This window comes from Vidua macroura, chromosome 22, assembly GCF_024509145.1.
Source record: "Vidua macroura isolate BioBank_ID:100142 chromosome 22, ASM2450914v1, whole genome shotgun sequence".
Taxonomy (NCBI): Eukaryota; Metazoa; Chordata; class Aves; order Passeriformes; family Viduidae; genus Vidua; species Vidua macroura.
In genome coordinates this window covers 3,371,945-3,512,044 of record NC_071592.1, presented here as the reverse complement: position 1 = coordinate 3,512,044, position 140,100 = coordinate 3,371,945, and the positions used below count along the sequence as shown (strand labels likewise).

Below are 140,100 nucleotides of genomic sequence, written 5' to 3'. Positions count from 1 at the left end.
AAGAAAAGCCCTCCGAAGAAACAGGTAAGGCAAAAATTCCGCTTGATTTCATTCCGCTACGGGGAAGTGAAGGGGGAGCATCACCAATAACTCGATCTTGTCGGGGCTGCACGGAGCAAACGGCGCTCCCAGCCAGAAAGAAAGGGATTTTCTACAGCTTGGAGAAGTGTCGGCAGCCTGATTCCTGCCCGGCTTCCAGGTGTGGATCCCGGATAATTCCCTTTTCCTCTGAAACAGCCCCGGAGCGGGTCCCGCGTTTGGCTCCTGCATCCCCCTCCCGCCTCCCCGCGCTCCGTGCCGCGCTCAGCTGGAGCAGCCCCGGCCGTGCTCGCTTTGCCTTTACCTTCCTGCCAGGGAAATGGGGTTCATTTCCAGGTAAATTCTGATTTTTTATGATTTAGTTTTGGTTTTGGGCCGAGCTGCTGGCTGGGAAATGCTCCGGGAGCGCGGCGGAGGCTCAGCGTCTCCGGAGAGGAGATGCTGGGATTGGGAATTTTCCCGGGAAAAGCCTGGAGCGGGGGCTGTGCTGGCTCAGATATTCCCTGCTGCAGCAGCACCACGGCGGCGTGGCGGTGTCTCGTTAGGTTATTTAATGTATTTCCTTATTTTTCGGTTTTTATCGGAAAGTTCATTTGATCGTCTGGCGTTCTTAGCACTTTCAGGGCATTTTGGATTTTGGGACATGTCGTTTTGTGAGGGAAAAACCTTTAATTTTCCCGTTTAATATATAAAATATAGATGACTGAAATGTGTATGTTGGCTTCCTTTTTTTCGTGAGTCTGCCTTTCCAGTTTTTTACTTGTAAAGTAAAGCTCACACACTGGGTGTAGAGGAAAACCCCCAACACCCATCCACCTACCCAGGAAAAACTGCTCGTCTTTAATAAATCCTTTCAGGACAATCATTTCCACCAACAAAATGCCACTCACCTCCCTAAAAATCAGGGTTCAGAAGGCAAAGCAACCGCTTTGCTCCTGAAAGCTCGGCGCGGTTTGAAGCAGAGCCGGCTGGAAATGCCGCCCCCGGCTCCGGGCTCTCCCCTTCTCCCAACTCCCGCGGGCAGGGAAGCGATGGGAACTGAAAAAACCTGGAAATTTCACACTTCTTCTGTGTACTTTGCTCTGTGATTATTGTCAGCATTCCCCCACCCCGCACGCGTTTCACTGGGAATTATGAAAATTAAGATCAGATCCGCATGATTGATATTGATGGGATCCACACGATATTGATGGGATCACCATGATATTTATAGGATCCACGTGATATTTATAGGATCCACATGATATTTATGGGATCCACACGATATTGATGGGATCCTCATGATATTTATAGGATCCACATGATATTTATAGGATCCACATGATATTTATGGGATATTTTTTTGGCCACGTCTGCCGCTGCTGTTCCAGGGTGGGGAATGGCTCGGGGCTGGCCTGGCTCTGCTCTGGGGTGCCAGATCTATGAGAAAAGGTCAAAATGCGACTCAAAACCCCTCGAGTCTCTGCTGTTGCTTCCCCTGCCACTCCAGGAACTCCCTTCCCAAAGCATTTCTGCCCATCAATAAAACAAACCCCACAACCGTCTTCACCTCTGGGCGGTTTTAGGCACCTTGGCTGGCAATTAAAGCTAAAAATCAGATTAAAAACCGATGCCACACAGGCAGAGTGTGAATATTCCCAGTCCAGGGATGTCCCCATCCCAGCTGGACATCAGAGCCTTGCAGGGAACAGGAAGATTTGGGAATCTGCTTATCCCACAAAGTTTGGTGCAAAAACCCCTGAAATTGAGACAGCTGAAGGAAACACTCACAGCCAGAGAAATCCCCTGGGTCACCAGCCAGCTCCTGGCCAGCTGGAGGTGGAAAAATGTCATTTCCAGAGAGTCTGGGCAACGTTTTGGGAACAGGTTTTTGGGGAATGGAGATGGTTCTGGGAAAAAGGAAGGGCTGGGCAGGCGGATTTTTGTTTCTAGCAGAGATTTTTTCACTTGGAATTAATGAAATGAGGTTTTATTCAGAGTTTTTTTTTCACCTGGAATAAATGAAAGGAGGTTTTATTCAGAGTTTTTTTTTTTCACTTGGAATAGATGAAATGAGGTTTTATTCAGGGATTTTTTCACTTGGAATAAATGAAATGAGGTTTTATTCTGGGATCCTGATTTATTCCGAGCAGCCGACTTTTCCCTGCTCTTCCCAAGAAGCTTGAGGAGTTGGGGAGAGATTTAAAGCTGCTCTCTCTCTTTAAAAAAAAAAAAAAAAAAAAAAAAAAAAAAAAAAAAAAAAAATTAATGTGTTCATTTGGGGAATGCTGGAGTGGAAGTGACTTGCAGGAAATAATTGCTGGAAACAGGAAATGTCAGTGGATTTCCTATTTTTCAAGAAGATTGATTTTTATCAAAATTCTTCAGTGAGTTTTCTGAAATGAAATTGTGTTCTGGTGATTCATTTAAGACACAAGTGGTTAATGCTTTTTTTTGTTGTTGTTTTCACTATAGAAAATCAAAACCCAATCTATAAAATCCTGCCATGAACCTTTGCTTTCTGTTTTGACTTTGAGCATTTTCCTGCATGCTGCCTTAAAGAATTTGAACTTTGATGGGTTTGGAAAGCACTTCCAACCCTGATTCTTTCATTCTATGGCCAGAGCGCCATAAAAGCAGATCAGATATAGGTTTTAAGGGCATTTATAGAGCAAATAATTTGAATTTCTTGCTGTTATACACACATGGAGGAAGTGGGGAAGGTGTAAATAACCCACGGCCAAGCCCAGCAATGACCTGGGCATGATGTAAAATTCTTTCTGTGATTCTCTCCTCATTTCTCATTTCTCATTTCTGCTGCCTGCTGGATTCAGAGCACTTTTTTATCACTGATGTCCTGAGGGGTGTGGGCCATGCTGAGGAATTTTTCCTCTCTTCTAGTCACAGCAACAACAATCAGCATCACCTCAATCAGCTGCGAACTCCTGCTTGGATGGTCCTGGCTTAAAAAGTGGCTGATTTTGGTCTTGGGTTTGTCTTGTTTCTAGATTTCTTGTTTCTTGGATTTATCTTGTTACCAGATTTCTTATTTCTTGGATTTATCTTGTTTCTAGATTTCTTGTTGCTAGGATTTTTTTTTTTGTTTGTTTCTAAATTTCTTATTTTTGGGGTTTATCTTGTTTCTAGATTTCTTGTTGCTTGGATTTATTTCTAGATTTCTTTTTTCTTGGATTGATCTTGTTTCTAAATTACTTGTTTCTTGGGTTTACCTTGTTTATAGATTTCTTGTTTCTTGGATTTGTTTCTAGAGGTCTGATTTCTTGGATTTCTTTCTAGATTCCCTGTTTCTTGGATTATCTTGTTTCTAGAGCTTGGAGAGCCACTGGTGGCTGCCCTGCAGGGGTGGGGACAGCTGCTCCAGCATTAATGCTTGGGAAGGCAGGAGGGTGGAAATGTGTGATCCTGATCCCACAGGTGGCTTTTCTCCCCGCATTTTTTTCAAGGAAGAAGTTGGTTTTAAGGTTTTAGCACCCAGCTTTGTGGTGGCAGGAGCGAAGGTGAGCTGCCCACACTTCAGCCATTCCTGAAACCACTGCAGGAAAACACAGCAGGAAGGCACTGAAACCATTCCTGAAACCATTCCTGAAACCATTCCTGAAACCATTCCTGAAACCACTGAAACCATTCCTGAAACCATTCCTGAAACCATTCCTGAAACCATTCCTGAAACCATTCCTGAAACCACTGAAACCATTCCTGAAACCACTGAAACCATTCCTGAAACCATTCCTGAAACCATTCCTGAAATCATTCCTGAAATCATTCCTGAAACCACTGAAACCATTCCTGAAACCATTCCTGAAACCACTGAAACCATTCCTGAAACCATTCCTGAAACCATTCCTGAAACCATTCCTGAAATCATTCCTGAAATTATTCCTGAAACCACTGAAACCATTCCTGAAACCACTCCTGAAGCCACTCCTGAAGCCACCGCAGGTGCTGCCCCAGACTGGGATCCTCTGGCGGTGTGCATCCTTGTGCTGGCTCTGCCGGGGCTGCAGGACAAACCCTGCGGTGCTCCCAGCACACAAAGCCAGCTCTGAGCAGCACCTGCAGCTCCCCGCTCTGCCCCTGGCATTGTGCAAAGCTGAGCATGCTCCAGGATTTTGGCTCAGCAGCACTTCTGACCCACCAGGATGTTCTCCCTGCCCTTACCCATCACTGGGTTCTGTGTCTCCGGCTTCTCCTCACACCAGAGCTGCTCCTTTCTCCACATTCCTGCTTTTTCTCACATGGAAAACTCTCAGGTTTGGGCATCAAGGACAAGATTGGATCCTTGGCAGGAGATAGCAGCAACCAGGTGCTTGGTTTGGGGACAGCAGAGCTCCTTGGTGGCTGTTTGAAGCACTCAGGGACTGCAGGACTTGGGCAAAACCTCACCTGGTTTCAGTCCTCATCTTATTTTCAGAGCTGGAATGTTTGCTGTGAGGTTTTGCCTTGTTTAATGTATTTGACTGATCAAATTAATGTTCTTGAGGGTGCCAGCAGCCTGCTCGTGCCTTTTGTGTGGTGCTGGGAAGCCAACTTTGGTTATTTTTGGAAGAAACACAATGGGGATTTAATTACAGTGACATTTTTTAGGTAGAACTGACACCAAGGCTTTGCCCACTGAAGGTGATCTCAGCTGCAACACTTCCAGAACCTCAAATATTGAGAAATGATGGCACTGGAAAGGTGTTGCCAAGAAAATGTTGGGAATTTCCATTGGGTGGTGCACACAGATTCCTCTCTGTGCTCAGTGACACCACTCAGCCCCTCCCTCAATAACTAATTCAACATTTGAGGCTGATTTTTATTTAAATATTTTGCCTTCCTAATCTGAAATACATTAAATTTTGGCCTTTGGCTTTAAGTAGCTGGATGCTCATTGGTCTCTTTTGTTGTGCCACCATATCTGTGAAGCGCAGGGAAAATCTGAATTTGTATTGAGGTAGGTTGAAAGATTTTCTTTCCATGTAAAAATGTCATTTTGTGGGATTTAAAACACCCAAAACACCAGGGCAAACAGAATTTCTAAATGGTTTGTGAGATGACCATCATCAGTATTTATTTAAAAAAAAAAAGTGGTTATTAAAATAATAATAAAATATATTAAAAATGTGCTCTTCAAGATGCAGCATCTTAACCAAGTTTTGCAGAGGTTTAATATTTAAATGTTTCCTAAATATTCATTGTTTTATTAAGAAAAAACCCAAATGAACAGATTTCTCCCCTAATTTCTGGGAGGAGGATGCCAGCTAGGGAGGAAGGCGATCAATTAAGACATTAAGCATTTTGCACCACATGGACACATCTGCATGGCAGCCAAATAATGCAGCCATCAGCTCATTTTCAGGGGGCTGTTGCCTACTTCAACTCAGCCCTCAGATCAAAGAGAAAATGTCTGCTTGCATTTTCTCATCAGAAAAGGGATGCTAATTTAGGTTCCTTAATGTATGGTGATAAGAGACTTCTTCAATTAAATGAATTCTATGGGCCAGAAAAGGAAAAAAAAGGAAAAAAAAAGGGATACAAAGGGAGTCAGGCTGGAAAGGCAGAAGTTCTCATTAAATCAAAGGTCCAATATTCATTACCTCCAGCATCTGGGGCTAAACACTGAACATGGAGCTCATCAAAGGGGGTTTAATGGGTTAAATTGAGAATATAATCTAATTAAAATATTAGATACGAGCAAATAGCTCTTTGATATTCATCTGAAGGTTTCATTAAAACAGGCACTTGAAGTTTGGATTAAGGGGGGATTATCACTTTTAAGCAGGAACAACAAGTTGAGGTGCCCTGAGCAGAAATGCTTCACAGTGTTACGGTTTGGTTGAAAAATAAAAGTAGGAAAGCAGAGCATGGAACCATTTCCCAGCCTGGCAGTGCCCAAAGGAGAGGGGAAAGAGGCTGAGGAGGAGGAAGGTTCCCTTCAGAAGCTGGAATTGGATGCTGTAAGCGACAAAAATGTCATGGAAAACATTCCCCCTGCAGCCTGACCCGTGTTCCCATGTTGGACAACGCTTCTTCCACCAAGGCTTCCCAAAATATTCTTAGTATTTCTCAATATTCCCAAAATGTCCTGAGCTTCCAGCTGTGAATCCAAGGGGATGATTGATCAGGTTCCTGCCCCTCAGGAGGGTTTGAAGCAAGGCCAGGTCCCTTCTCCACGAGGAAGGGCAGAATCGGGATTGCTTTGTCCAAAATTAAACTGGGAGCCCCCCATAAAAAAGAGACCAAATAAATGGGATAAAACAATTCCACATCATCACATGGTGGTTTGTCTCAATATTCCTAAAAATGTCCTGAGCTTCCAGCTGTGAGTCCATGGGCTGACTGAACAGGTTCCTGCTCCTCAGGAGGGTTTGAAGCAAGGCCAGGTCCCTTCTCCACAAGGAAGGGCAGAATTGAGATTGCTTTGTCCAAAATTAAACTGGAAGCTCCCCATAAAACAGACACCCAATAAATGGGATAAAACAATTCCACATCATCACAAGGTGGTTGGGTTTGTCTCAATATTCCTAAAAATGTCCTGAGCTTCCAGCTGTGAGTCCATGGGCTGACTGAACAGGTTCCTGCTCCTCTGGAGGGTTTGAAGCAAGGCCAGGTCCCTTCTCCACAAGGAAGGGCAGAATCAGGATCACTTCTCCCATATAAGTTGGGAGCCCCCCATAAAACAGACACCCAATAAATGGGATAAAAAATTCCACATCATCACAGAGTGGTTGGGTTTGTCTCAATATTCCTAAAAATGTCCTGAACTTTCATCCAAGGGGATGATTGATCAGGTTCCTGCCCCTCAGGAGGGTTTGAAGCAAGGCCAGGTCCCTTCTCCACGGGGAAGGATCACTTTTCCCCAAATTAAATTGGGAGCCTCCCATAAAAAAGAGACCAAATAAATGGGATAAAGCAATCCCACATCGTCACAAGCTGGTTGTGTTTATTTTTGCCTTTATCCTGCCTGTTTTCCAGGAGGTTTTAGCCCAAATTCCCTTGCTGTGTGCTCTAATCACATTTCATATGGTGACTTAATTCATAATTTGCTAAGTTAAAGAAATGGAAGCACCCTAAGAAACCCATCTGTTTGTTGTTATTTTTACAGCCTTAATCTGTTAAAAGCTGTTTCCTCTCAAACATGCAGCTCTCAATTATCCTCAGTTACCCAATATATTTTCCAACTGCTCCTGGCTAATCCCAGATTGTCTGCATGCTCAGCCAGGACTTGTTTGGAATTTTCTTGTCCCAAATGAAGCTTCAAAATTTTGATCTTTTTGTGGAAACTCTTCACTAAGAGATAACAGAGTAACAATTAAATAATTAGCATTTTGTCACTACCAGCTGCTGTGTTTGGAGCATATTTTTGTTTTTGTTTTTGTTTTTTTTTTTTAGGAGCAATGGATTATTTTTGCTTTTATTTCTGGCCAAAAGTCTCTTCTGCACTTCAGAAAGAGAATATTGCTGGTGGTAAGATCATCAGATGAAACAGAAGTTTATTTTTAATGTTTTGTAGATATGTCTGCCTGTTTATATGTCTAAAAATGATCCAGCTGCGACAAGCCAAGAGCTGATTGGTCTGGAAGATGCAACTGGCAGATCATTTATTTAAAAAAAAAAAAAAAGAATAGAGGACTATATTTAAAACACTATAAATGCAAATGGTCTATTTGTTAAACAAAAGAGATGCAATTCTAATATTTTAAAATAATTAAACCAGTTTAAATTTCAGTGGACTGGGAAATGAAGATGCGATGGTCACAGCTGAAAACAAACCAATTCAGGCACTTTAGCCTGGATCCCTGAGATTTCCCAAATGCCTATAAGATGTGAAGGGCTTCGAAAGCAGCCACAACTTCCTTCTCCTTCTCGTGCCTGCTCCACAAAGATTCCAGGGATGGGATTTTGGGTAAGCTGGTTCCAGCTGGAGCCTGGGGCAGAGCCTCCTTCACCTCTTGCTCTGATTGCCTCGCAATGAAAGTCTTTGGTCTTGGAATCTTCTTGGCATATTCCAGAGCCTAAAAGCAGGAAAACTGGGGGAACTGAGGGAGAGAAAACCTGGCCAATATTTCCAAAAGTATTTAGGTGGGTTAAGATATGTCTAAATTCCTGATCTTGTTTCTGACAGAATTCAATCCCAGATCCTTCAGTGGTGACTGCAACATAACCCAGCCCAAGATTTGCTTCCTGACACCACTGGAAGCCACCTTAGACACTGAAGAAGTGTTTTTATTTGAAAAAAGAAAGAGCAACACAAATCTATTACATTTATAAACATTTTTTCCCAGTCTCATTAGGCTCTTGCCCTCAGGCAGGGAGTTTTGCAGGTTAACAGGACAAGCTCAGTGCATAATGCACTTAACTATCAAAATTGAAAAGCAAAATAATGCCTGGAACGTGGAATTGGAGAGGGAATGGAAAGAGTTTTACAGAAATGCTGGAGCTGGCAGAGCCTGGTTTAACCTGGGATGGGTTTTGGTGCCTGTGTGTTGCAGGGATTTGGGAACACCTCATGTCTCCAGTGGGATTATCTCATGTTGCTGGTGAAGCCTCCTAAAAGAATCCAAACCCCTTTTTGCCACCCAAGCAATAAAGTTTTGTCTCTTAGTGGTTTATGTTTGGGAATAACTGCAAGGAATTCTGATATTATTGAATTCACAGCCCTGTCCTGGAGCCTGCAGTCCTCACCTGTCACCCCTCAGAATCAGCTGGGAAGGGACTCAGCTCTTACCTTCTGTCTGCACCCTGAAGACACCTGGGGTTTTGCAGGCAGAAACCTCTGAACCACAGTAATATTCTTCATGTTATATTCCTTAATTTGCCTGGAGTATTCCTTCTGCAGCTTTAGCTTTTCTTTCTGAGAAAAGCAGAAAAGGGGACTGGAATTCAATGGGGGATCCATCAATGAAAGCCTTTTCCCACCAATATTCCATTTCCACCTCTGCTGCTGTTCAACCTGGCTTTGCCATTGATCCCTCCTCAGCACACAACAGGAAGCCCTGATAAATGGCACAGCTTTTTTTAGTTGCTTTTCCCTTTTAAGAGCTTTTCCCTGGACTGAATAGAGGATGGAGCTCAGCAGAAATCTGACAGGTCCATCTTTATTCTGTCCTGAACAATCTGTCTCCATTTCACCAGAGTGCAGCCAAATATTTTCTCGCGTTTACACAACTTTTACTTCCTCTTTGAACATTTGGTGGATCTTTACACTGGGAATAACAACTCAGCCACTTGAGTTTGTCATTTCCTGATGTGCAGTCAGCCCTGATTAATTCCTATTTCTGGATTTTAAAAATTAGAGGGTTAAAATTATCCCCAGGAGAGCTGCCTTTGCTTTTATTTGAATTTTCCTGTAGAATCTCCAGCTAGCCAAGGATATAAAGTCCCAGATAATCATAGATTATGATTTCTCTGCCACTCTCCCCTGTCTAAATTCACTTTTGGTTTACTCACTTTCTCTTTGATTGTTTCATAGTCAGGTCCAAGGCCTCCAAGCTTCATACTCAGATTGAAGCAGAATTTGGAGCTACCCAGCTGAAAACCAAACAGCAAACAGATTTTCCTTGACATGATTTCACAGAGAGAATAATTCAAGGAAGTCTTGTAGTGGAAACCTCAGAATTTCATTTGCAATCTCAGTCCCACCCCAGGCAAGTCTCATTTTAAATAAGTGACCAACAGGAACGAGTTAATGGCGAAAGTTAAATGAGACAGAATTTCCTTTGGATCCAGGTGGGAATTGCCAATTATGCCAATCACAAAGTGATATTTTCTCAGTCAAAAATGACCTTTTGTGAGCTTTATTTGGAAACAGCTTGAAGCCACTCATTTGACTGTGATTAGAATGAGACTCCAAAGATATTTTTTGTAAGAGAAGCAGATAAATTACCTGACTTTGGTGGCAAAAATCAGGCAATTGATGTTAGTGAGAATAACCTTTCCTTGTTCTCAAAGTTGCCCACAAACAGCTGAAAAATCCATGTTTTGCTGCACAGCAAAGGCTTTACAAGAGCACAGTGAAGGCAGGAGTGGTGGGTGAAGCCATTCCAATATTTCAGGACATCACACAAAGACTCCAATGCCTCCATAATATTTCTATTTTCTTTCAAGGCCACATTTTTAGAAGGGAATTATGTTTTAAACACTTGTCAGTGAAGCTCATTATGATCATCTCCGTGATAATTTCAACCACAGAGTAATGCAGAACACCAATTTCTGTGTGCAAATAAAATGAAATAAAATAAAATAAAATAAAATGGGCATTTCTTCAAAACACAGGTTCAAGTTAAACTCAACTGCAGCTACATTAATTCTGTGCACTAAACTTCCTATTTGAGGTTTCTTTGTGTCAGCTATCCCTGTTCTTACTTGCTATAACTCACTAATTTTTAATTTGAGGTACAGTGAGGAGTTAATTTCGCTATGTCCCACAAAATCATTTTTTTTTTTTTTTTTCATCTAATGATTTTAAATATTTTTTCCAAAATCGGGTAGGAGTCGTACAAGAAGATTTTTTTCTTTTGCACCTTTCCCAATTTCTGAATGCTGGCTTTGAGAGAATTCTGTTCATCAAACAATGCATTGCACAAAACACAGCAATAAGCAAGCTGAACAAATGAGCCACCACGTACAGCCTTTAAAATCCCAAATATGACTTGAACAAGGAGGTTTTTCTGAAGATTCACAGGCACTGTGCAATTTGTCCTCCACGAGGTCAGACTGCCTAACCATCCTACATCAGCACAGCACACGTAAAGGTGGATGTTGTGCTTTGTAGTATTATAAAACACTTTCAAATAATAGTTGGGATGAAAAGACTAACAGAAAGTTGCAATGAGCACGAGTGCATTTGTTTATTAGGAAAAGCTGGATTTTCCTGGGAGCACAAGCAGTCTGATTCGCTGTGCATTCCTCACATGTGAAGCGTGAGAAAACTGCTGCAAGCATGGGACAAGAAACAATGGTTTGAACAGAAAGGGAAGGAGATCTGCCCTTCAGTTACCATCATAATCCTAATTCTTCTTAGGGGCACTCAGGCAGCAATACCCAAACTGCATGAAATCATTATTCCAGCTTAGTTTGTCTGCCCTGAGACCTGGAGCAAACTTCTCAAACATTTCATTTGTCACGGGCAGCCTTCTGCTGTGCTAAGTGGTGACACCAGGTCAAGTGGGCATGCAGAGGAGACAGAAATCCAAGTTTTAATAAGGACCATCAGGAGGTTTGGGATGATGTTTATGCTGTTAGCTTTACAAATCCTCCAAATTTGGGGTTGGAATCCCTTGGACAGCAGGAGATTTGAGCTGGACAATAAAGGAGTGTGAGCAGGATAATGGATGGCTCAGATCTGAGCCTGCCTGCTGCTCCACACTAACAGCCTGACCCCAAATAATTTCATCTGTGGATAAATGAGAGGACAAACACTGCTCTGTGTGTCCCTGGAGCTAAACCAGACTGATCCAAGTGGATCCCTTTGCTCTAAAATCATTTCAGTGTCTATTTCTACCTTTGTTCCATGATTTTTAATGCTCTGCTGCGTGTCCATGAGCTTTTACAACATTTCTCAGTCCCTTTTATAGGGTGTTTTTTAAAAAAAAACCCTTTGCTTTATTAAGAAGAAACATTAGAGGGGGAATGGAAATGTTTAACCACCCAACCCACATCTATTTTCTCACCTTCTTGCTGGCTTTGGGCTGGTTTTGCTTTTCCCTTTGCAGGAGAGATCCTTCTGAGCTGCTTCGTCTCATTTTCCTTGGGTTTCCTTCAGAGCTTCCTGAATCTCCCTGGGAGCCCCTCTGTCCCTGGGGCAGGGCAGGTGGGAACAAACCCCACAGCCACGTGCCAGCAATATCATCAAAATCAGAAATTCTTGGCTGCTGCTGCTTCTTCGTTTCTCTAAAATGGGAGATTCTACAAGCAGCTGTCGGTGAACTGTGAACAAAGCATGGAAAAGGCCTTCAAAAGTCAGGGGGAAAGAGTAAAAATCTGAATTTACACACAGCAGGGAGCTCAGCAAAGAACCTGAACATGAAGATGGGAGCAGGGAGATGGGATGATGAGGAATTCACAATAAATGACTTTGCTTGCACCCAAGTGTATGGAAAATAAATGGAAAAAAAACCCACAAATGGGGAAATTTCAGCCTCAAGCAAAAGTAGCTGAAGCCACTGAAAGGTTTTGGATCAGGCCTGCTGAGTACTGATAGAATTATTTGTTTATGTGAAATAAAACCTTCATTTTTTAAAATCAAGACAGGTGAAATTCTACATAATTGAGGATTTTCCTGCTCTCCCCTTTAGGGACAGACCTGACCCTGGATATCCACCCTGCAAAGCCAGTTTTGCTACAAACTCTTAAGTTATGCACAATGCCCTTTCCTAGCTATATTTTAAATTTTCCCACCCAGCCTCCTAAAAGGAAACTTTAAATTGTGGAAATTTCCATACCTGGAGGACAGAACTGTCCTTTTCCACTGCCACATTTAAAAATCAATAGCTATAATGAATCTTCAATTAGTGGTAAATTACAATGGCAGGTTTGTACCAAAATAACTTTCTACTTTGGACTTTAAAGCATTTTCTTGTCCATTTGTTTCTTTTCTGGGCATCACAGGGTTATGATAATATTATTTTATCACTTAAATCCTTATCACAAACTATTCTAATACCTGTTATCCTCATGAATATGATTTTTGAAATCTGGAAGCGGTGCTTGATCCTTCACCTTTTCTTGAAAAATTGCATTAAAATCAGATGAAATATTCCCCAGTTCTGGATGTGCCTGGCCACTGCTGCTGTTATTCCTGGAAAAATGCTGCCCAGGGATGGCATTGGCTGGGAATTGATGTGGAATTCCAGCTGGAGAGTCACGCTGGTATTTCTTGTCCTCCTTACTGACATACTCAGGATTTAAAACCTCTGCTGGGTAAAAATTCTGGAATACTGGGAGAAAATGATGGGCAGGTGTGGTAAGGATTGAATTTGGGAAATTATTAAAGCCACTTTGGGATTTTTCTGCTGGGCCAAGAGAAGAATTTGGATTTGGCGCAGAGCTGTGCTCCTGCCCCACTGCGGGGGGAGCAGCCTGAAATCCTGGGATTTGCTGCATCCAAGGCTTTGCTTCTGCTGCTCCTCCTGGGGCTTCCTGGCCATCACTCTTTGGGAAAGCTCTTCCACTGAGAGGCTGCTTGGATTCTGTTTGATTTCTCTGCAGGAACTGGTGCCGCTCCTGAAACGAGTTACCAACAGCTGGGTGAATTTCACAGAGGATATTTGAGATATTCACGCAGAAGCTTCAGCACTCACATCAAAATCCCTCTGAGCTGCTTGGATCTAACCCTGCTCACGGCTGGATTTAACCCAAAATTCAAATGTGAAGGAACCCTCAGTGCAGAACAGGAGCAGGGATGTTATTTAGGTGCTGCTCAACGGATAATTCTGCATCAAAACTTTGCTTGATGGCCTCAGACAAATTCTGCAGCTTTGGGCTATAAATTCAGGCCCTTGCAGATGCAAACCAGGTGTGGTAAATGTGGTAAATGCAGTTTTATCTGCATGAGGTACAAAAATGGTGCCCTAAAGTGCACAGATCTAACCCTGTGGATAAGTGATACCTCTCTGCCAACCACCTGGAAAAAATGCTCCAAAAATCAAATCAGTTCTTGCTTTTTATGTGCCAAATGTCAGGGGAAAATGGCTTTGCATACACTGTTAGACTGGCCCGTGGTAGAACAGCCTGATGCCAATTATATAAATAATATTATATAAATTATAAAAAAATTAGAGATTATATAAATAAATAAGTATAAATTATATAAATAACATTACAGTATATAAATGTATATACTGTATGATAAAACAACTATAAATTATAAATCATAGAAATAATCTTATATTATATAAATAATAAAAAATTATAAACTATAAATTATACAAATAATCTTATTCTAAACCAAGCACTCCTCCCTGCAAAACATAATCCAGAATTCAAGAATTGAAGCACACCAGGACTGCTATTTAGAGCCAAACTGCCACACTCTAAATCTGAAACTCATTTAAATCTATCACTTCCCAATTACAGCATCAGGTGTTGCCCACTTGGAGGAAAGACTTGGATTTCCTTCCAGGGAATCCACAAATCCATTCTCAACCCATTAAATCCCTGTAAGGGCTGAAATCCTCCACGCCACCCTCCCGGGTCTCCGGGGTTCTTTTGTGAGCAGGAAAAACGCTCAAAAACTGAATTAAAGCAGGTGTGAAACCCACCCAGCTCCAGGGTTTGGGAAAAGCTTCAGCCCTGGGAATCCTGACTCCTGGAGTTCCATGGCCTGGCACAAGGTGGAATTGTTTATCTGGGACTGCTCCCACTTTGGCTGCTGCCAGAATTGTGATCTGCTTAGGACATGATTTGATTGATAACTTAAAATTACAAATTAGTACATGGCTGTGTTTGATGGTTTGGAAGGATTCTGAGAATTTATTCAGGAGATGATTTGGTTGATAATCTAAAATTATAAATTAGTACATGGCTGTGTGTGATGGTTTGGGAGGATTGTGAGAATTTATTTAGGAGATGATTTGGTTGATAATCTAAAATTATAAATTAATACATGGCTGTGTTTGATGGTTTGGAAGGATTGTGAGACAGAATTTGTTTAGGAGATGATTTGGTTGATAATCTAAAATTATAAATTAGTACATGGCTGTGTGTGATGGTTTGGGAGGAAGGATTTTGAGAATTTATTCAGGAGATTATTCAGTTGTATTTTCTGGTTTATGGCAATTAATTCACTCCTCCTTAATTTTAGGGGACAAAGGCAGAAATGGTGAAGTTCTGGCTCAGAATTCTCCCAAACCATCAAACATGACCATGTACCAGTTTGTAATTTTAGATTATCAACCAAACAATCTCCTAAATAGACAATAATAGATTCTGTGAGCTCAGAATTTCTTGGCATTTTGCTTTAAATTTATCTAGTACATAAAGCACACATACATTAAATTACAGTGCTTATCTATTGACAAGTATTTAAGGATTTATTGTCAGTAATAATTACTTTAAAAGCCACATGATGACAGCTTTAAACATCCAAATTCAGTGCTTTTATAGACATATTTCAACTGAAAAGTCTAAATTTTTAAAATATAAAATTCTAAAATTATAAATGCTACTGAATTTCCATTATTAAATTCTCTCAGAAAGGAACCTTGAGCTGCTGTCCTTTTGGGTACCATTTGTCTTCAGGCTTCATTTTCCCAGTCTGGAATGCTGGGACATTCTGGAGTGGTTCTTCATCAACTGGTGTAGGATCCGTGACCTAAAAACCAGGAATGTTCATGGTCACAGCAATCAGGGGATGGGGAAATAAAGAGAAATCATTTGTGGCCTATGAAAATTAAAATTTGGCAGTATGGAATGGATGACAAGGAGAGAAATGGTTAAAGGAGAAAAAGAAGCAAAAGCCAATGAATGGGAGGGAGGATTCCTTCTACTTTAAAGAGGAATAAAAGAAAGGAAAATTGTGCAGCACAGAAACTCTCAAATGTCTGGGCTCCTCCATTTCCATGAGAGCCTCTGGATGCACCTAATAACAGAAAAACAGCCAGAAACCATCCCTGGCCAGCAATCACACACATCCCAGCCTCAGCGAGAGAGGCTGGCAGGAAAAGCTGGCAAAACACAATAATGGGGGTGAAAAGCACAGGAGGAGCTGCAGAAATGAAGTCTGGAATACACAGAGCCTGGCAAAACAAGGATAGCTCCACATAACCACGGCTGCAAATTTCTTTGGAGCAAGTTTTTTTTTGAGTTTGTGCAGTTATCACTGCACAAAGCCAAGTGAGATTCTTGTAAATATAACAATGTATTTTTTTTTTCTTGAAATAAACTTTTTTCCTAATCTATAAAATTGCAGGAAATCCGATTTTTAACATTTTTTTTAGTTTCTATTTTTTGTCCCAAACTATCCTGCTGAGTATTTTAGTGGAAGTGTGTTGGGCAGGGTCTCTGTGACAGGAATCTCTGCTCCACCCCAGAGTGGTCCCACAGGAGAACTGGCAGTGGGAAGATTTTTATGACCAAGAGAATTATCAACTGAAAATCATCAGTGGGAAGAAAATGTGGGAAGCTGAGCCTCTCACTCTGGGGGTAAGAGATTAGGGCAGCTAAGAAAAGGTGGGCAGGGTTTATTGCTGAATTTATGAGTGATCTCATGGCTCCACATTCAACGTAAATCCCTGGAAAAATTCCCAAGAAAATTAAAAAATACCACAGAGCTAGGTTTTCCTGAGCTGTGGACAGCCACAGATTTGCAGTGGATAAGATGTTTTTGGTGGAAGCAACTGACTGAGTGCATTGATGGAGTGCTGGGCAGGTAAAACATACTTCTACATTATCTCTTTGAAAGAGGAACAGGACACAACCTCTGCCAGCATTTTTTTTTTTTTTTTTTTGTGAACCATTCTATTAATACCAATCAAATTGAGAAAATGATCAAATGAAATTGCATTTTGAGAATCATAAGCTGTGTAATGCCTATTCTGTTAAATTGAGGCCCATAATTGCTTCTCCACTGAAAAGATACAACAAAGGCAGCAATCATGGCATGTCATTATCCCAGACTGGCAAACCAGCCTTTGCAGGGAGGACTTCAAAGCTTTGTGGTTCTCGAATTGCATTTGGCTGCTATTGTTGAAGCACAGGCAATCTTGATTAGGTGTTTACACCGAGGGAAGGCTCAGTGCACAGAGAGTCTGAGTGCCTTGCTCTAGAGCCATTAAAAAATTGTACATTATGTTCCTGGCTTTGAAGTAAGGGGCTTGGAGGTAGGAAAGCAACTCGGATTGAGCACAGCTGAGCTAGATTGGGCACTGCTTCTCCTTCTGCCTCTCTCTCTCTCTCTCAAAGAAACTCGTCATGGGGTTCTTTAGGAATCAGGCAACACTGCAAAGGACTTGATGCTGTATAAAATGCTATATGAATTAGTAAATATACAGATCAGCACGGTTTGTGGTGTGTTTTGGTACCTCCAGCACAGAGAAAATCTGTAATCTGTAAATTTAAATCTTGCAGAACCAGGCTGGAAGTATTTTAACTCAGTTGTGCACAAAGTCCTGCCCTCAAAGCAAACACTATTTCATTACCACAACCCCTGGCAGCCAGCAGTGAGCAGATCAATCAATTCAGCTTCAACCCCCTGCAAAGCTCAGAAAAATCATTTTAGGGAAGCAGAGTTTGATTGGTGACATGTGGCTCATTTGTTTCTTCACGTACTTGGTGGTTTTGCACTTTTGGATAGAGTTTTCCAGGTGGGGTGACCAAAGCTGGCTCCTGGACCACCACGATCCTCCCCTCAGGACTTTTTTCACCCCTTCCAATGAGACTGAGCCATGGATATCTTGGTTAGAAATCAGTAAATGAACTGTCAATTAACAGTAAATTAATCAGTAACTCCTGCCTGTCCTGCAGCAGATCCAGGGGTGGCTGACAGCAGGTGCTGATGCCACTCATGGAATCACAGAATTGTGGAATGCTTGGCTGGGAAGGGACCTTAAAGCCCATCTTGTCCCACCCTCTGCCATGGGCAGGGACACCTTCCACCATCCCAGGTCGCTCCAAGCCCTGTCCTGGAACACTTCCAGGGATGGCAAGTCCACAACCTCCCTGTAACTTGTCTAGGTCAGGAATACACTTTCCTTCAGCCCCTCTGCCTGCTGTGTCACCTCTCTGCTGTCCCCACGGCCACTTCAGCATGATAATCTTAGCTCATAACCCTGACTTCAACTGATTCCTTTGCCCATTCCATATTTTTGAACTGTGTCTGCACAATGAAGTCCTGATCCCTGGCTCCAACACTTAGACAGGAGCGATTTCCAGAATTCCCTGAATAGCAAACATAATCATATCAACATAGCTCTAATTAGCATCCATCCACACTCATTATTTTTACCATCATCCAAATTAGAACTGAAAAAAACAAGTGCTCTTAATAGCTCTACTAGAAAAAAATCCTGTCCATCATTCCTGCCACTGGAACGAAGTCAGAAAATTCCCTCTAATGTTGTGTCAACTCTTCATTAGCCTTGGCAGAGGTGTCACTTGAAGGACGACATCCCTGGAGTTTTCCAAGGTAAGAATTTTCTGTGTGGAGTGATTTATTGACTCCCCCTTTCTCATTATGCATAATAAGTAGCAAGGAAAAGCAATGAACTCGTTTCTAATGGTTCATTAGGAACTGTAATTACATTTCCTCTTGAATCTTGCCACAAGTTGGCTGAGGCTGTGCATAGTCAGAACTTCCAGACCCAAGTGCTGATGTCCAGCATCAAATTTGGTTTGGAATCCTGACAGGTTTGGGACATCAGCCCATGGAAACCTCATGGAGCTCGAGGCCAGAGGAAACCACGGAGCTGCTGCAGGGCTGGAGCCCCTCTGGAGCTGGGCTGGGAGAGCTGGGGGTGCTCCCCTGGAGAGGAGAAGGATCCAGGGAGAGCTGGGGGTGCTCCCCTGGAGAGGAGAAGGATCCAGGGAGAGCTGGGGGTGCTCCCCTGGAGAGGAGAAGGATCCAGGGAGAGCTGGGGGTGCTCCCCTGGAGAGGAGAAGGATCCAGGGAGGCTTCCAGTCCCTAAAGGGGCTCCAGGAGAGCTGGAGAGGGACTGGGGACACGGCCTGGAGGGACAGGACACAGGGAATGGCTCCCACTGCCAGAGGGCAGGGATGGATGGGAGATTGGGAATTAGGAATTGTGCCCTGAGGGTGGGCAGCCCTGGCACAGGGTGCCCAGAGCAGCTGTGGCTGCCCCTGGATCCCTGGCAGTGCCCAAGGCCAGGCTGGACAGGGCTGGGAGCACCTGGGACATGGGAAATGCTCATGGATGGGCTTCAAGATTCCTTCTAACCAACTTTGCGTTTGCTCCATGGAGAAAAATCTGGAATAAGGCATAGCAGAGAGAATAATTGTCAAACTCATGTTGGCCAAGCAGAAAAAATGAGAGGCAGCATAAAAAGAGCCACTGATAAGGGGCAGTGCAGATGCCAAGAAAGAAGACAGAATTTCCTTAGCATCAAGATTAAAAAGTAGTGTGACATCTGTGACACTTCCCTGGCCAGGAACAGGCAGCTGGAACGTGGCCACCACTGGGCTTGGGAGCAGTTGGAGATTTGTCAGTTATTCCATAAAGGGTGAACAAGATTTCCCTGGAATTCCAAAGCTGTCACTTACTTGCATGATGGATTTCAAATCTGCTGCTCCCCTCTGCAAAGCTGAGAGTTCAACACCGGACAGACCTAATCTACAGAAATGAGGGAATTTATAAATTTACCCACCTGCCCTTGAAGAACTTGCTGCTTTTTATTGTGCAGTTCAAGATAGGAATTAATCTTCTCTGACTGTAACCCCAAAGTCCGTTTATTTTTTTTCACAAAGTTTTTTTTTGCTCTTTGGGGTGGATCCTGTTGATGCTGGGGAGGAAAGGCATGGCCAGGATTATCTTTGGAATGAAATCCATCTGCAGGTTCCTTCCTTTTGGCTTGTGGCCCAACAGGGTTGTTGCTGGCCACATTTGCTCCATAAAAGCTGAATAATTCTGGACCAAACCCTGGGAGTGAATCCTGGGTCTTTGCCTCCTGCTGATTATTTTCTGAGGAGCCATCAGAATGGAGATAAAATGAATCCAGTGAAAAGTCCCCACTGCTTCCTCCAACAATTTGGGATGCTTTCTCTGCCTCAAAAAAATCCACTCCCTTTTTTGCACTCTTCCAATGAGGATTGTACCTCAGGCTGGAATATTTGTCCACAGGCAGTTTTTTCCTAATTAAAAAACAAACACCAAATTATTTCTGCATAAATTGTACAAATTCTGTATTATTTCAGTGTGCAAACAGATGTCCTGCCGTGGCCAAATGAATTATTTCAGTGCATTCAGTATGGGACCGGGATCAGAACAGTTTTAGCAAAGATTTTTTGGTAGAAAATTTAGGCAGGACTTCCTCTTCCTTTTTAATTTCCATCATCAGTGAATGATAAACTGGTCTAACAGATCACAGTGGAATACAATCATTATCATAAATTTGGCATAGAAATTTTTAATTCCTAGTAGAATCAGCTAAAAGGTGAAATGATAAATTGCATTGTTCTGTTGTCTCTTTAAAAATTTTATAGTCTACAAAAGCCAGTTTGTGTTGTTCCTTCTTCAAAGGCTCTGCTGAGTGAAATAAAAGTGAAATCCCTGGTAAAATCAGTTTTTTCAAGTGTCCTTTTGAGACTGTCCAAGCAAGAACAGCCTCCAGCTCTGTGTTCTTATTTTCTCTCCTCATTCCTGTGAAACATCATGATGCTTTGATTAAAAAACTCTTTCTAGAAAAGATGTAAAATCACTTTTTATTAAAAAACAGGCGGTGATTAGATAAGAGTAGAAAAACATAAATGAAAAGTCTGTGTGTTTGACAGATTTTTTTAACAAGTGGCCAAATTACTGTTCTGAGTTACATTTGTCATAAAGCAAAGCCAGATGCTCTGCCTTAAAAAATCCTCAGTTGATCCAATTTCTGATTTAAGACATGATCCAATGGGAGGAAAACCAACTGCAGGAGTCAAATCCATCTGAAGAGGCTTCCAGGAGATGTGCAGGCAGTGGCAGGAGGAAGGAATGGGGGAGAGAAAAACACTTTTAACACCATTTTTTCTTCCCTGGACCTGCAGGATAGCCCTGGTTTCTTGGTGACTCTGCCAGAGGACATTTACAGGCACTGAAACCTGGTTGATTCTTCAGCTCCTGTTAAAGATATCTGCTGGGTTCCCCAACCTGTGGCCTTGTTAATGATATTAAAATAAAGAAATCATTTATACATCCTTTCTCAAGGAGTTACATGCCTCTGCCTATATTTCAAGTGGCTCCAAATGACAAAACAATCATAACACAAATAACAATAATAATAACAAAGTAAGTTTGTCTTTGCTTTCCAGGTGAGCATGGCTGCCACGGTCTCCTGGAGCTGATTTCCACCAGGGAAAACATCATTACTCCCAGCTGGCAGAGGCTGCAGGTAAACAGCACGAGGTGAGGCTGTTCTGAAGTGAGTGCAGAAATATGTGAGCTAATTGCAATGATTGAAATGGCAGAGGATAATGCTAAAGAGTCCCTTTGTGCTGAAATGTGTGCACAGAACCCAACTGTGGGACTCAGCCCAGGTCACTGCGTGGGGACAAAATGAGTGTGAAGAGCTCCTTCATCCCTAATCATCCCCAGACAAAAAGGGCACCTTTTATTCCTGCCCCCAGCTCCGTGGGGAGGTTTGGATGGACTCTGTGCTCCTCAACAAAAGTGTGGTGAGCAGACAACAGCTGCAGCATTTCCTCTTCAAATTCCGAGGTTGGTAATGGATGTAGAGAGGGGGTTTCATATGTATGTGCTGTGATATTTGCTCTGCTTAATGGACTGCACTGGAGTACTTACTGGGCTGAGTTCAAACAAAATAAAATCAAATTTCCATTTAATGAAGAGCCTCACATTCAGCACAGTATTCAGTCCAAAAAAATTACTAAAAATTAGAGCATGTTTCTAGTACAATTAACATCATTTGCACTCACAATAAAATATTCAATAACTGGCCATTTTGCTTGTTGAGGAGGTGAATAAAAGCATGCTATTAATCATTTAGCCTTCATTTATTTGTCATTTTATTTTAAGTAGACTATTAAATTGAAACTGCACATTGTTATTACTTTGGGTTTAATGTAATCCCTTTAAACTCAAGAATTATTCCCAATTTATCCAGGGTTAAACCTCCCATGCATATGACAAGATATTCAATTTTATTTTATGTACCGAGTTAATGCTTTCTGAAGGATGTTTAAATGTGGCCTTGAGGAACATCAGGTTAAAAGTGTCAGAATTATTCTACTCCACTAAAGTTTTTGCCTTACCTTCCACTGCCATAAATCTTTGGTTTTCCTTTCTTTTTTGTGTCATACTCAGCTCCTGTCTCCTCAGAACTCATCTCCTCCAAGCTGTCCTGTTCCACGATGTCATCCTCCAGGATGTCACCAGCCTCCTGCCTTTCCAGCTCCTGATTTTCCAGGATCCTCTGCTGGAGTGCCAGCTGGTTCTGCCTCTCTTTTTCCAGGCTCTCAGAGTCAGAATCCTGGGAATCCTCCAGACTGGAGGCAGAGCTCCTTTCCCTTTCCCAGCTCGCAGGTTGGAAAACGGGAGGCACGAGGATTTTCGGAGGGACGTCGATGTTGTTGGTGGTGTAAGTGTGTGGGGAAGAGACTGAAATGTATTTCATGCTTGAAGGATTCATCCCCTGTTTTGCACCGATGGCTCACACCAGCCCTGCATTTGGAGAACACAAAGAACATTTTAATAATTTTTAAAAGCTGCATTTGGCTGCTACCATTGGCTTAGGCTCAGAATTTGACCTTCTATTGTTCAAACAATTCTCTATTCTCATCTGTCCCACTGATTTGCCTTTAAGCAATAATGTCAAGTTCTCTACATATCAAACACAGGATTTACTGCTATGAAATCTCAGCTATTGGTGGTAATAAATGATGCAAAACCAGCTTGTGACAAAGAAAACTAAGCTGAGGCAAAGCATCTGTTAACTTTGAGAGTTAAAATGAATTTTGTTTGTTCTCTTCATGCAACTTTATACCCCCTGGCCATGTAAAATCAGCAAGAAGGTGTGACAGGGAGCACAGGGAGAACTGGAGCTCTGTCTAAATTAGCATGAGAGTTTCTTTACACTCGGCTGAAGTGTTCAGAAGCCGTTTGCACTGCCAGATATTCCCGAGTTGAAGTGGGAGGGAGGAAAAGGAGTGCTCTGTGCTGAGATGTTCTGTGCTCAGATGTTCTGAGCTGGGATGTTCTGTGCTGAGATGCTCTGTGCTGAGATGCTCTGTGCTGAGATGTTCTGTGCTGAGCTGTTCTGTGCTGAGATGTTCTGTGCTCAGATGCTCTGTGCTGAGATGTTCTGTGCTGAGCTGTTCTGTGCTGAGATGTTCTGTGCTCAGATGCTCTGTGCTGAGATGTTCTGAGCTGAGATGTTCTGTGCTCAGATGCTCTGTGCTCAGATGCTCTGTGCTCAGATGTTCTGTGCTGAGATGTTCTGAGCTGAGATGTTCTGTGCTGAGATGCTCTGTGCTGAGATGTGCATCAGTGCCAGCACACCCTGGCACCAGCACGGTCAGAGCTGCACAGGCAGAGTCACTTCAGTACCTGGGGATAAAGAATTTTGGATATTTTACTCTGCTGCTCACAGCCGAGTTCACCCTGCAGGCAGCCCTGACACCTGGACAGTGCCCTGTGTGTCCTGTGCCCCCTGTGTGCCCCCTGTGTGCCCTGTGTGCCCTGTGTCCCCTGTGTGCCCTGTGTGCCCCCTGTGTGCCCTGTGCCCTCTCTGTGTCCCCTGTGTGTCCCCTGTGTGCCCCCTGTGCCCCCTGTGTGCCCCCTGTGCCCTCTGTGTGTCCCCTGTGCCCCCTGTGTGCCCTGTGCCCCCTGTGCGCCCTGTGTGCCCCCTGTGCGCCCTGTGTGTCCCCTGTGCTCCCTGTGCCCCCTGTGTGCCCTGTGTCCCCTGTGCCCCCTCTGTGCCCCCTCTGTGCCCCCTCTGTGTCCCCTGTGTCCCCTGTGTCCCCTGTGTGCCCTGTGTGCCCTGTGTGCCCTGTGTCCCCTGTGCCCCCTGTGTCCCCTGTGTGTCCCCTATGTCCCCTGTGTGTCCCCTGTGTCCCCTGCTCCCGTCAGTGACCACGGCAGCCCTGGGAGCAGGGCCTGGCATGGGCAGGGAAGGGGGAATCCCCTGGCCTGGAGCAGGACCTCAGTCCCAGAGGAAAGCCACTGTGTCCCCAAGGGCTCCCCTGTCCCCAGCTCCCTGTCCCTGCCCCATCCCAGCCCTGGTGCCCTGTCCCGTGTCCCTGTGCCTCTCACCGCCGTTCCCGTGTCCCGTGTCCCTGTTCCCGTGTCCCTGTGCCTCACACCGCCGTTCCCGTGTCCCTGTCCCGTGTCCCTGTCCCGGTCCCGTGTCCCTGTGCCTCTCACCGCCGTTCCCGTGTCCCTGTCCCGTGTCCCTGTCCCGGTCCCGTGTCCCTGTGCCTCTCACCGCCGTTCCCGTGTCCCGTGTCTATGTCCCTGTCCCGTGTCCCTGTCCCGTGTCCCTGTCCCTGTCCCGTGTCCCTGTCCCTCTCACCGCCGTTCCCGTGTCCCTGTCCCGTGTCCCTGTCCCGTGTCCCTGTCCCGTGTCCCTGTCCCTGTCCCGTGTCCCTGTGCCTCTCACCGCCGTTCCCGTGTCCCTGTCCCGTGTCCCTGTCCCGGTCCCGTGTCCCTGTGCCTCTCACCGCCGTTCCCGTGTCCCGTGTCCCTGTCCGTGTCCCGGTCCCCGCCGTTCGGGCCCGGGCCCGTTCCGGGCCGTGCCGCGCTGTTCCCGTTGCCACGGCAACCCCGGGGGACGCCGGCCGCACCCACCAGGCGCGGCCCGCGGGGGGAGCGCGGTTTCCCCCCTCCCGCGGGCGCTGTGGTAGCGCCCGGGAGCAGCCGCTCTCCACTGAAAAACGGAATTATTTCCATTGGAAAACGGAATTGTTTCCATTGGAAAACGGAATTATTTCCATTGGAAAATGGAATTGTTTCCATTGGAAAACGGAATTATTTCCATTGGAAAATGGAATTGTTTCCATTGGAAAACGGAATTATTTCCATTGGAAAATGGAATTGTTTCCATTGGAAAACGGAATTATTTCCATTGGAAAACGGAATTGTTTCCACTGGAAAATGGAATTGTTTCCGTTGGAAAACGGAATTGTTTCCATTAGAAAACAGAATACGGTGGGCCTTTTATCTCATTCGATATTCAAACCCCAGTTTCCATCATTTTTTTTTTTTTTTTTCGTATTTCCAGTGAGATATAATAGTCTGGAACGAGTTTTACTTTATGAGATTTACAGTGTCCCGTTCTGGGCTTCTCGGTGCAGGAACGACAGGAGGGAAGAGCTTCCCACGGAGGTGGCAGGGCCCTGTTCAGCCGCCCTGGGAGGTTTTTGGATTCTCCCTGTCCGGAGCCATCCCAGCCCCACCTGGATGTGTCCCCGTGTCCCTGCTCCAGGTGACCCTGCCTGGGCAGGGGGTTGGACTGGGGGATCTCCAGAGCTCCATTCCCATCCCAACTATTCTGTGATTCCACAAAGGACAAAAATTCACATTTCCTTTGTTGCAGGGATTGGCTTTTACCCTTCCGGATCAGGAAGGGCTCCTGTGAAGCCCCGGAGAAATCCCGGCTCTCCTGCTGCCCTCATCCCAGCATTTGGGCAGCCCCACGCGGAACATCTCTGAAGATTCACAGCATCGCAGAATCGTAGAATAATTTGGTTGGATTTCTGTTTTTTTTTTTTTTTAATTTTATTTTTAACCCTTTAGACATCAGTCTGCTTCCCAGGGAGAACAGAAAAGTCACGGTTGGTTCGTAGCACAGAGGAGGTGCCAAAATCAATCGCAGAGGAGGTGACAAAATCAATCACAGAGGAGGTGACAAAATCAGTCACAGAGGAGGTGACAAAATCAGTCGCAGAGGAGGTGACAAAATCAGTCACAGAGGAGGTGACAAAATCAGTCACAGAGGAGGTGACAAAATCAATCACAGAGGAGGTGACAAAATCAATCGCAGAGGAGTGACAAAATCAATCATCAATATCTGAATTTGGGCCTGGATGCCCTCCCAGGACGCTGAGTGCTGCTGGGGCTGTGGCAGAGCTTGGTGAAATGCTCTCGGCGTTCCAGGTGGCTCCGTCCACGTTTCCAGGAGCATCTCCCGGCCCCGCTGGGTGCCAGGAGCACCCCAGGGTGCCTTTGGGTGCCGGGAGCACCCCAGGGTGCCTCTGGGATGGAGCTCGCTGTCCCCCCTGCTCCTTCCAGTCGAGACCCCTGAAACCTTTGGCACAAAGGCCGGGGAGCTGCAGGTTCCTGCGCTTTGCCGCCCTTACACGTCTGTGTCCCTTCCACACGCAAATATTGCCTCACTCCTTGCCGTGGCTTTGGCACCTGGGCTCTTCTCTGGGGTTCCTGGGCTCTTCTCTGGGGTTCCTGGAATTTTCTCTGGGGTTCCTGGACTTTTCTCTGGGATTTCTGGATTCTTCTCTGGGGTTCCTGGATTTTTCTCTGGGGTTCCTGGATTTTTCTCTGGGGTTCCTGGAATTTTCTCTGGGGTTCCTGGATTCTTCTCTGGGGTTCCTGGATTTTTCTCTGGGGTTCCTGGAATTTTCTCTGGGGTTCCTGGATTTTTCTCTGGGGTTCCTGGATTTTTCTCTGGGGTTTCTGGAATTTTCTCTGGGATTTCTGGACTTTTCTCTGGGGTTTCTGGATTCTTCTCTGGGGTTCCCGGATTCTTCTCTGGGGTTCCTGGAATTTTCTCTGGGATTTCTGGATTTTTCTCTGGGATTTCTGGATTCTTCTCTGGGGTTCCTGGAATTTTCTCTGGGGTTCCTGGATTCTTCTCTGGGGGTTCCACAGGTCCCTCTGTTACATATTGCATGTTGGATTTGGGATTTCCAGCTAAAACACAAGAAATATTTAATTATTTGCTATTTATTATTAATGATTTGCTATTTATTATTTAATATTTTTGCTATTTATTACTTGCTATTTATTATTTATAATAACAAATATTAGATATTTGTTATTTATTATTTAAATGTTGTTATTTCTTATTTATTATTTGCTAGCACTAGCCATTTATTATTTATTATTTATTTGATATTTGCTTTTTATTATTTAAATTTTGTTATTTTTTATTTGCCATTTGGCACTTGCCATTTCTTATTGATTATTTATTTATTTGATATTTGTTTTCTATTATTTAAATTTTGTTATTCATTATTTATTATTTATGGCTGCCACCTGCTCTGGCCAGTCAGCAGCAATTAAATAAAACAAGAATTATTTATTATAATTAAATATTGCAAAATTAATGAAATATTATAATTATATATAATATTATACTATTATAATTACTATCATAGTATATATAGTATATAGTATTATAATAATATTATAATAGTATTACAAATACTATTATAATATTATATACTATTATAATATTATTATATAGAATATTATTATAATAATTATTTATTAGAATTAAATAAAACAAGCATTAATTATTATTTAAGCCAATAACATATTTACAATAATATGTTAATTAAAGTTTTTCACCTTGTCCATTCTTCTCATGGCCTGGACTGTCTTCGTTAGATCTGGATTTATAACTCTCCAGTGTCTGCTCTGAAGCATCATTCTCTGTGGAAAAACCCACAAACATTAATTTAAAGAATTAAATTATTACATTTTCTGTGGAAAAACTCACAAAAATTAAATTAAACAATTCGATAGTTAAATTTTCTGTGGAAAAACCCAGAAAAAATTAATTTAAATAATTAAATTATTAAGTAATTAAAAATAATTACATAAAATAAATAGCATTAAATAATTAAGAAATTAATTATTTAATTTATAGATAATATAAATAAATAATATATAATAATATATAAAGAATATATTAATATAATTATATATAAATATATATATTATATAATATATAATATATAATATATAATATATAATATATGATGTTTAATATATTATATATTACATAATACATAACACATAATATATACTATATACTATAAAATATATTATATTATATATTATATATTATATATTATATATTATATATTATATATTATATAACGGAAAACCATTTTAGAAAATTAAATAAATGAAATAAATAAATTTATTAACTAAAATATAACTATTTAATAATAAATTAAATAAACGAAATAATTGCAACCCCACCAAATTCCGAGCATGAGATGCTGAACGACGGGAACACGATTTTCCCCCCCATTATTCCTTCTCGCTCATGAATGTGGATTTTCTGTCACTCAGTGGTTTGGCCCAGAAGATTAAACTTGAGCTCTCCAAAATCTTTTCCTTCCCTGTGAGCTGCATCACATCCCGAGTTTTGTTCTAACAGCACCCCCAGGTTTTTCCTTCTCCCCACAATTAAGGCAAAAAAGCTGCAAACCTGCCAAGAACAAATGGTTCATCCTCATAATCGCAATGGACGGCTTAGAAAAGGACAAGAATTAAATTGGCGTTACCCTCCAATCAACAGAGCTTTGCTCCTTTGTGCAAAATGAGGATCCAGAGCGTGATCATTTCAGTAAAAATTCTCGCCCCCTGCCCGGAGCATAGGGAAGCTGAGGGAAGAGTGAAGCTGGGGAATTCGTCAGCCGGAGCTGCCCGGGCGAGCCCTCTCCTCTCCTCTCCTCTCCTCTCCTCTCCTCTCCTCTCCTCTCCTCTCCTCTCCTCTCCTCTCCTCTCCTCTCCTCTCCTCTCCTCTCCTCTCCTCTCCTCTCCTCTCCTCTCCTCTCCTCTCCTCTCCTCTCCTCTCCTCTCCTCTCCTCTCCTCTCCTCTCCTCTCCTCTCCTCTCCTCTCCTCTCCTCTCCTCTCCTCTCCTCTCCTCTCCTCTCCTCTCCTCTCCTCTCCTCTCCTCTCCTCTCCTCTCCTCTCCTCTCCTCTCCTCTCCTCTCCTCTCCTCTCCTCTCCTCTCCTCTCCTCTCCTCTCCTCTCCTCTCCTCTCCTCTCCTCTCCTCTCCTCTCCTCTCCTCTCCTCTCCTCTCCTCTCCTCTCCTCTCCTCTCCTCTCCTCTCCATCTCCTCTCCTCTCCTCTCCTCTCCATCTCCTCACCTCTCCTCCACTGCCCGTGCGCTTTCTTCAGCTTCAGCGCCAAGAGCAGAGCGATGATGAGCAGCGCCAGCAGCAGAGCAGCCACCAGCACGGGCAGCAGGAGATTCCTCTGCTTCCTCCCCACTCCTCTGGACTGGGCATCTCGCTCTGCAACAGAGCCCTGCACACGTTAGGAGATGATATCTAATAATAATTATAATTAATTTGCTGTTCAGTGTCCTGGGAATTCAAATAAGAATGGTTTCACCCCCATGGATATGGTGGGAGAATTCACCCAATGAATTGTGAAGAATTCACCTTAATGGATGCGAATTCATGAAGTTTTGAATTTCATCTTAGGATATAATATAGTTAATTCTATATATTATAATATATAATGATATATAATATAATAACAATAACAATATAATTTGCTGTTCAGTGTCCTGGGAATTCAAACAAGAACGGTTTCACCCCCATGGATATGGTATTAGAGCAGAATTCGCCCAATGAATTGTGAAGAATTCACCTTAATGGATGTGAATAATAAATTCATGAAGTTTTGAACTTCATTTTAGGATATAATATATAATGATATATAATATGATATATAATGATATACAATAACAGTAATAACAATGATAACAATAACAACAACAAGAACAACAGTAATAACACTAGTATATAATTTGCTGTTAAATGTCCTGGGAATTCAAACAAGAATGGTTTCACCCCAATGGATATGGTGGGAGAATTCACCCAATGAATTGTGAAGAATTCACCTTAATGGATGTAAATTCATGAAGTTTTGAACTTCATTTTAGGATATAATATAGTTAATTCTATATATTATAATATATAATGATATATAATATCATAACAATAACAATATAATTTGCTGTTAAATGTCCTGGGAATTCAAACAAGAACGGTTTCACCCCCATGGATATGGTGTTAGAGCAGAATTCGCCCAATGAATTGTGAAGAATTCACCTTAATGAATGTAAATTCATGAAGTTTTGAACTTCATTTTAGGATATAATAAAGTTAATGATATATAATATAGAATGATATATAATATTATCTATAATAATGGTATAGAATAGTTAATGATAGACATAGTCATTAACACTGATTTGCAGTGCTGAAAGGACGGTGTGTGCTGTGTGTACCAAAACTTTGCATTCATAAGAGATTTCCCTTTCCTTTTCACACCCAGCAAAAGCCACAGAATTCCAGAGTGGTTTGGGCTGGAAGGGACCTGAAAGCCCCTCTGGTTCCATCCCCCTGTAAAAGATTGAGGCTCCCTCTCCGTGGATGCTGTCCTGGCACGTGCCAGGATTTATCAGAGCAGCCTTTATCAGGATATATTCATTTTGTGCTGTTTGCAATCACTGATATATCACTTTTAAACCAATAAAACCCAAGAGTCTGGGCGTTTCTAAAGCAGCAGTTGATTTGCCACTGCAGGGCCTGTCGTGCTAAGCAGGTGCAGAACTCTTGGTGGGGTTTTGGGTGATTTTTTTTTGGCCTGTGGAGGTTTGGATTGTGCTGGGAAAAACTCCTGAGTTTGGGAAGTGCAGGCTGGTGCAAGCACGGATGAAGAGGAACGGCTGAGGGAGCTGGGGGTGCTCAGCCTGGAGAAAAGGAGACTCAGGGGTGACCTCAGCACTCTCTAAACTCCCTGAAAGGTGGCTGTGCTCAGCTGGGGCTGGGCTCTTTCTCCAGGAACTGACAGAACCAGAGGACACAGCCTTAAGCTGCACCAAGGGAAATAAAGGTTGGGTATCAGGAAAAGGTTTTTTACAGAAAGGGTGATAAAGTTCTGGAATGGCTGCCCGGGGAGGTGCAGTCACCATCCCTGGGTGTGTTTAACAAAGCCTGGATGTGGCACTGGGTGCCAGGTTTAGTTGAGCTGTTGGGGCTGGGTTGGACTCGATGATCCTGAAGGTCTCTTCCAGCCTGGTGATTTTGTGGATTCTGTGATTCTCTAAATTCCGAGAAGAGTTGTTGCACAGTGCCATCTAGTGCAGCCCATCCAGAGCATCCCAGCCTGGCTCCCACCCTGCTCCCATCCTTCTTCCTCCAAGGAGAGGGATTTTGGCTGGGAAAAGGAGGGAACAAGCAGGAAATGCTGCGCTCTGTGTCCCACTCTCCTCTGGCACGTGGGATGGAACTCCGTGCCCGGCAGCATTTCTGCAATCCTGATTTCAGCTTTGACAAATTCAGGTGACTGAGACCAAACTCACCGTTAGATGAGACATCTGTGAGGTTTGGCTGGGCTGGCGGTGGTGCTGAGCTGGGAACTGCTGGATTCTCTGGGGATGCAGAGGGGCTGGAAACTTCTGGATTCTCTGGGGATACAGAAGAGTTGGAAACTTCTGGATCTTTTGGGGATGCAGAAGAGTTGGAAGCTTCTGGATTCTCTGGGGATGCAGATGAGTTGGCAGCTTCCAGATTCTCTGGGGATGCAGAAGGGTTGGAAACTTCTGGATCTTTTGGGGATGCAGAAGAGTTGGAAGCTTCTGGATTCTCTGGGGATGCAGAGGGGCTGGAGATTTCTGGATCTTTTGGGGATGCAAAGGGACTGGAAACTTCTGGATCTTTTGGGGATTCAGAGTAGCTGGAAACTTCTGGATCTTTTGGGGATGCAGAAGGGTTGGAAACTTCTGGATTCTCTGGGGATGCAGAAGGGCTGGTACCTGCTGGATTCTCTGGAGAGCTGGAAACTGCTGGATTCTCTGAAGGGCTGGGAACTTGCGCATCCTCTGAAAGTCTGGTTGCTTGCTTGCAGCCTAAAGAAACCCCCCCAAAAAAGTAAAAAATCACAAGAGGCTTTGCCACAGAGCAGATCCTTGAAAAACTACCCTGCCCTGCCCCATGCTCTGGATTGTTTGGGTTTTCTGCCCTGCCCCATGCTCTGGATTGTTTGGGTTTTCTTCCCTGCTCCATGCTCTGGATTGTTTATTGGGTTTTCTGCCCTGCCCCATGCTCTGGATTGTTTGGGTTTTCTGCCCTGCCCCATGCTCTGGATTGTTTATTGGGTTTTCTGCCCTGCCCCATGCTCTGGATTGTTTATTGGCCTTTCTGTCAGATCAAGGGTCTCACTTCCAGTCCCACCCTCAGCTTTCCTGCCCTCAGAATATATTTGCTGCTCTGGAATGAGGAATAAAACGAAACACTTCGCTGTGGGGAGCTTGGGGCAGGTGCTGCTGCTCAGCTCTGCCACTGAGGAACAGCTCCAAACCCTTTTTTTTTTGCCCCAGGCTGCTCATTTAAAAGCAGACCCCACACTTCTGTGTGCATCTGCAGCATTTTCACCACCTCGGGGCAGCGAAATCGGAGAGGCAGAGCTGGGGGAGCTGCAGTACCCGTGCTGGGGAGGTCCTGGAGGTGGACAGATGCCACCAGCCCCCGTGCCCCGAGGGCAGGGTGCTGGGTGATGCAGCTGGCTGTCACTTTGGGGCTGTAGCTGAGGATCCTCAGTGTGCTCCTGGTGCTCCATTTCTTCCCATCAGCTCCCAGCTGGTGCCTGGTGTCACCTGCACGCCCGTTGGGAGAAAAAAAAAATAATAAAATAAATAAAAGTGTTTCTATCACCCTGAAACATCACACTGCGACACGAAATAACTCACAGAAGCAGGCTAGATGTAAAAGGAAAGAAAAATAACTCAAAAAAGCCAACTTTATTTTCTGACTCCACTATATATACAATAGTAAAAGTGACAGTGGATTGGAGGGTGAAACTGCCACCTCTCCAACCACACTGGGCAAACCAACAGTCCATCAATTCTCTCCACCCACGAAGAAGAAAGCAAAACAATCATTATTTACATAAACATGTGTGAGAAAACTCAATTAAAAATGTAAATATCAGAAGGCATAGGAACTTTTAGAAGAACTTTAAAACTCTCAAAAGAGCAGGGTGACACTGAAATCCTGTTCTCCAGCGCTGCTACAGCACACGGGTTTGACTCTTCCCCTTTTCCAGCTGTTGGAATTTACACACCAGGGTTCCTTGCCTTGCCACAAGGAATTTGGGGGAGTCAGGTGGGATTCCCAGTATTACTGATTACCTGATTCCTCCAGGTAATGTTGATGATACGGAAAAATAAATTTGTGTTTGATGTGAGCAGAGAGATGTGTTTGAACAGCCCTGGTGGAGGGGGAGGTGTTTCAGATGTTTGCCTGAAGGGCACAAATATTTCTGTTTAGAACGCAGAGCTTTTGATGCTCTGTTACCCTTAAATGAAAGAAATTCCCCATTTCCAAATGAACCTTTCCAGATCAGCATCTCTCAACACTCTTTTCCATCCCCAGCAGGGCCAGGTAAGAGCTCCGAAAGGATTTCAGAAATCATCTTTGTCAGCAGCAGCTCAGTAATTACAGCTGGTTTGCCCCTGCTGAGCCCTGGTGTTGTCAGTAATTAAGATTTATTAGCTATTTTCTGATTAGTGTAAATATTTGCAGGAAGTGATTAAAGCTGGGAATGGAAGGGGGAGGAAGGAGAGTTACTCCAAGCCTTCAAAAAATGGAGAAGAACACAGAAATTGGAGAAATACTGGATTAGGGCAATGATTTCTTATCTTTCAAACAATTAAATTTGTGTCTCCCACCTCTTCATGCAAACGTGAAGAGAAAAACACTGTGAGGGACAGAGATAAAATATCAGCGGGGATCTGTTGAGGGTTTTGTGACTTCCCAGCTGGTAATCCCAGGCCCTCACACACAGCCCAGCTCTTCCCAAACACAGGCAGGATTTAAAAACCAGCTTTTCCACCATGCACTGCTCTAAAACACCTTTTCTGCATTGAAAACCCCCAGGTTTTATCTGCCAACCTGATTTATTCTTCTTATTAACTCTAATTTCAGGCCAGAAAACACAACTCTCCGCTGTTTTCTAGAGCTCTTATTTAAATATAAACCATCTTGGGCTGTCGGAACCCAAGGTGTCCCTCAGACACTCTTGGATGTTCTGGGCCCAGGGCAGAAGCCTCTGAGACCCTGGCAGGCAGCTGGAAACCCCTGTGGTCTTGAGCTTGACCCATGGAACAATTTACCAACTTTGCAGGAAGAACAAGAAATCACAAAAGTTTAGATATTATAATAGAAGTAATCACAAAGTGAAAGGTAGGATTTTTGAGTGCTGTACAGGGGGGTTTAGGCCTTGTACAGAGGGGTCTGAGTTTTGTACATGGGGGTCAGAGGTTCTGAGATGGAGGGATTTGGGCATGCCCTGTCCTCCTTCTTTCTCCTTCCTATCCTCCCTGTTCTTGGTGGTGTTGGCACTCACAGATTGGTTTAGAGTAGAAAGCCACTGTTCAATATAGGTGATAGGCATTGGGGAAAAACTAAACATTTAATAGGTAATGTGTGATATAAAAGATGGCACCAGCCCCTTGGGCGAGGGAGACGGAGACAGAGACGGAGAGAGACGCAGAGGGAGAAGGAGTCAGGGAGAATGTCAGGGAGTCTGTGTGCCTTGAGATAACATGCAATAAACTGCCTTGAGACCACACGACTGAAGACTGCTGAGTCTTTCTTTGAAGGCCCGGGTTGGAGGAGAGACTTCACCACCACCCGGGGTCACCCCAACCTGGGGAGACTCCGGCATTGGGCCAGGGGAGGTTACAGGCTCAGCTTTAAATATGTCGCTTGACGATGCAAAACACAGGTAAGAGTTTTGTTGATGTGTGAAAGAAAAAGCCATTTGCATCCCTGAGTGTTTTTTTCTCACATTTTGATACAGATGTGCACTGGAGCTGAGAAGGCAGTGATTTGCAGAATAATGTTATTTATAGCACTGGTAGAATGGCAGTTGTTTGTGCAGCAGGCAGGGGAAAGGAGAAGAAAAGCAGCTGGGGCTTTGAAAATTCTGGCTCCAGGATTTTGGGGCTGTTTTAGCCCCAAATAAAGTGGAATTATCCCAAATAAGTGGAATTCAGTGCTGAGGTTCCAGGATTTTGTGTTTATTTTTATCCATGTAGAATTTAATGCTGAAATTCCAGGGGTTTGGGTTTATTTTATTCCACTGAAATTTAGTGCTGAAATTCCAAGGGTTTTGGTTCATTTTATCCCAGTGGAATTTAGTGCTAAAATTCCAGGATTTTGGGGTTATTTTATCCCACTAGAATTTAGTGCTGAAGTTCCAAGATTGTGGATTCATTTTATCCGAACTTCCAAGATTCTGGGTTCATTTAATCCCTGTAGAATTTATGGGGTTTTGAAATTCCAGGGGTTTGGGTTTATTTTATCCCATTGAAATTTAGTGCTGAAATTCCAAGGGTTTTGGTTCATTTTATCTCAGTGGAATTTAGTGCTGAAATTCCAGGGGTTTGGCCTTATTTTATTCCATTGGAATTTAGTGCTGAGGTTCCAGGATTTTGAGTTTATTTTATCCCAGTGGAATTTAATACTGAAGTTCCAGGATTTTGGGTTTATTTTATCCCAGTGGAATTTAATACTGAAGTTCCAGGATTTTGGGTTTATTTTATCCCAGTGGAATTTAATGCTGAGGTTCCAGGGCTTTGGGTTTGTTTTATCCCAGTGGAATTTAATGCTGAGGTTCCAGGGGTTTGGGTTTGTTTTATCCCAGTGGAATTTAGTGCTGAAATTCCAGGATTTTGGGTTTATTTTATCCCAGTGGAATTTAATACTGAAGTTCCAGGATTTTGGGTTTATTTTATCCCTGTAGAATTTAATGCTGAAGTTACAGGGGTTTGGCTTTATTTTATTCCACTGAAATTTAGAGCTGAGGTTCCAGGGGTTTGGGTTTGTTTTATCCCAGTGGAATTTAGTGCTGAGGTTCCAGGATTTTGGGTTTATTTTATCCCACTGGAATTTCATGCCGACTGTTCCCCAGACCTGCACCAAGTTGTAGCCATGAGTGGCAGACCCAGCTGCTTTTTCACCCTCCAGCATCTTTAAACCACCCAAACCTGATAAAAAAAAAACGATTTTAGTGCCCAAAAAGTCTTTGAGCTCTTACCTAGGAGCTCGATCCCGTTGTCCAGCAGCCAGGAAATCTGGGGCTGGGGTCTGCCCCCCTGGGTGTAGCAGGAGAGTTTGATGCCTCTTCCTTCATCCTGGGAGACTTCCAGCATGGGGTGGGAAGGAGCAGCTGCAGCAGGAAGATTTAGGATCAGTTTTGGGGCATTTTCTACTCGTTTTCATCAGCATTATTGGAGGAGACTGAGCTAAAAGCAAAATGATGGGAAAATTCAGGTGTAGATTTGAGGAGCTGGCTCTGTTCTACTCCTCAAAGGAAAACAAAGCAGGTGAGGAAACTTACCCAAAATCTCAACATTCTGGCTCTTGTTTTGGATGTCCCTGCTGTAGTAGAAGCACTTGTAAATTCCTTCGTCCTGCACTGTCAGGTTGGACAGCTGGATGGACAATTCATCCTTGGAATAACGGAGCAGTTTGTACCTCTGGTCTCTTAAAACTGCAAGGAACAGAAAAACCAGCACACCACGGGGGTTGGCTCAGCAGAGGAAGTCAAAGCATGAGTTTTTATTTTATGGCATTTTAAAGTTTCAGTTTTTTTAATGAAAGCATCTCCTACTCTCCTTTCTCTCTCTTGACTTTCTAACCTTTAATTCTTTCCTCCTGCTGCATGATTTACAGGAGCCCTCAGGGTCAGCCCAACAAGCCCATGAACTTTTCCCACAATTGCAGCACAGAAAATGCTGCCCTTAAATTGAACTGAAACTGGGGCTTTGTTCAATCATCAGAGGCCTCAAAACTTCTCTTTTTATCTTAATTTTTTTTTTTTTTAGCTGAGGTTTTGACAAAATACTGAGCTGGAAGGAAATCCCAGCAATTTGGGTGAATCCCAGTCATTCTTACAATTAAAACGGAAAGGATTTGACAAGGAATGCTGGATAGCTGCAGAGGGGGAAGGCCAAGGCACTCCTCATCCTGCATTTGGACCAAGAGGAGGAGAGAGAAGGATGGAGAGATGGGAGGGGGAAAGCAGAAATGGCAACTTTGGCTTTGCCAGCACATTTCAAAATCATTGCGATTTCCCCAAAATCTCCTCCTGACGCACTGCACCGAATTCCTGTGAGTGGAAGAGTGTCAGGGCTGTCAGGAATGTCCCCCCCTGTCCCTAAAGCCAAGAGTGGGTTCTGTGCTGCCCTCGGGGTGCTGCTGGCAGCTCCAGCTCGTCCCTGAGAGCTCTGCTGCTGGGGGTTTCCATCCCTCAGGAAATGATTTGCCAGGACTGCCAGGAAGGGGCTGCAGCTCAAACCCCCGCCAAGGGAAGGAGTTGATGCCCTGGATTTCAGCTTTTCTATTTTCCATCTATTTGTAACCTGCAGTTCTTTAGTGTAGAACTCCAAACCCCACACCCAGTGTGAGCTGCTGCTTCCCCATTTGGGGCAGACACAACAATTCCTCTCCAGGCCTGGCAATCAAGGACCCCTCACTGCCTCAGGCCTGAGAGATGGAAACAAAAGTGAGTTGGGGGAGCAAACTTGGGGTAAATGACTTCATTAGCTGAAGCTGTAATTGGCAGATTCACCCCCAATATGCAAATGGACCAAACTTATAAAAGTGTGAAATTTGTGACCAGTTGTCCATTTTTGGGTGGGTTTTGTCTGCCCTAAATGTACCTGAAGGCTCTTCAATGAATAGAACTGCTTTTTATTCCCTTAATTTTGTCTGGCCTCTTTTTAGGTAGCCCCAAAAGGCATCAATTTCTGGTGACCAGGAAGGGACAGGATCCTCTGGACACAGCTACAACTCCCCCCTGTTGGCACCTTGGGCATCAGAGTCCCCCTGGCCAGGGTGGCAGCATCCAGTAAAGAGGTGGTGGACCCTGATTCAGGGAAGAAATGCTGGTGTCTGCTCCAGATCTGGAGGCTGAAGGACAGCTTTACTAAAACTATACTATATTCCATTAATATACTATTTAAAGAGATACTATTTTATTCTATATATTTATTTCTTACTTACCTATCTAACTCAAACTCGTGACTCTGCTGAGAGCCCGAGGCACAGCTGGATCCCACTGGTCACTGACCCCAAACAACCTTCACCAGAATCCAGCCCAGCAATCCCTGCAGGTGAACAATCTCCACACCACATTCCACATGGGCAAAACCAAGGAGCAGAGAGAAAGATTGTTTTCTCTTCTCCTCTCTGTGCAATCCTGAGAGACAGAATTGTGTCTGTCTGTCTGTCTGTCTGTCTGTCTGTCTGTCTGTCTGTCTGGAGAATGTGAATGCCACAGCAGCAGCAGGGACAGCTCAATGTCCCCAGCCCTGGTGGGAAGTGCCACCAGGCTGGGGTTTCACACTTACCCTGGTGGGTGTTGAGGAAAATGGTGAAACCCTGAGGGTTTGACCACTGCAGGGTAAAGTTGGTGTTGCTGGGGGTGCTGAAGTTGCAGTGAAGATTTAGATTTTCTCCTTCCTTCAGAGTCACAGAGTCACTGGCAGCCCCTGGAAACCCCCCTGCCACGCACCGGGGGGAAAGAACGAGTGGGAAATTGTGTCACGAAGCAAAGCAGTGATATTTTGCACAGAGAAATGTGTAAATTTTCCTTTCTTGCAATGGTTTTTGAATATTTCTACATTGCCGGTGTGGTTGTAGGGATAGAAATGAATTATTGTCATTGGACAGGTCATCACAGGCACTGTGTGACAAAGGTAGATCTTCACAGGGATCTTCACCTGCCAGCACGACCTGATTTAAATATTAACCAGTTCTTAGCCAAGAAAATATTTCATTATTAAAAAGTATTTCATTATTTTTATTATTAGTTCAATAAAGAATTGAAGCAGACCCATTTCATGCACTCTCTCCCTGTATTTAAACACAAACATTCCATTTTCACTTATTCTATTATTATAACTAAATAATATTTAAGGTCCCTTCCAACCCAAACCATTCTCTGATTTTATGTCCCACTCTGGAGCTGTTGAACCTGATTTGCTCAGTGTGTGACTGAGCAGCAAATGACTTCCCAACACCTCTAAAAATGAGGCTTTTTAAACTCAGAAATGAAACTTCTTTTGAAAAAAAAGCCCAAACCTGGCCTGGCACAGGTTACTAAAATGAAATTTCACTCTCTCTTTTCCCAACTCAATTCACAGGTGGGCAGTAAAATGTGTTTTTTCTCTCCAGCCATTCTAAGGCAGATAAAATAATTGGTGAAAATATTTGATGACCTGGAATGAATTGCCTTCTCCAGACAAAAACCATGCCCTGGAGAATGCCAACATTGGTGCCTGGCGTGGAGTCAAGTAAATAGGCAGCAGGAGAATTTTGTTTTCATTCCTGTTTTGTGTGTTTTGATTTGATTTTCCACCTAGCTGCAGTTCCCACTGCAGTTTGGGGAAATGAATCTTTCTGGGCATTGGGGAAAATTTTCACATTCTTAAAAATTTTAAAGCGCTCTGAAATGACTTTTTTTTTTTTTTTTTTTTTTTTTTTTTTTTTGGTCGGGAATTTTGCTGGAGCTGATTTTTGCACCTCTAGAATCAGCCTTGTCTCCCTGTAAGGCAGCAGTTGCCCATGGGGATTGTGGCTGTGCCCGTCCCTGGGAGGAGCTGTGGCAGGAGGTGAGAGTTGTTCAGAGCAGCTGGGGGTTGTGTGTGGTTTTCCACAGGCCCCTCGGGTATTTCTGTCCCCGTGATGGTTTCCTGTCACCACCAGCAGCGTGGGGTCTGGCAGATCACACCTCTGGGGTGACTGTGGCGAGGCTGAGCAAGAAGAGCTGGGGGTGATGCTTGCTTTTCCAACCCGGGGCAGAAAGGTAATTTCCATGGGAGACCACTGGAAAATGGGTTTTGTTCAGAGCATGACTCACAGGGCAGCTCTTCCCTGCACAGGGGCTCTGCTCTGCAGCCACTGTGGTCACTACACGTGGGAGCTGTCCCCACGGCAGCTCCAGGTGTGGTGGCTTTTGTCCCACGGGGAGCCCACTTGGAAAAACCACTCTGCCATCAAGTGCCAGACTCCCCTTCCTGGCAAGAAAGGGCAGCAGTTTGGTGCTGGAAATTGCAGGACGCACCGAGCAGAGTGGTTCTACTCTGGTTGCTATTCTTGGAGCCCCCAGGAAGTGACTGAGAGCTCCTTGCACTGAGACTTGCACTGAGAGCACGGGTGCAGAGTTGTCTGTGAGCCTGTAACCCTCAGCCACACCATTTAATGATTTTGGTGCAGAGTTATTTGTGAGACTGTAACCCACAGAGCCACCCCATTGAATGGATTTTGGTGCAGAGCTGTCTGTGAGATTGCAATCCACCATCACCCCATTTAATGAGTTTTGGTGCAGAGTTATTAGTGAGCCTGTAACCCACAGCCACCCCATTTAATAAGTTAATTTTGGTGCAGTTATTTGTGAGATTGTAACCCACAATCACTCTGTTTAATGAGTTAGGTTTGGTGCTGTTATAGATGAGTAATGCGATGGTGTTTTTTGATAAGGTTTTAATAAACCATTAAAATTTTTGGAAGTGAGTGTTATTTCTGTGAGCCTGTAATCTACAGAGCCACCCCATTTAATGAGTTTTGGTGCAGTTATCTGTGAGCCTGTAACCCACAGCCACCCCATTTAATGATTTTGGTGCAGTTATCTGTGAGCCTGTAATCCACAGCCACCCCATTTACTGTTTTTGGTGCAGTTATCTGTGAGATTGTAACCCACAGCCACCCCATTTAATGAGTTGGTTTTGTCCTGGCTGCTGACCTGTGGATGGAGCTGAATCAATTCTGGAAGCTGAGGCAGCAGCTAGAAATTAATCCTGCAGGAGTCTGGGGCAAAACGGGGGAGAGGGGCTGTTCTGAGAATTAGCAAATTGTCAGCGACAGCCCTGCAGTGGTTTCTGTTCCAGGAGGGAGAGGGAATATTGCTGCAGCCCCAGGATCATGCACCCATTTCTCCTGCAAAGGTCAGGAGTGAAGCCTGCAGGGATCCCGTCATGGATTGCTGCCCTGCTCCTTCCTTCCCTGGATCCTCTGTTAGATCCTTCTTGGATCCTCTGTTTGGCACAGTCAGACATGAACCTGTCACTCTCCTGTGCCCGAAAGATAAAGGAGATCCGAATAAGCTTCCTCCTCCAGCAGGAGCGAGGAGATTGAGCACCTGAAGGGCTTTTCTTTTTCAAAGGACTTTGCAGGTTCTCCCTAAATTGCTCTGACTTCACACAATGCGCCAACAAAGGCACACTTGGATTTCTGACCCGGGCAAAGCGAGCATCCCTTTGAATCCTCTGCCCAAATTTTAGGCAGAATATTTTGATACCTTTGTCACCTCAAGCTGCCAGGAGTAACTGGCTCTCACTAATCCGGGGTTTAAGAGTCAGTGAGCTCACTGACTCCTAAATGGGGTGACAACTCCTAAATGGGGTGACAAAATTGGGAATGGGGTGACACTGTAGCTTTGTCACCCAGACACCACCAGCACAGCCCTGTGCCCGGTGTGCCGGAGCTCTGGGAATAGTTTGCCCAGCTGGACTGGGAAGGAGAGCTGGGATGAGACAACCCCGGGCTTACCTCGCAGCAGGAGCAGCGGCACGGTGAGCAGCACCCCGGGCACGGTCATGCTGAGCTGAGCTGAGCTGAGCTGAGCTGAGCTGGGCTGAGCTGAGCTGGGCTGAGCTGAGCTGGGCTGGGCTGAGCTGGGCTGGGCTGAGCTGAGCTGGGCTGAGCTGAGCCGAGCTGAGCTGAGCTGGGCTGGGCTGAGCCGAGCTGAGCTGGGCTGAGCTGAGCTGGGCTTGGCTGGGCTCGGCTTCCTCCCTCTGCGGGGCTGCCGCTGTCACCGGTCCCTTTTCAGCGCATTTACGGTGACCTCAAGTCGCATTTACGGTGACTTCACAGCCCCGGGGTCTCTGCCCCTTCCCTCTGCCCCCACCTCGAGTTTCCTCTGCTGCTGAGACACCGGTGACCTCACGGGTCCCTCCGCAGGAACTGGTGGGCGACAGCACCGGGGACTCCGAAATTCGCCGCTCCAGCCCCGCCTGGCTCAGCTCGGGGAGGGATGCGTGGAGAGGGAGAAGGTGAAAATCAGAGAAATGTGGGTTTGGGGTCACCCTGCTGCCGTGATGCCCCGGGATTTCATTCCCCAAGGGTCAGGAAGGCAGCACTTACTTGGTGGATGTGTCAAGGCTGCTTAAAAACCCATTTTAAAATCTTTGGATTAAAAAAAAGTCACTCGTGGATGTGGCAAGGCTGCTTAAAAACCCATTTTAAAATCCTTGGATTAAAAAAAAAGTCACTCGTAGAAGTGGCAAGGCTGCTTGAAAACCCTTTTTAAACGCCTGGATTATAAAATGTCACTCGTGGAAGTGGCAAGGCTGCTTGAAAACCTTTTTAAAATGCCTGGATTATAAAAAGTCACTCGTGGAAGTGGCAAGGCTGCTTGAAAACCCTTTTAAAATGCCTGGATTATAAAAAAGTCACTCGTGGAAGTGGCAAGGCTGCTTGAAAACCCTTTTAAAATGCCTGGATTATAAAAAGTCACTCGTGGAAGTGGCAAGGCTGCTTAAAACCCACTTTAAACGCCCGGATTATAAATGTGTCACTCTTGTGCCACCGTGCTGCTGCCCAGCAGCGTTTTGGCTGTGCCCGGGGATGCTGGAGGAGCAGCAGTGGCAAAAGGGAATTGCTGCTGTGGTGTGTGGCAGAACGGAGGTGCTCGAGGAGGGGTGGGGACACAGCAGGTCCCAGGGGATGCAGTTTGGGTTTCCCCTTGCAGGTCTGATTGTTCCAGCCTGGTGTCCCCCCAGGTGTGTGATAACATCACACTGCTCCAAGTCAATCTCATGATTTGTGATTCCCAAAAAGAATTTTTGGCAGATCCTCTTCTGGCCCTCCTTTGGCAACTGCTCAAAATTTGGTGTGGTCAACTATTACAGTCAAAATAAACTGAATTTAATAAGATAATTATGGTTTAAAACCTGTGTGTGCTTGAGTGAAGTGGACAAAATTAATTATAAGCACTTTGTGTGTTTTATTCCTGATTTATTAGGATCAGTTTCCATGAAACTTTCAGGTGCAGGGAAGTGCATCACTCAGGGGATATTTGGTTCATAAAAGCTGTGGCTTTTGTGTTCATCATCATGAATCAATTTTACTGGAAAACAGAGCTGCAGGTCATGAATTTAAAGCAGCTGGGTTGAAAGAGAAAAAGTTTAAAAATCCAGGAAAAGTAAATTTGGTTTGAAAGTTGTGGCTTCAGTTCCACACATCCAAACCCGAGAGTGAAATAACTCCAGGGAAAAGCTGAATTCAGAGGGAAAACCCCATCCCCGGGCAGGGAGAGCCGGAGTCGGGAGGATTTTGTGCCATCTGCTGTCAAGTGAGTGAATTTCAGCCTCAGGAAAAAAGAAAAATGCAGCTCAAAATCCCACCACACTCCCTCCGGAGGAAATCTGAAATAGGAAGGGCGCTTGGAATCTTTATTAAATCACCTACGAGATATTTTTGTCTGACTTCCGAGAATTCCATTTAATGTGAGAAGCAAATTAAAATGCAGTGGTTGTTTTAACAGTTGTTAGCAGTCAAAACTGAGATTAAAAACAACCACCCACCCCCCTGCCTGCCCCATCCCCAAAATAAAAAAATACAGATGTCACAGGTAATTACAGCTATTTTTGGCAATACAATTATTGGGTTTTTTTTTAAACAGCAAACTTTTTTTCTTTCCCTCAAATAAATACAATCTGCTCACACTAAATAAAAAAACCAAAAACGGTAATAAACAGAATGATACAACAGGTTGAAAATGAAACAAAAAAACAAAAACAAAAGAAAGAGGAGCTGTTGATAACATCGAGTCTGAAGAGATGCCATGGAGAGAAAGTTCAGAAAATACATTTTAATGGCAAGTCATAAAGGAACTGGCTGAGTATTTTCTGTTGTGGGTCATGAAGATTCCCCAGGGGATGAATTTGAGGAAGTGGGGAGCAGCAAGAAGTGATTTAGAGCCTTTGCAGCCAATCTGTTAATTAACAGCCGCTGTTAATTGCATTTCTTTTGTTCAGTGACACCATCCCAAGCACTCTGCTCCCCCGTCCCTCCTACCTGAGACTTCCAAATCTGCGCCTCGTTTGAAAGAAAGGAACCCAAAGCACAAAGCAAAGCCATTATTTGGGGATAAAAAATGCCACTCGTTAAATTCACTCGAATTTCATAGCAGAAGGAGGCCCCTGGCCTCAGCCAACTTCTGTGTGAAACTGCTCAGTGGGAGTGAAAAGGGAAATACCAATTTTTACTGAAATGATCACGCTCTGGATCCTCATTTTGCATAAAGGAGCAAAGCTCTGTTGATTGGAGGGTAACGCCAATTTAATTCTTGTCCTTTTCTAAGCCGTCCATTGCGATTATGAGGATGAACCATTTGTTCTTGGCAGGTTTGCAGCTTTTTTGCCTTAATTGTGGGGAGAAGGAAAAACCTGGGGGTGCTGTTAGAACAAAACTCGGGATGTGATGCAGCTCACAGGGAAGGAAAAGATTTTGGAGAGCTCAAGTTTAATGTTCTGGGCCAAACCACTGAGTGACAGAAAATCCACATTCATGAGCAGCAATGGGGTGAAAGTGAAGCAGCAATTCTTTTGTCTTCTTAACCTCTCAATTAAATTAAAAGGAACAACATTTTTTCTCTTTTTTTCCCCCCAAAAAAGCCTTTTCAACACCAGACTGCTTAACACAAAACCCCCAAGAAAACTCAAAATGCTGAAGGAAATAAGATTCTTCTCCCCGTGATTCTTGACACCTAATTCGAGACAAGACTACAATTGTCAAAATATTTCCCAAACATCCAAAAATATATATATATATATTTAAAGAAGAGTATTTTAACATCTACCTCCTCAACCAGGACACTTTTTTCTCTGTATCAAAGAGCAGCTAACACCACTCCAATTGTGCATTCAGCTTTTGCTCCCTCTCTGTTCCGTGCTCCTAAATAAACTCCTTTTAATGTCACTCAACTCCAGCAGCATCTGAGCAATAAACATTAGAATACAACAATATTTCTTGCCCCAATTTACACCTTGCTGGCATGAAACAAAAAATCTGGAGAATTCACACGCCTCAGCAACCAAATTTTTTCCTTTTTTTTTTTTTTCTTTTTTTGTGTGATTGTCAAGTATTTAATTTAGATTTTTTTTTTTTTTTTGCATGGAGGAAAACAAGAAATGCTCTTCAGAATGTCTGTAGACAGCCAAAAACAGTTTAAATAACAATTAAAAATGAACCTGACAGCGATAAAACCACACAGGAACAAGCTGTTTGTTTGTTTGTTTTCTTTGTCCTGTCCTAATTTTTCTCCCTGACTTTTCAGTTCCATCCCTGCTGTAATAAAGCACTTATGAGCGGCCTAAGGTGTGTTACACAGTCCTAAAAGTAGAAATAATGGAATATTCCTATGGAGTGTGGGAATAGCTGGGCTATGGGCCAGGCTGGGTGTGGACAGGAGGTGCGAGCTCCAAAGAAGATTTTGCTCCATCCCAATTCTTTCTCCTCTTTTGGGAAGCTGGAATTGCACTTTGTCACTCCCTGGTCGTTGCGGCAGCTTGGGGGAGGTGTCAGCAGCCCTGCCTGAGGGGAAAATCCACCAAAACACCGCGAGAATTTGATTTTTCTTTGAGTGATAAACACCAAATCTCACCCATTTCAAACACTTGAGCACTTCGAGCAGAGGCAGAGCTGGGCAGGGACGGCAGAAATCTCTCCTGGAGCAGCCCAGCGTGCCTTGGATGCTGCTCTTTGTTTCGTGGTTTCGTGGTTTCGTGGTTTCCACACCCCCGGGAGGCTCCAAGGCCGCCTGCTCTGTCCCTGCTCCCGGGGCAGCTTCGAGGTTTTTCCAACCCAAACCATTCCGGGATGATTCTGCTCCTGGGAGTGCTCACACTTGTGGCCCAAAGCAAGAAAGGAGTTTGCCTAAATCCCTTTTAAACCCAGTTTTAATGCAAGCCTGCACTGCTGAAGTGCCTGCAGCAATTCTTTGACCAAAGCGGATAATTTTAGATAATTCTATCACCAAAAAAAAAATCTATAATTTATTGCTAATTGATATTTTATCACCAAATAATTGATAATTTATCACCAAAGCCGATCATTTTAGATAATTTTATCACCAAAAAAAAAAAATCTATAATTTATTGATAATTGATAATTTATCGATAATTGATAATTTATCGCCAAATAATTGATAATTTATCACCAAAGCCGATCATTTTAGATAATTCTATCACAAAAAATCTATAATTTATTGATAATTTATAATTTATCACCAAATAATTGATAATTTATCACCAAAGCCGATCATTTTAGATAATTCTATCACCAAAAAATCTATAATTTGTTGATAATTGATAATTTATCACCAAATAATTGATCACCAAAGCTGACAATTTTTAATAATTCTAATCCTAAAAGCCCCTGCTCTGCTGCCACTTTATGTTATAAATACCCACTGTGGTGTATTTTGGGATGCAGGATTTTTTAGCAGCCTGCAGGCTCTGGCACCAAGAGGATCCCCCTGGTGATCCCAAATTTCTTGGTTAGAGATGGAAACCCTCCTCTTCCACTTTCCCCCAATCCCAACCCTTCCCTCCCTGGATAAATGCATCAAATGTTGTTCCTAAATTGAAATGTGCTGGTTTTTTTTTTTGTTTGTTTTTTAGCTGCTTTGTCTTTATGACAGGTGGCACTTGGGAATTCCAGCACTAAGAATTCCAGCTGAATTCCAGCAGCTTTTTCATCCCAGTGTTCCTGGAGCAACCTGCTGGCTGCACAATCTCACCAGGGCTGCCAAAGGGACACAGAGACACTCCTGGTGAATGGCCAGCACAAAAATCCCAGTATAAAAGGGAAAAAAAACCCTTTTCCAAAGCCTGGAAGGAATTTAAACAGCACAAACCTTTTAGGCTGTGTCTGGGCACACAGGTGGACTTCAATAACCAAAGTAAAGGACTAAAAACCCAAATCTGAACTTCCTAAATCCCCCAGGCTTGGCTGGAAAAGGCTTCTTTTATCTCCACTTCAAAGAAATTCCTCCCAGCTTTTGTTGTGCTGACTTTTGATGCTCAAACTTCACCTGCAACTGATGTGAAATTTGGAATTTTCCTCTGATCCAGATTTTTCCTTTATATCAACGAATCCCTGCACACTACCCAGCACATTTTGGGCACTCCCATCTCTGCCTGCTCAGAGGAGAGGAATAACCTGGTGCAGCCTGCAGAGGCAATGCTGGACTCATTTCCAGCCTTGGGGAAGGAAATCAAATCCTTTCATTTTTTTTCTGGAAGGTGCTGAGGGTTTGGGGGCTGGGAGTGGAGCAAGCACGAGGTGCTGAACGAGGCTTCAGACACTTTGCAAAAATAGCAGTGAGAAAACAACCCCAGCATCCTGCCTGACACAGGGCTCCTTGTCCCTGCCGTGCTGCAGTGGCAGTGAAAGTGTCACCAGAGCTCCTTCAAGGTGAGGAAACCAACCCCGAGCTGTGCAAGAGCCTCAAGCTGTATTTCAATTCCCCCCCCCCCTCCTCAAATCAGCCCATTTTGGTGTAAATGAGACTTTTTGCAGGGCTGTGGCTGGGTGAGATGTGCTTGGAGCGAGCCACGGGAGAGATGAGGAGGGGATTTTCCTGCTGGCAATAAAACACGAGGGAGAAGAGGAGATCTCCAGCGCTGGGAGAGGCTGTCCTCGCTGGGGCTGGCCCTACTCCTGCAGCAGGGTTTCTCTCCAGTTAAAGCCTCCAGTTGGTCCATGTGTGAGAGGGAGGATGGGAGGGTCTGTGAGCTGCCAAACACCGGTGTCCCCCAGTTCTTCGCAGGAGCAGAACCCCAGGTATGGAATCTGTGAGGAGAGAGATGGGAATTAAGGCAAAAAGCAGGGGCTGAGCTGGGCAATCCCAAGGGGTGAAGCCCTGCTCTGCTACTCCAGGATTTCACCCTGTTTTTTCTGTCTTTTCCTCACCCAATGTCCATTTTCAGATGGTGATTGACACACTGTGCACCACTGCCTGTGCAAAACACTGGGAAAAAAAACCAGATTATACCCTTGGAATGTGGGTTTAAAAATGCAGTTTTGAATGGAAAGTAGTTTTAAGAAGGCAGTTTTGAATGGAAAGTAGTTTTAAGAAGGTAGTATTAAGAAGTCAGTTTTAAGAAGGTAGTTTTGATTGGAAAGTAGTTTTAAGAATGTATTTTTTAATGGAATGTAGTTTTAAGAAAGTGGTTTTGAACAGAATGTAGTTTTTAAATGGAATGTAGGTTTAAATAGGGACCAGCTCCAAGCAAATGTGGTCCCAAACCAGCACAGCTTTGGGGGAAATATGGATGTTCCTGCAGCTCAGGGGTTCCCAGATGAGCCCTGAATGTTCCAGGGAGCCTCTGCAGAGGGCAGGAAAGGAGAGGAAGTAAAAATCCCACTATAATTCCCAGCCTTTTGATGGTTAGCATCTCTTTAGATCAGAAGGGGAAGTGCTGTAGAGCTGAAGTGCTGAAGGGGTTTGGGGCTCTCTGCACAGCCCCTGGCATCCACAAAGCCCAAAAGAGTCCCTGCAAACCCATCTCAGGTGGGCACCTGACCCCACAAAGCACCAAACTGTCCCTGCAAACCCATCTCAGGTAGACACTGACCCCACAAAGCCCTAAAGAGTCCCTACAAACCCATCTTAGATGGACATCTGACCCCACAAAGCACCAAACTCAGGTGGGCCCCTGACCCCACACTCTGTCCCAGCCTCTCAAACCCTTCTCCCTCACCCTCCTGACTCCTGAAATGAGTAAAGCCCAGACCAAGCCCTGCTCCAGCAGACTGCAAATTGTTTTTGTCTCTGCAGAGCCAGGGCCCTGCTCCCTGCTGGCAGTTACCTTTCGGACCATCTGTACAAAATCCTTGGAGTTCTGAGGTGACAGCCCCTGGAGCTGGCAGGTGCAGGCCTCCAGGGAGGATGCGTGAGCCACTATCAGGATGTTATTTCCTGAAATAAAATGAGAAACGCAGCCTGAGTTTTGGGGTCTGGGTGTTGGGATGACCCCAAGAGTGCAAAAGTCCTCGTTCTCCCAGCCCCACAGCCAAAGGAGTCTGAATGTGCAGGGTCGGATTCTCAAGGTTGTTCATTTTCCCTTCTCTAGAACATTCTCTCTCTGCCCTGCTGAGCTCTGTCCAGCAGCTCGGCCATGGCATTCTGTCTGCCCTCAGGGCAGTGTTCACATTTTATACCAAAAACTCCGTGTGCCGTGGTTAGAATAACGTGCCAATGTCTGTCATTGATGTTGGACAGTGTGTCTGTGCCTTAAACCAACAGAAAAGTGTCACCAGCACAGCGAGACATGGAGGAGAAGGAGAAGGAGAAGAAGGTCAGGACACACCCAAACCCCTCCATTTTGTCCCCTTGGACCCCGTTCTAAAAACCCCAAAATTCCACTTTTCCACCCTGTGTTAACTCAACTACCACACCACTCAAACCCTTGTGGTTTGTAATTCCTCACACAGAGTTGGCAGTTTTTTCCATGGGTTAAAATGGAAGCCACAGGTGTTTTTGACTTCGTGCCAAGGTCCCCGAGCCCCCTCCAGGGTCTGGAGCCAGCCAGGGCAGCCAGAGGGATGTGCTGGACTCGGACAGCTGAGGTGGGAGGTAAAGCCAGCTTTAGGGGCTGGTGCCCCAGATCAAGCAGCCTTTTAAAACATTTTATCATATAACAACACATCAAACTGTGAATTAAGGGGAAAATGGGATTTGTTAACATGTTTGGAGTGTTTCTCAGTTTTCAGGGTAATGGTTAACTCGCTCCTACTTGGTTTAAAAATGCTTTCTGGAGAAAACAAGAATTCCCGCGAGATTTCAGCTGTGCTGGGAAGCAGATGCTTTTTGCCTACGCAAAAATTAATTCCTATTACAACAAACACTTTAATTTCACTTGCTGGCTTTGCACAGTGGCAGCTTTGCATTTCCATTTCCAAGATCCTTTACAACCAATGCCCCACTGTGCTTTTGAATTTTGTGTGCAAACCATTAAAACCAAAGCTTAGGATGCAGACACAGGTCAGGGAGATGAAATCAGTGAAAAGACCAGAATTTAGGAATTCCCAGAATGTTGTGGATCAACAATAACAGCTAGGGATTATTTAAAAGTTTCAATATTGTGTTTAGAGAAATGTTCTAAGGTCTTTATGGGAATATAAACAGGCGTTTTAAAAAAATCAATATTGTGTTTGGAGAAATGTTCTTTATGGTCTTTAAGAACAGGAGGAAGGTCTTTATGGGAATATGATTTGGAGGAGGAGCTCGGACAGGGGAGGGAAAATGCCCCATTTAATGCTGGGAACACACAGCAGAGGGCAAATAACTCATTTATTCCCTTGGGAATAAAATCCCATATTCCAATGGGTCGGGATCCCTATAATAATTCTGCTATTGATCTTTATGGACCTCTCTTGTAAAATGAGCATATCTGAAATTCTGGTTCAGTGTCGGAGCCCAGCACATCCCTGTGGCTGCCCTGGCTGGCTCCAGACCCTGGCAGGGGGCTCGGGGACCTTGGCATGAAGTCAAAAACACCTGTGGCTTTGATTTTAGCCTGTGAAAAGCTGTCAATTTTATATGAGGAATTACAAGCCACAAGGGTTTTAGTAGTGTGATATTTGAACTAACACAGGGTGGAAAAGTAGAATTTTGGGGTTTTTAAGATAAGGGGTTCAGGGGACAAGATGGAGGGATTTGGGCGTGTCCTGACCTTCTTCTTAGTTTTCTTTTCCTCCATGTCTTGCTGTGATGGTGACACTTTTCTATTGGTTTAGGGTAGAGATTCACAGTCTAACAGAGATGATGGGAATTGGTGAGGAAATTGTAAACAGACACACGTTGTTTTGAGTATATAATGTGGGAGCGCCCAGGACTCGAGGCCAGACTGCCGTGGCTTCTGCACTAGGCGGACACGGCAGGTCAGAGAGAAAATATCATAGATAAGAAGAAATAAACCACCTTGAAAGCGCATTCCAGGCTCCTCCTTGGGCTGCGTTCGGGCTAGGGAAGCAAAGACTCTTTCGGTCTCCCTTGGGGTCACCCTGACCTTAGGAACCCCGAGAGAAATCCAGAGTTCAGGACTTTGCAATGCTGCTGGGAGAGAGCATGAGGGATTCAGGCGCGGGAATTGATCCCCTAAGAGGGGCAGATGTCAGGAATACTGGGATTGCCATGCCAGCCTGCGGGGCGCGGTTGGCACTGAAACATAAACTTTAAGAGATATAGAGATTTTAGAGGAGCTAAGATTTTAGTTAGAGATAAGCTTTACTGGAGTTAATTAAAGGGATTTTGTAAGTAGGCCTTGATGAAGTTAAGAGTTAGTAGTTAACTAATAATTGATTGCTTGTCAACACACAATGTTTCGTTAGCTGGGTTTGTAATGAAGAATATAGAAACTGACAAACAGCTTTTAGGAACATGAGACAATTGTGGGCCTCCTCTGTTCTGAAACCAATTGAAGACAAGGAATGGGAGTTCTACAAGGTTCATTTGTCATATTTGCATTGAAAAGGCAGAAAGGTCAGAATGAGGAAGACTTCATTTACTTCCTCATTTTGGGACCCCTCCCCATGAAAGGGACCACCGACCCATTTCAAGGAACAAACTCTGCATGCTTAATAGCTTTGGGAATGATTAGCATAGGAAGCGAGGAATGGGATGTACCAAATGATGAATATGTATTTGTATTTTGGATATTCAATTCTGGAGTGGATAAAAGGACTCTGTAACCATTGGAAAGGTGCAGTGTGCATTTGGGAGCTGTCCCGCACGCTGCCCGGCGCCGCAATGAACATACACTTTTAACTTTAAACTGTCAGAGAGTTTTTGTCCGTCACAGCTGCATATTGGTGCTAGATCAATATCCAGATTTCTTTAATCAATCAGCACCCCTGCGCAGCACCCACCTTTGCCTTTACATTCGCTGATGATTTCCTTCGTCACTTGGTAGCTCCTGCTGATGTAGGTGTCGTAGGACTCGGACACCGCCAGCTTGCTGACAGGGATGTGAGGTCTGGCGGAGAAAAGAGCAGCCAGGAAATGGGAAAAAAGAATTCCAAGAATCCTGTGCAAGCTCCCTGATCAGGAGGAGCTGCCAGTGATGTGGGAAATTTGGGTTATAATAAGACAGAATGTATTTTATGCATATATTTTAAACAATAATAACAAGAACAATAACAACAACAACAACAACAATAATAATAATAACAATAACAACAATAATAATAATAATAATAATAATAATAATAATAATAATAATAATTACACAACATATTAATATAATATATTTGTATAATAATGATAAATAATTATATTTATAGAAAATATAATAACACATACTATATAATTAATATAATAATTGATATATAATTAATATTTATATAAAATAATTATATATAATATATTTTTATATATTTCATACATATTGCATACATTTATATACAATGATATGTTTATATAATAAATATAAAGATAAAATATATATATACATGGATAGAGAGAGAGAGAGAGAGAGAGGTCTGGGGGGAGAAAAGCACATCCAGGAAATGGGAAACAGAAAAACAAAAAATTCCAACTGCAAGCTCCCTGATCAGGAGGAGCTGCCAGTGATGTGGGAAATTTGGGTTATAATAAGCCAGAATTTAGTTTATGCATATGTTTATATGTAATTATAAGAATGGTAATTAATATAACTATTAATAATATATAATAATATATAATATATTATTCATATAATATTATATATAGAATTATATTTATAAAAATACAATTATATATAATATATTTTTATATTTCATGCATGTTGCATATATTTTATATATAATTATATATATAAGTTTGCATCTTTCATACATATAGTATATATTATATATGTAATAATATAATTTATATAAAAATAGATAATATAATGTAATATAATAAATTGTAATATAATATAATATAATATAATATAATATAATATAATATAATATAATATAATATAATATATTTTTATATTTCATACATATTGAATATGTTTTATATATATTTATATGTTTATATAATTTATATATAAATATATAAAATATATATACCCATATAATATATTAATCAATATATTTAATATATTATATATTTTTCATGACATAATTTTCAGGTCATATATATTTTTATATACATATTATATATTTTTAATATGAATATACAATAATATATATTATATATAACATGTATTGTATATATAACATATATTTTATATATAATATACATAATATACAATATACAATATACAATATAAAATATACCATATATAATATATACTATATATTATATAATATACAATATACTATATATTAAATATTAAATATTATCTATTATATAGTATACATATTTTTAATATATTTTATTTGTATATTTTTATTTATATATTATATACTTATATATAAATATAATATATAATATATAATATATAATACCTATTTTATTTATTTATTTAAATATATATAATTAAATATTTAATATATATTTATATATAAAATATATATAAAATAAATAGTTATATAAATAGAAATATCTATAATATCTATAATATATTATAGATATCATGAATATAATATATACAATGTATAAAATATATATTATGTATATATAAAATATATAATATAATATATATTATATATATTATATATAATATTATATATAATATATAATAAAGCAAACAAACGAACAAATAAACAAACAAATATATATATATTTTTATATATATATATATCTTTTTTTTTAATATATATATAAATAAAATGTCTCTATGATCTCTAGAAACAGACTGAATCCACCCCTCCGTGGTACCTGTAGGTTGTATCGACGCTCAGCGTGGCTGCAGCCAAGTCCACCGGGGGGATCCAGGCGGGCAGGGAGCTCCCGGACACCCACTTGGTCCACTCGAACAGGCCGGGCTCCACCCGGATCTTCAGCTTGTTCTCCTGCTGCATTCCTGGAAAAAGAGAGCGGGCTTCAGGCAGCACAGGGCAGGAGGAGAGCAGCTGCACTGCCTCAGCTTGGTTGCTAATTTATTGTTTTCCTATGGAAAATAAAGTGTTTATTTGATGTATGCCCTACCATTTCTTTCTAAATAATTAAAAATTATTAGAATAAAAACCAATTAATTATAAAAATAAAAAAAAAAATTAAATTTATTTCATGTATTCCCTACAGTACCACCATTGTACACAATGTATATATTGTAGGGAATGTCAAGCTCTGGCTGGCAGCTGCTGCAATTAGAAAAGGGCTCCTTATGGATTGTGCTGATATAAAATTCATTGTCATGGAAAGAATGATTGCCATTCACTTAATATATAATATTAATGTAAATATAAGAATCTAATACAAAATTATAATATAATAATATAACAACATAGTAATATAATAATACAACAATAAATATTATATATATATATATATATATAGCTATGGAAAGAATGATTACCATTCACTTAATATATAATATTAATGTAATTATAAGACTCTAATACAATATTATAATATAATAATATAACAATATAGTAATATAATACTACAACAATAAATATTATCTGTATAAATATAAATAAATAAAAATATATTGCTATGGAAAGAATGATTACCATTCACTTAATATATAATAATTAATTATAAGAATGTAATACAAAATTATAATATAATAATATAACCATAAATATTATATATATATATATAAATATATTGCTATGGAAAGAAAGATTACCGTTCACTTAATTTATAATAATGATTAATTCAATTATAAGAGCATAATATAAAATAATGATATAATAATAGAAAACAAAATACAATAAACACTAATATAATAATACATACTATATATAATGTAATGTAATGTAATGTAATGTAATGTAATGTAATATAATATATACATAATACTATATAATATATTAATAAAATATAGTATATATAGTACAATATAGTATATATAACAATAATATAATGATATAATAATATACGATACAATAATAATAATAACGATACAGTGCAATAATACTATAATAATTAATTCAGTAATAAAATCAACAATAATTGCCATTCACCATGGACTTAGCCCATGCTTTTTATCAGTGTTACCGTGCTTTTTATCAGTTTTACCATGCTTTTTATCAGTTTTACCATGCTTTTTATCAGTGTTACCGTGCTTTTTATCAGTGTTATCATGTTTTTTATCAGTGTTATCATGTTTTTTCTCAGTTTGCCAGTGCTGTGTGCAGCCAAGGAGGAGAAGTCAGCCTCTCCCCAGGGGCTCTCACCTTTCAGGATGTTGTGGGCTGTCTGCACACACCGCAGGGAGGGGGAGCTGTAGATGTAGTCTACGATGGTGTTTGTTTCTAGCAAGGCTTCACCTGCAAGGAAGTTTTGCTCTTTGTCAATAAATCCAGGGAAATGGCACTGCAAGGAGCTGCTCCTCGTGGGTCTGGCCAAAAAACGCAGCCAGAAAAATTGTACAGCTGTTGGATTTCATTTCATCTGTAAGCCAAAAGTCAAATGATTCAACACAGCTCAAACCCAGCTGAATTCAGCTGGCTGGATGCTCTGCTAGCATAAATCACCATTTCATTACGCAGCTGGGAGACCACTGCAAACCAGATAAGAATCACCTCCACTGCCAGGCCTGTTAATATCAGGGGTTTTAGTATTCCTCTATCAGGGTTTTTAATATTCCTGTATTGGGGTTTTAAATATTTCTGTACTGGGGTTTTTAATATTCCTGTATTGGGGTTTTTTGATATTCCTATATTGGGTTTTTAATATTCCTGTATCAGGGTTTTTAATATTCCTGTATTGGGGTTTTTTATATTCCTCTATTGGGGTTTTAAATACTCCTATATTGGGGTTTTTTGATATTCCTATACCGGGTTTTTAATATTCCTGTATCAGGGTTTTTAATATTTCTGTATCAGTGTTTCTAATATTCCTGTATTGGGGTTTTAAATATTTCTGTATCAGGGTTTTTAATATTCCTGTGTCAGGGTTTTAATATTCCTGTATTGGGGTTTTTAATATTCCTGCATCAGTGTTTTTAACCATTCCTGCATCAGTGCTTTAATATTCCTGTATCAGGGTTTTTAATATTCCTGTATCAGGGTTTTTAATATTCCTGTATCATGGTTTTTAAATACTCCTGTATCAGGGTTTTTAACCATTCCTGTATCAGGGTTTTTAACCATTCCTGTATCAGAGTTTTAACCATTCCTGTATCAGGGTTTTTAATATTCCTGTATCATGGTTTTTAAATACTCCTGTATCAGGGTTTTAACCATTCCTATATCAGAGTTTTAACCATTCCTGTATCAGGGTTTTTAAATATTCCTGCAGTTCCTGCAGAACCAAAGGAGAGCAGGGATCTGCTCAGGCTTGCAGTGAGCAGCAGCCACATCTTCCTTCTGCTGGAAGAGCGAAGGAGTGGCAGCAAGGAGGGGACACTCACCCTGACAGTGGCTGTCACCACGGCAGGCTGACCTAGAAATGTCTTGAGAGAAGTGGGGACATTGAGGGGAGGGACATCTGCCAGCCCTCTGCCACAGGAGCTGCTCCTGGGCTTGGGTCATCACCCGAGTTATGTGGAGGTCACACGGTGCCACCACAGCTGCAGCCGTGTCCTTGGACCCTTGAATGCCACGGCAAAATGTGTCCTCAGACCCTTTTAATGCCACACAAAGTGTGTCCTCAGACCCCCTTAATGCCACCAGCAAAATGTGACCTTGGACCCTTGAATGCCACGGCAAAATGTGTCCTCAGACCCTTTTAATGCCACCAGAAAAATGTGACCTTGGAACCTTTTAATGGCACACAAAGTGTGTCCTCAGACCCTTTTAATGCCACACAAAATGTGTCCTTGGACCCTTGAAAGACACAAGCAAAGTGTGTCCTCAAACCCCCCTAATGCCACCAGAAAGGTTTGTCCTTGGACCTCTTGGATGCCACCAGCAGAGTGTGCCCCCAGACCCCTTTAATGCCCCACAAAGTGTGTCCTCAGACCCCCTGAATGTCACCAGTGAAGTGTGAGAGCACTTTAATGCCACCAGCAAACTGTGTCCTCTAATCCCCTGAATGCCACAGCAAATTGGGTCCTGGGGCCCCTTTACTGCCACCAGCAAACTGTGTCCTCAGACCCCTCAAATGCCACCAGCAAAGTGTCCTTGGACCCTTCATTGCCACCAGGAAAGTGTGCCCTCAAACCCCTTTAATTCCCCACAGAATGTGTCCTGGGACCCCTTTACTGCCACCAGCAAAGTGTCCTCAAACCCTTTTAATGCCACCAGCAAAGTGTCCTTGGGGCACTTCAGTGCCACCCCAAGTGTGTCCTTGTCCCCTGAGTGCCACAGCAAAGTGTCCTTGGGGCACTTCAGTGCCACCCAAAGTGTGTCCTTGTCCCCTGAGTGCCACAGCAAAGTGTGCTGTGACCCTCTCAGGTCCCTCCTGTCCTGTGCAGACTGCAAACCCCGCTGCCATGTGGAGTCTGAGCGTGCTGCTGCTGCTGCACTGTGATTTATTTGTGTTCAAGGCAGGCAGGATAATTTTAGCTGGCCCAGTTTGGATGTGACCAGCACGGAGCGCTCGCAAGGGTTTGGAGGAAATGCTCAGGGCTGGAGCTCGTGTCTCTGAGGGGCTGGGCTCCTCTCCTCACAGCTCTCCTTGGCTGGCAAAGGATTTTCTGTCTGTGCACAAACCAACAGGCTCCGAAGTCAGGGATGAGGACGGGGGGGTGGCAGAGCACTGGAAATTATTTGTGACAATATAAAGCCAGGCAGACTGATAAAAGGATACTGGTGTGGCAAACTGGGTGAAAAAAGCAGATTTTGCATGAGGTGATGGCCACACTGCTGCACTTCTCCACAACGTGGATAATAAAATCTTCCCAGTGCACCCATCCTTTGATGGCTCTGATTTCCCCCACGTCCCACATTTCTGCTTTGCCTTTTCCTCAGCTGCAGCAGCTGAAGGAGATGAGGTTTCCTTTGGAAGAGGGAAATTGCTCGGAAAGGTGAAGGGACTTTGCAAATCTCCTCGAAAGATTTAAATCCCGTTAGCTCAGGGCATCCAATCCATTTTTTCCTGCCCTGCACCTTTCCTTTCTCTGATGGGGGCTGTGGGAGGAAGATAATGAAACTTCCTGGGCAAGATCTTCATGGAATCATGGAATGCTTTGTGTTGCCCTGATTTTTAAAAGTGTTAAGTTTTCTTTTATGGTTCTTTTGAAATTTTTAGAGTTCTCATAAAACTTCTTTAGCATTCAGATAATGTTTACGTATTTCTACTGGAGTTCTCACACACTGTTCATGTAAATAATGATTGTTTTGCATTTTTCTTTGTGGGAGGAGAGAATGGATGGACTGTTGGTTTGACCAGTGTGGCTGGAGAGGTGGCAATTCCATCCTCCAATCCACGGTCACCTTTGGAATTCTATAAATACCAGATGTTCAAATAAAACTGTCTTTTTTTGAGCTTACCAAGCTTCTGTGTACTCATTTCGTGTCCAATAGTGACAGCTTTGGGTTGGAAAAAACCAAAAATCTCATGGGCAGGGACACCTTCCACTAGCCCAGGTTGCTCCAAACCCTGTCCAACCTGGCTTTGGACACTTCCACGGGTGGACAACCTGTGCCACACTCACGGGGAGCAATTCCTTCCCAAAATCCCCCCCAAAATGCCCAATCCAAAGCTGCAAGCTTTGCCTGCTGAGCAGCACTTACCCACGAGCCTCGCCTGGGTGCAGCCCAGCACGGTGATGGGAGCGTCTTTCTCGTAATCCCTGAAACCACCACTCCTCTGAGGTAAGTTGTGAGGCATGTTCAGGTTACTGCGCATGTACCTGCCTGCAGGGAGAGGTGCCAAGCTGGAATTATTCCCCCAGACAGAGGCAGGAACATCACACCTGATCTTCCCCTCTCCCACCACCTCGGCTGTGCTTTGCAGGTCCTGCCTAGGCCTGGCTCGTGAGCAAGTTTTTTTTTTTTTCCCATCTAAACCCACCAGGAATCTCACAAAATTAAATTAAACACCTCTCACCAGCTCAAAATCAGCACAGAATGTTGCTAAGGTTCTAAAATTTTTTTTTTTTTAGGACCGATTTCCCCAAGGGAAAGTAATTTCTATCCCACAACAAACATTACACTTTTAGAGGAGGCTGGAATGTCAGAGCTCCTCAGCCATAGTTTAGAAAGAAGGGAGTTGTGAAATCATCCTTTCAGTACAAGGTATTGGTGTTTTTGAGTAGAGGAATCTGTCTTTTAGGACAGATTTCTGATCAGCTCTAAGGCCAACACAGCCTGGAGTTCGAATTTGTTCTCTAGTCTGAAACCCGAGCATAATACTGGCTTGAAAACAGCAATTTATGCCCCAAAAGCCACTCCGAGCAGTGTTATTTTCATTTAACAAGTGAATGGCTCCATTTCATGAGAGCCAGCAGTGCAAAATATTTTCTTGATGGCAGCAAATGTTTTCACTGAACACTGACCACCAACATCACGACTGCATTTTCCCTTAGGTGATGCAACTGCAGAGTGCAATCACTCCTGCAGTATTTCCCCAAATATTGCCAAATGGAGTATTTCCTCCCTGCATGACTTGCTGCTGCTGGCTGCACAAAAAACATCATTTTATGTTAAACCCACAGCTTCCACCAGGCAGTGGCCACTTCTCCTTCCTCCATGAAATCCTGGGATACCCCATATAACAATAACAGTGAATAACAACGGGCAGAACACTTCGAAGTTCCAGCTGCAAAGGCTCCACTTTAATGTCAGAGCCTATTTTTAATCCAGTTTTCCAAGTTATGTTTTATTCTAATTGGTTGGTCACTTTCTTGCCCCTCAGTTCATTGGTTAGGAGGTGCCTGTGTGTGTTTGTGCTAAGACTCTTTACACAGGTGTTTATATTTTTTATTTGTGGATTCTCACAGGAGAGATTCCTTAGTTTTCACGGATGCAAACTGCCTTTTTCCAAGAACAAATTGTTATGCAAACCCATTCTCATGGCTCTTTTCCAGGGGAACTTAACAGGCTACCTGTTAATTCAGCTGAAACAGCAAGGCCTGACTTTATAATGTGGAAGAGGTTTTACAGCCACTTCTGTGAGCCAGAGAGAAGTTTGGTAAGAGGATCCACGTTTACCCCTGAAAGAATTCTCTACCAAGGTCCTTGACATAGAAACCAAGAAAGAAAGAAGGATAAATAAGAGATAAATAAGAGAAACCTGCAACTGCCTGTTCCAATGAGCGCTTTGTTTGTCTCTCCTGACCAATGAGTAAAGTGTAAACTGAAGAGTTTTGTAAGAATGTATAAAAAGCATGCAAGCTGTAATAAAAACAGTTTTCAAACCTTTTGAAAATGGAGCGTTGCTTTGTGTTGTGACTGTCTCAACTGTGACATTAAAAGGCCTTTCTTTTATCAGGTTTTACCTCAATGCAACACCCCTGGGCTCACCTTTGGCATCGAAGCACTGGGACAGCCAGTACTTCCCAAAAACCACGTCCATCCTCTCGCCGTGCCTGCAGACGAACAGGCAGCGCTTCTGAGGGCCCGGCTGGCTGCTGATCCTCAGGGGCTGCAAGGGAATTGATGCCTTCAGTTTGAGCTTTCATATTTTCCACCTTCTGTACTGCATTTATAACTCTGAACTCCATGTAAAGTGTCAGCAAGTTCTCCTCACAGCTCGGGCACACAGAACAATCCTTCTCCAGCCCAGAACCAAGGACACCGCTGCAGCTTCAGCCCAAAAAGTGCAAACAGCAGGGAATGGAGGGGAGCAAACTGGGAGGATGGGACTGCATCACCTGAGCTGGAATTGCACAATTAACCCAATATGGAAATGGACCAAAACTTATAAAAGTGTCAAAACTCGTGACCTGGGGTCCATCTTGGGTGTAGCCATGGCCAAGCTCTTGTACAGCCCAAGGTGTGCCCTTTAAAAGCCTTTTAATAAATCCCTGCTTTATTCCTCTAACTCTGTCCAGCCTCTGTTCCAGGCAGCCTCTCCAGGCACCAAAGTGACAGCAGGTTTGACCTTCAGCAGAGTGGAGAGACAACTGAGCAAGCCACAGGAGCCAGCCCCAGGCTCCTCCTGCTTTGCCCTTGTGCAAACATCACAGGGAAGGCTGCAGGATTTATTGCTTTTATGGGTTTGTGGGGCTCTTTGGGAATTTACAATCCTGGTACATTTATATATACATATAGTCCTGGTACATTTACATTTATTGTAGGTGGAATGAAGCTGCTGAAGGGGGCAGAGGATGGGGTCCTGCCACCCCAGCTGAAGAGGCACTCTGGGGACGGGGTTGTGTCATCCAAAAAACTCTGCAACTTGTGCTGCAGGGAGTGGAAAGGTAAATTTTTTTGGGGAAAAATCCATTCACTGGAAGCTTGTCCCTGATAATTTCTGGCTGTGGGGTCCCACCTGCACGTTCTGGCAGATGATGGTGAGTGGCCCAGCGTCCCCTGGCCCTTGGTCTTCCTGCTGCCTTCTCTCCAGAGCCCCATCAGCAAAGGCTTGAAGGGATGGGCAAGATGTGGTGTTCAGAATGGAGTAGGACCTGCCAAAAATAGAAAAACATTGTGTTTGGGAGTGCTCATTGTGCTCAGGCTGCTCTCAGGATGTTTCTGTTTCTTCAGGAGCCAGTGGTAATTGCTGTTGTGATATTATTTCATTATTATTTGGGTTTTAGTGCTGCCCTGAGAGCACCTTGCCAGGTGATGCACACACGTGAGGAGACCAATTCCATCTCCATGGCCGCTCCCTTGGAAACAATTCACAGAACAATTCCCAGACTTTGGCCTGGGGGGCTCTCTCCACCCTGGAATAATCTCCTGGAAAATGCCAGGACCTTCCTGATGACCACAGGGTGCTCTCTAACATCACCTGGGACCTGTCCCTGTCACTGACCATGGACTTGTGGTCCCAAGTTTGGGAATTAATGGCAGCAGGGAGTTTGCACTCACCTTTCTAGCACAAACTGTGGCTTCAGCAGAAACCTGGGGCCTCTCCCTGGGCAGTTTTCAGGGTTTCTGTGCCCAAAACAGCTTTTACACCTGCCAGGGACTCAGCCCTGTTGTTCCTGCAGTTTTCAGTGCTGCCTATTCCCCTTCCCACCTGCTTGGGAATTTATTCCCCCCAGTGCTTCCTGTTAAGGGCAGCCAAAGGGATTTAAAGGACCCCACTCTCCCTGGAGGGCCTTGCCTAATGATGTTCCCCCTGAATAAAGCTCTTGTTCCCAGGTATTCAAGGACTTTGACCAAAACCTTGGGGACTAAAATGTGACAGGCAATTACAGAAGCTGCCTCGACCCTCTGCTGACTCAGTTACCTCTGCTTAGTCATTAAAAAAATAGAACATTATCAGGTAATGGATGTGGTCATTTAGTTGGACAGAAAGAGTCGCCAGAGCTGGCACTTTTCAGTGCCTTAAATACATCAGGAGCTGCTTCCTGATAGCAGCAGTCAGGATAAAATCTCAGAGGGGTTTCAGAGCTGGCAAAACAGCCCCGAGTGACTCTGCCAGTGGGACAAAAATAGGTCACCTGTGTGATTTATATGATTTAAAGGAGGAAAACACCCACAATGGTGTTGGTCCTGATCTATTATCTGCTGGAATTAGGGTGCAAGGATGACACTGAGCTACTGGATTATTCCGGAGTTCCCAGCAGGGGCTGGCCCTGCCCTGAGGAATTGTTCCCCTCGTTGTCCAAATGCAGATAGAGCATTGGAGTCAGCACTGATCCATCCTCAGTGACCCCAGAACTTGAATATCTCAGTGTGAACGGAATCTCAATGTGAACAGAATCTCAGTTCTCACTGAGGACCCATCTCTATTTCTGTACAAAGTGAATTTCTCACAGCTGTCAGCCCTTCCTCCCATTTAATCCCTTTCCTGCCTTGCCCATATGACATTTTTTAAGGACACTGGTCTGGAGAATACCAAGGATTTTTTGGTTACCCCACTTCCCTTTGCCCCCAGGAGCTACCACACAATTTCTGAGCCTTTCTTTCTCTCTAAACCTTTTAATAAAGGCCACAAACGCTTCTCCATCTATTTATAGATGGCAGGATTTGCTGGGAATGGGGATGAGGCAGAGGCAAACTCTCAGTGTGCCTGGAGAAGAGCCACCAGCCTGTCTCCAGTGCTGCTGGAAAACACAAACTGCTGAGGCTGCTCCAGCTTAGTCATCTCCTAAGGACACTGTTTGGAAGCTTTTCCCCAAAAACCCTGGATCCATCTCCTGTCTTCTGGATGGTGCCTTGTCTCCCCTGCTCTGGCAGGGATAAATGAGGGGTAAACGAGTGATTTCAGGACCAGCATTCTGTTTAATGAATTCCCACTAAAATCAAGAGGCATAACCTTATTGAAATATGAGGGCTGAATTCTCACTGAAGCCAATGACAGGCTCCTGAAAATCTAGGGAATGTTCCTGACCCAAAGTCCTTTTCAGCAGGGAATTATGCACGGAAGATGTCTCTTCCCAAATTAACTCTCAAATTTACACCTTGCTGATGGCAGGCCCACCCCAGAGGTGCCTGCACAGCAGTGCCTCCAGCAGCCATCTGCTCCAGCTCCAGCAGCCAGCAGCGAGTCACAAAGAGCTGCTGCAGCATCTCAGCTGCAGAAATCACCTTGTCCTCTAACCCCACGCTAGGGGACAGCATCTGCTGCTCCTTGGCTGATGAGATGAGGCTCTGTGTGCCAGCTCCTTCCCCTCAGTGCCCTTCTCAGCATCCCTCCTCGCCGCCCCAGGTGAAATCCCAGCTGCTGCTGCTGCTGCCTTCAGTTTGAGCTTTCATATTTTCCACCTTCTGTACTGCATTTATAACTCTGAACTCCATGTAAAGTGTCAGCAAGTTCTCCTCACAGCTCGGGCACACAGAACAATCCTTCTCCAGCCCAGCACCAAGGACACCGCTGCAGCTTCAGCCCAAAAAGTGCAAACAGCAGGGAATGGAGGGGAGCAAACTGGGAGGGTGGGACTGCATCACCTGGAGCTGGAATTGCACAATTAACCCAATATGGAAATGGACCAAAACTTATAAAATGACTTGGGTAACATCTTGGGTGTAGTCATGGCCAAGCTCTTGTCCTGCCCAAGGTGTGTCCTTTGAAGGCTTTTCAGTAAATCCCTGCTTTATTCCTTTAACTCTGTCCAGCCTCTGTTCCAGGCAGCCTCCCAAGGCATCACTGAGCCCCTTTCTGCAGCCAAGGAAAGGGGAGGAGCAGCTTGACCTACCCATGGAACACCCAGGTGCCACATTCATCCGCCTTGGTGATGTAGTTTTCAGGGAGCAGCCCCGAGCAGCCCGTGGCAAGGGAAATGCCATAAATCCAGCCCTCGCTCGTGCTGGTTTGCTCCACTGGGGACATGAAAATGAAATCCCCCGGGACCAGCTCCAGCTCATCGTCGTTCTGGGGGGTGTAGGGGTAGATCACTTGCAGAGTCTGGGGGAGAAAAAGCACAAAATGTTGTTAATGGATATCACATCAAACAGGCCCCCCGCCAGGTAATAATTAGCACAGACTGCAATTATCACAGAAGGCTGAATAATAATCTTTATTTTAAAACCCATTGCTCTTTTTTATACCCTAGCTCGCTGCAGGTGGAATGGATTGGTCCTTTAGTTAAAACACCATCACCACTGGCTAATTAAGAAACCACCCTTCGGTAAACAAATCTCCATAACACATTGCACGTGTTCACAACAGCAGCAATAACCAGCAAGTGAAGATAAGAATTGTTTCTCATTCTTTTCTCTGATCTTCTCACAGCCTTTTCCCAGAATGATGCCAGGGAAAGTTGTGTTTGTGGCCAGAGAGCTGCTGCCACAAATGCAAAGGGACCTTCAGCAGAGGGGTGATTTTTTGGGGGTGAAACGAGCTCCAGGAGTTTACCTCGTGGTTGACGAAGCGAATGTCGCGGGAGAAGATCGCGGCCACCCAGTCACAGCCCAGCTTGACGTCGATGCTCTGGGCCAGCTTCTCCAGCGTGGGCAGGTGGCTGCTCTGGAAGTGATAGGCCAGGGTCACGTGGAGCTGCTTCTTGTGGGGCTCCACGTGGACATCTGCAATGGGGAGAGGAGGGCTGAAAACCCCTTTCTGCCAGGTTAGTGACCGTGGCTCCAACCCTGACGCTGTTGAGCCAGGGACGGGCGAAATGACTCGCACGGTTTCAGAAGGCAAAATGAGCCTTTATTCAAAAGCACTTCTCTCTTTTATAGAGAACATCGTGAACATTCATTCCATTGGTCTTAGAGTAAAAACATCTCACCTGATTGTTACACTGGACTTAGGTCAGTGTGGTAGAACAGATCTATAAACAATGTGAACAGAAAGCAAGATAATAGATTGTTTATAGATTGTTAATAGATAAAAGATAATAGATTGTTTACATTCCTCTGGGACTTCTTCCCAGGCTTAGCCTGGCAGAAATCCTTCTCTTTTTCTCTCTGACTGAACTGAGAATATCCACACAACAGAGCTGCACTTGCAAAGATGCTCCAGTGGGACAAGATGGAGTTCAGCTGGAAATCTGGGAGTGGGAGGTTGTTGCTATTGTATTAGGGACAGCTGAATAAAGCAACACAGGCTCCAAGATCTTCCCAGAAGGCAAGAGCAAAGTTTCTTAGACATCACATTCTTTTATAGACTGTTCTGAGAAAGCTGGACCTGATGGCTCCTCAATCAACACCCCTCACCTCATTGGCTAATTGTGAACAGCACCCTTCTTGTAATCATCTTACAGGTAAAAAAAAAATGTTCAAGACACCAGCTGCAAAGATTAAAGATGATTTTAATCCTTTCTCTGAGCTTTCTCAACGCTCCCCCAGAGCAATGCCTGGGAAAGTTCATCTGACTTTCTCTCTGAGCAGACTGTCAGAGGTGTCTAACATTGCACCCCGGATCAAATGATCAGAGATTTGGGGTCTGATTCAGCCAGGGAGCCAGACAAGGCATCCTTGCAAACTCTGGACACACACAGGATCTCCTGCCAAAAAAAAAAAAGAGATTTTTCCAGGCAGGAAAATCCAGAGGCTTTCATGAGCAGCTGAGGATCTTTCCAAAATAAACAGGTTAAAAATCATGATTTTTACTCTCCCTCCATTGTTCTCTCTGTTGCAGTAAATTACAAATCCATGGAATTTTCAGGTTTGTTCAAGTTGATTAAATCTTTTCCCTGGACATTAGTTGGATTATCAGTTTAGCCACTGAGGGTGAGGTATTCCCAAAATGTGGAAACATAATAATGATTCAAAATAGTCCTGCAGAAAAAAAAAGAATCTGCACCAGGAGATGATTCCAGGTGAAAATATTTGGGCTCTTCCAGTAGATGTGGAAATCATAGGATACATTGTTTGCACATAATTTATTCTTGCTTATTCAACCAAAAATTGCAATTAGATTTGACTGATTATTCAGTCACAATTGCAGCTATTCAGAGACTTGGCTCCGAGTGCCAGCCAGGGGTAGCTTTGCAAGCTCATCCATCTTTTTTTTTTTTTTGTTGCTGTTTTTCATCAGCAATAAAAAAATATGTTCAAGATCTCTAAAAAAAAAAAACAACCCAGAGACTTTAATGTGATAACCTGACCAAGCTGTGGCTGCAATGCAGCAATTGCTTTCCCCCAAAAAACCCCAATTTGGCCTGAATTGGAGCAGCCTCAGGGCAGAAGATTGTTGGAAGCCACCAATGCTTCTTTATTCTGGGTCAGTGGGGTTTTTTTTGGATAAAAATTGCATTTTTGGCTCTGCTGGAGGGAAACACTGACCCCACTCTCACGTGGCTGCAGTGTCCTTGGACCTACCTAATGTCTGCCTTCCTTTTAAAGATAAAATTCCCTCCCTCTTCTAAAGGGAAGGGGAGTTCCAGGTCAGGTGAAAGCAACAAACTCCAGAGGTTCTGGACACTTCTGGCTCCCTGCTCTGGAGCAGGGACAGACTCAGAGCAGCCCTGCATGGCTGGGGGGTGCCTGCCCAGCACGGGAGCACCCCAGGAATGCAGAATTTGCTGCATTTGGATGCATTTAAGCTCCAGGATAAGCCTGGGATTGGGAAGGACTAAACCAGTTGTGTTGTGGGCAGGCCAAGCTGAGCTCTGCAGTGCTGGAGGGTGGGATTTTGGTGTTGTGGGTGCTGTGACTTCCCAGTTTGGAGGTGACTGGAGGACACTCAGCCAGGTTCAGCAGTGGAGAGGATGAGATTCTGGTTATTCCCCATCCAGAAGCAGGAGAGGATCACGGACACGGCCCTGTGAGCTCTGAGGTTGGAAAGGGCACTTGGGGTCTTCTCCCAGAGCCCTTTTCACACCTCAGAAATGCAGTGAGAAAACAACCACGGCCTTGAAATAGCCGGGGAAAGTTCTGTGGTGGTGGCTGGAGGTGGTGAGCGGGGCAGGAAACAGCTCAGAGCAGCTCTGTGAAAGGGTAAAGAACCACCAAACGTCAGCTTCCCCTCCAGAAACAGCACTGCAAACTCAGGCTGAGACATCTCCCAGCTGAAAAGCCAAAGCACCCGCTGGGATGTTTGAGTTTTCACTTAAAAATCAGGGATTTGCTTTTGAGCTTTACTTCTTGGTGGCATCAGAGCTTTGGGGTTCTGTAAAGGCCCAGACTGTGAGATTTGGCAGCTGCTTTGCTTCTTCATGGCATCAAAGTTTTGGTTTTTCTGGCAGTGCCTAAACTGGGCTCTTATGGAATCAAAGTTTTGGTTTTCTATCAATGCCCAAGCTGAGATTTTTTGGCATCCAAACTTTGTTTTCTCTGACAATGCCCAGGCTGGGCTCTCCTGACACCAAACTTTGTTTTCTCTGACAATGCCCAGGCTGGGCTCACCTCACACCAAACTTTGTTTTCCTGACAATGCCCAGGCTGGGCTCTCCTGACACCAAACTTTGTTTTCCTGACAATGCCAGGCTGGCAGCTGCCAGAGCAGTCCCTCACCTGCTTTGGAAGCCGCCTCTGCAGCGAAGTCTGCAGCGAACTTCTTGAGCACCTCAGCACTTTCCTCCTTGACGAAGAGCCCGATGAAGTTGGAGGAGGTGTAGAGCTCCAGGGGCAGCGGGGCGGGGAATTTGCATTTCCAGCGCATCACCGTGGCCTGCAGGGCTTCCGTGAGAGCATCCACCTTGCTGTCCTCGCACTGCCAAGGAAGCAGGGCAGCAAGGCTCAGGAAAGGAAAGGATGTGGGTGGGTGTCAGTGGTCTACCCTTCCCCTCATGCAGTGAGAAAAAGCACAGGGGTGTGTGGGGAAAAAAATGTTAAAAAAATCTGTGTTTAGAGATCCTCGGCCCCTCCCTTGTCCTCAAAGCAGGATCAGCTATCCCCAAGTAACCTCCCCAAGCTCCCCCCACCCATTCTCACGCTAAGGATCACTGGAGAGGATGAGAATTCAGTCTTCTGCTGCTGCTCTTCCCTGAAAACAACAGCTTAAAAAACCAATTACCTCCTCCAGCAGCCCAGGCATCGGCAAAATCCCCCCACATCTCCCCCCCCAAAGCCAGGATGAAGTCTCCAGGCTGAGCCTGGCAAGGAAAGGCTGAAGGAGAGAGGAGCTGTGCTTTACCATGAAGAACTGGCAGAGGGTGATGTGGGGGAAGATGTTGTGAGCTTTGTTCTTGCCACAGATCTGCTTCGACTGCTGCCAGAACTCCGAGAGCTTCTGCGCCAGGGGCCCGGTGGGGCGCAGGTACAGCACGTACTCCCGGGGCAGGGTGTCATCCAGGAACGGGTCACCCACGTGGGAGAAGAGCCTGGCAGGCAGAAAGAACTGTTAAATCGAGAGATAATCAGCGATTTTCTTCCCCCAACAAAAGCAGCTCCCCCTGCGCTGGCTGCCGGTCGTTGTCCCTTTATGGGAAAACGCGGCGCTGGCGGGTCGGGCAGAGCTGCTCTGCCTCACTCGCAGCCCATTAGCGCTGCTCAGGAATACACAAAATTGGGTTTTACTTTCAGGCTGACGCTCTGAAGATCTAAGCCAGGTCACTGCTTCTGCCTTTTCTGCCTTTCAGAGTGCAAACCACAGGGAGGAGGGCACCAGGAACCGCTCCTGCTCTCGGCTGTTCTCAGCTGCGAGGGTGGGGGCTCCTTCTCTCACCTGTTCCTGCCTTCGCTGCAGATCACAAACCCCCCCGGACCAGCCTCATTTCTGCACTGCTTGTTTCCAGCACTTAACCAGCACCTCACTAACTCTGCAGGTGCTTTTCAGACAGCACCCCTGTTTAAACATTCCACATTCTAATGGCTGAAACCCTAAATTCACCATTTCTGCTACTTTTTAACATTTATTACTTCATACCAACCAGTCGCATGCTGCTTGAACACTCCTTCCACCTGTCGATGCCAGCGCTTTTTGTCTGCAGAGAGAGCAAAATAAAGAGAATTTCAGTGCTGCTGGGTCCTGCTGCTGTGTGTTTGGACACTCGTGGGATGCTCTTTCCAATTCTCCAACCCCTTGGGCTTTTTTTTTTTTTGGGTGTGCCACCTGTCAAATCCCCATCAACTGACTGAAGGGCAAAGTCACACAGCCAGCACAAAATATGAAATATGGACCTCTGGGTTTTCCCACTTCCCCACTTTTTCTGGACAGAGAAACACCAGCATTTAAAGGTCTCTTTGCTGGCAATTTCAGCATGAAACCCTGTTGCTATTGGACATGAAATGAGTACGCAGAAGCTTGGTAAGTTTAAAAGAGAAAAATAACTAATTTTATTCAAACATTTGGTATTTATAGAATTTTAAAAGCGACCGTGGATTGGAAGATGGAATTACTACTTCTCCAACCACACTGGTTTAAAGATTAATCAATTATTTCTCTCTACTCACAGAGAAATATGTAAACTATTTTATTTATACATTAAATTGTGTGGGAACTCTGACTCTCAAATATGTAAACATTATCAGAATTTTAAAGAAGTTTTATGAGAACTTTAACACTTTCAAAAGAACTATAAAAGAAAACTTAACACTTTTAAAAATCAGAGCAACAAAACCCCAAAGATTTGGTTCTGGAAGTGCAGGAGTTGCACTGAGAAGGAGAAGAATCCAACAGCCACGAGAGGGCACAAACAGAGATTTTCCAGCTTACAAAAGCTCCCTTTAGTCCTTGCTCTATTCAAAGAGCTCTTCTGCTGCTTTCCCTTCAGGATGTCTCTGAATCCCTTTCCCCTCCAGCTGGGAACACCCAGCTCTCCTGTTCAGCGAGTTTCTGAGCACATGGAACAGCGTTAAATGTGGAATTGTGTTTCCCAAGTGCTCGACAGCAGCACGGGAAAGCAGCTGTGGAGCAGCCCAGCTCTGCGGCACCAGGGACAGCCAAAGGGAGGCATTCACCCAGAACCCAAATGGAGCAAGAATTATGAGTGAAGAAGGCAGAAAATGACAGAAATTTTAGGGTCACGAGGCAGAGATGGGAGCTCAGTTGAGGAAGGTGCAGAATTCCCCATGAAAAGGGGATTTCAGAGCTTCCTGCTTAAGGGAAAGGGAGCAGATCCAGGCTCCAGCCCGTGGGTCTGGGGTCAGGGACCCTCCAGGACTTGTGGCCGTTCTGGTGTCACCCCTTCTGTCATTTCCAAATGCTCTGACACCCCCGGAGGGTGTTCCTGAACGTGACCCCCAGCCCCCAGCCGTGTGCTGTTGACTCAGCTGTGCTTCAGCCTTCCCCACCCCTTGAACACACACATTTTGGTTCGTTTGGAGGGTAAGAGGAAGGCAGAAAGATAATGCTGATAATGGTAAAAAAACAACAAAAAAAAAAGAGAAAAATAGAGGGCTGTGTTGCAAATGTGTGATGATGAAAATACTTCCTCCCCAGGCTGTTTTGCTGCCCTTATCTGCCAGCATTCCCTGGAGATCAGCAGAGAGCTGGGCCCAGCTGCCCTCTGGAGGATGGATTTGATGGATTTGGGGTGGTGAACGCTGTGGGTTGGTGCTCCTGCCTCGCTGACCTTGCTCTGCTCTGGAAAATGTTCTATGCAAAGCAGAAACTGCTTTGCTTTGGAAAGCAGCTCAGGCAAAGGAGCTGAAAGATAAGGGGCACCTCTCTAAAAGATAGGGGGCACCTCTCTGAAAGATAGGGGGGACTTCTCTAAAAGATAGGGGGGTCATCTCTAGAAGATAAGGGACACATGTCTAAAATACAGGGGGCACCTCTCTAAAAGATAAGGGGGATCTCTCTAAAAGATAAGCAGGACTTCTCTAAAAGATAAGGGGGAACATCTCTAAAAGATAAGGGGGACTTCTCTAAAAGATAAGGGGGACTTCTCTAAAAGATAGGGAGGATCTCTAAAAGATAGGGGGAACGACTCTAAAGATAAGGGGGACCTCCCTGGAACAATGCCTGGGCATTCTTCCTGCCCTGCTTCCATCAGTTGCTGTGCTGCCCTTGCTCAGCTCAGCTCAGCTCCCCTCCGGTCTGGGTTGTTTCTGCTCTTTGGAGAGATGTGACTCTGCAAAACTCTCCTCTGAAGGCTGGCAGTGAAACCTGCCCTGCCAGGACAGCTCTGGCTCTGGAATGAGCAGTTTCTCCGGGATTTCCTCTGCCCAGATCTCAGCACAGATCTCTGGAGGAGCTGTGCACAGTCCAGCTTCCACCAGCCACCCTCGGGGACTCTTCTCCTTCATGACCTGATGATTCCTTGGAACAAATCACAGAGAGGAGCTCTGCTGGAATTAACTGCAGCTCCTGCAGTGCTTGGGGAGCCCGAAGGGAGGCAGAGAACATGAGGCTGGAGCCACACCTTTGTTCACCTGTGATTTCCAGAGCTGCCTCCATCATCCACAGGGACAACCAACCCCCTTTTCAATTTAATTTTCAGTGTGAGGAGGAAATGCTGCATAAAGCAAACAAGGCCAAAGGATATTTTTATCCCAGGATCTGCAACTGAGAGATTTCTTTGGGTTTTTCTCTCTTATTTTTTAATTTAGTGCCAGGAATGGTGCTGATGGTGCTGATGACTGATAAGTCTCTGCTTTCCTCCCAAAATTCCACCCTGGCCAAAACCTGGAGAGGACCCATCCTCCAGCTCCCAGGCCAAAATCAGCTTTTTAGAATTTGAGTACTCAAAACTGGTCCCAGCCATGCAAAAGTGGCCTGATTTTCACAACTGCTGAGTGCAGTGGGAGCTGGAAAACACATCCTGCTCCTGAGAAAATCAGGTCACTTAATTAGGTGACAAATTATGGCTTAGGTGCTCACATTTCCTCACGCTGGGTAGCAAGTGTTGGCTGGAGCGTTGTAGAAAAAAAAAAAAAAAAACAGTGACTCAGATGAACCAGAAAAGAGGAAAAAAGTAAGAAAATGACTTATTTTTCAGAATTTACTGGATGGTATCACTGAGTAAACGCTTCTGGTGATGCAAAATGGGTTCAGAAGCTTTGTGCAGCATTGCTGGTCCCCTGAGGCACCCAGTTCCTCCATCTCTTGGATTCTGAGATGAAGTGCAGGGAAATCATTTAAAAGCACCCAGCAACATGGAATAATCATTTTGAACAGACAGCAGAGGTTCTGTGCAACTGCAGCTCTGGAGAATTTGGGGAAGGGGAAAGAAAATCCTAACAGCAATGACTTCCAAATGCACAGCAGGTATTTCATTCACCGGGAAGAATTAAATGGGTTTGATTCTTCAACCTCAAAGCCCTCCCTGTGACACTTCTCAATGTCGGGGCCCAAGGAAAACCTTTCCCCACTCACTCACTGGTGAAATATTGCCAGGAAGAATCCCAGCTAAAGAGCTGACCCCAAAATATTCCAGCAGAATTGGTGTTGCCTCCCTGGCCCACGCATTGGTGTGTGAATGGTGCCCATTTTAACCCCAGCCCACTTCAAGGCAGAGCACAGAGCTCTGAGGGCTGCAGGATTTCACTCCTTACTGCTGGAGGATTTTTGGCTTCCTGTCACTTGTGACTGGGGAAAAAAAAAAAAAAAAAAAGGGGGGGGGAATGTCAATTGAGCTCGGAAATATATATATCAATAAATATAAAATATAATGGCCAAATGCTATTTGCTTCAGAGGAAATGACTGTAATGGGGAATGAGGTATTAACCATAGCGAGAATCTTCGGCCTCAGAAGCACCACAGGAAAATCCTCCCTCTGCTGAGAGCTCTGCCTTCTGCTTCTAGTCCAGTTTAAAAAGTGGTTGGCTTTATCTAAGCCCAGCTTAAACAAGGAGGGTGAACAGACAGTGGGGAAGCCACTGCAAACAGCAAGAGCAAGGCATGGGGGGGGACTACTCTGAGATAAAATGTAATACAGATAAAAATACATCACTAAAAAGCGTGCAAACTTCGGGGGGTTGATGCCCCAGCAGGGATTTCCATTGGCTCTTCTTTAATTTCACTAATTGTGCCATCAGCACAGCTCTGCCTGCGAGAGGGACTCGGCTTTATTTGGAATTTCTGCTCTCAGAGGCTGCAGAAAACGCCAGCAGCAGCCTCTGCCTCAGCCCCTGCTCCACAGGCACGGGGGGATTTGGGAATGAGCCCTGCAGGGATGGAGGAAAGAGAGGGAATGACCAACTCTGCCCTTTCATCCCATCCCTCAAGCCCACACAAAAAACCCCTCCGAGGGATGAATTCATCACCTGAGTCTTTGGCCCATCAAATATTCCTCTGTGTAAATAAAGATTCTTTAAAAAAAAAATATGCTGGAAATGCTTGGCTCTCCTCATCAGGTCCCACTCACAGGCCTGCCTGACAGGGTAAAATAAGAATTACAGCCCATAATTTATCCCAAATAAGTTTGAAAGAAGGATGCTGTCAAACAGAGCGTTTTTCCTTAGCAATACAAAATAAGCACCTTCATTTTCGCTTGTTTGTGCCTATAAAACATATTTATATAAACATATATTCAACTAGCTCTATGCATCTATTTAAAGATTGGCTTCTTCCATCTCTGTTGGTTTCTGGTAAAAGAATAGAAAGCAAAATGTTGGCTGGCTCCAGGGAATGGGAAAAAAAAATAGGAATTTTCTGGCTGCAGCTGCTGTTTGGAGCAGATCTGTCAGTGCAGGTGCAGGTCAGGAACCCAATATTTAAATTTCTCCTTGCCTTATGTGTCAAAGTCATGGGGTGGGAGGTTCTGTTTTCAACTCTGCTCTGTAACCTACAGTAAAGCTGTCAAAAATTCTCCACAAACAGTAAAACTCCCAGTATTTTTTGTGTGTTTTTTTCCAAATTGTGTATTTTTTTCCAACTTGTGTATTTTTTTCCAATTTGTGTATTTTTTTCCAAATTGCCCATCGAGTGACCTTTACAGATCCCTGAATTTTTGCAGTTTTCACCAATTCTTTATTAACAATCCAACAAGGAGAATGAGTCTGTTTTAGGCTTTCACACAACAACTGCACATTGAGGAATGGTTTTGCAGGGAAAATTTCTGTGCATTCAATGACTTGGTGATGTGAAGTGGGGAGAAACACCCAAATTCCCGGGTGCCATGAATTCCTTAATTATTCTGCACACAAAAACGGCCACAGTGAGGTGTTCCTCCTAAACGTGCTGCGCTCCTCTGGATCCTCAACACGCACAATTCTCTCGGCCACCCCCCAAAAAAAATCATATGGTGCTGCTTCTGTTCTTATTTGGGTGACCTTCCTGCTATAAATAGGGCCAGGACAGGAAGATATCACCAGGGATCCAGTTCCTGTTTAGGGCAGGGGGTTGGGGATGTTCCTTTTCTGCATCTGTGAAGGAAAAAACAACAAAACCCCCACGGCGTTTTTGTGAGGAGAACGACTCCGGTATGAGAGCGTGGCAGGATAATTAATTTCTCTCCCTTCGCTGAGTTTTACCTCAAATTCTCTGTTTTCCTGCCTGATGGCAGAGAGAAATCCCTGCTCATGCTGAATTCGCTGCCTTTAATTGCAGCCACGTCCCCTCCCGGAGCACCAGCTGGTTCTGCACCCCAAGATCCCCTTTGGGAACGTGCTGTTCCCAACCTCTGAGGTCAGCAGGGGCCACCAGCAGATCCCAGCTGTGGAAAACAGCCAGGTCCTGCCTGGAATACAGCAACTTCCAGAGGGGAAGTTCCTGGGAACGTGGTGACTGCGAGCTCTCCGTGCTGCATCCTGGAGGTCACGTAAATGTTTATGGAAGGTGCCTGGTGGGGCTGGAAATTCCCTTCCTCCCTCTTCCCAAGGGCTGGCTGCTTATCCCCAGCTCTGGAATGGCAAGCTCTGGTAGCAGGGAAGAGAGGGAAAAGGGCAAGGTGATCAGAAATGAACGTGGGGAACACGCTGCTGTGTGTTTGTAGTCTCCACAATTCCAAATGTTCCTTTTTTTCAGAGGACAAGCAAACTGCAGCCTGGCCACAGGAGGAGGAGGAGGAGGATGAAATGATGATTTTTATGTGCAAAGAACGAGGGCCTGGGCACGTGTCTCTTGCTTTTTGGAGTTATGTAAGACTTTGAAGGCGGATTTCTCTCCCCACATGTGCACCAAGTCATTCCCTAATCCCCTGCTCAGCCAGCTTGTTAAAGCACGAGGAGAGGGAAGCACAGGCTTGTAAAAAGTGGCCGGGATAAAGGCAGGAATGTGGCAGCCATTTACCATTTCCAAAGAGGCACAGGGTTTAAAGGGGAAGCAGGACATTCATTCCCTTCCTTAGAACATCAACAGTGCAGCTTTTTGTGAGGCATGGCCTCACAATGTCCAGCTCCTGCCAGCCACTCCAGGTCCCTGCAGGATGGAGGAGGAACAAGGCACAGGATTTTGGGCTGATTTGAGTCGGTCACACCCCATCAAAATTCCTCTGTCCTTTCATTCCCCCCTTCAGCTGCAAGGCCCTGTCGTTAGGTTTGCTTATAATCCTGATATTGGTTTGCTTTTTAATTTCTGTTTTGGATGATATTTGCTGTCTGGCTTCCTGGTTCACTTCCTTTAGCTTCTCTCCCCATGTGTTAATCTAAGAGCGCTGCTCAAGCAAGCTCTGAAAATAGCAGGAGGCCTGAAGCTGGGAATTTAAGAAAATGATGTCTCACAATTCCCTAATAAACCCACAAAAATTGGCAGCACCTCAGCTGCCTGGTCCAGGTTCAAATCTGTGACTGCAGGGCAGTGGGGACTCGCTGAAGGGAGGTGAGAAATAACTGCTGCTGTTAGAGGTTCTGCAGAATTGTGACCATTAGCAAAGCAGCCAGGTAGAGTTAACACAAATAAATTCACACACAACTGGAGCACATCCAGCAGGGGCTCGTCCCCTTCAAAACCTGATTTTAACAGTGGCCAGAACTGACCACGAGTTCACCACTCACAGGGAGCAGCTTTCATCTCAAAGCCATTAATCCATTTTTAGCTAACCAGGAAGACAATGTCCTTGCAAGGAGCCAAGCTGGAGGTTTAAGGATGCTCCAATGCACCATCTGGAGGCTCGGTGATAGCCAGAAAAGGAAGCAGTTGTCACGCTGATTGGGAAGAAATGAAGTCCCACATTTGAGGCAAGCACGGCGCTTTCTTCTCCCTAATTGCTCCTCTCCCTGTCCAGGAATGAGATTTGCCACAGCTCTGCTTTTTTCCCCTCATTGCCACAGCCTCTTTCTCCCACCAGGAGCGGGGTTTGGGCTGGTGGAGCTGCTGGGGGAATGGGAAGGGGGCAGGTGGCTGCTCCAATGTCCCTCTGCCACCTGGGCAGCTCTGCCTGTCCATCTGTCACAGCCCTTCTGCACTGTCCCCAGTGCCCAGCACAGCCCACAAACACCTGATTTAGGGAGGTGGGACAGCTCCCTGTGCTCCCTCTGTGCCCCCGCTCCTCCAGCAGCCCCATTTACCCCTCTGTACGTCGGATTTTTCAGTAGATCTTTAGGAAGAGAAGAGGGAAAAAAAAAAAAAAAAAAAAAGCAAAGCCACAAGTAGCACTTTAAAGTGCCAGTGTTAACATTTTCCAGCTTCTTGGGGTTTCAAAACAGGAAGTTTGGGGGCGGTGCAGTTGCACAATTTGCCAGAAAGCTGCTGTTCTGTGAAGCTGGTGACACGGGGCTGTACCAGGAACTCGAGCCCTGACGGCCACCAAGGATGGGACTTTCTGGGACGAATTCTCAGCAGGTTTTGATGTGCTGCTGCTGCCTGGAGGAGCCCTGTGTGAGCTCCTCTGGGCTGCAGTGGTTTGTCCTGCACAAAGCTGTGCTCAGGGGAGCTTTTCCCAGGCTGAGAGAGGAAGTGAGCAGAGATAACACAGCCCAAAGCCCCAAAAGAGAGCACTGAGCTTGGCTTGGATCTCGTGAGGAAACCTGTGCTGTAAAATCCCTCCTGGGTGAGGTCTGTGTGTGCTGCACACCCTCAGAGGGGCAGGGGAGTGTTGCTCTGAACTTGGCTCTGCTTGAGATTCAAATTGAGCTGCACACAACAGGTTTTGGTCAAAACTTTGTCAGCTTGGGCCCTGCACGACCAAATCATAGAATCCTGGGGTGGGTTTGGCTTGGAGGGGGCCTTGGAGATCATCTGGTCCCACCAGGGACACCTTCCACCACCCCAGGGTGGCCTTGGGCACTTCCAGGGATCCAGGGGCAGCCACAGCTTCTGGAAAGCTTCCAGAGCCTCACCACCCTCATGGGGAAGAATTTCTTCCATCAATCCATTCACTGTTTCACTCTTTTTCTATCCGGTGAAGAAGGGAATATCTTGTGCTTGCCAAAAATGGGGGGGGGGCTCAGCCACTCCCCTCCCAACATCTGCACTCAGCCTGATGTGATGCTCTTTGCCCTGATCATTTTTTGTCCATTCTGAGCCCTTACTTTCCCCTCAAGTGCTGATTTTCCCTTCTCCAGGGGCAGCGTGTGCTCATCCTGGGGACTCTCAGAGCTTCTGCGTGCTTGTGGGCTCCCAGCTCTGCTGAAAAGGCAAACCCCAGAGAGGGAAAATGGGAAGTGGACGCCTGGCATGAAGCTAAGCCTGCTCTCACACCTAAAATAGACTCAGGCAAAGCAGCAAGAAGGAAGTCTAAGAAATTAAGGAAGGTGGAAGGAAGAAGAAGGGTGGGGTGCTGAAATAGTTGGGTCAAAGGCAAAAAGAGAGACTCAAAATAGCCTCCTGCTCTAGACAGCTCTGTTCAGGAAATTTCTGAAGTCTTGTTGTTTTCAGTAACACACAAAATTCACAATATTCCAAATTAGTATTCCTCACTTTTTTTTTTTTTTTGTGTCATCTAGAGAAGACCAATATTAATTATGTCAATATTCATCATGTCAATATTAATCATGTCAATATTCATCATGTCAATATTCATCATGTCAATATTCACTGTGTCAATATTCATTATATCAATATTCACGTGGGAGATCTGGCCAAAGAAGCCCAAAATGCTGTGGGGAAAGGGGAAAAAGGGGTTAATGAGGGACATTTGCCACTGACTAAAACACCCCCAGAACAGAATTGGTGCTGGGAGTCCCCTGGTGCTGCAAGGGGGTGAGAAAGCACACACAGGGCTCAGCCTCTTGCCTCAGAGATTTTGAATGTGGTTACAGCAGTGAGCTACAGCTAAAGTCAAAGTTTCCATCAGGGGAAAGAGAAAACAAGTGAGGCAGCGAGCTCTGCTCTGAATTTCAGTTTGGGGAGCTGGATTTGGTCTCCTTCAGATCACTTTGGAGTCCTCAGGTGATAAAAAAGCTGTAAAAATGTACAATTATTTTGCTGTTATAATCATGCTAAGTTGTAAATTCGTGACCAGACTTTAAACTCTAATACCAGAATCAATATTAAAAATGACCCTGCAGTGTTTGGCTCAGTAATCTGCATTTTTTTTTACATGAGGTCTAACCAAGAGACTCCAAAAAGATTCAATCCTCACTTAGGGAAGGGTTAAAAAAAACCCCACATTAAAATAAATATGTTTGAAGCCTAAAAGGGAACAGGAAATGAAGAATTGTGATAAAGTGAGAAACAAGGAGATAAAGAAGGATCTAAGAATTTAATGAGCAAACTTCACCACAGACTGGGAAGATTTCCCTGCATACTTTCCTGATTTTGTTCTGGCCTGTCAGCTCTAAGTGTAGAGCCTTTTTACTCCTGTATCTGATCCTGCAGAATCTGTCAGTGAATTAGAAAAAAAAGCAAGAGGAAGACTTTAATGAGACCTGGATTTAGTAATTATCCCTACACCAAAGAGTACTTATGCATCTCTTTAACTCCAGGCATGTACTTACAGACTCCAGCCCTGCTCTTATGCAAAGCAGGTGCTGCAAGTATTAAAAATCATCAAGGCTTTGGGGCCCTTCTTCCTTCCAGCAAAATTTCCAAGGATTTTAAACCGAGTGATGAAAGGAACTTTGTTCAGCTCCCTGAAAACCTGGGGATTTGGTGCTGGCAAGAACACAGGGGTGTGGTTTTTGCCAGTGTGTTTGCTCACAAAAATCCCCTCAAGCAGCAAAGGTCTGGCAAAACCCTCAGCCCTGCATGGTCCCGCTGCTTCCCCTCTCCACAGGATCCTCCTTGACCCTCTTCATGGCTTTAATGACAGACTGCCCAATCCAGCAGCTGGCACAAAGAATTGTTACTCCAGGGCTTAATTCCCACGTTTGTGGGGGGAAATGTCACCTTCTTATGCCCCCGAATGTCTGTTTAACACCAAAATAATTCTGCAGCTGTGTCTTGCTTTAAGTTGCAAGAGAGTCAGGAACAGCTCTGGCTTCTCATTTTCAGGTGGTGCTTGCTCAACGTGGTCCTTTGCCACCGTGAAAAGCAAAAGCAGCCCGTGGCAGATGCTGGCTGGTGACACCAAGAGCACAGGGTGGAATTCCACTTTCACTCTGGTGATCATCACGTCAGTCAGGGTTACACCTAATAAAGTACATCAGGAAAGAGTCGAGCACTGTAATCCCATTTTTCCTTCTGCACACCTCCCCAGTGCACATCACTGTTTTCCAAGGGCAGCTTTTCCTTGACCCTCTTCATGGCTTTAATGACAGACTGCCCAATCCAGCAGCAGGCACAAAGCACTGGTTACTCCAGGGCTTAATTCCTGTGTTTGTGGGGCAAAAATGTCACCTTCCTATGCCCCCAAATGTCTGTTTAACACCAAAATAATTCTGCAGCTGTGTCAGAGACCTCTACAGGACACAGCCATGATACAGATAATGAAATTCCAGCTCAGCACGTCTCTCCTCCATCATTTCAGTCTCTGCTGAGCCACCTGGGGAAACACGAGCATTGTTAAGTCTTAAAAAGTGCCCAGCACATCTGAGCACAGGGGGTGGGAATTGCCAGGGCTCAAGCCCTGCTGAAATCCTGCCAGTTTTACAGCACTGACCAGAAAGGTGCTCAACTCCAATTCTGTGCTTTTGTATCCAGAATTACGTGATGTGGGTACTACAATCTAATGAAATCTCCTTTCCCCCCCCCTCGCCATTAGCATTTTCATTTTCGACACCTAAGAGTCGGCAGCAACGGGGTGGGAATGGATAAGGGCAGAGTCCTCATTCCTTTTTCCTGAGAAAATCTTGCTGTGTGTGAGCTCAGAGACACAGCCTGGCCTGTCCTCCACCTCCTTTATCGGGATCCTCAGCCAAAATTTCCACGGGTGTTCTGTGGCTGCTTGGGTACCTAAATAGTGGCAGATCTGGGGCTTCCCTTCAGTTCAGACCTTTGCCCGTGAGGACTCCCAGCTCAGCTGTGCTGCCTGAGCATGAAGTGGCTTTTCCCATGTTTTTTTTTTTTTTTTTTTCCCCTCCTTTCCCACAGCTCACACCTCATCCTAGCACCTCAGCAGCAGCGGGGACACATTTCCTGCCGTTGCCAGGGCTGTGTGGGATGGATGCTCGCCTCGGAGCCCTCGTTGTGCAGGCTGAGCTCTGCAGGTACTGGCAGACAGACAGACAGACAGACAGACACCCCCCCTCCCCCCATGAGCAGCACCTCATTTCCAGAGCTCAGCTCTCCCCCGCACCTCGGCAGCGCTGCTGTGGGGGTGTGCTGCTAAAATTATTCATGGGGGAAAAAAAGGAAAAAAAAAAAAAACCTTTTACAACTGAGAGCTGAGCCCCATCTTCTCTGGGCTTTCGTGTGTGGCTGATATCTAGAAAGCAGCCTGAGAAGTGCAGGTTTTCTTTCCTAAACACAGAAGGAGCCTCTTTTTCCATCTGTTGCAGCCTCTCTTCCCATCCTGCTGAGGAGGCAGCCTGCCCTGGGAGGGAATCACTGATCCAGGGACAATTCCAGGCACTGGCACTAACAGCAGCATCAGGAAGGACGAGAGCACCTTGTGGTGTTGCCAACTCAAAATAATATCTGTGCTTCCAGCAAGACCCCTCCCTCCACATGTCAGAGTGGGCTCCTGGGAGCTGGAGCAGGAAAAATGGATAAATAAAATGAATGGCAGGTGTTTACAAAGGTTGGCTGTAAAGCTCTCTTGGTTTGTAAAGATTAGTTTGTTCTGCAGGCTCCTGTGGTCATGGTGAAGAACCTAGACTCATGTGAGTTTCCATTTTGGTAAATATTTAAGAGCTGCCTTGTGAAAAATAGGCAAGAAAGGAGAATCTATCATTTGAGAGGAATTCTTCGCAGTAAATTTCAGGGGCTGATACAGCAAGGCACGCCTGGTAAGTGACAGAATCATGGAATCACAGAATGGTTTGGGTTGGGAGGGACCTTAAAGATAATTTCATTGATGCCCTGACATGGCAGGGACACCTTCCACTATCCCAGGGTGCTCCAAGCCCTGTCCAGCCTGGCCTTGGACACCTTTTAACCTTTTCTGTGCAGTGAGGCCTCTCTTAGGTCTGGTTCAAAGGAGCTGAGGCTCACAGGACTGTGCTGCACCCCCATGTGTGTCCCTGGGTCTCTCCAGCTTCCCACAACAGCTCCTGAGCTTATCAGGATGTTTAAACCCAGTGGGGCAGAGATGCAGAGCTCTCAAGGGTATTTCATGTCTTACCACTTCTCTGTGATAGAAAATAAATAAGAATAGGTTCTTGGATAGCTGCAGGAGTGCCCCATGTGGGAAAGACTGGGAGGTGATCCTGGTTATCAGCATCAGAGGACCCTGCCAGACACAAGGCTAGGACAGGCTGCAGACACAGGAGCAGCATCAGTCCCCAGCCAGAGCAAGGACTGGGAGAGGTCCTGGCATTCCCAGAGCTGCTGTTCACAGCCAGGGCAGGCCCAGAGGCACCTGAGCAGCTCCACACGTGGATCTCCTGCGTGGGGAGAGAGGGCTGGGTGCAGAGGGCTCAGACCTGAGAGTGCATCGAGCACAGCAGCACTGATACAGCACAGCTGCAGAGGGAGTTTGGTAGGAAATGCTGTCCTGGGAAAGCCAGAAGAGCAGAGTGTGTGTTTCAACAAGAAAAACGTGTCTGATGCCTCAGGTTTAGCTTTTCTATTTTTCACATTCTGTGCTGCTTCAGTGTGTGGGTCTGGGCTTCACATGAGGGGATGCTGAGCTCTGTGCACAGAGCAGGGAGACAAAACAATTCCTGCTCCAGCTGGGCACCAAGGACAAATGATCCAAACCTCAGGCCCAGGAGCACAAACAGCGTGGGCTGGAGAGAGAAAAACAAGCAGGATGGGAGTGCCTGGGCTAAAGCTGGAATGGGACAATGAACTGCAAGGTGCAAATGGAGCAGAGCTGATCCCAGTGAGAGCCCCCGGGAGCGCTCGTGCATTTTGGGACCATTTTGGTTCATTTGGGTGCAGCCCTGGCTGGGCTCTGGTGCTGCCCAAGGTGGATCCATGGAGGAGATCCTTTGAATAAATCCCTGCTTTATTCTGTAGCTCTGTCCAGCTCTGCTCTAGGCCAGCCTGCACAAGGAATCATGTCAGGCCCAGAAGAAGTCAGCCAACAGTGCAGGTGAAGAGGTCCCAGGTGCAGCCCTGCAGGACCCAGGGCCAGCAGCTGCTGCTCAGGCTGTGCACAGGCACAGCAGAGAGCACAGCCCCTCCTCATCCTCCTCTCCCCCTGCTCCCAGCAGCCCCACAGGACACCCCTGGCAAGCTCAGATAAGGAGGGGTTCCACCAAAAGAGGATTGCTCTGTGTGTGTGCAGGTCTCTCTCCTGTCTCTCCCCACAACCCTGGGGCAATTCAGGATTTCAGGCTGCAGTTGAAACCAGACCCTTTTTTTCAGTGCAATCCTCTTTGTTCTGCAGTTTAGCATTTCATACTTTCAGCAAATAAATCGTGTGGAGTAAGGCTGAAGTGAATTTTCAGGGCAAATTCTGTAGGTAGCAGCCAGACCTCGGTGCCATTTGGGGGTTTGGGGATTTTTTTGGATGCTGAGCCCAGCTCTGCCTGGATTGCTGTGTGGAAATGCCTCCATCCTGCCAGGCAGGTGAACGTGTTGAGCTGCACAGAGACCACGAGGCTTTCACAGGAGCTCAGCATCAGCCTAATTTTGCTCCCAGTGGCATTGAATGAGGCAGAATTAGGCTGGAGCTGAGCTGCTGAAAGCTGTATCTTATCTTCCTCTTGCTGGCGTTGCCTAAAAATAAGGAGTCCAATTAAATCTACAGCAGTACAGAGTATGAGGGAATGTATAATTAATTTAAAAAATCAAAGGCTGTCTTACAGCGCTGATCAGCATTTAGCAGTGCTGCCACCAGCTCTTACTCTCTTCATTCTTCCTTTTTAATCAGTGATTATTGTTGGATCTCCTGACAGTGTGATCACATATTCTGGTGGTATTTCAACAACTGCATTCCCTGGGAGCTGTAAACATACCCACAGGAGGAGAAGGAGTGAGGGAAAAATTTATTACCCTGGTCCTGACATTTAACTGGAGCCCTGATATTGGTGAAGGATAAAAATTTGCTCGCTGTGATAGTCAGGGCTTTCATTTCCAGCACAGCCCTGACGAGAAACTAAAAGCTGAGAGAAGAAATTGCATGTCCAAGGTCACCTCCCAGAGTCATCACTCTCCTTATTGCTGTTTCCTGTATCCTTATTGCTGTTTTCTGTATCCCAAAAACAAAAAGAGGTGGTTTTTTTTTGTTTGTTTTTTTTTTTTTTGGTCTATCAGGACAGCATAAGGCAGCCACCTGTGAGCACAGGGCTTTGTCACCTCCCAGCCAAGGGTTTCACACTTGCCCTGTCCCCTGCAGCTGAGGGGAGCTGAGGAGGATGAGCTCCTGCATTTCTGCTGGCAGCAATCCCCAGGAGCTCAGCTGGATCCACAGAAGCTGCAGTGGCTCCATCTGGGCCCCCAGAGCAAACTCTGCCTTTTATTTTGGGTGCCAGCTGCTCCCAGTGGGACAACAGCGAGGGCGGGTTTGTGTCACCCCTTCCCGGAGCCTCTTCCCTGGCTTGTGCCCAGATTTCCCCACTTTCCCCTTTTCTCATGGCATTTCAGGCTGGATCCCTCCCTTTTTATCTGGGTTGTGCCCAGATTTCCTCATTTTCCCATTTCCTGATGCCATTTCAGGCTGAATCCCTCCTTTTGTGGCTGGGTTGTGCCCAGATTTTCCTATTTTCCCTTTCCTCATGGCATTTCAGGCTGAATCCCCCCTTTTGTGGCTGGGTTATGCCCAGATTTCCCCACTTTCTCCTTTTCTGGAGGGATTTCAGGTTGAGTCCCTCCTTTTATTGGAGTTGTGCCCAGATTTCCCCATTTTCCCTCCCTTTCCTCAAGGCATTTCAAGCTGAATCCCTTTCTTTTTAGCTGGGTTATGCCCAGATTTCCCCACTTTTCCCTTTCTGGTGGATTTTCAGGCTGAATCCCTTCCTTTTGATCTGGGTTATGCCCACATTTCCCCACTTTCCCCTTTCCTGGTGCCATTTCAGGCTGAATCCCTCCTTTGGTGGCACAGTTCAAAATCCTCCTGCTCCAGCAAGGACAGACTTTTGCCTGGAGGGAATTCTGGGGGGAAATCACTCCAGAGGCCAGCAGGGGAGGCAGGGATTGTTCACCCCGTGAGGTGCAGGAGCCCTGTGCTGGTGGCATCGCCCCCTCTGAGCAGGGACCTGCTCCAGCCTTGTCCCCAGCCTTGTCCCCAGCCTTGTTCCCAGCCTTGTCCCCAGCCTTGTCCCCTGCCTTGTCCCCAGCCTTGTCCCCAGCCTTGTCCCCAGCCCCAGGAGGCGCCTGCAGGGCACCTTTGCTGTGCTCTGGGTGGCTTTTCAAAGAGCTCAGATGTTTCATGGGCCTGGAAAAAGAGTGAGATGCAATCCAGACCTGAATGTCACCTGCTGCCACACCAGTTTATGTGGAATTCCTCCTTCCCTCTGCCTTTCCTTGCTGCGCCCCATCCTTTTTTTTCCTGCGTGTTTAACCCACGGATTCCCCCTGGCACTGCCAATTCCTGCCCTGGGTGATGTGATCCCAGGGCTCCTTCACAAAAATCACAGTGCAAGGCTCTCCAATTACTACAGGCAGGCAGAAAATAAATAATTGTGAGAGGGAAATTATTCCCAGCCTGGTCCTTGCATTCCCCAGGGCGAGTCTGACTCACCATTTCTCGATCCTCAACTAAATACCTTTTGTAAAAAATAGGGTTTTGATAAAATAATGTTTAATATGTAAACTTATTAACACTAGGTTTTAAAACTTAAAATAAGGTTTTTATAATAATAATAATTTTTTCTTAAAAATTTTTTATAAAAAATATTTAGGGGAAGATCAGCCACCCCTAAGTGCAGTGAAATTCAGGAGAAGGTCTATCCCTGCTGTAGGTTGGTGTAGAGCAGCTCAAGGAGGACAAAAAGGGATCTCAGAGTTCTCAAGGGACTTTTATTTGTACAAACATCAGCCCTGGGCTGTGTTAGAGTCTTTCTGTCTGTTAAACAGAAAAAAATAAACTTTTCTTTTCACTTTGAAGCATGATTTCCTGCATTATTTAATATTCTGTTCAATGCATTTCAGTGCATTTCTCTGATCACCCCTCCCAATGGATTCAGGGCTCCGGGATCCAGCTCTGCTGCTGTCAGATTTAAAAATAAAGATCTCCACAAGAGTTTTTTTTTATGTAAGGAAGAGTATTTTTTACTTCTCTGCTGCCTTTGCTGACTGGGCACTGCTATAGGCTGCTCTGAACTACGCATTTGAAGTTATTTTTGAAATGTGTTATTACCCCGAAGTTGCATCTCTCCCTTTTTGATGCATAATTTAGATTTTAGCCTCTCATAAATTACATGCCTAAGGAACTGCTGATGCTTCTGGGAAAGAGAAAAGAAAAGGCTCCAACAACAATAATAAGTCTGTACAAAGTATTCTTTGTGGAGACTGCTCTGGATATGAACACATTTGTGCTTCTCTGAGTTTTCCCCTGTTTTTGTCCCTGGGATGTTGACACAAACACAGAACCTCTATTGCTGGGTGATTCACCAAGATCAGGGAGATCTCGTGAATTTTGTCCTCAGCTCCCATCCCAGCTCTGTGTGGCGCCCAGATGGATGGATGGGGTGGGAAAGAAAGGAAATCCATTCGCTTTTTCTAATGGAGAAGTTTCTTCCTTGCACAGCAGCAAGGCCAGGCGGGAAATCTCCAGGAAAAGCAGGATTAATAAAGTCATGAGGGCGTTGGAGTAACTCAGTCTCGTGCTGCTTTTGGTTCTATTCTGCTGCTTGATGTTGACAAATCTATTTATTTTTGGGTGCATTTTATCCTCTGCTCAAAATCCTCTGCCTGTTGCTGCTTTCCTTTAGGTTACCATAGAATTTCTTCCAAAAGCTGCTGAAAAATTTCCCAGTGGCTTCCAAATGGCTCTGGCCGTAACATTTCTATTTACAGGTGTGGGAATTTCGGACAAGTGTATGAAATGCCACAGCTCCCTGCTGAACCTGGCTTCAAATTAGTAATGCCAAGTGTGAAATTAATGAAAATCAGGGAAAATAAACTTTCTGTTGCAAAACAAATGGAAGATTTCTGCAGGCTCTGCGTTGTACCCCAGTAATTGTAACTGAGTTCATCTGCTGCTCCTGAGGTTAAAAAGAAGAAGAAATTATTGCCTGAAATGATCTGTCCAAGGAAAACTGAGATAAAATGGGGGATGGGAGAAAGAAAAAGGTCAAAAATTGGATGTTTTTCTAAGTATTGGAGGCAACATCAGCAGGTTTTTAAGTGTGTAATTTATGAGGGAAGTGATTCAAATGAGATCAGGCACTTTAAAAAATCAGCAAAGTGTGGAGGACATAATAACCTTTGAAGAATTTTAAAAGCCTTTTCACATTTGTATTATTCGAGTTCCTGACTCCTGCAATTTCACCTCTTTTTTTTTTTTTTTTTTGCTGCTGTTGATGTTTTCATGGCACAGCTCCTAATATCAAGTGATTATTGCAGAATCAACGAGTTTCATTAGAAAAGGCAAAGTCAGTCCTTGTCCTTCCTGTCTGGCAAGAAAAGCTTAAGAAAACAACTTCAGTGTGTCCTAAATCCTTACAGGAACAGAAGCAAATCTCGAGTTTTAATGTTCTAATAATTAAATCTCAGTCTTTGAGCCAGGCCCAGGAGTTTGTGGCCTTTGTCAAACCCTGAGTTTTGCAGATTTCTGTTGGAGTAGGTGCAGGATGGAGAGAAAAAAAAGCTCAGAAACTCCAGCCTTAAAACTCTGTGGCAGTTCCCCAGAATTATTAAAAATCGATTATTAAAAATCTTTATTTAAAAAAAAAAAAAGGTTTTTGGGGGTCTGGCTGATTTTCTGTGTCCCTCTGTGCCATTACTAGGGAGAGCTCCAAGAGCAATTTTGGGGCAAAACAGCACCACGTAAAACCCTCCTCATGAAAGTTCCCATCGTTCTCCTCCTCTCAAATCAACGTGAATTGAATTATTTCTGACATTCCCACACAGAAAAACCTTCCTTGAGGTTTTTAAAGTCCCTGGGCTCCTGCAGCAGCTGTAGGACCTTTGCTAAAACCAGGAATAAAGATCCTGGATAAAAGCCAAACCAGTGACACCTTGTCCAAATCCACGAGGATCAAGCACTTTATGTAGCCTGAAAAATCAACTTTTTTTCCTGTCTGAGAGCTCCACATCTCCAAACCCAACCCTCAATTTTTGTCAGCATCGAGAAGAGGTGAAATTTTCCAAGAGGGATTTATTTTTTGGTTTAATTTTGGTTTATTTTTTGGTTTTTATTGTTTTTGTTTTTTTTTTTTTTTTTTTTTTTAACTTTTTTTCCAACTGGGATTTTTTATTTTAAATTTCTTTTCCAACTGGGATTTATTTTTAGGGAGCGGGGTGTTTTGATAACAATAGAGTTCTGCTCAAGCCTCCTGCCCAACATTCGGCCTCAACTTTACCTTTGTGATGGAAATTTCGGCTTGCAGGGTGTTATAAATATTGTTGGCTTTTCACACATATTAAGATGAATGCTATATCTATAAATTTAAAATAACTTTGCTTTTATTTCTGCTATTACAAAAAACTTAGTAGCAGTAGTAGTAGTAATTAGTTACTATATAAATAACTATATAATAGGTTATGAAGTATTTTAACTTTATAAAGTTAAAACTTTATTTTTAGTTTTAAAGTGTTGTAACTATATAATAGTTATATATATATTATAACTATAATATATATAGTTATATATATATAATATAGTTATATAACTATAAATAAATAGTTATATATAACTATTATAACTATAATATATATAGTTATATATAAAATGATTATAACTATAAATATATAGTTAAATATATAGCTATTATAACTATAATATATATTTATATATATAACTATTATATAGTTATAAGTGAACTATCTGTTTAGTCAGGATAACATCCAGTGAACATATAAAGAGGACCCTACTATTAATTAGTAATAGAATTAATATATAGTATTAATTATAATTAACATATTAATATAAAATATATAATTAATAATTATTAATAGAAATATATTAATATATAATATTAATTATAATTACTATAATATATCAACTATCTACTACTAATTAATAGACCAACTATCAACATCTGCCGTCTAAAAAAAGTACGGACCAAGGGCCAGACTAAAAGTGATTAAAAAAGGAGCTAAAACCACAGCCAAGAAACACACATGCTCCAAAAAAAGCAGACGCAAAGAGGGCCACGCCAAATAGTTCCTAAAATATGTAAATTGATTTCTAGAAAAATATGAATATAGAGAAGAGTCTATGGGTATGTGAATATACAACAAACGAGTGTAATAAAAAAGCATTTTCGGAGCGTCCTCCAAGGTAACGCTGCGCTCGCAGCTGAGTCCAAGACAGGACTGTGATCTCTGTTTTACTCTCTGTCTCCTGTTGTCCTTTATGAAACTTTTCCGATTTTCCCAGCAGAGCGAGCCGTGTTTTTCACCCGGGGGTTGCTGCGAGGTCACCTGGAGGCAGGTCGGGTTTGTCATCCCGCAGGGCGAGGAAAGGTACCAGCACTGCCCCGAACCCCCGCAGCCAAGGGCTGGAATTGGCTTCAAAAGGCGCTCCAACAATAACCTTTCAATGGATTCCATCACTTCCGTAATCAACAAAACATGATTTTCTCTCCGGCTTATCTGGGTGCCAAGTGCTGTGCCTGCACTACAATGCGCGCATTGTTCTTGCAGCCTGCAGGCTAAAATGTATTTTGGTAACTGCTGCTCTTCCCAACACAATTGCCTGCTGACAGTTATTCCAGCAGAGCTTTAACTCCTTCCAGCCGCAGGAATCTCTCCCAAAAAGGTTTTTTTTCTTTTTTTTTCTTTTTTTTTTCCCTTCCCCACGAAGAACAGAAAGGCACCTAAACCTGCGACTCTCAGTGTTAGATAACATGTAAATGATGGTGAGTCATAGTGGAAAATCGTAGATAAAAATTGCACAAAGGCTTATTTAAGCAGCATCTCATGATTCCTTCCCTGTGCCTGAGCGTGTGAGATGTACTCACACACACACACTCCAGAATAATGCTACTATTTGTCCATCCCTCTGCCCTGCAGCTGCCTTGGAAGAGTTGAGATCCAGAATAAAAATGAACATTGGTATCCATATTCATATTTTCATCTCCATCTCACATTCCCCACCGAGGCACGAAAAACCTGGACCAGATTTAATCGCTGGTACGTTTGTGACAAACACCCCAATCCCCACACTTTTTCCCATGGGAAAGCCTGCTGGATTTTTGCTGGGTTACAAATGGGATATTCCTGATTTACAGACTGGAAAAGAGGCAGCTGCTGGGTGATCCTAAGAACCCAAAGACTGGGGATGGATTCCATGGGATGGCTTCCCAAATTTCACTCCAAGAACCACACAAGAACTGCTTGGAAAGAAGGTCAGGACAGGCAGAAGATCTGAGTTGTGGCAGGAAACACTGAGAACAAGGTGCTGGGTTTTTTTCCTCTGTGCATGTGGTATTTCTGTAATTCAAGCTCCAGCAGCAGCCAAGCTCTGAAAACAAACCCAAAAGAAGAGCCAAATATGTCAGTAGGAGCTGGAGAGCAATCCCAGCAGTGCCTGAGAGTTCAAGGATGGGAAATATTCCTGTTCTCTCCTGAATCAGAAACCTGCATGAAGTCCTCTGCTAAGGAAACATCCAGAGGGGAGAGAGAAAACAGCTCAGCCAAAACAAAAGATGATTTTAATTCCTGAAGGACACAGGTTCACAAATAAGAGCCAGAAAGTGTGGCTGGATTTCTGGAGAAAGGCTGAAAAAGTGCATTATATTGTAGAGAAGGAGTTTCCATCTTACTCATCCTGCCCAGCTCCCCACAGCCCAGAACTGCTCCCAGTAGGATCCTTTTATTTCCCTCCCCAGCTCAGCTGAAGGAAGAGGGCCAGCCGACCTCACAATTAGAAATGTTCTTCCCAGTGCTCCCTCCTAATTTGTCTGTTTATTTTCATGCATTAGCCTTTATGAGCTTCACGAGGCCACCTTAATTGCATTCCCTTCTGGCTGCTCAGGGAACGGATTTTTTCTCTCTTTTTTTTTTTTTTTTTTTTTTTTTTTTTTTTTTTTTTTTTTTTTTTTTTTTTTTTTTCATGGATTGAAAGCAGGGTTTGGAGCCAGAGTCCTGGGAGCAGGGAGCTCTGGCAGGGACCACCATCATCATCATCATCATCATCATCATCATCATCTCATCCTCATCATGTGGGGAACAGCACGGGGTGCCAGTCCCAGGTCCCAGCCACTCACAATTCCCGTTTTATTCCTTTCATTCCCTCAGGGCACCTCTGGATTTCCCTGCTGTGCCCACAGCTCCCTCCTGGAGGTGCCGCAGCGAAGTCTTGGTGATTCTTTTCTTCCTGAGCACCTCGGCTGGGATTTTCACAGCACCCTGAGGTGGGAGCTTCCCAAATCCCACCCACCTGGCTTTGCCAAGCTCTGCCTTCCTCAGCTCCTTCAGCCTCCTCTGAAAACCCCATCCCTGAAAGAATTCCTGAGTCAAAGCTCGTTTGTAACATCCGTGCTGGAATGGAGCTCAGGAGCTCCCAGAGGGAAATCACCAGTGTGGTGTGTCCACAAAAAGTCCACAAAAGATCCCAAAACTTCTGTGCACAGGCAGAGGAGCAGAAAAAAAAAACCCAAAAAAGTGCCTGTGCACAGACAGAGGGGATGAAAAGACCCCAAAAGTTCCTGTTCACAGATAAGAGGGGCTGAAAAGGCCCCAGAAGTTCCTGTGCACAGGCAGAGGGGCTGAAAAGATCCCAAAAGTTCTGTGCACAGGCAGAGGGGCTGAAAAGATCCCAAAAGTTCTGTGCACAGGCAGAGGAGCTGAAAAGATCCCAGAAGTTCCTGTGCACAGGCAGAGGAGCAGGAAAAGACCCAAAAGTTCTGTGCACAGGCAGAGGAGCAGGAAAAAACCCCAAAAAGTGCCTGTGCACGGGCAGAGGGGCTGAAAAGACCCCAAAGTTGCTGTGCAGAGCAGGGGGAGGTGTAAAGGCTAAAGGCTGCTCTAACCACCAAGTATCAACTTCATCCCCCGCCCGCCTCCCACACACAACTCGAAATAACTTGAAATCATTTATTTAAGTGTGTCTGTATGGCAGCTACGTATTTAATGACTTAAAGGGACGGCATTTCACTTTGGAATAAAGGTGGATTTTCCATCGTTTGAGGGGAAGCAGCGCTCCTGCTCCCAATTTCCTGAGTTTTTTCTGAATGCTTTGCAGCTCTCAGGGGACTGAACTCCAGGCTGCTGTCTCAGGTAGTCATTACCCTCATTAAGAGAGAGAAAACCACAGCACAAATGGGTTCAGCAGCTAAATTTAGCACACAGTAATTCAGTGAGAGAACAAGGAGTGAGATAATTCTCCCATCCTGCTTGCTGAATATTAGAAGAAATAAAAATACATCTCATCTTCCTTCTGCTCCTGTTTGTTGCCTCGGGCATTGTCTTTTTGTGGGTAATAATACATTCAGGGCAAAGAGTTAAGCAGAAATGTTTGTGGCAGAGTGCTGGGGACATCGTTCAGAGAGGAGGAGTAAGAGGAAGCACATACAGGGAAATTTCATGTTGGAATTATCCCAGGCTCACTGGGGATGGAAGCATCTGACTGAGTCACGTTATGAATGCTGTTGACACAGTGAAGGGTTCAAATCCCGGGAATTGTCTCTCCTTTTCTCCAAAGACTTTTGCAGTGACAACAGCCACACTCTGGTCCAGCTGCTCCCAGGAAATTCTGATTTTCGTGTGTTTAGCATATCAGTACCTTTGTAGCACTAATTTAGGTTTTATCAGCAGAGGAATATCCTTGAATGTGTTTAGGTTTTGTTTTAATGGGCTCCACTCATTTTGACCTTGCAAATGGGCAGGAGAGCTGATAAAACCAAGTTCCTGCTGTTTTTGCCACCACATCGTGACTGAAGTCTGAGAGAGAAAATGAGCTGCAAGACCCAACAAACTTCTGTGGGTCTGTGGTTTCTGTGCTCCCAGCTTGGTAGGGACAGGACACCCCAAAAAAAGGAGAGGATTTCAGCTCATACTTCTGGCATTTTCCCCATCCCCCTGAATCATTTAGTTTGGAGAGGACCTGTGAGATCAGTGAGCCCAGTCCTTCCCCCTGCACTGCCAGGCCACCACTGACCGTGTCCCCAGGTGCCACATCCACAGTTGTGGCAGGGACATTCTTCTCTCTCTCAAGATTTTTTCATAGAGGAGCAAAGAGGAAAGAAAGAGAAAACAATTTCTATTTCTGCTCCTTGTTTTTCCCATGTGGAATGTGTTTGGAGAATTGTTTACCTGGGGTGATTGCTTGGTTGGATCATGGTGAGGATTGTTTGAGCCTGGGGGCCAATCCAATCCAATCCAATCCAATCCAATCCAACCCAACCCAATCCAATCCAATCCAATCCAATCCAATCCAATCCAACCCAACCCAATCCAATCCAATCCAACCCAACCCAATCCAATCCAATCCAATCCAATCCAATCCAATCCAACCCAATCCAATCCAATCCAATCCAATCCAATCCAATCCAATCCAGTCCAATCCAATCCAACCCAACCCAATCCAATCCAATCCAATCCAATCCAATCCAATCCAACCCAATCTAATCTAATCCAATCCAATCCAATCCAATCCAATCCAATCCAATCCAATCCAATCCAACCCACTGTGGCTGGGCTCTCAGAGAGGGTCACGAGTTGTGAGTTAGATTTGGCAGTTAGAACAAGTAGGTTTGTAGTTTTAGTATCTCCTTTAAATAGTATATTGATGGATTATAGCATAGTTCTAATAAAGAAATCATTCAGCCTCCTGAACTGGAGTCAGACATCAGAATTTCCTCCCACCAGGTTCACCTGCATTTACAATACACAGTGACTTTTAAAATTCCACCTGCTCCCTTCTTCTGCCTCCATGAGTGGAATAAAACCGTGATTTTATTCAGGGCTTGGAACAAATCATCTTTAAGGCCCCTCCCAACCCAAACCCTTCCATGATTCTGTGATTCTGGGGCAGGCAGAAGTCTGGGATGCTCTGGGGGCGTCCCCCTGTGAACATAATTCCCCTCAGCCCTGTGGTCTGCACCTGAGATGTGACATTTGGGGAGTCCTGCCCTGGGAGTGTTTCCTCCTTGCAGCTGAGTAGGAAACACTCAAAGAACCACATCCTGTGCTGTCAGTGGGGCAAGAAGAAAGCTGCTGTGAGTTTTGCATTTCTCTGAGCCCTGAAAGCCTCAGCAGAGAGCAAACAGCACGTGGCACTACCGCCGTGGTACCGGAGGGAATCTCCTGATCTTCACAGCACCATTTCCCCCTGTGTGCAGTGCAAAAAAATGCAATTCCAGCCCCCAGGCTGGCAACTCCCAACAACACACCCCCCTAGACAAACCCCAGAGCTTCTCATTTCTGAGAAGTCACCGAAATGCTCTTTTAAAGGCACAACACCTGAGCGGGCTGTCAGCTGACATTTCAGCTTGCCTGGAACAAAGCAAGGAGGCAGTGGAGCCCTGGCAGGCTCCGAGCCTCGCTCCCTTCCTTGGTGGCAGATGGCAGCTTTGCAGGGGTGTTAGATCTGCTCAGAACTAACGGGATGTTGTTTCTTCGGATGCTCCATCCTTCTCCACAGGAACAAACCATCCATCCTCACTAAAACACTCAGGCACAACCCAACAGCCAAGAGACTAAATTTTGACTGGGGGTAAAAAAAAAAAACAAACCAAAAAAAAATTAAAAATGACACCACCTACATCGCCCAACCCCCTCTCAGATAAACAGGGTTGTTTACTATATTTTCTCATGTCTTCTGTCAGTTTAAGAGCTGAAACCCGTGTGCTGCTCACAGCCAGGCTGCCCAGGAATGCTGAAATATGCAGGGTGGGAGAAGCCCTGATGTCCTTCAGCCCCGGAGCTGCTGTTTGCTCAGAGGATGGGGCAAATCCCTGCCCTGAAGTGCTCACAGCTCAAACAGAGGAGGGAATAAACAGTCCATGGGACAGAGGATGGAATAAATTATCTTTGGGGCCTCTTCCCTCCTGGACCAAGTGGGTCGGATGTGTTGTGCAGGTCTCAGGTGTTGTTTTATTGAGTTTTCCGCTCCCAAGGCAGGGTGGCTCTGCAGCAGCACCATCATTTTGGGATTTCCCCTTTGCCATAAGCTTGGCTGTGTCTGGGAGGGTCTGGCTGGCTGACAAGGCACCAAGGAGGGAAACCCAGAAAGGGATTGAAAGTCAAGCTGGAGCCAGGAGCTTGCAGCACCCTGAGGGTCAGGGGCATGGGGATTTGGAGAGCAGCTTTCACCCAGGACACCCCACTCTGCACCCCCAGGGTGTCCCCCCAACACCCTTGTCATGCAGTGCTGTGAAATGCCCTGAGGTTTTTGCATGAAACGCTCATTTTTCAGTGGAATTCTTGTGAAAAATGAGAAAATAAGTAGAAAGGCTTTCTGTGGCAAATATTACACAAATATGGTAAATAAACATAGATTTATAATAGAAATATAAAATAGAAACATTAATTATAAATATAAAATAAATATAAATCATAAATAGAAAATATAAATATAAAACAAATATTAAATTATAAATAAATATAAGTAAAACACTCCAAGCCCAGGGCAAGACCTGTGCAGGATGTATGACTGGGGGGTTGGGTGGGGGCAGCCAACAGTTATAAAATTGCCTGATATTTGGTCACTCACATGACACTCAGCTTTGCTCCACAACTGAAAATTGAGACCTGTTTGTGTGACTCTTTTTCCATCCCGTCAGCAGCTGAACCCTCTGTCAGCTCTGACCGCTGCACCTGCTCAGAGCAGAACCCCCAGAGCAGCTCCCAACGCTGCTGAGCCTCCGAGTGGCCCGTGGTCAGATGAGATTCTGCCCCCCAGGCCTGCAGGGAGAGGTTTTGGGTTTAATCCCAGCATCTGGCCTGCATTTGGTTGCAGAATAAAGGCTCACTCATCCTTCACCACCACAGTGCTCCTGCCCCAGCCCATCTGGGCAGACTCCTCATCTCCACAGTCCTGCTGCTGTCCCTGGACTTGTTGGCCTCTCACAATTTTCCTACAAGCCGTGGTGAGGGAAAATCCTCTCGCAGTGGATCTGTCCTGCAGGAAGAGGGGTGGAAGGCGGCTGGCCCTGAGCTGTGCTCACCTGGCTGAGCTCCTGGAACAAGCTCTGTTAGCAAGTGCGGGCACGAATGGACGAACAGAAGAGGCAGCAAGCATGGAAGGAGTTTTCCCACCCACGCAGCAGCTACAGCAACACCTTGATCTGCCACCAAGTGACAGCCCAGCTGTTTGCTGCTCTCAGTCACCTCTGCAGGCTGTGACCTTCCCTTGCAGGTCGGAGGAAATGGGGTGGCAGGGATCCCAGCTTGGCTCTGGTCCAGCTGTAGGCTCCACTTACTGCAGCTCCCTGCAGGTGCAATGTCAGCTCACATGGGGCTCCTTTCTTCTGGAGAACGGGGCAGAATTTCCCCTCAATATTCCTGTATTCCTGTTGTGTTGGAGGTAGTACAACTGGGAAAGAAGTTGTGTGCTTATACCTGAAAATGCTGGCCCTCTTGGTGGGAGAATTGTGCATCCAAGTTTCTGCAGGTGCAGGTGTAGCGGTGTCAGGATCTCTGACTTGGGAAGGATGACGTGTAGGACTCCAATGATTTTAGAAGGTTAATTAATTACTTTATTATATTTATACTATAACTATATTATACTATATTACACTAACAAGAACTATCACTAACTAACTAGAAAACTTGTGACTTTCTCCTGAGAGTCTTGACACACACATGTGGATCTAACTGGTTAATGAAGCTAAACCACTATTACTAGAACTTAATCAAGCAATCACTTTGGGCAAACAATCTCCATACCACATTCCACATGGGCACAAACACAGGAGCAGCAAATGAGATAAGAATTGTTTTGATTCTCTTCTCTCAGAAGATCCTGAGAAAGCGGAGTCTCTCTCTGTTCAGAGGGCGTGTGAATACCACACAGGTGGGGTTGGTCTGAGCCTGAGATCAGCTCAGGGGGTCGGAGCATGGTGCTAAAAATGCCAGCGTTGTGGGTTTGATCCCTCTATGGGCCATTCATGGAAGAGTTGGGCTCGGTGAGCCTTGTGGGTCCCTTCCAACTCAGAATATTCTGTGACTGTAACTGGATATTCTGGGATTCTGTAATTGGAGATATCTGCTCTAGTTATTTGTCTGGGCTCTTCTGATAGTCCATGGGCAGCAATACAAACTTTTGGGGCACAATCCACTGCATCCAAAATCACCATATGACGATACAGCCGTTCCTGTATTGCTTCCCTGCACTCCCAATTCTCTGCTATCACCCATCCAAGAACAAGCTCAGCTCAGAATCCAGGGAATCAGGCCCTGGGATTTGCTTGTATCACACTGCACCAGGACTCTGTAACTGGTTTATAACTCGGTTCATCCAGGGCTGGCTCAGGGCAGAGCCACATGACTGCTGTGCCTGGGAATGGCTCGCTCCTGCTCCTGCTGAATAATTTCTGGGGTGTTCCAGCAAGGCTGAGCTCAGAGTATTCGACAGTGAAGTGTGGCATGGCCATGCTGGCTGCCAGGAGAACAGGGGAATACCGGGCAGATAAGACTCACACTGAAATGTTCAGATAATTTTTTTATCTAAAAGGGAGAAGGGGGATTTCCCACTTCTGCTAAATGCCTTTTGGCTTGCCATCAAGAGGGAATTAAGCTCAATGATACCCACCAACATCCTGCTTGCTGTAACTTGTGTCCTCAGATCTCTCCTTTTCCTTCAAATATCAGTAAGATTAAACTCTAGATTTTAAACTGTACTTGCTATGATTTAATTATAAGCCAGATCTCTGCTCCCAATGATTTCACGTGTCTTTGCAATATTATCCTTGAAATCTGCATTACACTCAGCCAGGTACCTGACGGGCTCACAGCAAGGAAATGCCCAGCCCAGATGAACCACAGCTCTCTTAATCCCTCCTGAAGGCCAGGGTTTAAATCTATCTGACCCAGCTGTCAAAACTTACACTAAGATTAATAACTAAACTCTTCCAAATGCATTTAAGAGAGTTAAGGCCATGCCTATGCTTTCTCCAAGGTCTCTCAATAAAAATAAGAGCAGAACCTACACGAGTGTTTGAGGAATAGAGGGCTTGGATATATCTGGGGAGAAAGGCAAAGCAGAAGTTTGACTTTATTTCACCAAAAAAACTCTGTCCTCTCTGCTGAACCAGAACTCAGGTTTGGATGCTTCTAGATATGGCTTAAACCACCTAAAAAAAAAGCTCAGGAGCCTTGGGCATCCTCTGGAGTTGATGCAGATCTTTATTCAGACAACCTGAGATCTGAGCTTGAGAGTTTCTGTGCTTAAAAGCAGAAGCAAACGCTCTGGAGTGCTTTGAAGATGGTGCTCTGAGTGGTGGCACTTACTGGCACACACTGTGGTTACAGTACAAATGCTTTAAGAGAGGGAAATTAAAATTAGGATTGGCTAACAGAAATGTTAAGAAACGTGCAAAGGTGTGATTTTATTCATCAAGCTCCTACGAGTGTGGTCAGCAAGACCTACTAATATGTTGCAGGACAGGTTTTTTTTTGCCAGTGGCAGCTTTTGCACACAATTTCCTGGTGGCTGAATCATTTCCCCCCACAGACCCTCCACAATAATTCACTGGGTGATTGAGATGCATTTTTCAGTTCTATTACGTGATGATTGTTGTCACGCTTCATGTTCTTTTCCAAACCAACAAGCTCTCATGGTTTCTACTTCTAATTCTGATGGTTTGTGCTGTAGAGAGGGAGGGGGAAAATACAGAAGAAAGCAAACCACACATTGGCCACAAATGGCTGCTTAACTTCAAATATCTGTTGTAGGAACATTGTGTCTGTGTGGATAAATGTCTGCATGTGCCTGGATATAGGTAGAAAACAGGTATTTTCTGTGTATTTTCACAGCTACCAGCCCTAAGGACCCTCAGGTATGTTCAGCATTACAGATCTGTTGCGTTGGGATAGATTTTTGACTGCCTCAGGATGTTTTGGGGCAGCTGGAGAGTTGCAGAATTGCTGCAGGGTTGGAAGGAACCAATTCCTTTCCCTCCCCAGGTTCAGGAGTGCAGAGGAAACAAACTGCCCCTGTGCTGGGTCCCGACAGCTTCCCTGGGACTGGGAGGGGGCAGAGCAGGGAGAAAACCCAAATATCAGTGCTTGGGTGGAAGGAGGGACCTCCACCATCTTCTGCCCCTCTCTTATGGCTTGTAAAGATTATGGAGATACTTAAAAGTCAGAAGTGATCCAAGAAACCAGAAGAACATGACTTATGAAAGGTCAGAGCAGACTTCAGAAGGAGAATTGCTGTTCCTCTCCTTTGAGTGCGTCATAAAGAGCGGGGGAGAGGAAGACACAAAAATCCTGTGTTTGAACAGTTCTTTTCACCTAAGGTGGGCCAGCAGCCAAGTCACCTGTCAGCAGAGCAGTGCTGTCACCAGAGCAGTGCTGCAAGCAGAGCTGACCCCAGAAATAACCACTGCTGGCAGATTTACAGCTCCACATTTCTGACCTTTGCTTCCTGCCCCGAGCAGGAACAGTTTCCTGCTGTGCTCCCTGCGATGCTCCTGGGAGAGGGAAGGGAAGGAAAGCAAGCCAGGGAGTGTTTCTGGGATGTGTTCAGTGCTCTGAGCCACCACTTCATGGGAATAGGAGATTCTGCAAAAGCTGAAACCCTGAAAAGGGAAAATATCTGTACAAAACCCCCGCAGGGCCGAGGAGCAGGGCTGGGAAGCGTTAACGTGGTGGGGAGGAAAGGGGCCACGTGTTCCCAGTGATGCTGAACCCCCCCTGGGGAGGGCTCTGCACCTGGGGGGGAGCTCACAGTGGCCATGGCCACCTCCACTTCTGCTCTTCATGCTTCCCCAAACCTCTGCAGAGGTGTCCCCTGGCACAGGGGGGGCCGGCTGGGCTGACACTGGCCCAGAGCTGGGTGCTCACAGGGATTCAGGAGCCTCCTAAAAGTCAAACCCAAAGTTAATTCAGGGCTCCCTGCAAACTTAGGGCAGTGCCAGCAAAGCACAGCACCTCTGAGGCCTGCAGGGCTGGGTTTGTTGGGTGTTTGCTGTGCGGACACGTGCAGCGTGGGGAAATGACTCTGTTTTCAACCAGGCTGTGCTCAGCTTGCTCAGGGAGGCAGAAACAAAATATTCCTTTACCTCAGTCCGTGCCATTCTCTGAGCTCAATGGCATGTAAATATATGTTTAGGGCTTTCTTAAATCAGAACCTACAAGTCCTTCTCTGCGTGCCCCAACAGATCCATTCAGCCACCAGCACAAGGGATTCATTGTCAGCAATTGCTGCAAACATTTCCACCTTCCCTTCCCAGGCTGGCCTTCTGACCAGCTGCCAATCTCCTGGCCAGGCTTATCACATTTCCAGAGCTGCCTGGGGTATCAGCAGCACACAAGCCAGGCAGGAAAATCAATGCTTCCAAAGGCTGCTGGATGCAAGGGAATGATTCCTCTCCAAGGCAGCGTGCTCTGAATGAGGCCGGACAAAGGGAAGCTCTGATAATGATTGATTTTTGAGGGAGAGGAGCTGTGTCTTTGACCAGGCTTGAAAATGAGTTGTTTAAAGGTAAAGCAAAAAAAAAAAAAAAAAAATCCATGCTGGCTCAGGGAAGGTGACTGTGGCTGTGCAGAGTGCAGGGATGAGGCTCCACCTCTAATGAGGAGAATTGAGAGGGCTGTGCTGCAGACACAGAAGTGCTCTGCCGTGAGAAACGAGACGGGGAGAGCTGATAACGAGAATGAAGAACTTCCTTTGATTATTGCCTCTCATTTCCTATAATGCAATCTACATCTTGAAAGAAAGCTCTTGTGTTCGATGTTAGATCCCCCTGCCTCCTCCACGTGGTTAGAAGATATTAAGCAGCAGCAGTGAAAGAGAAAGGTTAACCTGGGCGAGGTAGAATATAAACCTTTATTTTTTTTTTTTTTCTGAATTATGAGATGCAATGTAACACCACAGGTACAAGAGGAGCCAGTTCAGATATGCAGCCAAATCTGGCAGGCAGGAAAGTGCAGAACCTGGCTGTGGGAGCAGCCAAGACAGTGCTGAGAGAATCACCAAGGAGGGGATGGAATTGTTGTCTGGATGCCTGAATACTTTTTAAAATCCAGCCCCAAATCACTGCTGAAAACAACTCCTGAATCCCTAGATTATGTCAGACATCCCATCCCAGGTTGTGTGCTCCAATGGGACTGGTGATTTGGCTTTGGACAAGGGACAGGCTCACGAGCCACGAGCAGGCGCAGGTTTTGGATGCTCCCATTTCAGCCCTGGAAGGGTTTTGGGGGAGGGCAGGATGCACCTGGCAGAGCTCACACACGCCTGCTTTGCCACGTGGAAACCCGAAAAATTGACAGCCAGTCTGGAAAACAGAAGCTTCGTCCTTCTGTCCTGGCACTCCCCTCCCCTCGCTGCGGAGGGGGGATGGAGATGACACTTCTCACCCTGCTGATGGCACAAAAGCTGCTGGAAATTTCTCTGCCTTCCTCACCCCGCAGTGGGAGGCAGAACAGGCACAGCTCCGCCAGGGCAATGCCTGTGCTCAAAACCCTGCTCCTTCACCAGGAGATGAGGGCACAGCAGGGAGCAGAGCCAGGGCATGGAATTGCACATTTCAGCCCAAGCAGGATGCGCCAACACATCAGAGAAAAACCCTCCTTGATCAACACTAAGAGGAAATGAAATTCGAGCCGCTAATCCAGATAAGCCAATCGAGCAGCCCTGGTGTGGGATGGCCCTTAGCCCACGGTAACACCAGCACCAAAGGGCTCCCAGCAAAGCCCACCCTGCACTGGACTGAAAACCAACATTGTTCCAAGGCTGTGCTGAGTAACCCCAGAGCTGCGCCTGTGTTTGAGCTTGAGCAGCACCTCTGAATCCTTTGTCACCAAAATCCATCCTGGGTTCCTCCCCCGAGGTGGGATCATGTGTGGGGACCTGTGTGGCTGCTGGGAGCATTCCCTCTGCCCAACTTAGCCCTGAACTTCAAAAATCACAGGAATATTTATCCCTTAAACATCCCTCAGCAGCTCTCAAACCTGGCTGGGATGCTGCTGATAATTCTCTGCTTGTTTTACCACCACCACCACGAAAGCCACAGTTTTGAGGAATTTTCATTGCAACCAAAAACTTGTCTGTGCTTTGACTCACACCTTGAAGCAAAGGGACAATTATCTAATCACAACACTCAATCCCGTTTTTGTAAGCTCATCTAAATTGTTCAACTGCTTCAGATACTTCAGTGATTAGAGAGATATTCCACAAATAAACTCTCTGCGTGTTCCTGACACTCAGAACCAATGTGCTGCAAGCAAGGGGAAGAAAAAGCAGCATGGAAAAAGGATTGCTTCCTCACCATCACTTACATCCAGCCTAAGAAACCACAAAATTTCATGTCTATTACTGAAATGAAAGTCACATCAAAGGTCCTGCAAGGTTTGGAGATGTGCTGCAGCAAAACTGAAATAATATCCAGTGGGTGGAAGGCTGAGGTGGATGCCTGGAACAGCAGCTAATTTCCACCTAAGAGCACATTTTTGGGGTTATTTATGGCCTGATGGCAAATCCAAATCACCCAGCTCCAAACCCAGTGCTGCCAGAGCCTCTCTTTGTGTCCTCAGGCAAAAACCTTAAAATGCTTTCGTGCTCAGGGAGGTGCTTAATTTGCAGAGACACTGAGCCTCCCTCAGCCAAGGCTTCCCAGAGTGGCTGCTGGCTTCAGCTCATCCCTGCTGGACTTCTAGAAAGGCCCTGGCTTCCAGACACAGCCAGGCCCTCAGGTTTCAGAATTAGCTCCTTTCAGTGAATAAACCCAAACCCCAGCAACACAACTTCCTCCCAGGTGCTGCTAAGTTAGATTTTTAGGGGATTTTTTTGGGGGACTTTTTGGTGATCCAAGGGGGAATCCTGCCCTTTTTGTGGTCCAGACACAACTCCTGTGCCCCATCACGGTCACAGCTCGCATCTTTGATGGATTTATCCTCCAGAACACCTGTGAGACAGGGAGTTACTGCACTCCTGAAGCCAAAAGAAGGCAGCACCCTGCACTTGGAGCTGGCTGTGGCTCCAGGAACCAGGGAAGATGTTTTTTCTGCACTGGTGGCTCAGTTGTGCCGTTCACTTCAGCTTCCTGTGAGATCTGAGAAGGTTTTCAAGTGACTTTTAGCTGTCAGAAAGGATAAAAAAGCCCTGTGAGTGTCCTCCCCACTCCCACAGAATTACGAGAGGGTTTTGGGTGCTGGGTTTGGGTTGGGTGCCCTGGCACTCACTGCTCTCATCCCTCCCCATGCCTGCACAGCCCCCCTGGCTGTGAGGAGGGGCTGAGGTGATATCTCTGCCATGCTTCTCCCCCAAAACGAGCTGCTGACAGCAAATCTGTAAAATTCCTGAGCTGTCATCCAGGGAAATCCCATGACACCTCAGCAAGCTCCTGCTCCTCTGCTTGGAAAAGCAGCAGTGGCAGCAACACCAGGGGAATTTTATCTGCATTTGTCATGGAGATTGGTGGGGGGTGAGCAGAGGGAGGAAATACTAAGACATGGCAATCCTGTTCCCATGCTTTGTGATCCCAGAATTTACTTCCAAACCTAGCCCTGCCAGCCTGGCCTCAGGCACTTTGGGGACGACACATTTCTGTGAAAGATTCTTCATTTCCCCTCTCCTGTTGTCACATTTTCTCTGGGCAGCCTTGGCCCTGCCCTCTGAATGTTCCCTTTGCAGCAGATGGGGCGCTCTGAACACCCAGAAGGAGCACAGGAATCAGCAGCTGCTCCCTGGAGCTGCCCGGGAGAAGATGAAAAGGATCTCAGCAGGCCCCGTGCCCTTGGTCAGGCTGAGTCACAGCAGAAACCTGGCAGGACACAGCCAGGGTGAAGAGCACAAATTCCTCCACGTGGGATGCACTTCCAGAGGAGTTCCAGGCCGTGCCCAATAAAAGCTGGCAGATTTTAGCAGGAATATGTGAGTCCAGCTGAATCCCAGGCACACTCTGCACTTCCAGCACATCATCCTTCCCCCTGGAGCTCCCAGGGGCTCAAAGTCTTTTGATCTCAGCGAGGATGAGCAGCTTTGGGGCAGGAAGCTGGCAAAGATGCGTTGATCCCCAAAGTCAGGGTGTTTGTGGGGAGTTAAATCCTCTCTGTGATAGCCTCTGGTGGGCTTCTTTGGGAAGCTGAGCGATGAAATCAAGAATCCTCATAAAGGCTGAGCTTCCCATGAAAGCAGAAAATTTTACCTCAGGGGGAAAACAGGCAATACCAGCGGGGAGCAGGTTGTTTCCCCCCCTGCAAATCACACTCTTTTCACCAAATCTAAGCAACACTTTAAAATCCACCCCTACAGCTGGGTGTGAGGGGTCCTGATTGTGCAGAGCCCCACACAGAGCTCACCAGAGATAAACTGGTGACTGGACAGGGCAGGGGGTGGATCCCCTGTGTTTGCTGTGGCTCTGGAAGGAGCATCAGCTGTCCTGTGCCATCACACACTCTGGGGCTCTGGGGCCCTTCCTGACTCATCCTCTGCTGTGCTTGGCTGATGTGTCTGAGACACAAATAATCAGGGTTCCCATGGATCCAGCTGCCTGGAAAAGCAGGATTATGTGCCTGGAAAAGCAGGATTATGTGCCCCAGCTCCAGGCAGGAAGCTGGAGTCATTATTTATAAAATACTCCACAGCCCCAACACTCCCCAGTGTGGAGTACTGGGGAGTGTGAATGTGCTGTGAAACACCTGAGGTTTCTATTTTCCCTCCCAGAGGCTTTGGTGCTGACTCTTATTTATGCCCAGGCTTTTTTTGCATTCCCTGAGTGGTATAAAATACCCATTTCTCTAAAGGAAACTTTGCTAGCAATGAAAGTTGGGTTATTTTTGGGCAAGATGCTCAGCTGCAGTGTGTTATTATTGCTCCAGCAAAGGAAAAGGTGCTGGGCTGATTTACACTCCTGGAAGGCTTTGCCCTTCAGAACATGAATGCATTTGTGGTACAGCTATGAAGAGACTGTAAAAGGAACAGAAATGTGATTTTTAAGGTGCAGCTGTAAACTCCATTTACCCCAGGTTTGCTCCTGTTGCCCGTGGACTGGTGTGAGTAAGAACCAGCTCCAAATCTGGGTTAGCTGGAGATTCCTTTGAATGGAGCCTGGGAGAACGGGCTTATCCCTGGCTAATATATTGTGATCTGACACTTAGTGGGGCTTGGCAGCTCCTCTCTCTCAGAAGGAACTATCGATTGTGAGGCAGAAATCCAATATAATTGTGGAGCAAGGGAGCAGGACACCACTGACACCACTTAGAGCCTGCAGTTCTGGAGAGCCCTTTGTCTCCAGTGGATGACAAATGTTAATCGAGGTGCTCTCTCTAGCATCAGGAGCCTCCATGTATTTGCCTCAAGCTGCATTTTTCTGTCTGTAAAATGGGACTGGTGCTTCTCTGGGAGTAGCTGTTCCTCATGCAGCTGTGGATTTACCCTGGGGAAAAAAGGGATTTTGGAGGCACTATAGTAAACCCGACAGGGAAGCAATGCTGATGTCTGGTTCTAGATCAGAAGGCTGAAGGACAGCTTTATTAAAACTATACTATATTCCATTAATATACTATTTAAAGAGATACTATTTTATTCTATATATTTATTTCTTACTTACCTATCTAACTCAAACTCGTGACTCTCTGCTGAGAGCCCGAGGCACAGCTGGATCCCACTGGTCACTGACCCCAAACAACCTTCACCAGAATCCAGCCCAGCAATCCCTGCAGGTGAACAATCTCCACACCACATTCCACATGGGCAAAACCAAGGAGCAGAGATAAAGATTGTTTTCTCCTCTCCTCTCTGTGCAATCCTGAGAGACAGAATTGTGTCTCTCTGTCTGGAGAATGTGAATGCCATAGAGGCAGTGCTGGGATCAGGGCCTTCCTCCCTTCTCCTCATCCTCCCCTCCAGAGGCTCTTCCTGGCTCCTACTTAGTGTCAGCTCCTGGAGCAGGGAGATGTTTACCTTTCCTCCTTGCACAACAGGGCTGTGGAGCATAAAAATCACATTTCTGCTCACAGGGGGAAAATGATCACAGGGGTTTCGCCTCAGCACCAAGTCAGGGCTTGAAATTTGCATCACGACATTGCAAAAATGGGGTAAAATGGGGAACAGCTCAGAAGGAAAAGAGCACCATCTCATCTATTTCAGGCCTTCCCAGTGCCATTTAATGCCTGGAAATGTTTGGGACATCTTGGTCTCAGCCATTCCAGCGTGTGCTCATCCCATTCATGGCATGAGTCGTGGAAGAACTTGCTGGGTTTCACTGAGCACAGGGGAAAGAAAATAGTCATTTTTACACATCAGGAGATGAGAAACCTCCCTAAAACACCCCCAGCTCTTCACTGGCAAGTGATGTCATGGTCAGCAGCCCCAGGTGAGGAATTCTGCACAGTCATGGAGAGCAGAGCGTCTCCAATAGTTCATGGAAGGGTGAAAAGTGGCGCTTGCCTTGTGTTTGGTAGTGCCAGGGGGTGATGGGTGGGAGTGAAGCACAGTTAGAAGCTCTTTCCATGCCAGGCTGTGGTGTCTATCAGAGTTCCCAGTCTCTGGGTTTAGCACAGAGGGCAGATATCCCAAGGTTTGCCCAGCCCCAGCCTTCCAGCAGCATTCCCAAGGTGTTCTGCTGACAGGGACTGGCCTGCAAGGTGCTGCCAATGCCAGAACTCAGCCTCGAGGGCACAGATTTGGTGTCTGGGGAAAGCAGAGACATCAAACACATCTCCCCTCCCTCATTCCAGGCTCAATTTATAATTACTGCCTTAAATTTTATTCCGATCCTGACCACACCTGACAGAATATTGTCATACCTGCACGTGCCACTGTGTTCTTTTGGGAATCTTTGTGGGAAATGGGAATTCTGAGGCTCCCCAGGTGTGTGAGGCTGGTGTCTCTAAGCTCTGTACCATTGTGCAGGAGCACCTCAAGCCCCACCTTTGGCTGCTGGGACTTGCTAAACTTCAGGAGAAGTGTTAAGAGTGGGTTTGAAGGGACAGCACCTTGTGAACAAGGACAAGGTGTCTCAAACACTGTTTCTGCAGGCTGACAGCTGCTTTGTTATGGCAATTTCAGCAATCCCTCAATTTCTCACTCTTTTTTTTTTTTTTTCCTCCACTTTTCTGCTGTCCAGTCTCAGCCTTTGTGCACCACCAGGCAACACAGAACATGGTGAGGACAGAAAAATATCCAGGTCTCTTCTCTCTGGGTGTGTTTCTAGAAGGGCTTCATGCCTTGTGCAGGCTGGCCTAGAGCAGAGCTGGGCAGAACTACAGAATAAAGCAGGGATTTATTAAAGGATCTCCTCCATGGATCCACCTTGGGCAGCACCAGAGCCCAGCCAGGGCTGCACCCAAGATGAACCAAAATGGTCCCAAAATGAACCCAAGAGGAACCAAAATGGTCCCAAAATGCACGAGCGCTCCCGGGGGCTCTCACTGGGATCAGCTCTGCTCCATTTGCACCTTGCAGTTCATTGTCCCATTCCAGCTTTAGCCCATGCACTCCCATCCTGCTTGTTTTTCTCTCTCCAGCCCACGCTGTTTGTGCTCCTGGGCCTGAGGTTTGGATCATTTGTCCTTGGTGCCCAGCTGGAGCAGGAATTGTTTTGTCTCCCTGCTCTGTGCACAGAGCTCAGCATCCCCTCATGTGAAGCCCAGACCCCCACACTAAAGCAGCACAGGATGTGAAAAATAGAAAAGCTCAAACCTGAGGCATCAGGCTGAGCCCTGGCGTGGCAGTGCAGCCCATTGTGGAGCACAAAGGCTGCAGAGAGCCTTGGTGCTGGAATCCAAATCGCTGTCAGCTGCTGAGGCACAGCTCCTTTGATGACTCTGCTTGTTGAGGATAATTAGACTGGTGCAGCACAGACACACACACGGATGTCTCTATTCTTTCTGCAATTGCACAGCACATGCTGTGAATCCACGATGAGCTCTTAGTTAAAACCCAGGGCAGTGTTTTCAACCCTGAGCAAAATTTGGGAGTCCAAATTCACTTTAAAAAGTGATTTAAAAACACAAAAGTGTCCTCAGGAGCCAGCAGTTGATATTTAAAAGCACCACGTTTTTAGGGGGTTTTTAATTTTTTTTTTTTTTTCTCATGATCTTTCAAAGAATGGATTTCCCCCCTGACTTTTGCCAGTCTCAGGGGCTTGCAGCATCCTCTGAGCTGCTCCGCAGGCAAGTGGCAGCAATAATCCAGGGATGAAATTCCAGAGGGCTTTACAAGAGGCAGAATTCTGCAGGAAACAGCCCGACACGCTGCCACTGCCCAAGGGGGAGGGAGAATCAGCATTTAATGCCAGCAAGGCTCCATTCAAACAGGCTGGATATCTGAAATCCTTGACCTGAAATCCAGGACTTCTCCCTGTCACTCTTTGTCTTGAGAATCTCATCAGTACATTTGAGCCGGCTCCTGCCAGTGGTATCAGGTCTGGAGATAGGTGAAGAGAAGGAAAAAGGGACAGAAAAGATAACACTGGTATCTGCACGCCTCCCAGCTGATAGGAAGCTTGAAAGGGAATTGCATCCTTAGGATCAAGTTTTTAACTGCTTGGGGCTCTGACACAGAAGGCACAGAGCAATTTTTCAGGCTCCCTCAGTGACATGGGAGGTCTGGGCTGCACTTTCTGAGCTCCTCTCCTTCCTAGAGCAGAGGGTAGGATCAAGTTCAGGACCTTGGCTCCGAGACAAGGAAATCATCAGAGGGACGGAAGCCCAAGGAAATGTTTTCTTGTCACCATGTAATTTTAATACCAAAACAAACCAAGTACTCAGGGACCAGGAAACTCTCTGACATCTCTGTCAGCGTTTGCCAAAGTCAGATAGCCTTGAAAGCCACATCTCAGCAATCCAGGGAATGCTGGCTGGCCCGGGGCCTCACTGCACAGTGATGCTGCTCCAACACTCAAATACCAGATCCCAGTGAAGTGTGGGGTGTGCAGGCACTAGAAAGGAGTTTGCTTTTTGTTTTCCTCCCTGAACACACACCAGCTCGTTCTCTGGGCCAGCAAGTCCTGCAGGGACTCCGTGACCTTGGCTGAGCAATCTCTGTGCAGGGGAGCTCTGACCTTAAACTCTTTCCTCAATGTTTGTGGCAGAAACGTTTCATGGATATCAGCCCCGAATATCTGATTGTTCCAGGGCTCCCAGCCATCAGATTTGATTAATGGCACTTCTGTGTCCATTTGATTAATGGCACTTCTGTGTCCAGCATCCTGAATCACTGAGGAGGTAACACCAAGCACTGCTGCTGCCATTACCATTTTGCAGTGTGATCTTATCACAGGAATGTCTCCTTTCCCTCTGATAAGAGGTCTCCCTCCCTCTGAAAATGTTGTACCATGTCATGGAAATAGTTGTTCTACTAAGTCTTGCCATGAATGGACTGAAACTCCACAGATTCAGGTGCAAGTCTCAGCCTAACTATAGATTTGATATCTAAGCTTCTCTGTGGCTCAGTTTCAGAATATACAGTGGAAATAAAGAGCCCTCTGTGCTTTATCACTTTAGATCTCTGAAGTAAGGAACTGTCTCAGGGAGATCCCCCCACCCCAAACACACTGGAGCCACTGGCACAAAACAACCTGAATCCTGCAGGAATCATTTCAGTCCCACAGCAGAAATCTGCAGTAAAGTCAGTAGAAAAAAACAATTTAAAATCCATGTGCAGAGCAGCCGTGGGACTGAGCCCTAAATGGATGTTTTTGCAGCCTTTCTCCAGAGCACCTCCCTGGCAGCTGCTGCCTTATCTCCCTGTCCCTGTCCTGCAGACCTGTTGGATCCCCTCCAGGACAGATGGACAGAACAGTTCCGAGGCCTCGGAGCTGACCCAGGAACTGCAAAACACAAACCAGAGCAGTTCAGTTCACTCCAGCTGCTCCAGTCTCATCCCCTAAACCCTGACATGGGCACAGAGCTGAGTGCAGGGAACCAGGGACTCCCCAAAGGAGCACTTCCAGAACTTCTCCCTCTGTCACCACTTGGAAAAGGTCACAAACCCTTCCTAGGAGCCTCGTGCTCACAAATGTCCACGGGCAGGACTGGAAATGGAAATATTTTACTCAGATGGTTTCTCTGCCACACAACCCACAGCTCTATCCAAGCCCCAGACTCCTTGTCCTGAGTGATCAGCACAGAGCTTTAGGGGAAGCTTTTCCTTAAGCCCTTGTAGCTACAACACCTGGATTTTCCATTCAAGATTCCCTCCAGTGCTGATAAACTTGGGAAATCTCTTTCAATGGAGCCTTCCAAGCTGCTGCTTCCAGCAACATTTCTGTCCAGCAGCTTCTTCCCTTGGGATGGGGTTTCCCTCCACGCCCTGGGCCAGCACCAGTCACTGGGAATCAGGAAAATCCTTCAAATGCTTGGGCTCGACTGGGACTTGGGGCTGGTTTTAGGCTGGGTCTTTGCAGCAGGATGAATTTCAGCCAGGAGTATTTGCAGAAAACAAACACCCTGAAGGCAAAGCGGGGAAGACAGGGAAGCCACTTGAAAATTGAAAATTATGAGCAGCACTTCGCTTCCACGCAGTCATTTCCCAACTCCAGCTCCAAGCCTGGAGGAAGGAGCGACTCCCAGCCTTGCTGTGCTGAAATCCTGCGACGTTGCTAAGTCTGTTACTAAGCAAAACATGTCTTAGCAGGCTAAAATCCCTTTCAAAACACCAGAGAAGCTTTTACTGTTTGTAAACTGGATCTGAGCTTCATTTCTTCCACAATAATGAAACCTTTAATGCTTGTAAATTCTCATCGTTTCCGAGAAGGCAAATCCAAGTCAGACTGATTTTACCCAGGTCCAGGGAATTAACTCCTCCTCAGGCCATGGACACAGAGTTAAACCCTTTTCCAGGCCCAGATGAGGGGAAGGAACATCCATTTAGTTTTGGAAAGCTTTGCCACCTGTGTCATCTCTTCTGCTTATCAGAGACAGCACCGTGACAGAAAAAGCACAATATCTCTAATTTAAGTGTTCTGGTTGTGGGCAGTGATTTACCCAGCCTGAGTAATGGCAGGGACCAGGGAATTATCTTCATTTTCTTAGGCCTGGATCTCTTCTGCAACAGCATCTCAGAGCTGTGCCTTGAGTTCAGAGTTGTATGCAGCAGCTGAAACATCTTAAATTTTATGCATTTATATATCCATGCAGTATATCCATTTATATATCCATTCTGTGAACCCAGAATTAAAACAAAGAATGCAAGATTAATTCTTTTTCCTCATGCTAGAACTTTTAACTGTCTGGTTTTGAGGATGTTTTGGAGGAGGTTTAAAGGCTGACATGAAATTTTTAATACTTGCAGGTTCTGGAGCCACATTGATCTCTGCACTATGCAGGATAAATAAGTTTCAATAATTCAAGTTTGGTCAAAGGTCTTCTTCCATCCTGAATGAAACTGCAGTCCATAACTATTTTTTTTTTCAATTTTAGCCTTTTATAGACACATTATGGATTTTTAAAAATTGCTTCTACATGCATAAGAGTTGTAAGTGATCCCCTGTGGTTTTGATGGCCTGTAAATTACTTTGTGCTTTTCTTCTCTCAACTCTCAGGGATATACAGGGATTCTAAACAATAGTGAGAGGTGCTGGCAGGCAGACTGGATGACAATTAGGTGGAACCACTGATGGGGGATTCATAACAAGATGATAAATAATATTTTGGGGCAACTGGGAAATAATATTTGTATGGAATCTCTTTCTGGAGGAATCCTCCTGTTCTGTTCAGGGCACTGAAGCCCTGGGGGTTTGATTAGGCCTTTGTGTGAACAAGGGAAAAATGCTTTTCTTGGTGCCCAAATTGCAAAATGGGAATTATAACCTCACCTTTGCCTTCCTTGCTTGCTTCAATCAGAAACTCCTGGGGATAGGGACAGCCTGTGGGAGCAGACAGTGCGTAATCTAATGGGCTAATTGCAAAATAAAATAATAATAATAATAATAATAATGGCTGTGTGCTGGCAAGAGCCAGCAGGGCAGAACAGCAGCTCGTGGTGATGGTTCAAAGGGATGACACATGCAGTGCTTGAGCGGGTGCCATGCTCAGGTAGAACCTTCCAGAAGTGGTTTGAACTTCACCCTGTGAGTCAGAGGAGCCCTGAATTGCAGCTGGGGCTGGGAAGAAGGAAAACAGACGGACCTGTGCCAAAAAAAATTCTTCAGAGGGGGGAACAGGGAAAACCTCAAAGGTCTCAGTGTGAGCTGTGGGACACTGCCGTTGGTGCAGATCCATGAATTGCAGTGGTATCTCAGTTCAGAGAGGAAGAGCACGTCCTTTGATGGGCCCTTCATCCCCAATCCCCCATAAACCACCTGTAGGATGGACACATGAAGGGTTTTTTGAGAGCCCCTTGCTGTCAGCACAAGATCCACGGCAGTTTTGCACCTGCTACCTGACATCCTCTCTTGGTTCCTTCCTGCCTCAGCCCAATTTCCCCCTTAACTGAGCCATCAGCAACACTTGGAAATCACATTTAGCCTTTCACCTTCGATTATTGGAACACACACAGGGTAAAGCTGAAAGCCAGGCCACGTGAGCTCTCCCCAGGATCTCTCTGCTCAGTGCCACCCTGGAACTGCAGATTCCAGCTCAGCCCTGTGCCCGTGACCCTGCCTGAGCTGCTCCTCTCTGTCCCTGCTGTCCCCAGTGAGTGCCCCCAGCTGCACCAAGGAGCCAGGAGGCAGCGATGGTATTTTGTGACATGCCTGACAGACTTGTCTGACAACTTGGAGGTTTGTTTTGCATAAGCCACCCAAACAGATGGTCACCACTTTTAAGTACCAGCCTGGCTCGTGTTTGTGTGCACAGAGCTGAAATCCCATTTCACCGAATTCCTGCTGGAGCTGTGGCTTTGGGGCAGCAAACAGGTGGGAGAGTTTGGGGGGAAAACTCACAAGGGCTTTAAGGCTACTTCTCCCTACCAAATCTGGAGGGAGATGATTTCATCTCGCTGACATCTTGGTATTGTCATTCCCACTTACAGAGAAATGCTGAGAGTTAAAAAGCATTCTCTGGACCTTTTGGAAATGTCCTTTGGCCGTGCACTCGTTTCTCTCAAGCTCCCAAACCTCAGCTCCGTCCACATCCTACCCTTGGTGGCACCGCTTGGATTTTACTGGGTTTATTTCCGTTTTGTTTCTCGTGTGGATTTTAATGATGAATTATTTGTAGCATTTCCAGAGTGAAACAGGGGCACTCACTGCTCTTTCAGATGGGATGAGAGGTGCCTGTCCCAGTCCCAGCAGAGAGCTGAGCTGTCACACAGGGTTATCCTGGACTCAAGACAGCTTTACCCATCTGCCTGGCTGCTTTTCCAATAGGTACTTTTTGCATTTAGGGATATTTTACCCATTTTTCTGGCTTGCTCCCTGTGTTTAACCTTCTCTGCTCTGCTGAATTGTCACACAGGGTTAACCTGAACTCAATATCAAGACAGCTTTACCCATCTGGGTATTGGCTGGATTTCCAATAAGTACTTTTTGCATTTAGGGATTCTTTCCCATTTTTTCTGGCTTGCTCCCTGTGTTTGACCTTCTCTGCTTTGCGTGGTGAAGTCTGAGTGCATTTTAACAAATGCCAGTGCTTTTTGGGCAGGAATGTGACCCATAGACACAGTTCCTGAGTCAGGTAAGAGCAGGGCTGCCTGGCAGCCTTGATGGCACTGTTGTGCAGGTTTCATTCATAGGATCAAGCTGTTTTCTTTTCTTTTTTTTTTTTTTTTTTATTGCAGCTCCACTGAAAGATACACATCTTTTCTTCCAACCGAGCTAAGCATGAAGTCACCGCTCTGCCCTGCTCTTCATTTGCATTCACTGTGTCTAAAAGCTGTGTGCTGATCTCAGTAGATAACTGACAGCCAGAAGGAGTGCAAAGCAGCACCGTGGAAAACAAAAATAAGATTTCCTGCATGTGCTGGTGGATCCATGCAATCCCACGAATCCACAAGGAACATATGCCCTTAAACTGCATGTGCCTGTCTATATTTATATTAAAAAAAAAACCCTGTGACAAGACAGGCTGCAAACCCGCGGAGTTCTGATGGGTATCAACAACAAACTGAAAACTTAGGGAGATCAAGGAACCATCCCGATCCCCACCGGTTTCATTTGCATCCCAAAGCTGAGCCCCACCTCAGGAGTCACAGTTCCCTCATTAAGTTATCATTAGTTCGCTGCCTGATTAATTTAAAGCATAAGCACACACAGGGAGGTTACACCAGGGCGTGATTGGGCAAGAAAAACCGAAGCACTTCGGGCTACGGATGGAAATCTACTTCTGTTGCTCCGTTGCTTTTAGGGTGACTTGTACACGGCTTGAAGAAAATCCCCCGGGTGTCCGAGCTAAAACAATTTCAGTTTGGGTGTAAAAAACTGCTTCCGTGGCCATCCCCAATTCGGGACGGTACGGGCGGGCTCTGGGTGGGGACCCGGAGTGCCCGGGGCTCCTGCCTGGAGGGAGGAGGCGAGCGGAGCATCCCGCGGGTCCTACAGCATCCCCGGGCCGCTCGGGGAGCGCATCCCCCGCTGCCAGGAGCGCATCCCCTGCTCCGGGACAGCATCCCCCGCTGCCAGGAGCGCATCCCCTGCTCCGGGACAGCATTCCCAGCTGTCCGCGCCGTTCCGAGAGGGCATCCCCAGGCCGTATCCCCCGCAGCCCGGGACAGCATCGCGCCGCTGCCCCGGCCGCCCCGGCAGCGCATCCCCCCGGCTCTGGGAGCGCATCCTCCCGCTGCCGGGAGAGCATTCCCCGCTTCCCTGGCTGCTCCGAGGAGGCATCTCCGGGCCGCTCGGGGAGCGTATCCCCCCGCAGCCGGGAGAGCACTGCCCGCTGTCCGGGAGAGCATCCGGGAGAGCATCCCCCCGCTCCGGGAGCGCATTTCCTTCTCCGGGAGAGCATCCCCTTGCTCCGGCACAGCATCCCCCTGCTCCAGGAGCGCATCCCCCCCTCTCCAGGAGCGCGTCCCCCCTCTCCAGGAGCGCGTCCCCCCTCTCCGGCAGAGCATCCCCCGCTCCGGCAGAGCATCCCCGCCTCTTCCCGGGCTGGATCCCCGGCTCCCCGGCGCTCCCTCCCCGCGTCCGGCCCCGCGCCGCTCCGGAGCAGCGAAGCCGAGCGGCGCCCGCCTCTTCTCTCTCTCTCCCCGCTCCGTAAAGCGCAAGAAAAGAGGGGAAAAGCCCCGCGGGGCAGCGACTCACGCCCGTGCTTTGGGGAAGCCCATGGAGAGCAGGATCTCCAGCGACGAGCCATGTTTGATGGTCCCGGCGCGGTGCTGGCGGTTCCGCCGGGGGATGACTTTGCTGTACAGCTCCTCTCTGGCAGCCATGGCGAGCGCGGCGGGCTGGGCCATCAGCGCGCAGCCATCGCCGCCCGCGCAGGGCCATGCACGCCGCGGGCTCGGGGACAGCGCCGGGGACAGCCACACGGCCGGGGAGCCGCGGCGACACCGCCCACAGCGAGCGGAGGGAGGGAGGGAGGGAGGGAGGGATGCGGGGAGCGCAGCCGGGATGCCCCCGCCCCGCTGAGGGTGGGTGGGGGATGCGCGGGAGCGGGCCGGAGAAATGAAGGTTTCCTTTAAAAAAAAAAAAAAAAATTAGAATTTTTTTTTTAAAAAAGGCAAAAGAAAGCACGTGCACGCGCAGTTATTTTGGTTTTTTTGTGGTTTTTTTTTTTTCTGTTTTTTTTGGGTTTTTTTGTTTTTTTGTTTTTTTGTTTTTGCTTTTTTTGCCTTTAGTATGATTGCTATGTTTATTTATTTCTTTTTTTTTTTTTGTTATTGTCTTTATTAGAAATCTGGTTTTATTTCATTATTTGTTTGTTTTTGTTCGCTTAGCCTTTATTGTAATTTTTTGGTGTTTATTTGTTTGTTCATTCATTTATTTATAGATACATAAATTCTTTCCTTCCTTCTTTTTCTCCTTCTTTCTTTCCTTTTCCCCCTCTTTCCTTCCTTCTTTCTTTCCTTCTTTCCTTCTCTTTCTCTTTCTCTCTTACTTCCATTCTTTCATTTTTTTTAGGAAATCCTCTCTGTGATCCCAACCAAACTCCACAAAGAGCGACGAGGGGCGGTCAGAGCTCTCCAGGTCTCCCTGTGCCACTTCCCCTGCCATGGGATGGGTTGGGTTGGAATAACCCAAACTTAAATCTCACCCCACCCCACCCCTGCCCTGGCAGGGACACCTCCCACTGTCCCAGGCTGCTCCAAGCCCATCCAGCCTGGCCTTGGGCACTGCCAGGGATCCAGGGGCAGCCCCAGCTGCTCTGGGCACCCTGTGCCAGGGCCTGCCCACCCTCAGGGCACAATTCCCAATTCCCAATCTCCCATCCATCCCTGCCCTCTGGCAGTGGGATCCATTCCCTGTGTCCTGTCCCTCCAGGCCGTGTCCCCAGTCCCTCTCCAGCTCTCCTGGAGCCCCATTAGGGACTGGAAGCCTCCCTGGATCCTTCTCCTCTCCAGGGGAGCACCCCCAGCTCTCCCTGGATCCTTCTCCTCTCCAGGGGAGCACCCCCAGCTCTCCCTCGATCCTTCTCCTCTCCAGGGGAGCACCCCCAGCTCTCCCTGGATCCTTCTCCTCTCCAGGGGAGCACCCCCAGCTCTCCCAGCCCGGCTCCAGAGGGGCTCCAGCCCTGCAGCAGCTCCGTGGTTTCCTCTGGACTGGCTCCAGCAGCTCCACTCAATGATCTTTGTGGCTCACCTGGACGTGGCTCAAGGCAAAATAGCTGTGCTCCAAAATTTTTACCTCATCCTTGTGTTCCCAGCAGCTCTGCTCCCTCCCTGCAGGTTCCCGTGGGCTGGGTGGGACAGATATTCCTGCTTTTCTCCTCATTCTATTTCAATTCATCCTCCTCATCCTTCTCCTTTGCCTTTTTTTTCCCCCTGACTTTCCCTTTTTTCCACTTTTCCTTTCACTTTTGAGGCCAGGCAGATCCTGCTCCTACAGGCCCAGTGGAGAGCAGCCTGAAATCCCAACCCTGCCAGCAGATAAAAACCCATGAAGAGGCATTTTTAAAAATAGTTTATGTTGGGGAAGGAAATCAATACTGGCAACGACAAATCTATCACTGCAGTTGTTATTATTTGCATTAGGGAAAACCAACAGCACATTTCCATTTTGTTTTATCAATGAAGGGGAAAAAAATAATTCCCCTCACAGCTCCCTGCTCGTTCTCCTCCTGTGCCAGTTGATTTTCTGCCTCTTTATCCACAGGGAAAAGCCATCCCTGAACTGAGGATGCCACAGAAATTCCAGCTCCAGAAAGACACGGCACAAAAAACCAAAACCAAACTAAAAAAGTGCTTCTTGTTCCTCTCTTAAATCACTTTTAACTCCTCTGATGTTGCTGAGGTTCTTTAATTTAACCCACTATTAATTGGCAAGGACTTCATTAAAGCCAGAGGGTGAAACCAATTTAGTCGTGGATTTCAGCTGTGAAATCAGGATCAGGCACCCAATCCACTCCATTTTAATTCAGGAGGAGAATTAAGGGCATTAATAACAATATTTTCTATTCCATTTTAGCACAGCAGGAGAATTAAGCGTGTTAATAACAATATTTGTGCTCAAATTTGGATTGCTGGAGCCTCCAGAAGGGTTTGGCACCCGTGAACTCATCCAGCACCACAAAGGCCCTGGAGGAAAAGATAAAAATCCCAAATTAACCCTGATCCCACCTTCCCATCTCCCAGGGGAATGCAGGGATCTGCAGCCAGCAGGGAATGTTTGCACTCCTCTCCCTGGGCCTCCCTCCTGTGCTCCAGCTGAATTACTCAACCAGGAAATAACAATAAAAATGAAATTTGCTATGGAAGCAGCTTCCAGGGGCTTTGCCCAGATGGGAATCTCTTTCCTCTGGCTGTGAGAGATTCACACAATAAATTCAAACAGAAATAAATCCACGTTAGGGAAGTTGCAATATTGAAGTTTGGTTGGTTGGATGAGCTGCTGCTTCAAACAAGAAGGAACAGAAATAGGATTTTTTTTTTTTTTTTTTTTTTTGAGGTGAGACTGGCTGGAAATGATTTTCCAAGCCTGCCAAGATCATGTCCTTGGAACTTTAATGTCTCTGCATTTGGCTGGCTGGGCTTCTTTACATGGAAACCTTTTTTTGGGGGGAAAAAAAAGGTTTCTTTTTCTACCCCCAGCTTTCAAATGTGTGCCTGGAAATAAAGCTGCTGCCACCTTTTTTTTAATTTTTCTTTTTTTTTTTCTTTTTCTTTTTTTTTGATTGTAAGCTGAAAATGAAAGCTGTCACAGCGATCAAATAGGGAAAGGGAAAATAGTGAAAGTAGAAAGCCAAATTTTTAAAAAGGAGAACACCCAGAAAAATGTGTTGCAGCCTCCAAAATTAACAATAATTTCAGCGAAATAATCAAAATGTACAAAATGATTTGGCTTTGTATGAAAGCTGTGATATTCAGTTTATTTAAAAAGCTGTCAGATTTTCACAGAGAACATTTCTGGTTTGGTTTTTTATTATTATTTTTTTTTTCACATGGCCTTGTGTTGCTGGCCTGATCCCAGATATTTCTATTTGTGTTCAATTATTGCTGCTCACCCTTTTCCTGTTGAGTGCAACAACTTTTGGGTGCCCAGAGCCAGAAAAAGGGTGCAAATTCCTGCTCCAAGAGCCTTGTCTGTGCCCTCTGGGAAATCCTAAATTTTCCTGACTGAACCCCAATTCTTAGCACTTTACCTACAGGAAAATGCATTTTTTGGGGATTATTTTTATCACTTCCTCGGGTGAAGGCAGAATTGAGGGGGGAGTGCTTTAAAAAGCCACTCTGCACAGGGAGGGGGGATTTCCATAGGAAGAGCTCAGGTTTCTGAGGAATTTGAGCCAAATTTAGCTTTTTTTTCCCAGCCTGGTGCTGGCATGGGAATGCTTTGCTCCCTAACAATGGGAATATTCTGAAATAAACGGCTCAGCAGCGGGGAATGGAGCAGGGGCTTTGCTTTTCCCCTTATCCCAAATCCATCCTTGGCAAGTCCGTCCTCGTTTTTGATTTCCCTGCCTGCTCCAGGGATGGCAGCACACCAGCGAGCGTGTGCTAAAGAATCACAAGGAAATTGAAATTAAAAATCAAACTCAGCCCACCCTCAGCAGTTCCCCTCCCCTCTCACCTCCTTTTATTTTATTTTATTTTATTTTATTTTATTTTATTTTATTTTATTATTTTATTTTATTGTATTGTATTTTATTTTATTGTATTGTATTTTATTTTATTGTATTGTATTTTATTGTATTTTATTGTATTTTATTGTATTTTATTGTATTTTATTATTTTATTTTATTTTATTTTATTTTATTTTATTTTATTTTATTTTATATTTTATTTTATTTTATTTTATTTTATATTTTATTTTATATTTTATTTTATTTTATTTTATTTTATTTTATTTTATTTTATATTTTATTTTATTTTATTTTATTTTATTTTATTTTATTTTATTTTATTTTATTTTCCCCAGTCTCCTGAGTTTCCAAGTGTCAAGGAACGGTGATTTATGGCTGAGGAAAATCAACAGCTGCCTCGCACTTGATTCAAAACAGCACCAAAACAGAGGGGAAATGATGATTTCATTATAATTTAGGAGTTTTTGTGAAGCTGAGAGCGAAGAAGCAGCAAACTCCAGCCCATTTTCTGTGCTGTGGGTGCCGAGCCTTGGTGGAAGTGGAAGAACAACATTCCTGAGAGCAGCCTGGAGGGATAAATCCCCTTTGTCCAGCTTTGCGACCTGTTGGGGCTGGATGTGGAGCTGGAATCAGCATTTCTTCCCGGGCCCATCCCACAGGGATAATTCCCTGCCTTCCCACCCATCTGCCAAGGTGCTCCCTTCTCTCAGCACTGCAATATTTCAGTCCCCCAGGCTGTTCAAAAACAGAAGGAGCAGCTGGTTTATGGAGCAGGATCCTCTGCTCTGTCCACAAGGATGGGAAAGGAGATTTTTTTTCTTTTTCCCCCATTTCTCCCTCACCTCAAACCTCTGCCACGAGGTTTGGGCTCTGGGAGAGTTATTAGGGCTTCAGGACTGGGGATTTTTTATCCATCTCCAGCTTTTATTGCCTTTGGGGCTGGGACTCCAAATTTGGCTGCAGGTGTGGAATTGTGGGGTGAAAAAAGCACCACAAGCTTCATTAGAAGGGCACTGAGAATTTGCTTTTCCAGCTCAGATTTCCTTCAATTTTAGAGTGTGTTTTCCTCGTTAAAATTAAAAAAAAAAAAAATCCACTTTAATTTCACCATAATCCCTTCATTTGGGCTTAGAGCCATGGAATTGAGCAGGAATAAATCAGGAGGCAAAAAGTGTCCTTCAGATATTTCAGGGCAGCACATGACAGGTGTAACCTGAAAGTAAAAGAGAAATAAAAGAATATATTCACTTTAAAAGGCTTTCAGCTATTTTTGGCTCTGCTGTGAGAGGAAGGACTTTGTTGCTGGGCACTGGTTCAGTCCAGAGCTGGGTTCTGAGAGTGGCCAGGGCAGGATTTGCCTTTACTGGGCATTAAAAGCCAAGCAAGCCACATGTAGAGAGTGGCTGAGGCTTTGCAAAGTGAGGCTTTACCCTCTCCTGACCAGGCAGGGCTGGGTTCTTTCACCTACCTGGAAAAGAGTTACATTCAGCTTTATTTTAATTTATTTTAATTTCTCCTGCCTTGGCCCAGCAGCTGGGGGAGCTCTGGGACAAACCTGCCAGGTGGGATTCAGCTAAAACCGCTGGCAAATTAAAATATTGCTGTAAAATCCACTTTTATTGGTGTAAAAAAAAAAAAAAACACACAACACTTTTATTGTCATAAAATCCACTTCTTCTGAGCTGGAGAAGAAGCTGGGCTGCTCCCTCTGCTAGCAGGAGAAGAGTTGAATAAATGAAATATTTACAAAGCCCCAACTTGCAGCCCACGTGCAAGAAACATCCTGATCCTTGGCTGGGTTATCTCGTGGATCCCCTGGCTGTCCCTGGTGTGAACCCAGTTTATTTCCACCATCATTTATTTGCTGGGGACTGAGCCAAGAGAGAACGTGGTACAATAGAAAGCTGCTGGGATTTCCCCAACTCCCCCACACAGAGAAATGTGCTGAGCTGCAGGAGGTTGTACAAAGTCTGCAAATCTCTTTCTTTTTGGGGCTTTTGCTTGGCTTGGAATTATTATTAATTTTTTTTTTTTAATTTTTTTTTTTGGTGGTGATTTGTTTAGCTGCATTCCTGGGCCCTTGTTGGATTCTCTGGAGGAAAAAAAAAAATTGCTTTTGTTGAACAGAATATTGGAAAGGAAGGGGATGGGGTGTTTGTGGTCATTTGAAATCATCCTCATTCTCTGGTAGAGTTGATTGAAATTGTAGAATTGTAGAATTAGAATTGAAATTGTTGAATTGTTTGGACTAATAGGAGAATATTATATGAGGATATTGAAATAATACGAGGGTTGATTTAATTTGATCTCAAAGACAGGCAGGAACCAGCTGGAATCAATGGGGTGGCGCTTTGGTTCCTTTCCTCATTTTTCCTCAGTTATTTTTGCTGTTTAACTTTCCTCTCTTTGTGCATAACAGCAGCCTTTGAATGGAGAGGAGCCTGGAAGTGCTTCTGTGAAAATGCTCAGCCAAGTTTCACAAAGTTCACTGGAACAGAAATAATCAACCAGCACATGGCAGAGATAAGCACAATTGGAAAAGGAAATATTTCTAATGTAATCGTCAAACAGGCTTAGGGACATAGGAGATCGGTTTTTAACGTCTCTGATAAGATTTTTATCTGGAAAACATCACTTTAGCAATGATTAGAGAAGAGGATTGTTTTACATGTACGTGTGTGTCCATTATAAACACATTTCTGTAGCTTGAGAGGAACTTAAAGCTGTAATTTCAATATGAATGAGCATCATCCAACATCCTGCTCCTGCTGGAAGTGTCTGCAATTTATTTCATATTTAAATCTTCATTAGATGAGTGGCTAAAAGAGAGAGGCTGCTCTGTGTAAATTAAATTCCCCCGTCTGTGGCTCCATGTGTAACTCTTTGCAATCATTTACTCAAATGTTACATTCATCCTTTGGAGCATAAATTTCCATGGAACTTTGATTTCAGCTGCTTCTCTCTTTATGTGAGTGCTGCAGAGAATGAAATACTCTCAGTCCAAACTCTGATCTGGATTGATAATATTTAGCATAGACCTTGCTCTTGTCATCGGGAAAAAAAAAAGAATAAATCAAATTTCCTGATTAAGACAGTCCTAAAAGTGCACACATATGTTTAATTTTACTACTCAGAGTTTCCTTGTTGTATTCCCAGCAAGGGAATTATTCCCTGGACCTGCTGGGCTGGGGCCCAAGGTAAGACTTGATGCCTTACTCAACACATCCCATCAAAAATAAATTTGTCAGTGCTCTGCAGCTCTGGCCTGGAGTCACTTGCAGTTGTTTTCCCCTGCTTGTGTTTCGTGTTAGGATTCTCAGGGATAAACAAAACCAGGGAGGCAAACAAGGGAAGGAAAGAGTTCCTGTTTGCAGATCCCTGCCCATCTGTTTCTCATTCTGCCTGACTCCGGGGAGCGTTTCCACGCCGTGCTCATCTCATTTCAGAGAGCACCCGGCCCGGGTGAGCCCGGGGCTTCCTCCTCCAGAGCTCACCCCAAATCCCTGCAGGAGCCCGGGGCTTCCTCCTCCAGAGCTCACCCCAAATCCCTGCAGGAGCCCGGGGCTTCCTCCTCCTGTGCTCACCCGAAATCCCTGCAGGAGCCCGGGGCTTCCTCCTCCAGAGCTCACCCCAAATCCCTGCAGGAGCCCGGGGCTTCCTCCTCCTGTGCTCACCCCAAATCCCTGCAGGAGCCCGGGGCTTCCTCCAGAGCTCACCCCAAATCCCTGCAGGAGCCCGGGGCTTCCTCCTCCTCAGCTCACCCCAAATCCCTGCAGGAGCCCGGGGCTTCCTCCTCCTGTGCTCACCCCAAATCCCTGCAGGAGCCCGGGGCTTCCTCCAGAGTTCACCCCAAATCCCTGCAGGAGCCCAGGGCTTCCTCCTCAGATCACCCCAAATCCCTGCAGGAGCCCGGGGAGGCCACTGTGGCACTCATGTTCTCTGAACAGAGAGACATCATTCTCTCTCTCTCTCTCTCTCTCTCTCAGGGTTTTTTCCTGGAGAAGCACAGAGAGAAGAAGAGAAAACAATTCTTATCTGTGCCTGTGGTTGTGCCCATGTGGAATGTGGTCTGGAGATTGTTTACCCAAGGGGAAATTGCTGGATCTGGATTGGATTCTGGTGATGGTGTTTTGGATTCATTGGCCAATTGGATCCACGTGTGTGTTGGGACGCTCAGCAGAGAGTCACAAGTTTTCTAGTTAGTTAGTGATAGTTCTTAGTGTAATATATTATAGTATAATAAAGTAATTAATTAGCTTCTCAAATCATTGGAGTTCAGAGCTCATTCTTCCCAGGCACTGGGGGTCGATAGGTGACAGTGATGCCTTGAGAAGGCTGCCCTAGAACAGAGAACAGACAAGGGGGAAAAACCTTCCTCTCTTAAATAGGAAGGAAAGGAAAAAAACAAAAAAGGAAAATATTAATATAAAAGGAAATATATTAATATTTGTATAAAAGGAAAATATTCAGTGTGCCTGTCTCGAGGTCTGGGTGTCGAGGTGACCCCAAGAGTGTAAAAGTCCTCATTTCCCACCCGTGCAGCCAAAGGAGGAGTCTGAATGCTCAGGGTCGGCTTCTCAAGGTTGCTCATTTTCCCTTCTCTAGAACATTCTCTCTCTGCCCTGCTGAGCTCTGCCCAGCAGCTCGGCCATGGCATTCTGTCTGCCCTCAGGGCAGTGTTCACATTTTATACCAAAAACTCCGTGTGCCATGGTTACAATAACGTGCCAATGTCTGTCATTGATGTTGGACAGTGTGTCTGTGCCTTAAACCAACAGAAAAGTGTCACCAGCACAGCAAGACATGGAGGGTGAGAGGAAGGAGAAGAAGGTCAGGACACGCCCAAATCCCTCCATCTTGTCCCCCTGATCCCCATTCTAAAAACCCCAAAATTCTTCTTTTTCACCCTGTGTTAACTCAACTACCACACTACTCAAACCCTTGTGGTTTGTAATTCCTCACACAGAGTTGGCAGTTTTTCCCACAGGCTAAAATCAAAGCCACAGGTGTTTTTGACTTCGTGCCAAGGTCCCCGAGCCCCTGCCAGGGTCTGGAGCCAGCCAGGGCAGCCACAGGGATGTGCTGGGCTCCGACGTGGCTGAACTTCTCCAGGATCTACTTTGGGCACTCCGGTCCTTGTGGGTGTTGCTCCAGGGGATCAGCATCACTGCAGGGCAGGGGGAAGGCTCCAGCAGGGAATGTCCCAAAGCTCCCACGGCCCTGGCTGTGAGCACAGATCCCAAAGCCCAGCCTGGCTCCTGCTGCTCCTTCCCTGCACAGCGCTGGATTTTGGTGCTGCACTCCCCTCTGGTGTTGGATTCGCTTCCACTTCCCTGCTCGTGCTGGATTTCCTCTGCCTGGAGAGTCCCCCCACACCCTGCTGAATGCAGCTTTAACTTGCCCTCCCGTCATCCTCCCCTTCCCTAGGATTTTTTGGGATAATTGAATAATTCCCCATGCTGGTTTTTAATTTCCTCCCCCGTTTTTGTGCACTGAGAGAATTCTGCCCAGCTTGGCAACCACGAGAAGAGGAGTTGCCCTGGGATGGTGACATTTTGACTTTTTGATGAACAAAAAGAACAGATTTCTCCCCAAAGGGAAAGGCCCTGCCTGTCCTTTCCCCTCCAGTCCACGGAGTTTAAACCAGTGCCAAAATCAGGGTCTGTCCCAGAGCTGTTAAACCTAAAGCAGGGTTGTATTCCCTGACTTTTTTTAGGAGTGATGAGTTTTTCCATCAGCTGTTGTGTCCCAGACCTGGTTTCTAATTCTTTTTGTAAAGAAAAATCATGGAGTAGTAGAAAAATCATGAAAACTGAAGCACAGTGACTCCAATTCATTATTTCTCACTGGGATGAAGAAAGAGGTTGAAGCTACCTAATCCCAGTGGGACTAAACGTGTTTTTTTTCCAAGTTTTGCTGTTACTAACCTTTTTTTTCCTGGAGGTTAAGCTCTCAGAGAGGCGTTTCAAAGCAGGGATCCACAATTTCACACCATTCTGCACAATATTTGGGTACTTCAGCAAATCCCAAACCTCCAACCAACCCAAAGCCGTGGTTTTATGGGGTGTTTAGGATCAGAACCCCTTCTGGCACATGCAGATCAGCTTCCCTCCCTCAGCTCTGCTGAAAGGGGTTTCTCACCCTGAATTTTGCATGGGAACGTTTTCCACTTATGTCTCCACGAGCCTGGGAGCTGCTCTGCTCCCAGGAAAAAAATAAAATTAATAAAAATAATAACGAATAAAATAAATTTCTGTGGGAAATGTGTCCCTCTCTGGGGTGAGGGAGTTGCTGCTTGGCAGAAGTTCTCGGTGGGTGTTTAAACCTGGAATTCCTTCCTGTTTTCCCCACACGAAGTGGGTTTGATGTGTCCACCCCTGCTCCCAGCTATCCATTTAGAGCAGGAGGAACTTCCCAGCAGCTCAGGGAAAAGAAGAACGAGAACACTTGGTTTTAATGACTCGTTTCCATTCCTCCTCCTCCTCCTTGAGAGCTTGGCAATTATTTATGACAAAACAAGGAGGGAAAAAAAAAACAAAAAAAAGAATTGAGTTCCAGGATGTGCAGGCCAGGAGTGTGATGGAAGATGAGGTTTGCAGACATGATGTGAGCCCTTTAATGGGCTGCATTAAGGTTTGGCTGGGCTGGGATCCTGAGCTGCCTCTTGGAGGAGTCTGAGGTGCCCTGGGAGTGCTGGAGGAAGGGCTGGGGCTTGCCAGGGATGGTTTTTCCATCCTTGGAAAGGCAGCAGAGCTTTCAGCGTGGAAATAAGAATCCCAGGGTGAAGTGGATGAGCTGATTTCATTCATCTGTGCTCAGGCTGGGAGGCAGCAACCAGGCTGTTCCTCAGTGGAGATCCCTGTTCCCTGCCTGTAAATGATTTTAACCTAATAACCAACCACTCATGGCCCACAGTGCAGATTTTGTATCCAATTACACAATACCACTTAAACCCATGGAGAAGAAGGTGAAGAAGAAGGAGCAGCCTCCACCCTAAAACCTCCATATTGCCTTTTATATATTACTATATTCTAAAGCTTTAAACTCTAAATTTTCACTCCAACAAACAAAAAATGGAGCCCTGTCTCTCTCTCTACAAGGCCCTTTAAGGATGAATTGTCCAATTAAGAAATGACACCTAAATTATTTTTACTTTTAACCCAATAACCAACCACCCACACCCTGCAAAGTGGACTTTTTTATCCAATTACAAAAAAAACCCAAACCCATGGAGAAGAAGGTGAAGAAGAAGGAGCAGCCTCCACCCTAAAACCTCCATCTTCCCTTCTATATATTACTATATTCTAAAACTTTAAACTCTAAATTTTCACTCCAACAAACTAAAAATGGAGCCGTAGCTCTCTCTCTACAAGACCTTTTAAGGATAAACTGTCCAATTAAGAAATGACACCTAAATTATTTTCACTTTTAACCCAATAACCAACCACCCGTGCCCACAATATGGACTTTTTTATCCAATTACACAAAACCACCCAAACCCATGGAGAAGGAGGTGAAGAAGAAGGAGAAGAAGAAGGAAAAGAAGGTGAAGATGAAGGACCAGCCTCCTCCCTAAAACCTCCATCTTGCTTTATATCTATTACTATATTCTAAAAGTTAAAACTCTTAAGATTTCCACGCTGTGATGTCACACACTTCTGTTCAAACTCCACACCCACACTCCCAGTGCTGCCATTCCATTTTGGGAGCTTCTCCACAGCCTCAGGTCAAATGCAGTGTTCTCTGTCAGCACAGAAAGTCCAAAATTCTCAGCAGTCAGGTAAAACATTTTTCTGGCCAGCTGGAGCTCAGCTGTACAGCATCACAGTGAGCTCGCTCATCTTTTGGTGCTAAATCAGGTTTTCTGCGCATTTTCAAGAGGTCCCCCCTGCAAAAGGAGAAATTAAAACCTTGATTTCTGTGCCAGGTTTTGCAGGAGTGTTGAGTGTAACAGGGGTGGGTGAAATCAGGCACCCAGCTGTGGTAAATAAAGAGCTGCAGGAGCACAGCCTCTCTTCTGGTGGATCAGATCTCCCTGGCTTCAGGCAGTGGAAGTTCCCCGCCCCTCAGACTGAAATTTTGGTTTTATTTTTCATGGAGCTTCACCAAGTTTTATCCCATTTCTGGTGCTGTGGTCTCATAAAGCACTAAAGACAAAAAGAAGCCTCTGGGGATGGGAAAATTTCAGTTGTCAGCTGGGGCTTCTGGGTGTGGAGAGCAGCCTGTGGTTACAGCAAATTCTCATTTTGTTATGCACAGGTTGAGGCCCGGTGGGAAGAGTTTTTTGGAGGGATTGCTTGGAGGAGAGACATGGGATGAATATCCCTGTAAATGCTTGGTTTTTAGGCACTGAACTGCTCTGGGATGGTGAGGTTTGGAATTACAGAGCAATTACAATGGGATTTCAGCCTGCAAAACCTCCCTGAGACCTGAACTTCACCCTCCAGGTGTTTTCTAGGAAAGTTTTGAGGAAGGACCATCCCAGGCTGTCCAGAACCTCGAGTTTCTCTTTGGGAGCTCAGTGGAAGCTTCTTTGTAATTCTTACACATTTCTAAGACCTTTTCCCCACTCGGGGCCAGGTGAAAGCAGTGAAAGGAGCACCTGGAGAGCTTTTTAAATCAGAATATGGCTTTTTTGCCCCATCTAGTGGGTACAAAATGTATTGAGCCTGGAGTTGGTTGTATTTTAATCCCAACATCGAGTTTTTTCCCAAGGCAGCTCGCAGTCCCTGGTTCCTGTTTTGCCTTCTGGCCGTGTGGGCAAGAATTGTGTGTGGGAAATGCACAGAGGGAGGTGGATCTCAGAATAACTTAATCATTACTTACTGAGAGACGTAGACAGGGCACATTTATCCCAAAAAGAGCAGCTCGGAAAAGGCCAGGATTTTCTAGGTGAGGGTTAAAGGGATGGGTGTTCAAAACCAGCCTTGTCCAGCTCCAGCTTTGCAGCCCCTGGGGTGGAGAGCAGCATCAGCTGAGAGCTGAGCACGGGGAGCTGTTGGGTTTCACAAGGCCCTGAGGAACAGCCTTCAAAACCTTCCTCATGGATGCTGTAAATCCCTAATTTTCTATTTTATCCTTGCAAATTAATGTGAAGAGAGCACAGCAGCAATTACAGTGGTAGGCTGGGAAAAAAAAATCTTTCCAGCTTCTCTTGGAATATCTGTTTTTTTTTTTTTTTTTTAATTTTATATTCTCTGGATTTCCTTTGAGGTAGAAATTTCTGTTTTCAGCTGGTTTTCTCTGCCTGAGAAAATCCCTGGAGTCAAGGGCTGGAAAGACAAATCATGGGAGGATATCTGTACATATCCCATCCCTACCACGCAAACCCAATTATTTTCCTGTGCTGGAAGTCTGAGATAGGAAGGAAAATTTTGTCCTGTCCTAAGATTTCTGAGCAGTAGCTGCTGGTCTGTGTGTGCTGGGATGTGTTAATAAACTGTGGGGGGAATTGCAAACCATCCTCTGCTGGAGAAGGTGATGAACTCTTCCTGCGGATATGAATTCCTGGCTGGAATTCGAGAATGACAGGTTGCTTAAAAAAAAACCCAAAAAAACCCTGTGGTTTTATCTCTTTCTTCCATCCAGATGTTGAGTCCAAGCTGTGATTTTTCAGAAAACTTTCACAGGGAAATGAGATTCCTTGAGCAGAGCAGCTGCTGGCTCAGGGGGAAAAGTTCTCACCTGGGATGTGAAAGGCTCCTGTCTAAGCCTGGCTCAGAAAACAGATCTAAGCCTAAACTTGGCATTTTCAGAGGATCCCAGAATGGTTTGGGTTGGAAGGAACCTGAAAGTTCATCCTGTTCTACTCCCCTGCCATGGGTAGGGACACCTTCCCTATCCCAGGCTGCTCCAAACCCCTTCAAGCCCAAGGGAATTTGGCTGGATGGGCTCCATGGCCCATCCTGTGCTTTGTTCCAGCAGGGAATATCCAACCCAGCCTCCTTCACAACCCTTTTTGTTGTTCTGGCAAAGTATTTCTCAATGAAAGTCGTAATAAAAAATTCAGCCCAGCTGCTGTGGCTCCTCCAAGCCCACGTGGCCTTGCTGTGACAGGGACACAGCTGCTGAGAGGAAAATAAAGAAACCCACAGGGAAGAGAGGCTGGGCTGCTGATCTGCATTTAGGAACACTCTGGACTGGGACCAGCTCGCTCATATTGGTGGACAACAGCATTGAGGTAATTCAAGAGATCTGCTGGGATTTTCCAAGGATTTGGAGTGTGTTTTGTCCTTAGACATCCTGGTGGAGCTTCCAGGGGGCCTGAAACCAGATAGCACAGGAGGTTACAATAATAATAACAACAGCCTCTCCATTTCATGCTCTGATCAAACAGACAACACTCGAGGGATCTCCTTGGTCAAAGTTCAGGTCCTCACACTTCCAGTCAGCTCTAGGACACAGGGGGAGTTTAGAATATCTGCTTCACTCCTCATCAGGCACAAAATATCCAGTTACCCACTGCAGAGCCGCAGCAAAGGTGGGAAAAGGCACAATTGTACAGCACTGCTCCAAAAAATGAAAAGGAGAAGAGGAAATCAGTGCTGCTGGCGGTGCCCAGAGGTCTTCCCATGGCTGCTGTAGGCATTAATTCCCAGATTTTCACAAGGGCCTGAGAGGGAGAGATGTGATTAACACGTTAGCAGGGTGCTGGGAGAGAATCTCTCTTGTCTGTCCAAGCAGCTCAGTGGAAACTTGCAGAAAACAACAGAAACAGCAGAAAATGAATAAATTCCCTGCCCCAGAGCATGACAGATGGGTCACCTCTGCTGCAGGTCACTTCTCAGAGCTGCTGCCAGCGTGAAGCAGACTCAGAAATGTCAGTGTGAGGCAAGTGGGAAGCTGCAGCGTGGAAGCACAGAGCTTTTTGTCACAAATATTTCAGGTTTTCGTCCTGCCAGCCCAGACCTGCTGTGCCAGGGCTCCTCGTGGGCTGTCCCAGCAGGAATTGGCTGTTCTGGGGAGCTGGGTGTCACCAGCCTGGCACAAGGGACAGCCCTCAGCTGCTGCAGGACGGCTGAGGGACACGGGGCTGGCTCAGATGGAGCTGCAGGTACCTTTAGGGAATGGTGCCCTGGGATTTATTCAAGGTCGTGCAAGGAGTTTGTAGCAGAGCCAGGACCTGCATCCAGCTCTTCCCAGCGTGATGCTTTAAGAAGAAAGGCTATCTTTCATCTAAATTAAAACCCCACAATTTTGCAGAAGCTTCAGGGCCTCTGTCTAATCTATTCACACAGCATTCATCACCATGGCATCTAGGTGCCACTCTCCTCATCCCTTAACCTTGCCAGAGCCTGTCATGAATATTCCCAGCATCTTTGATGGGTTTCCAAATGAGATGAGCACACTCTTCCACTCTCTGCCTCCACCTCCACTCCGAGCAGCCTGCCTGAGAAACAACCCGTCCGTTAGGCCCACCAAAAAAAAAAAAAAAAAAAGAAAAAGAAAAAAAAAATTAAAAAATAAATAAAGATAAAGCGCCGAGAGGGTTTCCAATTAGCAAATCTTGCACTTGGCCATATTTTGGAGCGTCTCTGCTCCCCTCCCCATCAGAAGTTGGGCACTCTTACAACACGGCCTGTCACTGCTCAGCCTGCCAGCTGCATGAAATCAAGGCATCAGGCTTTTTTAATTGAATGCATAATGAGGTGACTGGCAGGTTTAATTAACAAAACTCATCCTGCGTGTGCACCTGGAGGTGAAAATAAGTTTAATCAAGAGGAGTTGGCAAGTGCCAACAGCTCTGTCATGGTTGTCCCCCCCCTGCTCCCGCTCCCCCCTCTTATTTTGGTTTGTTTCAACCAGGCTTTATATTTGCAAAAACGGCTCTGGGTGCTGATTAATTATCTTTTGCCCAAGATTGATGAGTTGTTGCAGCCTGCCTCGTAATGAGAGGAAAAGCTGCACTGGGAACTTTAATAATCAGGCTGCCTTAGATAAACTGCCGATGGCAAACGCTCGAGGCACCTGAATTGCAGTAACCCTTGAGGACTTGGTCCATGTGAGGAAAATTTGTCCTGAAAATGTGCTGGCTGGCACCTTATGGCCAAGGGAAGGTGGAACAGGGTGCTGTGGAGCCTCCCGAGAAGTTCAGGATTGAGGGAGAAGCCATGAGGGGTCTGAGTTACTTCTGGTTTGAAACGGCATCATTGGAGGGACACTGGGTTGGTAAAAACCATGGACAGAAAGTAAAAAATGCCTGAGAAATGCCTGGATACCTTCCCTGCTCCTGAAGGCAAGGCAGGACATAATTCCCATGTGCAAGGACAACCAGTGCCATCGCTCCCTGTCCCCACAGGACACCCACACCACATCCAGCATCCCCTTGGCCCTCCTGAGCCCAAAATGCACATCTGGGAGGGTGGAGCTGCACGTTGGGAGGTGACAGTGGGTGAGTGGATGTCCCCAGGTGACAGCTGGTGGCTCTGGGGGTGCTGCTGGTCCCTCTCTCCACGCCCAGCTGGGGAAGGTGTGTCCCAAGCCACGTTCTGGCAAAGGTTGTGGGCGTTGCACGGGGAGGTTAATGCATGCAGGCTGTCAAAATATTCTCCCTGCTCCTCACCCACTTAACGTGCCCTCTCTTTCTCTCGCCTGAAGAGGCTTTTGCTGTGGTATTCTGATACGTGGCCTGTGTTGGAGATGTTACTGACAGCTGTTGTATGACTGCAGGAAGGAAATGATGACTCCCTAATGATAACATGTCACGGCGTGTCTCGCTGCTTTTCTTCTCCTCGAGCTGTACATTCCTCCTGCCAGTGCCTCAGTCTCTGCACTCCTGCACTCAGCTGTGGAGCTCTGACGCGTGCTGAGAGCAGGGGAAATGGGTTCTGAGCGCTCCCACTTTTGTATGGATGGATTTTCTCCCCCTCTGCTCCTGAGGCTCCTCCTGGAGTGCTGTGCCCAGCTCTGGTGCCCCCAGTGAAAGAAGGACATGGAGGTGTGGGAGCAAGGCTGTGAGGATGAGAGAGGTGGGGCTGTTCAGCCTGGAGAAGGTTTTGTGGAGACCTCACAGCACCTTCCAGTGTCTGGAGAGTGCCCAAGGGAGCAGGAGAGGGGCTCTGCGCCGGGAAATGTAACAAGGCAAAGGGGAGTGGGTCCAAACTGAAGTCTGGGGTAGATTTTGGGAAGGAATTCCTCCCTGTGAGGGTGGGCAGGCCCTGGCACAGGGGCCCAGAGAAGCTGTGGCTGGATCCCTGGAAGTGTCCAAGGCCAGGCTGGAGTGACCTTTTCTAGTGGAAGCTGTCCCTGCCCATGGCAGGGGGTGGAATAAGATGAGTTTTAAGGTTCTTTCCAACCCAAACCATCCTGGGGTTCCATGGAGCTGTCAGAGGAGATGCCCTGTGTGGCAACCTGGCCTTTTGTGCTTTGGGATGCTTCGTATCCCAGCAGCCCACCCAGCTTTTTTTGGAGGTGCTGAAGTTCCAACCTGCTCAGTGAAGGATCAGGAATTCAGGGTAGTGAAATGTGCACTCAGGTTTCCTGCCAGTTCAACCTCTCATGTGGCTGCTATGGCTTTTCCCTGATAAACTCTGGAAAATAAATATATAAATGGCTGAAAGCTGTGGGAGAAGGAGCCTGTGAAGCACACGGAGGTGTCTCTCCTTGTGGGCCACCACAAGCCCCTCTCTGCTGTGCTTCAGCTGTGATCTCACACCTCCAGCCTTTGCAGGGGATCTCACCGCGAAAATCTAATGAGAAGTGACCAAAAAAAGAAAAAAACATCTTTTACATCTGCTTTAAGGAACTGACTGGAGTGACAAGTGTGTTTAACCTAGATTTGAATTCCCCTGCTGTGGGAAGGTTCCTGTGCCCAGGCAGAAGGCCCAGAAGGGTTATGCATCATTTACAACCCCGTGCTCCCAACGAGGGGCAGGACGGGGGCGGCGGGAGTGGAAACGCAGGTTCAGAATTCTCAGCTCAGCAGGAGCCCCTGTTCTGTGCAGGGGCAGAACCCAAGTGATGAACAGCTTCTGGCAAGGCCAGCAGGGCTTGGTTCCCTCTTGCTGCCTGCTGGCACGACAGGGAAAGTGTCCTTTCCCCATGGCAAGTGACAGCTGCTGGCTGCCTGTCCCCTCTGAGCAGCTCCCAAGCTGTGTCTGTGGGACTCTGACAGGTTTTGGGGTCCCCTAGAGCCACCCAACAGGTAAAATCTCCCTCTGTGTGATCAGCTGGTCCCTGCTGAATTCCTGTTTGTCCGTGAGGGGGGTGTTGCTGCAGCTAGGGGTAAAAATCTCCTAATTCTAGGTTATTTTAAACAGAATCCTGAAATATTTGAAGCTAGGGAGGAGCAGCAGCACCAACAGGTGTCTGGTGATATCTGGAGATCATGGGGAGAGCCAAACTGGGGCTGCTGGAGCTGGGAATGTGCTGAACATCCCAGAGGATCCCTGCAATCAGGTTTATCACAGCCCTGAATGGAGAAATTCCCAGAGGGATCTGCGGTTTCCTCCTGTGAGGTGATCCTAGAGCCCTCCTCATCTTGATTTTTTGGACATCTGAGGCATGTGTCCTATACATTTTTGGAGTAGGAGTTAGATTTTGGAAGTCTTTACCACAGTGACCTTTTAGAACCACTTCAGTGTGCTGTGGGATCCCTTGTTCTTGTGGGATCCCTTGTTCTTGTGGGGTCCCTTGTTCTTGTGGGATCCCTTGTTCTTGTGGGGTCCCTTGTTCTTGTGGGGTCCCTTGTTCTTGTGGGGTCCCTTGTTCTGGTGGGCTCTGAGCTGCAGAACAGGCCAGCAGGATTTCTCCTGGACAATCCACCTTTGTCTCCCAGAAGGGATTTTCACATTGCCTCTGGTTTAAGAGCATCAGCTTGCAGGGAGGGAAACCACCCTGTGGAAATGGTTTCAACAATTCTGGTAGCTGTGACAACCACAAAAAGCTGAGGAAGCTGCCTTCCCCCTGTGCTGCTCAGGGCGGTGTCTGTGGGAATGCCTCTACATCCTCACTTCTCCAAGATCCACTTCCAGCGCAGGCAGGATCCCATTTCTGCTTCAATTTAGGCAGCTGTGAGAAAAAACCAGAAATTATCAGTGGTGGAATCCACCTGCTTGTAGCAATTCCACAAGAACTCTGCACAGCACACGCCTTGTTTTGTAGGAATACACAAACCAGGAACTTTGATGTCCTAAAAGTTGTTTTTCTTTTGGGATTGATGCCAACAAAGGCACGTTTCCCTTCCTCCCCTTTCTGCTGGTAGACACACGGATGACAACCTAAGTAGATGTGCACAGGGCGAGTTTTTCAGGCTTTTTTTTCCCCCCAAAAAATAATCTAAATATGGATCAGCTGGCTGGGAGAAGGGAAGAGCTGCTCTGGGGCAGGGCTGAGGGGCCGCAGCCACAGGAGGTCAGTGTTGCACTGTGGAAACGGCAGAGAAAAGTCAGCGTGGCCTTGGAGGAAAACTTGACCCAGGAGGGAGATCAATTCCTCCCGGGCACTTCGGGGCAGTTTGCCACGCTGTGCTCCGCAGTGCTGGTGGAGGATGTGGTGCTGGAAGGAGCGGGGATGTGTCCCAGGTGGGGAAGGAAAAGGAGAAAAGGAGCGCAGTGTGGATTTTGGGGAAGGAAAATGGCAAATTAGCACAGTGTGGATTTTGGGAAGGAAAAGGGCAAAAGGAGCGCAGTGTGGATTTTGGGAAGGAAAAGGGCAAAAGGAGCACGGTGTGGATTTTGGGAAGGAAAATGGCAAAAGGAGCAGGGTGTGGATTTTGGGAAGGAAAATGGTAAAAGGGGCACAGTGTGGATTTTGGGAAGGAAAATGGTAAAAGGGGCACAGTGTGGATTTTGGGAAGGAAAATGGCAAAAGGAGCGCAGTGTGGATTTTGGGAAGGAAAATGGCAAAAGGGGCACAGTGTGGATTTTGGGAAGGAAAAGGGCAAAAGGAGCGCAGTGTGGATTTCACGCCTTGGGGAGCTGGAGCAGACCCTCGATGGCTCCGAGCTGGGAGCTGCAGGCTTTCCCCTCCACATGCCAGCCCTGCTTTTGGCCCAGGTGGAGTTGTTTGCTGGAGGAGCTCCAACTCTTCATCCCGTGTGCAGCATCCCTGTGGCCGTGGCGGGTGGGTGGCTCGCCGGCAGCTTCGCTCCACTTATCAAGGCTTGCAAAGCCCTTCCATGGCTGATCCCAATCCCTCCTCCTGTGATTCTCCTTCCAGGGTGGTCCGGGGCAGGTTGGAGCAGGAGGCGTGAGGGATGCTCGCACGGCTGCTGTCGGGGCTGGCTGCTGAAAGGGGATTTGCATTCCAGGAGATTCCAAGGGCTCTGTCCAGCCACTCTCTTCCCTCAGGGCTCTGAAATATGTTTCAAGGCCCATTCCCAGGGAGCTCTGGCAGCTGTTTGATGTGGTGGCAGCGCTTTTAGAGAATGGCTGGGCCGGTGACAGAAGTGAAACTCGAATATTCTCCAGTAGACTCTGCGGTTCCTTCATTAAAAACAGACAGATAAACAAACAAATTACAGCCCATTATGAGCATGTCCTTCAGTTCCTCTTCAAACAGCTTTTTGCTGTTTTAAAAAGCCTTAAATAAGGACACAGCCTCCCCAGTCTTGGCCATAAACCGTTGGCTTTAAGCTTTCCCTGTGCCTCTGGATCCGTTGTCTTTGCTGTCTTCGAAGTGTCTGATGTGAGCTTTTAATTCGTTTGGCTTTTCCTGGTGAGAGGCTTCAGAACAAGATTCCTTGTGTGCAGCCTTTGATGTTACACCACAAAGAATCTCCCCCTTTTTCCAAATGCTCTGCTGAACCCCCATTAAACACAAAAAAAAAAAAAAAAAAAAAAAAAAAACAAAAAAAAAAAACCAAAAAACCAAAAAAACCAAAAAACAAAACCAAAAAGAGTTTCATGTAGCCAGGCTGAGGGGAAGTGGGGTGACCCATGGAAATGGTTTTTGTGTCCCTCACAAAGGCCCCAGTGCTATGGGTTTGGGCTCAGCCAAAAGATCTGCGCTCATTTGGGCAGGGCTGGGCCGAGTTGTGTTTGCAGGCTCGGAAACATCACGCGAAACACACTGGGAAAATCCAGAATTTTTCCTCCTCCAAAAGTGGATCAAGACCTGTTTTGCTTCCTCTGACACTTAATGGCTTCTGCTTTATTGGCACTGAGCTCCTGATGTCAGGACTCTCCTGCCCTCTCACATCTTTGCATTTGGGCACCTGGGATTGCTCCCACTCCCAAAGCTGAGGGAGAAGCATTGTCTGCATCACAGACTGCAGCAAAGCTCCCCAGCTTCCCCCTCGGTGGCTTTGCCTTTGGCTGGCTGAGGGGTTTTGGGACTATTTTGTTTGGGCCCCTGCTCGGGGGCTCAACCCAGAACAGGTGCCTTGGGTGCAGCCTGTGAATCCTCAGCTTGGTTAAAGGGCTTTGTCCCAAGTGTGTTCTGCAGAGGAGAAACCCAAGCACTGACCCTTTTCAGGAGCATCTGATGCGTGCACCGTGATTAGAAAGAGTAGGGGAAGTTAAAAATAACCTGTGGAGGAGGCATTCTAATGAGCAATTATCATTCCTCTCCATTGACTTTTTGCAGCAAGACTCTCCATGTGTTTAGTCTTCTCCAAAGAACATGCCAGATGTTAGAGTGAGTGACTTGTTAAGTCCCTGAATTCTATTCTCACTGGTGTTCTGAAGCATTGTCAAGTTCTTTTTTTTTTCTTTTTTTCCTTTTCTTTTCTTTTTTTTTTTTTTTTTTTTTTTGTAACTATTAAAATAATTGGGCCCTGAACATTCTGACCTGATAACGCAAAAGAATCTTGGCTGGCTTTCCTAAGGGTCAGGATTTGTGAATAGAAAACTTGGGGAGGCTTTGCCAGAACAAAGAAATGTTTCTGCATGCAAAGATCTTCAATAAGTTAATCTGAGGTGGAATCATCTGGCTTCAGAAATCATGCCTCCTGGCAAAATCTGACTTTTGCATTTCAACATCCTGAACTTTAGTCTCCAAGGAAGCTTTTGTGCTTGTGGGGCTCTGCTTTTCTCCCAAAAGAGAGCTCTTTAGAAGTGATTGACGACGAGGCCGATTCCACCTTTGCAAAATTTTCATATGGGGGAAAGCAACGAGGAAAAGCAAAGGTCCCTTTACAAAGCCACCGGAGCCCTTTGCTGTCCCCGTTCCCTCGCAGGAATCTTAATTGGATTAAAATACAAATCTGTATATTGTGATTTTGCATGCCATGGATCCCACCCTCTTGTTTTTAGGCGCATTGGCCAAACTCAATGAAGTGCACGGTCAATGTTTGAGCTCTGCCTTTGGTGTCCCTCGGTTGGAGCTCATTAAGCATTCGGGGAATAATAATTCTGGGACTTGAACTTTGATCTGAGGAATCTGGGAAAGAAAGGGCCGGAAATTGCAGCAGCCTGATTAGCTACCCCAAGTTGATCAACTTTTCTGCCAGATGCAGGCAGAGCTCCCAGAGGCTCCGAGACAATGGTGGGGGTGAGGCAGAGCCGCCGCGGCCGTGTTGTGTCTGCGCTCCCATCACATCCCATTACTGTCTGCCATGCAGATGGCACTTTGAACCACCCCACAACCAACCGGAGCCTTTGTCCAAAATATCTGCTTGGCAAAAAAATTAATAATGATTTATTTATTATTATTATTTTTTTAACCTTAAGCGTTTGCTGATTTTCACACATTTGCGAGTTGCGCGGTTTCGTTAGGGCTGGAAACATCAAATTATCTTGAGAAAACATTTCCCTCAGAGCTTTGCCTGAGCTTTTCTTGAGCCTGACTCTCAATTTGGGGCAATTTCAGTGGGACACTATGAATTAAAGTGAGGCAAAACTGTGCTAGGCTGTGGAGTTTTACATGGGCAGCACTTTACTCCCCAGGAGGAAATTTATAAGGGGCATAAAACCTAAAATGCTTACATGTAGAACGAGGCAGGGGTTGTCATGTATTTCCATTTCCCCCAAAAAATATCAGGAGCATCTCAGCTGGAATTCAAGCACATGTTGTGACAACCTAAACTCGATGAGGAACCAGATTTAGAGCTCTGCTGTGTCTGCCTGGGGATTTTGTGACCTTGGCGACGGAAAAGTCCCAGCTGTAGCTGAGACAGGAGTGGAATGAAGCTGCTTCTCCCAGAGCAGGAGACTTGGATATCTCCCTTCTTGGAAAGGAGATGTCCCTGCCACCGCCAGAACACCTCGATAAAACTGAAATACCGACCCCTCCCGTCGCTGGAAAACCTTCCTGATTGTTTGGTTGTTGTTGCTTTTCCTCAAAACTTTTTGGTTTCAGTTTCTGTCAAGAGACGCATCAAATGTCTACCTCAATATCCAAGGGAAATAAATATCCACAAGCTTAGTGCCATGTTTCTGGAGGCTTGGCCAGCTGGCAAAGCAGGAATGGGATGTGGAGCTTTTCCAGAAGGGCTTCTGATGAAGACAATTTTTTTTTTCTTATTCCTGCTAGAAATCAAATACTAAATATTGTAGTTGAAAACCCAAATGGTTTCGGTTCCAGCAATAAGACATCCTGGTGCCTTGTGACTGCAGTGCTGTTTGATCCCTCGTTGGTCCCTCTCCCTGTCCCAGGCTCAGGGGTGATGCAGTGATCCTTCACATGGAAATGTGCTCAGGATGTTTTCCAGGAGGAAAATCACTGTCAGAGCGAATAATATTGTTTGAAAGAAAGTTTCCTTTTCAAATGAAAAAAACGTAATGTGGTTTTGGCAGGCTCCCATCTGCCTCCCATTGCAGACACTCCATGTTATGGTTGTGTGGAGCATCAGGAACTGTCTTTAATGTGATTTTGGAAATTCTGTGTTGAGTGGCTGGGTCTCAGTTTTCATGATGGAGAGGTGTCTCCTTGTCAGAGCGCCAAACATTCTGTCAGATTCCGTGTTTTCTGTCCCTATATAAAGCTGAGCTTTGGTTCCAGGCTTGGTGACGGAGGAAGCTGACACTATTCCAACATGTTGTTCATATCCTGAAGTCTTTTAATTTCCCCTGGCTGCTGTTGCAACAGCACCATTTCACTGAATAAATTAATCACAACCTACGATTTGTTGAATACGAAGCCTCAAAACCCAGGTTCCACTTGTGACTTGGAGAGAGCTGTTCCAGTGGGGTGGTTTGTCATTATTTTTTCCCCCTCCGTGGGTGAAACGGTTACAAGAACCTCTGCTATTGTTGCTAGAAAAAGTGGCTTCCTGTGATAGAAAGTAATTTTTTCAAATAGGAAACATATGGCTGGTCCCTAACAACAAAGTAATATTCAGGTGCTGATGGCATATGCCTCCAGTCCTGTTACAGGAAGCGATCTTGGAAATCTGGTGGCAGAGGCTTATCCACACTGATTTTCAGGAAGTGGGGTAGGGGGATGGAATCTGAACCTGATATCAGAAATAAATGCATTTACATTTTGAATTTTGCAGCGGGTTCTTTGCTGTCTCTGCTTTAGGAGTCTCTGCAGTGCATCCCTTGTTAGCTGTGACAAACAAATCCTGGGTGAGGTCCGTGGTGCTCTGCTTAATACCCAACTGAGGAATAAAAAAAGCCAGTAATTTCATAGTGAGAGCCTCTCTCAGGGTTTGGTGTCTCCCATGAGGAGTGTCAGGAAAAGGGGGAATAGCTCCAAACTGAAACTCAGTAGGTTTAGGTTGGATATTGGGGGAAAAAAAACCCCTTTATTGTGAGGGTGGTGAGGCCCTGGCACCGGTTGCCCAGAGAAATTGGGGCTGCATCCCTGGGAGTGTTCCCTGCCTCTTCCATGGCTTTTTGGGAGCTCCAAGAGCTGCTGGGGTCATCATTCTTCCTGAGTTACCTTGCTCTTGTTGTGCTTCTCAACCTTAATACAGCCAGGATTTGAACTGAACCATAGCTGGGGGTTTTATTTTTACCCCCCATTACTGGGATTTTTGCTTCTAACAATTAATAATATTTCCCTTTGTTTCCTATGTGAGCCAAACTTCTTTTTCTCCCGGGTTCTGGCTGAAAATTTGAATTTTTACTTAAAAATTAAAGTGTTGTTCATCATACCTCAGATATTCAGGTCGCTTCTCAGCTTGAGCTTGGGTTGGGCTTGTAGCCCAAAGTAAAGTTGGTCAGCAGGAGCTGATGGGGATTTGGGGATTTGCCATCCCCAGATGGGCCAGACAAAGCGGGGCTGTGTGGGGTCAGCCCCACTGGTGTGGGAATCACACACCTTTGGTGTCAGGGTACCAAACTTCACTGTGCTTTCATCTTCCTTCACAGAATCCTGCGTTTTGGGTTTTCCAGAGTGCTGCAAACACCCCTGTGCACCGTCCTTGCCTTCATTATTGCTCAGTTACCCAATTAGTGCTCTCACACCTGCAGCTTCTTCATCTACAAACACGCCATGGCTTTAACCCTTTGGAAAGGCACAGCTGGAGAAAAGTCAGGATGGGGAGGTGAAAAAAATCTCTGGGTTTGGAGTGACTT

At 45.6% G+C, this 140,100-nt stretch overlaps 3 protein-coding genes across 6 annotated transcripts; all 3 read right to left on the bottom strand.

Moving 5' to 3' along the window:
* Positions 1 to 7,494: 7,494 nt before the first annotated feature.
* JHY (junctional cadherin complex regulator) lies at positions 7,495 to 24,034 on the bottom strand. 4 transcript variants are annotated; one of them, XM_053997158.1, is made up of 10 exons: positions 23,986 to 24,028; positions 22,758 to 23,230; positions 21,937 to 22,345; positions 19,338 to 19,821; positions 15,221 to 15,331; positions 12,683 to 13,242; positions 11,691 to 11,946; positions 9,469 to 9,549; positions 8,747 to 8,872; positions 7,495 to 8,033 (listed from the first exon to the last, which is right to left on the bottom strand). In XM_053997158.1, exons 3-10 carry the CDS (start codon positions 22,311 to 22,313, stop codon positions 7,836 to 7,838), a joined length of 2,193 nt encoding a protein of 730 aa, XP_053853133.1. In that variant the 5' UTR covers positions 22,314 to 22,345; positions 22,758 to 23,230; positions 23,986 to 24,028; the 3' UTR covers positions 7,495 to 7,835. The 4 variants fall into 4 exon arrangements, with proteins under 4 accessions (XP_053853133.1, XP_053853136.1, XP_053853137.1 ...); XM_053997161.1 differs by having other exon boundaries at positions 23,936 to 24,007; XM_053997162.1 differs by lacking the exon at positions 22,758 to 23,230 and having other exon boundaries at positions 23,986 to 24,034.
* Positions 24,035 to 25,976: 1,942 nt separating this feature from the next.
* CRTAM (cytotoxic and regulatory T cell molecule) lies at positions 25,977 to 41,277 on the bottom strand. Its single transcript, XM_053996838.1, has 11 exons — positions 41,229 to 41,277; positions 38,030 to 38,182; positions 36,016 to 36,168; positions 35,713 to 35,844; positions 32,096 to 32,266; positions 31,427 to 31,519; positions 30,974 to 31,285; positions 28,746 to 28,892; positions 27,209 to 27,292; positions 26,500 to 26,548; positions 25,977 to 26,079 (listed from the first exon to the last, which is right to left on the bottom strand). Exons 1-11 carry the CDS (start codon positions 41,275 to 41,277, stop codon positions 25,977 to 25,979), a joined length of 1,446 nt encoding a protein of 481 aa, XP_053852813.1.
* A 3,688-nt stretch (positions 41,278 to 44,965) lies between these two features.
* Positions 44,966 to 115,006, bottom strand: UBASH3B (ubiquitin associated and SH3 domain containing B). Its single transcript, XM_053997008.1, has 14 exons — positions 114,760 to 115,006; positions 69,029 to 69,082; positions 68,293 to 68,479; positions 67,671 to 67,869; positions 64,627 to 64,796; positions 63,968 to 64,176; positions 61,150 to 61,285; positions 60,180 to 60,300; positions 58,449 to 58,571; positions 55,005 to 55,097; positions 53,539 to 53,683; positions 51,618 to 51,724; positions 48,557 to 48,666; positions 44,966 to 47,537 (listed from the first exon to the last, which is right to left on the bottom strand). The coding sequence occupies exons 1-14, from the start codon at positions 114,909 to 114,911 to the stop codon at positions 47,400 to 47,402; spliced, it is 1,944 nt and encodes a 647-aa protein (XP_053852983.1). The 5' UTR covers positions 114,912 to 115,006; the 3' UTR covers positions 44,966 to 47,399.
* Between the last annotated feature and the right edge of the window lie 25,094 nt (positions 115,007 to 140,100).

Excerpts from the sequence above, each read along its gene's own strand:
- CRTAM (XM_053996838.1), bottom strand. The coding sequence starts at position 41,277 with ATGACCGTGCCCGGGGTGCTGCTCACCGTGCCGCTGCTCCTGCTGCGA. Across the intron at positions 35,845-36,015 it reads CCAGAATGTTGAGATTTTGG|CTGCTCCTTCCCACCCCATG; the intron begins GTAAGTTTCCTC and ends TTCCTGCTGCAG. Across the intron at positions 31,520-32,095 it reads CCAGGACCTCCCCAGCACGG|GCTGCAAGCAAGCAACCAGA; the intron begins GTACTGCAGCTC and ends GGGTTTCTTTAG.
- UBASH3B (XM_053997008.1), bottom strand. The coding sequence starts at position 114,911 with ATGGCCCAGCCCGCCGCGCTCGCCATGGCTGCCAGAGAGGAGCTGTAC. Across the intron at positions 67,870-68,292 it reads CCCTCTGCCAGTTCTTCATG|TGCGAGGACAGCAAGGTGGA; the intron begins GTAAAGCACAGC and ends CTTCCTTGGCAG. Across the intron at positions 64,797-67,670 it reads AGAGGCGGCTTCCAAAGCAG|ATGTCCACGTGGAGCCCCAC; the intron begins GTGAGGGACTGC and ends TCCCCATTGCAG.
- JHY (XM_053997162.1), bottom strand. The coding sequence starts at position 22,313 with ATGAATCCTTCAAGCATGAAATACATTTCAGTCTCTTCCCCACACACT. Across the intron at positions 19,822-21,936 it reads AAGATTTATGGCAGTGGAAG|GAAAAAACTGCCTGTGGACA; the intron begins GTAAGGCAAAAA and ends TTTTTTAATTAG. Across the intron at positions 13,243-15,220 it reads CAAAAGGACAGCAGCTCAAG|GAGCGGCACCAGTTCCTGCA; the intron begins GTTCCTTTCTGA and ends AACTCGTTTCAG.